The sequence below is a fragment of the Agelaius tricolor genome, unplaced genomic scaffold, assembly GCF_023055355.1.
Source record: "Agelaius tricolor isolate 1412-34295 unplaced genomic scaffold, bAgeTri1.0.p SCAF_11, whole genome shotgun sequence".
NCBI classification, from domain to species: domain Eukaryota; kingdom Metazoa; phylum Chordata; class Aves; order Passeriformes; family Icteridae; genus Agelaius; species Agelaius tricolor.
In genome coordinates this window covers 598,907-706,281 of record NW_027269271.1, presented here as the reverse complement: position 1 = coordinate 706,281, position 107,375 = coordinate 598,907, and the positions used below count along the sequence as shown (strand labels likewise).

The window sequence follows — 107,375 nt, the reverse complement described above, 5'->3', positions numbered from 1 at the left end:
CAGTGTGTGTATGACGTTCTCAGTGTGTCTGTTCAGTGTGTGTGTGATATTCTCAGTGTGTGCAATGTGCTCAGTGTGTCTGTACAGTGTGTGTGTGATATTTTCAGTGTGTGTGTGATGTGCTCATTGTGTCTGTACAGTGTGTGTGTGATGTGCCCACACTGACTGGCACAAACCTGCATGTCACAAGCCCCTCTGCTGGGGTGGCCCCAGAGGAGCTGTCAGGAGAGCTGGAGCTGCCTGTCCTGGAGTGTCCATCAGGAGACTGCAGCTGAGGCAGCTGAGAGGGTCTCACCTTTCCCCCTGGGCTGCTGTGCTGTGCTGGGTGCTGCTGAGAGCTGGGGGGTCCCGTTAGGATCTGCTGGCCCCCATTCTGTGTGGGATTTTCAGGGTCCCCTGTTGTTGGGAGGAATGATGAATCTGACTCCGTGTTCTTGGAAGGCTAAATTATTATTTCATTATCTGTATTATATTAAATAAGATATAAATATATATAAATTAAGAATGCTATACTAAACTCTGCTAAAGAATACAGAAAGGATACAGACAGAAGGCTAAAAGATAATAATGAAAATTTGTGACTCTCTCCAGGACCTTGAGACAGCTGGGCTGTAATTGGCCAATAAGTAAAAACAATTCACATGAAACCAATGAAATAATTACCTGTTGGTAAACAATGTCCAAACCACATTCCTAAACAGCAAAACACAGGAGAAGCAAATCAGATAATTATTGTTTTCATTTTTCTCTGAGGCTTCTCAGCTTCCCAGGAACAAAGTCCTGGGCAAAGAGATTTTTCAGAAAATGTGACAGTGACAATTCTGCCCTGCCTTTTGCTTCAGGTACCAATTAGCTTGAACCAGAGCAGCTATTCTGCAGGCCCTGGTGAAGGTCAGCAGTCTGCTCTGAGCTGGCAGTGGTTTCAAATAAAATATTGCAGCCTCCTCTTCCTTTGTCTCTTTTCTTAGCACAGAGTGCACAAGATGCTATAAGGGCTTGGTGCTCTCCCACACAGAGTTTTGGAGGATCATTTTTCTTTTTAAAAATCACAGCACCTCCCCAGGAGCTGGGCACACAGGGGCTGAGCTCTGGTCATGCCTTGGTGACTGATCACAACTTTTGAGGCATTTCAATGCATCTGGAATACAGCTCTCCAGTCCTCGTGAGCTTGGTGAGCCATCAGCTGTCTCTCCAGTACTGCTGGGAGCTGATGAGTGATAAACACCACTTAAAAGCCTAAGAAAACATCCCTGGATTAACACCAGCTGCAGTGAGGTAGGAAAGTGAACAGAGTGACCACAGTTACACTAAATGGAGTATAACCTAGGAGCAAATAGGTGTTTGTCACCTCACACAGTTACCATGGCATTTGTGGTATTTTCCTTTCAGTCCCTGGGGCCTGGTGCTGTGTCAGCAGCTGAGGATGCTGCAGGAGGGGGAATGGCTGCCCTGGGAGAGCAGGACAGGCTCTCCCACGTGCCTGGTTGCTCTGTGGCAGATGCTGTGACAGGAGGAAGGTGACTCAAGCAGTTCATGCCACCCATGGGCTCCTGCATGCTTCTGAAATGTTAAGCATTACTTCACAGAAAGTGTAGAGTGTTGTAAACAACCCCCTTCAGGCTGAAAACAAAGCCAGAAGCTGTTGGGAGGTTTGCCCTTTGCCATCCCACCATGCTGGTTGTTCATTTCCTGTGAAAGCAGGAATCTGCCCTGAAATTGTTGATGGAGTTGAGCACAGGAGAGTAGGAGGGTGTGGGCTGGGGAAGCTGTGTGGGTGTCTCACTGTGTGCAGGTGGTTGTTGAACTCAGGTGGTGGGGGAAGCTGGTGGTGATACTGTCCAAACATTTGGGGTGGGCAGCAGTGGTTTAGTTTGCTTTCTGCTTTGTTTGAAGCAGTTCTTGTAGGTGAATCCCGAAGGATGTTGTTTGGGTTTGGATCCAGCTGGGAACTAAGTGATGCTGGGAAAGAGAGGAGCCTATGCTGGAAAAGCAGGAGAGCAGGTTTAAATCAGCACCTGGCAGAGATGCTGCATGTGCTTGTCAGCTACCCCTGGTGAGGGTCAGGCAGAGCAGAGCTGTCCCATGTTCACCTGGGGCCAGCTGCCAGCACAGCCTGTCCACGTGGAGCCCCATCACAGCTGCCCCTCCTCCTGGGCTGGGAGCACCTGGCCTTGGCTTCATGCTCTGCTGATGCTTCACTGCAGACAGGCTGAGATGCTGAGATGCTGCTGCAGTGTTCAAACCACACTGCTTGTCGGAATTCAGGACATCCCTCTGCCTGCCCTGCATTGCCAGGACCCTGCCAGGGGGCTCAGAGACCCTGGCACAGAGCCCAAGACACCTGGGACTTTGATTATGACCCATGGAACAAGTTACCAACCTTATATGAAGATCTGCAAGCCATGAAAGTTTAAGTAGAACAATAATTAGTTTTGGGGTTTTCAGAATGGGGGTTCAGGGGGCAAGATGGAGGAATCTGGGCATGTCCAGCCTCTCTCCTTCTTCTTCTTGGTCTCCATCTTCTGCTGTGATGTTGGCACTTTTAGATTGGTTTAGAGTAGAAGCTCACTGTCTAACATAGGTGATAGGTATTGGAAAGTAATTGTAAACATTGTACACATAGTTTTTAGTATAAAAAGATAACACTGCCCTGGGGGTGGTCAGAGTGCCTGTGTCTGTCCTGCTGAGCGGACCTTGGCAGGACAGGAGAAAGAATTTTATAGATAAGAAGCAATAAACAACATTGAGACTGAGAACTGAAGTGCTCTGACTCCTTCTTTGACAGCTGGGCTGGGAAAAGAGACTTTCTAACACATCTTGGGGTCACTCTGAGCAGCTAGAGACCCCGAGACTGCTGATGGATCATTTTCCAGCAGAGCCTTAAGAGAAGTTTTTACAGGACTTGTGCAGGCTCTGGTGGGGAGCACGGAGGTGTTTGTAGGAGAGCATCATTTAACCCATTGCTCTGCTGTAACTGGGGCTTGCTTTCCAAGCATCTCGCTAGGAAAATGGAATTGGCCATAAATAATTGGCTGATAACTCTGCCTCACGCTGTGTAGCTGGAAATGTTCCTCCCCAAATAACTGAGCATGGCTGAGCTGGCAGCCAAAACAGGAGGTTCCCTTTGGGAAGGGCGAGCGCGGCACCCGCAGCCACCGCTCCCAGCAGCGCTGAGCGTGCTGGAAAATAAGGGCTTAAAGCAACCTGTGCTGCAAATAAGAGCTGCTGTGAGCAGTGATTTCCAGCCTGGAGTGTTTTGGGTTCCCTGTGGGATTCCTCCCCCAGCCCCTGCTGGAGGATGAGCTGCTGGCAGTTGGTGTGAGCGTGTGTGTGTGGCAGGGAGGTGCAGCTCCCTGGGAGTGAACACAGGGAGTGAACACACACATGCCTGGTGCTCTGCTCCCTCTCCTCTGACCCCAGCCCCTTCCAGCGAGAGCCTGGGGACTTTCACCCTCCTGCTTCACCTCCTGGAGCCAACAGCTCGTATGGAGCAGTCTGGCAGGGCTGCTGCTCCCCAGCTCACAGCCAAGCCCTGGTCACTGGTGTCTCACCTCTAGGCTGGGAGGATCCTTGTCCTTGCAGCCCCTCCACACCCAGCCTGTGTCCCAGCCATCATGGCCAGAGCCCTGTTCCTCTCCCTGAAGTGTTCTGTTCCCCTGCTGCTCTGAAATGGGAGGCAGGGACAGCAAAGGTGTGCACCCTCGTGTGAGCATTCAGTCACCCAGGAAAGCTCCAGGCCCAGGCCGGGCATGTCTGGCCTGGCCTCAGCTTCTGTCTCGGATGGGATTTGTGCTCACAAATGGTGTAAATCTGTGCTCACAAATGGTGTGAATTTGTGCTCACAAATGGCTCTGCCAGCCACACCATCATCCCCCAGCCATGAGGTGACCTTGTCCCCCTCAGCCAAGGAGCTGTCACCTTCACTGGCAGCTGTGACAGCTTATTTCCCAGTGGGAATCCTGGGGTCTGCATCTGCTCCTGCTGGTTTGCTTCCATCTGAAGGGCTGGAGAGCCCCTGCCTTGCCCAGAAACCCTCGTGGAGGTGCAGCCAGACAGTGAACCTGAGCAAAGGGAATGCCAGCAGCTGGGGAAAGGCACCCCCGTGGTTCCCTGGGCACTGGGAGGGTCAGCAGAGGAGGGGGACAGGATGGCCCCCAGCAGCCTGGGCTGGGGCAGTGGGGCTGGGGAGAAGCTGAGCTCTCTTGGTGGCTCCTGCTTTCATTCAGCATCAAGTACAGCTAAGAAATATTTGAGCATGGCTGCCTGCATCAGAGAGCAGCAGCAAGGGATTTACTGGGGTAGAGTCAGAGCAGGCTCTCAGGCCCTGCTAATGCTCCTCTTCTCCCATCTGAGTTCAGCCTGGCTGTTTCACAAGATGCTGCTTTGCCTTGCAGCAGCCCCCAGCTGCTCTGGAGGGAGCAGAGCTGAGAATCCTTTGGGAAGAGCCCAGGGCTCAGTGGAGCAGGGCAGGGAGTGGGGTTGTGGGGCATGAGCAGGGCTCTGCCAGCCCTGGGCTCGTCCTACAGTGTTGGGAAGGATGAAAGTTTGACAAGAAAGTCTCACAGATATGGATGCTTAGCAGAAAGGTTTTTAAATGTGGAGTCTGGTGAAGGAATAGAGATGGAAGCAAGTTTTGATACAGAAGAAAAGAATTGCTGAGCCAGTCTCACTGGATAACCAAGGAGGCAAAGAGTTTGTTAGTTAGAAGGGGTTTTTATGGCTTAGAGGAAAGGATAAACCCACCCCAAACAAGAAGATGTTTTTACCAAGCAGAAAGAGAGCACAGGCAAACAAGCCTGCCAATGCTGCAAGTAGAAAAAAGGTCTCAGAATTTTCCACTGCAAGAAAACTGAAAAACAACTTCTAGCTTAAACTCTAATGTACTAACTTTTAGTGATTGGAGAATAGTAACATGGATATGGTAATTATAGTAGTTATGATAGGCTATAGATAAAAGTTAAGCTATACATTGGTTCTACTGTATTAAGATGCTCAGCAAAGAAAAGTATAGAATTCAATGTAACCTAAACTAAGGGTCTGCAGGGCTGCCTGCAGCTGGAGCTGACAGCTGTAGGCACAGGCTCTGTCCTGCTGTAACACCTTGGATGGAATAAACTGCATTTTGGAGAGCCCCTGGAGCCCCACAGCCCTCATTCAGGCTCTTACACTGCAGGAGCCACCAAACACCCTTTATGTTACAAACACCATTCCAAGGGAAAAGCTGGTGCTTTCTGCCATTCCAACTGCTCAGTTGGCAAAATCTCCAGCACTTGGTGGGGCTAAGTCGAGGACTTTGCTTAATCCTCCCAGCCTCTTGTCCTCCATGTGGCACTTGCAGCTTTCCTGGGCCATGAGCCAAGGGGTGCCAGGGCTGTGCTGCCAGCCAGGCCCCAGGAGGACACGGCATGAGAGATGCGGCTATGGAAGGGCAGGGGCAGAGGTTTTACTGGGATGCTGTTCCATGAAGGCTCCTTGTAGAGCCAGGCTGGCTGGAGTGTGGGTGGGAGCTGCTGTGTCCCAGCCTGAGGCTCCTTCCTGCTGCTGTGGCCCCTGGCAGAGGGCTGGAAGGGGAGGCTGGATGTTTTCTGTAAGCACAGCACTCAGTGCCTCCTGCAGGCCCTGGAATGGCTTTGCCAGGCTGCACCATGAATGACATGGCAAATCCACTCCTGCCACGGGCTCAGCAGGGAGGGGGAAGGAGCCTTGGGCTGAGCACGGGCTCTGCAGCTCAGCTCATCCCCTGGTGGCACAAGCTGGCCTGTGACTCCCCCTAACCCAAGGGAATGAGCCTTGCCTCGTGTGAGGGGTGGGAGAACCAGGAGCCTGAGGAGGTTCACTCTGGAAGAATGCTTTGCAGCCCTGAGGTGTGAGATTAATTCATCAGTGTCCTCTAAGGAAAGGAGCTTTCTAATTAATTTTTATAGAAGTATCTTTCTTGTTTACACTGATTAATATTAAAAATGCTAATATGTATTTTTTAGTGCTAACCACTGGCAAGGAGACCATGCTATCACCCTTGATTAATGCTAGCTTTCATGGTGTTGACACAGTGCCTTCTTGCTTCCCAAACCCCTTTTAAAAATGAAAATACATTGTAAAGCCCCAGTGAGGGCCCAGGCAGCCTGGGGGCTGGGGCAGATGTCCTGGCCAAGGCTGTGTGCCTGTCCTGCCTGCTGGGTGCCACCACAGGGGCCAGGGCAGTGTGCCCAGCCTGTGCTGTACATGCTGATGGCTCCTGTTAAACCCTGCTTCCCTGCAGTTCCAGGGCATGCATTTATTTCAGGCTTGTAGAGGTTTCCATTTGTATTTCCCCATTTCTGTTGCTACCCTCTCGGGGCCAAGGCCAGCAACCAAAGGCATCATAACAATAAAGCTCAACTGCGAGTTATTTGCTTGGCATCATTGCATCTGCCAAACAGCAATATTAATTTTGGCTCTCAATGAAGAAAATATTCTTCTGATTAGCCACGGGGGCAGCATTTGTTCTAGAAATCAGCCTTTAATAGGCCTTTATATCATGCTGTAATTCAGGTTGCTAAGGCAAGAAGAGCTTTCCATTGACATGCTTGGGGTCCCACCCCCAGGCTGGGCACGGGGGGAGCACAGACCTGGGTCCTGCTGGGAAGGCAAAGGCCATGGCTTGGAATGGAGGGGCTGTGGGGAGGGACAGTGTCACCCCCAGGTGCCATCCCTGTGGGGACAGCCAGCCCTGTGGGGATGCACTGCCCTGCTGCTCCCCTGGGGACAGGGACAGGAATGGGGACAGGGATGGGGACAGGGATGGGGACAGAGACAGGGACAGGGATGGGGACAGGGACGGGGATGGGGACAGGGACAGGGACAGGGACAGGGATGGGGACAGGGACAGGGAGGGGGACAGGGACAGGGAGGGGGACAGGGATGGGGACGGGGATGGGGACAGAGACAGGGACGGGGGCAGGGACAGGGAGGGGGACAGAGATGGGGATGGGGACAGAGGTATGGACGGGGACGGGGGCAGGGACAGGGACAGGGACAGGCTCCCTGGGCTGGGCTTCCCAGGGAGGAGATCCCGGCCCCAGGGAGGTGGAGAACACACTTTGTGCAAGAGCTGCCCCCAGCCAGGGCCTGCAGTGCTGCAGTGCAGGGACAGGGGTGGAACTGAGTTATGCTCCCACAGCAGGGATTCCTCTCTCCCCTGTGCTGCATTTTCTTTGGAGAGGATGGTGCTTTTAAAATCATCTCTCTCCCATCCCCTTCAGGAGAGACCCCGGGCAGAGGTTTCCTGGTGCTGCCCTGGCAGTGCCCAAGGCAGTCAAGCTGTGAGTGTTTAATGTGGGCATTGAATGCTGAGCCTGCCCTGAGGGGCCTGTGGGGGCATCCCCTCCTCCCCTGTGCCAGCTGCAGCCCAGCCCTGCAGCCCAGCAGTGCAGCCCAGCCCATCCCTGCAGCCCATCCCTGCAGCCCAGCTCTGCAGCCCAGCTCTGCAGTCCAGCCCATCCCTGCAGCCCAGCCCTGCAGCCCATCCCTGCAGCCCATCCCTGCAGCCCAGCCCAGCCCTGCAGCCCCATCCCTGCAGCCCAGCTCTGCAGCCCAGCCCTGCAGCCCCATCCCTGCAGCCCAGCCGTGCAGCCCAGCAGTGCAGCCCAGCAGTGCAGCCCAGCCCTGCAGCCCAGCCCATCCCTGCAGTCCAGCAGTGCTGCCCACATCCTGTGCTGCTCTCACACAGCCCTGGCCCCTCTGCAGGGTCTGGGGGCCCTGGCAGCTCTCCCTGCCCAGCAGCAGTGCCCTGCATTTCCCCTCTCTCTCAGCCCCATTTTCTCAAGCACAGGAATGTGGCACCAGGCTCTGAGCTCTGTTTTTCTGCCAGGGACCCTGCAGAGCACAGCAGTGCCTGTGGCAGCCCGGGGTGGGCACAGGTGGGAGCCAGCTTCCATCCACTGGCTGCTCAGGGGGAGGCAAATGCCCTGGGCAATGCTGAGGGAGCAGCTGGCACTGAATTTCTAAGAGTAAAGATGCTTTTTTAAAGTTTGGTTGGTTTGTTTTTTTTTTTTTTTTCATCAGTTGCTCAGAAATTGTCCTGAAAAAGTGGGTTAGAACAGAGCAAGGAACAGGGATTTTGCTGTTTTGGCTGCAGGGACTCTGTGTGCTACTAAATTATCAAAAGGACCTGTGTCCCCCTCAGAGTCCTGCTGTGGGAGATGCTGTGACTGCCACTCATCCCTTCCATTGCCACCTCTGGCTGCGGGGACAGGGCCTGGCCCTGCTCACCCCCCTCATGAGCAGCCCCTGGCAGTCACCAGGCTGTGCCTCCTGTCCTGTCCCAGTCCCTGGGGATGGGAGCCGAGGTGTGGCTGCTGGAGGGTGGCACAGGGGGCTCCATTCACCTGCCAGCCTGGATGCCACCGGGGAGCAGGGGCAGCTCTGGGCTGAGCCCAGGGAGGGTTTGGTGCCAGGGCATGGCCTGGCAGCCCGGCTGGCACAGGGGGCTGCTCCCAAGGAACCCCTGGAACTGCAGGCAGAAGGCTGCATTCAGATAGGAGCTTGCTTATCCTGCAGTTGGAGCATTTCAGCTTTGCTCAGAGGGAACATTTCAGCGTCCAGTTCTGGGCCCTCAGTTTGGGAAGGATGTTGAGATGCTTGAGCACATCCAGAGGATGCCACAAGGCTGGAGAGGGGCTTGGAACACAAGCCCTGTGAGGAACATTTGAAAGAGCTGGGGCTCTTTAGGCTGGAGAAGAGGAGGCTTAGAGGTGCCCTTATTGCTCTCTGCACCTTCCTGAAGGGAGGTTGCACACAGGTGGGGTTGGTCTCTTCCATTGGGCAGCACTGACAGAACCAGAGGACACAGTCTCCAGCTATGGCAGGGAAAGTATAGGTTGGATATTAGGAAAAATATTCTTCACCAAAAGAATAATAAAGTACTGCAATGCTCTTCCCAGGGAGGTGGTAGAATCACCATCTCTGGATGTGTTTAATAAAAGACTGGACATGGCATTTGGAGCTAGAGTCTGGTTGAGGTGTTAGGGCATAGGTTGGACTCGATCTTAGAGGTCTCTTCCAACCTCATTATTCTGTGATGCTGTGTGATATGGAGGAATTTTCCTCAGCTGTTTCTGAAGAACTGCCACCATCCACTCCTCGAGATGAATATTATACCCACAAAGTTATTGTTTCATAAAATATTTCTTTAATAGTATCAAGTTTTAATGCCATTTCAAGTGTGTTTTTGTGTGGGAAGTACAAACCTTTAGGGATGCTTATTTGATAAGGAAGCCCTGCTTATCTGATAACTTAGGACCTTTCCTGACACTCAGAATCCCCAGGGCTGTGCAGAGCTCCTGGGCAGAATCACACAGCCCCGTGTTCATGCTCGTTTGTTTGGAGCAGGGGGCAGGGGATGTGCGCAGGGAATTGGGCAGGTTCAGCCCAGCAATCTGCATTTCATCCTCATCCCGCCCCTCTGCTGCACTCCCACACCTCACGTGGCTGGCATTGAAAGCCAGAGAGAAATTAGGAATTATTTCAGCTAGACCTGAAGCTTTTAATCATTTCAGCCTCCAAAATATTCAGTGGAAGGTCATCTAGATAACATCCCCAAAATACAGTCCGGTAATGTATAATCAAATAATCAGGTAGCCCGGTTTTCAGTTGGGTTTTTGTTGTTGTTGTTTGTTTTGTTTTGTTTTGTTTTCATTTTATTTTTGGCTATTGCTGCTGCCCTGATCCCTCCCAGGCTTACACTGTGTGATGACACGTTCACACACGCAGGGAAAATCCCTGGCATCTCTGCCGGAGCTGCACATCCCAGGCGCCCTTCAGCTCCAGAAACAAACTAATACAAGATAAAAGGGAATTACGGGTGTCATAAAAAGGATTATTTTTCCACAGGACAGGCCGTGTGCCTTCAGCCCCGTTCCACAGAGCATCTCTGAGCCTCACTAAGTGTCAAATGAAATGGGCTAATGAAATGGATTAGGATCTTAATAGCACATTTGATTAGTGAAGCTCTCACCTCCGGGCACTCTCTCGTGTGTGTTAATGGGCGCTGAGGGGGACAGCTGCCTAAATGAGCCCATTAATGAGCCAGAGCTCAGCCAGAGCCCCTGGCAGCCCGCGGGGAAAGCCGTGTGTCTGTCCAGCGCGGGAAGGTGCGCTTCGTGTCTGGAAGGAAAGAAAGGGGAGAAAAAAAAAAAAAAAAAAAAAAAAAAGAAATGCTAATATTTTTTTGTCTGATGGTGAAAAAAAGGCCGGTTTGTTCTTAACTGATCACCGTAGGAGGGCCTGACATTTGGTGATGGATGGGGATGTGTGAGTGCGGCTGCTGCTGCTGAGTCCTGCGAGAACGTGCTGGGATAATTCCCGAGCGCTGCCAGATCGGTGTCACCGCGGGCTCGGGCACAGCGACGAGCGGCTCAGCCTTGGCCCCGCGTAATTAACGTAATTAACGCTCCCCGGAGCCGCACGGGTGCCATCAGTGTCTGCCACTCACTGAGGGGATGATGCTACGGAGGGCTCGCAGGAGGATGCGGGGAGGGATGAGGGCAGGGATGGAGGCAGGGATGGAGGGAACGATGCAGGGAAGGATGTAGGGAGGCAGGCAGGGATACAGGAATGGATGCAGGGAAGGATGTAGGGAGGCAGGAAGGGATGCAAGGATGCAGGCAGGGATGCAGGCAGGGATATAGACAGGGATGCAGGCAGGGATGCAGGGAGGGATGCAGGGAGGGATGCAGGGATGCAGGCAGGGATGCAGGGATGGATGCAGGCAGGGATGCAGGCAGGGATGCAGGGATGCAGGGAGGGGTGCAGGCATGGATGCAGGGATGCAGGGATGCAGGGATGCAGGCAGGGATGCAGGCAGGGATGCAGGGATGCAGGGATGTAGGCAGGGATGCAGGCATGGGTGCAGGGATGCAGGGATGCAGGCAGGGATGCAGGCAGGGATGCAGGCATGGTGCTGCAGACTGGGCACTGAGGTTTCCATGGACCACAGCTGTTCCAGTGCCTCCCCTCTGCCTCTGGGGTGCCCAAATAACTCCTGAACAAATTCCCATAATGTTTCTTATTTCAGTGTCAGGCAGTAAATAACACAGAGCCATAAACAGTTAGGATGCTGTAGGGAGGCAGGGGTTATAAATTGCTGATGCAATAACCTATCACATATCCTTAAAGAAGGGATTTAAAATATTTAAGTGAATAAACATTCAGAGATGGCCTTGTTGGGTTTTGGGGTTTTTTCCCATCAGATTGGCTGCAGGATCCAGCAGATTCAGAGGAAAGCAGCCCACAGGCTGTGAGCCTACACCCACAGCTGTCTGCTGAGAGCAGGAGCTTCAATGTCCTGTCCTGTGAGAGGTCTCTGACTGGGGCTTTTTCTGCTGTTTGTTATTTCAAAATGAAATAATTGGAAGGTCAAGCCCCTGAGTGCCTTCCTCCTGGAGCTTTGCCTTGTTCTGAAGTCTGGTGGATGCTCTGCAATTATGGAGTGCTGGGATAACCAGCACCCAGACACTGCCTGCCTTCACTGCTGGCTCTTCAGGTGCCTCTCCAGCACCTGAAACTTCCAGCATCCCTCCAGTACTCATAGAAAACAGAGAGAGGGACATTTGATGCGGGAATAAACCAAAAGAGAACAGGTTTCATTAGATGTTAGGAAGGAATTGTTCAATCTGAGGGTGGTGAGGCCCTGGCACAGGTGCCCAGAGGAGCTGTGGATGCCCCTGGATCCCTGGCAGTGCCCCAGGCCGGGCTGGAAGGGGCTGTCAGCAGCCTGGTTTAGCAGGAGGTGTCTCTGCCCCCATCCTCTGACTCTGCCAGAGGCAGCAATGGTTCCTGCACCATCCTTGAGCATTAGGAAAGGGGAGGCCAGTGAGCCATCAGCTTTCAGTCTGGCTGTTGAAACTGAGCTGTTTCTTCTTCCTCTTTGGGGTTAGCCCTTGTGGATGCAAGCCCTGGAGTTGCTGTTCCTTTTCAGCTGCACAGCCACAGCTGCCCTGCCTGGAGGGGCTCTGGGCATGGCACTGGAAGCTGGGAAGGGCTCTGGAGTGGGAGCAGAGGGAGCAGCTCCCATGAAGGACAGGGACAAGGAGGCACGTGCCATGTGTGCAGCTTCCAATGGTGCAGCCAGGGACAGGAATGGCCACAGGGGCAGCTTGAGGCAGCAGCTGGAAAGCTGCACTGTCTGGGAGGGGAGATCCTCATCCTGAGAGCCTTCAACCCCAAAGAGACACAGAGAAGGAAGAAGGCACGAAAGGAGGAAAACAAGGGAGAAAAAGACCAGGCAGATGCTGTCAGCAGCAGCAGCAACAACCACAGACCCTGTGAGCTGGGAAAACAGGAGAAACCCCTGAACTGGAGTCTAGGCACTACCCAGGCAGCTAAAATAGGTACAAAACAGCTCTCAAGAAGCACAGAAAATTAGGATTTAACAGCCCTCTGTACCACACATCCAAGCCTGGACAAGAGTCCCCAGCTGTGCTCCCACAGCCCTGCCCAGCATCCCTGCAGGTGAGGACACTTTTTGGCATGTGCCTGGGTGTTAAATACAGATCCTGGGGCCTGGGAATTGTTTCAGTAATTCGGCTCACCGTTCCTAAAGCAATTAGTCATTGGAATAACGTTGGCAGTGCCTGATGTCAGCACGGTTTCCATGGCAATGGGCAGATTCCTGAGCAGACAGGAGTGAGCTGTGTGTGCAGGGGGCTGGGTGTGCAGGAGCAGCCCCAGCCCCAGCCCAGAGCTTCCCCAGCCATCCCAAAGCACAGGGGCTCCAGTTCCTTTGGTCCTTTGTCCCTTGCTGGTTGCTGAATGGGAAATGATGGCAGGAGGGAACATCAGGGGTAAACACCTGAGGGAGGGACTCCCTGTGCTCTGCAGTAGCTGCCCCAGAGCAGAGGGATGTGACAGGCTATTTGTTAATGACAAATGTCACTAGAAATTATGTGAAATGCAAGGTCAGGTGAGTTATGGCCTAACTTGTATCATATTTTAGCACACCAGCTCTGTAAGAACATTAATTCTGCTCTGTTCCCTAAGTGCTGGAGCACCAAATGGACATCTCACTGTCTGCAAGGCTCCAGGTATCCCCTGGGAACCTGCTGGGGTGGGAGCAGAGCCAGGCTGAGCCCAGCACACAGGAACAGCCTCCACAGCCCTGGCTGGGAGCTGGGATTGAGGAAAGTGCTGTGGCTGCACCCCTGCTTAACAGAGAAGCTCTGTCTGGTCTCTCTCCTCCCTAAATTCAGCCTTGGTGAGGCTGGGTGAGGATCTCTGCCCATCCTGCTCAGCCCCTGGCCCTCCCTCCAGCCTGCATGGGGAGTGTGGGAAGCCTGGGAGAGCCTTTGTGCAGCCATCCTGGGCAGCAGGGTGTGACAGGGAGGGTGTGACAGGGAGGGTGTGACAGGCAGGGTGTGACAGGCAGGGTGTGACAGGGAGGGTGTGACAGGCAGGGTGTGACAGGGAGGGTGTGACAGGGAGGGTGTGACAGGGAGGGTGTGACAGGCAGGGTGTGACAGACACTGTTCCACCTCCTGGGCACTCAGATCTGACCTGTGCTGGGGCAGAGCTGCTGAGCTGGGGGAGGTACCAGGGCTGGGAGGGAGCAGAACACGATTTCTCCATTGGGAGCAGTCAGGGCAGAGCAAACCCTCTCATTTTCCAAAGGAGCCCGTGGTGGTGAGCGGTGCAGGGCTGCTCTGTGCTGGGGCAGGGCTCAGATGCAATTTTCCCTGTGCTGGGGCAGGGCAGAGGCCTCACTCCCTTGGGGTGGGGACCACACTGGGAATGTTCAGTCTGCTCTGGAATGAGCTGCTCCCTGTCCCAGAGAGCCTAGAAACAGGGACGAGAGGACAAGAGGACAGGAGGCACCTCCCAGCACCTTCCAGGCTCCCAGGGGCACTGTCACAGCTGGGGGCACACAGCCACACCTCAGCAGCCCTTGTGCTGTCGGGTTTTGGACCATCCTGCCCTCCTGAGACAGCTTCCAGCCTGAAACTGCTGCCAGGGGATGCAAGGGGATGCCTGGGGCTGCAGGGGACTGAGGGACATCACAAATGGTTATTCCAGCCAGCTCTGAGGACAAAGGTTACAAGGAGAGCTGGAATTTAATCCCATTGATCCTGCCTCGGGATCAAGGCTGGGAGATGACAGTGTGATGTATTCAATCTGCAGATCAGGAGATAGCAGCAAGAACAAAGGAGCAGGAAAGTGCTGGAGCTGAGGAAAGTCATTCCCCACAAATGCCTTTTTTATGGCAAGGATTCCATGCAGGAGGCAGAGAGGAATTGAGCTGTTGCCACAACAGAACCTGGTAGCCTGAGGTGTTTCTATACCTGTTGAGAAGAAGAAGATGATGATGATGATGATGATGATGATGATGATGATGATGATGATAATAATAATAACAACAAATAGTAATAAGAATAACAAGAGCAACATGAGGAAATGGGTACTTAATGCTCTGAGTGGACTGTGAGGCTGATCCTGTAATTTGTGTGGGAGCTGAAGGGATGGCTGGTTCCAGGGAAGGTCACAGCCACCTCCTGCTGCCTGCAGAGCCCTCAGTGCCCTCCTGTCCCCCCATGCCTGCCGTGGGGCTGCTGTGGCCAGGCACGGTGGTGCCAGCTGTGCCCTAAGTCCAGGCTGGCACTCAGAGCTGTGCTGGAGCCTGGCCCTGGGCAGGTGCAGCCCTGGTGGCTCCTTTGGTGAGGCTGAGCCAGGTGGGAGCCCTTCCCAGGCAGTGCCAGCTACTGACCAAGGCTCTTTGTGTCTGCAGCTGGCTGAGGAGCTCCCTGGGAGTACTGGAAAGGGAAATGGGAGCAAAGCATTTTGGTTTTGGGGCTCTTTCCGTGCTGGCCCTGGGCTCTGGGTGGGGGCCAGTGGCTTTGGCTGGCAGCAGTGGTGCCTCTGTGGTGCCTCTGGGGCACAGCACAACTCGGCTCAGCAGCTTGGGTGCTGCTCTGGGCTGGCTCAGAGTCCTGTCCCACAGCCAGCTCCATGCCAGCTGTGCACACAGGGACACATCCTGGCAGCCATACAGACCATGGGGCAGAGCACCAGGAGAGGCAGCAGCTCTCCAGGACAGCAGCATCTTGTGATATTTATCCAGCCTCTCCTGTTCTCATCCCAGAGCACCTACACCCAACAGCCCTGGCTTAAAAGTCACAGGCTGTGAGATTAATTGGGCTGTCAATTCTATTTTCCAGCAAATGAACTATCCAGAGAGTCTTTTCCAAGGTCCTCTTTCCAGTGGGCAGAAATGTCATTTCAACATTTGGAGAGAAATGTAGGTGGGAGCTTTGTGAGGCAGAATTTATATCCTACTCTCTCTGTTTTAAAGCCGAAGCTAATTGGAGCAAGCCTTAATGGCCAAGGAGAGGATGTGTTTGATTGATTTGAGTTACTTCATAGCTGTGGGGTGAGCCAAGCCCTAATTGATGCACAGGTTCTGCTGTGGGGTGAGGGGAGGGGTGATGAGGCTCCCATCTGGAAGGGGAATTGGGCTCCCTGGTGTCTAATATGCTTTAGATTTGGGTCAAAACTTGTCCTGCTGCTGGGGTCTCCACACAGCAACCCCAGTGCCTGCTGTTCCTGCCCTGTGATGTGCTGCTGCCCAGCCAGGACCTCAGCAGCCCCTGGGGAGACTGGGGGGAGCCTGTGCTCAAACAAGAGTTGTGATCCCCTCTCTTTGAGCACTGCCCCAGCACCTGCCTGCCCTCCTCAGCACCTGAGCCCAGCGACCAGCACAGCTCATCACACCCAGCCTGCTCAGAACCAACTAGAAACTCACTTGTATTAGCTTAAATGCAGATGCATTTTCAACAGCCCACTAACCTTTCCATCTCGAGTCTTTGCTTATGTCTTAAAAATCCACTTTTGGTATAAGTCTGTCAGATTTAATCCTTTTTAAATATCCTTTTCCCTGGTGAGGCAGTAAGATTTCCCAGGCAGCCCTGAAACTTGCAGATAAGATTTTACTGGAATAAGACATCCAGATGAAATGAAATCTCTATTAAAAGCAGCCTTTTGGGGGGTATCCCATTTTGTCCATAGTTGTCTAAAAGTTTCAAGCATCTGTTTTCTCACAGGACAGCTCATTTAGGTGTGGCTGGACAAAAACCAAAGCTCTGTGCCTCACAAAGGAGAGTGCTGACCCCTGGAAGCTGCTGTGTCTCTGAGAGCCACTCCTCTTGGTGGGCAAGCTTCATCTCCACAGGGCTCTGCTGGGATCTCCTGGGCTTGTCCTTGTGCATGGAGACCTCAAGGAGGCAGAGGAAGGGACTTGCAGAGCAGTTGTAGCACTGGTGGACAAGGCCCTGATGGCAGCACCATGTCCTTCCCCAGCCCCCAGGGGAGTCACACTGCTCCTCCTTTTCCAGCACCTTCCAGCACATCACCAGTGTGAGGGCCTGGAGCACGTGTTGTGTTCCTCCTTCTCATGGTCTCTGTGGTCAGGATGACCCTGAGGTGTTTGAAAGTCTCTTTTTCCCAGCTCAGAGATCGAAGAAGGAGTCAGGATTCCTTGACTCTGGTTCCCAAGGCTGTTTATTTTCTCTTATCTGTTCCATTCTTTCTCTGACCTGCTGAGATCTGTCCACCAGGTCGGGTTGTGGCACAGTCCCTGCCCTTGGGGTGGTGTTGGCTTTTTATACTACAAACTATGTGTACTTTATTTACAATCATTTTCCAATACCCATCACCTATGTTAGACAGTCTGTCTCTGCTCTAAACCAATCAAACAGTGTCACCATCACCCAGAAGATGGAGGCTAAGAAGAAGAAAGAGGAAGGACAGGACATACCCAGATTCCTCCATCTTGGCTGCTGAACCCCCATTCTAAATCCCCAAAATTCTACTTTTTCACCCTGTGACAAATTAACTATCATTCTACTCAAACTCTTGTGGCTTGTAACTCTTCACACAAAGTTGGTAATTGTTTCCATGGGCTAAAATCAAAGGCACAGGTGTTTTTGACTCAGTGCCAAGGTCTCTGAGCCCCTTACCAGGGTCCTGAGCCCTCCAGGACAGCCAGAGCAATGTCCTGGGTCCTGACACCTCCTGAGCTCTGGGATCAATGGCAGCATCCAGGGGCAGGCTGGGGGGACCACAGGGAGGGTGAGGGGACAGCAAGGAGGGGCTGGGGTCACAGGCACAGCAGGGGAGCAGGAGGGTCAGGCTGGGCTGGCCTGCAGTGCTGAGGGAGAGCGTGTTGGTTTCCCTGGGTCTGCATTGAAGGCACTTGGGACACTGCTTTGTGGTCACCAATTGTTGTGGTGTTGTGAAGGTCCCCAGGATGAGGTGAGAGATGAGAATTGACTCCCAGTTCTCAGAAGGCTGATTTATTATTTTATTATATTATATTAAAAGAAATGGTATACTAAAACTATACTAAAGAAAGAGAAAGGAGACATCAGAAAGCTGGAAAAGAATGATAATAAAATCCCGTGACTCCCAGAGAGTCCAACACAGCTGGCTGTGATTGGTCATTAAATTAAAACAATTCATATGCTGGGTAAACAATTCTCCAAATCACATTCCAGAGGAGCAAAACATGGAGAAGCTGAGGCTTCTCATCTTGCCAGGAGAAGAAATTTTGGTGAAGAGATTTTTCATAAAATATCACAGTGACAGTAGTTCATATTCAGATTCAGATGTTTATTATTTCTTATCAGTAAAACAGTCTCACAACCATGAGTTGAGCAGCAAGGCTTAAAATGGCCAACAATCTCTTGTCTTTTAAGACTAAACTATTCAATTAAGAACTGACACCTGGATTATTTTCCCTTTTAACCCAGTAACTGATCCCAAAGAGCCCCCAATGGGGACTTTTCTGCCCAATTACAAAATGCCCCCCAAACCCATGAAGAAGAAACCCAGGACAACACCCTGTGCCCTCCATCTTGCTTCCATCCACAACATACTAAAAATCCCAAACCCTAAATTTCTCACCAAGTGATACACCTACACTGCTCTCTATAATCTATTGCACACTTTTGTGGATTCCAGTCTATCTTGAAGTCTGGGAAACTTTCTCCATGGATGAGGGTCAGAGTCAGTGCTGCCCTTGTGGTCAGGGCACCCCAGAGCAGGCAGAGAATATTCCTGGTGCCCTGGGTTTGCACAAGAGCAGGGACCTCTGCCCTGTCCCCGTGTGCCTGTGGAGGGGCTGGGCCAGCAGGGTGGGGGCTCTGTGTCCCAGGGTCAGCACAGGAACCCCCCAGCTGCAAACAGCACTCACAGTCCTGGGCACTGTGGGCTGGGGGAGGATGTTCTCCAAGGATAGAGAGCTTTGCTTGTGTGTCTCTGTGTGTGTGTGAGTTATTAATTTTTTTAAAATTAATTTTCTGGCCGAGTGTGGAGCTACCTGCTTCTGGGTCACTAAAAATAGCTGTAAACAGGACGCTGAGGAGGCGTGGGGCTATGTGCCTGGATTTCAGGGATGGCATCACCATTTAGAGATGCACACCACAGCTACATTAAAGGCTTAATGGCTGCAATTAAACTTCCTGCAGGAGTGATTTCCTTGCTGAGCTTTTCTGGGCAGCGAACCCTGCGGTGCCAGCATTTCTCCAGCAGAGAGGAGGTGAAGAGGGGAAGCCCAGCACGAGCCCAGCCAAAGGTGCAGCCTCTCTCCCCTTGGCCAGCTCTCAGAGTTAAAGCAAGACCCTGCTGCAGCCATCTCAGCAGCATTTCTGGTGCACCAGATACTCTGCAGAAGTGAGGAGCTATGAGGAAAAGCAGTGGGCAGGTGTCAGGGTGCCATCGGGCAGCCTGGGAAAAATCCACCCACTTCCAGCAGCTGAGGAAACCCTCCCCATTAAAATGAGCACGAGGTTCAGCTCAGACACAGGGGAGAGGGCCTGGAAGCCACCCAGCTGAGGAGCTGGGGGTACAGGACATGTTTTGGTGGCTCCAGCCACCTCTGCAGCACGATGATGAGCCAACAGGGCACAGAAGCCAAGCAGCTGTGTTACTCCCTCTCAAATCAAAAGCAACTCTCTCTATTCAGTGGGAAGACAAAAGGAAAAAGAAGGATTGAGCCAATCAGCAAGGGCAAACCCCTCCTGGCCCAGTGCCACACTCTGTGGTGCCATCACTGGGGATGTCTTTGGTCAGGCAGGTGGGCACTGACATGTCCTGGGGGGCCAGGAAAGCCTTCGAGCCTGGTTAACAAGCTGGTCTGGGGTAGAGAGACACAGCAAAGGAAGCAAAAGCCATATTTCTGCTCATCTTTACAAACAGGGCTGCTGACAGTGAACTCTGTTGTAAAGCACTTTGCTGCCTGAGGATGAAAATTGCTAGATGAAAGCTTTGTATATAATTTTTGCTTCAAGTACAACTGTTATCATTTTAAGTGATCTTTAGTGCCTGATTTTGACATCCTCTTTTCAACCTTGCAGCCTTGTTTTCATTGGCCTGAAGAGCAAATCTGCCCATTTCTGAGCTGAAACAGCTTTCTGGTAGGAATTGCAGCCAGGTCAGAATGAAGGCTAACACAATCTTGTTTGTGCGGAAATGGTGCTCGGATGGAAACAAACGTAACGAGGGCCCCAGAGAGCAGCCACAAAGTTAGAGCACTGCACTGCTATCCTTTTTCATTACAGCAGCAGTGCTTCCTTTGAGCTGCCCATTAATTTCTAAGTCTTCAAAAGAGAGGAAGCAAGAGCAAGTCAAGAAAGGAGGATCAATAAAACCAAAGGAATGAAAGGCAGCGAGACCAGGCTCATATGGAGGTTAACGTCCAGCTCTCAATAATTACACCTTCACTGCTGTGGCACATTCAGAGTTCAGGAAAACAAAGACCCCTCATTAACTCATGGCTGTTCTCCTTGGGATCACCAGTGGAAAGATTTGAACCAAAAGTAAAACACGATGAAGTTGTTCTGGTCCAACAGAGAGCAGGCTGACTGGGAGCTGAGGAGGGGATGTCCCCAGCCACACCAGCAGTTCTCCAAATGGGATAGGCAGCAGATCTGCCTTCTGGTGGTTATGAGAACCTGGAAATCAGGGCAGAGGGGTCTGTGGTGCTTTCTGCCAGGCAGAAGGGGCAGTGGGATGCTGAGCAGTCACTTACCACAATGGTGGTGTCCCTCAAATGAACAGAACTTCTGGGAGGAGAGTGGGTGAGCAGTGGTGCTCCCAAAACAGCCATCCCCAGGGATGTGGCTCCTCACCTGCACCAGCTGGGCTTTCCCCAGGGAGATGTTGCCTACTCAGCCAGGAGCTGAAAGCTGCCTTCGTGTGGACTTGAAGCAGAAGGAGAGCCCAGTTCCAGGGAGTCATTTCAGGACCATAGCTGGCACCCAAGAGCCTGGTGGGATTTTCTCAGCTCCCAGCTGGGCCCTCTCTCACCCAGTTCCCAGGCACTGGTGGGCACATGGTGCCCCTCCTCACCGGGGGCCATCAGCCCTGCACAGGACCTGTGGGGAGCAGAGGCAGGGGGAGGGTGGCATCACCACAGCTTGGGCACAGTGCTCACTGCCATCCACCATGGATGGTGTCCCAGCCCCTCTGCTTCCATCCACTTCCATGTGCTCCAGGCAGTGGAAAGCAGCTCCAGCCTGGTTCAGCAACTAAACCTGGGGCAGGAGTGACCTGGACAGTGCTGCAGACTCCAGACAGGCAGCTAGGTAGGTCAGGCAATTTTAAATATGCCTCTTTGGTGAAAATAGAAGAGAGAGCATCCATCACCTTCAGCTGGTATAAATGCATGCCCTCCTTCTTTCAATCACACCTGCCTGCCTCTTGCACACTGCCAGCCTTTCCTGCCCACAGGAGGATCCTCTGGCTCTTTCCTCGCTCTCTTCAAATTCGCCTCCTTGGAACAGTGGCATCTACACTAACAGTGAAAATTTTATTATTGCTTTGCTTCTCATCCCAATTTCCTGTGCTTTTCATGCCATCTTCTTCAGACACCTTTCCTTTCTCATTTCCCAGCTATTATTTTCTGATTTCTAACAGCTGTCAGCCTAACTTCTGGCTAAATTGTTCCCTTCACTGTTTCTACAACACTTCTTAAAGAGCTCTTTCACTTTCCATTCACAGCCGTTTAGTTATTGTTTTTTTCCACCCAGTCAGTTTTGCTGGTAATTTCCCCTGATTTATTTCAGCATTTCTGAAGCAGTGAGAGGCTCTATTGCTGGCTGGGGCTGCCCTCTGCTCCTCCTGACTATAATCGGATCACAGGCACTACTCCCCAAGCAATTACCTCTTCTTTAGCAATTAAATCAATGCAGCCATAGAGCATCCTCTTGCATCTGGCTTGATGGTTTCTGTATCAGGATATGTCCATATGAAGCCTCTGGAAATTCTCTTGACACTCACCCTGGTCACACACATGCCCAGATGAGGTTTCCCCACAGCATCACAACCCAGACCCTCTGGGTGGGAGGCTGCTGGCACCAATTTCTGCTTTAATGCAGCAGACGTTTTTCCCTTCTTTCTTTCTACTTGCCAAAAATTTAAATAAATTGTAAATTGCCAGATGAAGCCACTGGCATGAATGATCAAAAGGTTTTTATTGCAACACCATCCCCCCAGGGTGCCCCCAGTCTGCAGCCCTTGGATCTTGCAGGCACATCCATTGCCAACTGCATCCTCTTCATGACATTAGCCTGCAACTCAGCAGGAGCAGGAAACATTTCCCAGGTGCTGTATAATTCTCCTACAACCATAAAACATGGCTGGGCCCGTTTGCCCGTTTATCCTGGATCAGATGCAATCCCCACACGGGCTCCTGCGCCCCTGTTGCTCAGCAGGCCTGTTAAGTGTTTTTGCTGCAAGGCTGTAAGAAGAATGATTTATAGCCCAGGGATTTAGTGACATCTTTTTCTTGTTAAATCATCTCTTTCTCACCCAAGGTGTAGGACTCAGTGTCTTTCTGACAAGAAAAAAGAAAATTCGTTTTTTGTCTTGCTTTTTCCAGTGGCATCTTAGAAGGCTCTTTTTTTTTTTTTTTTTTTTCTGTTGCATCTTCAGCAGAGATTTTGGCTGTGCAGATCCAAGGAGACCTGTTCCTCAGAGCTGAAGGGGAATGAAAGCCTGGGCCCTTCAGATGACTTTTGCTGCCAACCTACTCAGCTCCCTTCAAGGCTAGGATTGGCAGGGGAGGACCTGAATGACCTCCCCTGTTTTCCACAGCATCTCCTCTCCTTTGGTGATGTCTGTGCCAGGCAGGGGGGAGCAGTGGTGGCCAGAGCCAGCAGCTCCCATGGGAACAGCTCAGCTCAGGTCACCTTGAGCCTCGCTGTCCTGCCTCAGCCTCAGAGAAACCCCCAGGCAGAAAGAGCCCCAGCCCAGCCCTGCTCCTGGTGTGCCACGAGCTGAACCTGCCTCCAGCCTCTGCAGCTGGTCCCTGCTCCTTGCCTGCAAAAAAAGGCTTTGGAAAAAGAAACCAACCCACCCCACAAAGAAATAAAGCCTGCTTTGCCTTTCTGTCCCAATTCCAAGCCACCTTTAGTGCCAAGAGCAATAATGAATCTGTATTTTTTCCCTGGGAAGCGCTTTCTGCCTTACTGTGGAGCCAGCCCCAGGCAGGATGGTTCAGCCCCTGACCCATTGCTGTGATTGCTCGTCCTGCTGCCTCTTTGTGCCCTGTGGAGGTGTTGGGGGAGCAGCTGTAGGGCCTGTGGGGGTGCTGGGGGTTACAGCCACCTCTCTCCATGGCTGAGATATTTTACACTGGCTCAGTCTGTTTCTGCTGGGTTCTGCACTATATATTTTCATTACTGGGAAGAGCTGAGGGCTAAGGATGCTTAAACTGTAATAAATACATAAATTGTTCCTGAGGACTCCCAAACACCCTGATGGAGGCCTGGGGAAGACACAATTACCTTCCAGTGTAATTGAAGCCCTCGGAGAGGTCACTTTATTTTCATAGCCCTGAATTTTTTATGACAAATGGTTCCTAATATGCAGCTGACAAAGATGCTCATATGGTGTTGCTAAGTGAGAATATGAGAAAAGGGAGGGGATGTGATTATGGGGCTGCAGAGCTGTCTTTCACAGCACCACTGCCCCTGCTCCCTGTGCCAAAGGCACAGCAGGGCTGGAGGGGGAGAGGGGCAGGCTGGATATGGGGCCAGCAGCAGGATTGCACCCTAAACACTGAGGACCTTTAGTCTTCCCTCTTGGACCCTCAGGAGGACCTGGATATGGGCTGGTTCCCCCCAGTGCCACCACTGGGTGCCCTGGGTGGCTGTGGGGTGGCTCCCAGGCAGTCCCTTGAAGCAGAACCATGGAACAGATTGGGTTGGAAAGGGCCTGAAAGATCATCTTGTTCCAACCCCCCTGCCATGGCAGAGACACCTTCCACTATCCCAGGCTGCTACAAGCCCCATCCAACCTAGCCTTGAACACTTCCAGGGATGGGACACCCACAATTTGTTAGGGCAACCTTTTCCAGTGCCTCACCATCCTCACAGTCAAGATTTTTTGTCCTCTATCTCACCTAAATTTTTCCTGGTTCAGTTTGAGCATTTTACTCCTCATCCTGTGACTACAGACCCTGATGGAGAGTCCCTCTTTGGCTTCCTTGGCGTCCCCTTCAGACAGTGCAGCTCTGGCAGGAGGTCAGGGAGTCCCTTTGCTGCCTGTGCCCTGCAGGAGGTGATGCTCTGGGAGAGGAAACCTCATCCCTTGTGAATGTAGAAGCTGTTTTAGCTGTGGGCTTTGTCTGCTGCATTAACTCCTTGGGACTACAACTTAATTCAACTTTGAAATGGAGCTGGGACTCTGGATGGAAGGGACCGACAGCTCAATTTTTCAGGAATTTATTGTCCCCAGTATTAATTATATGACCCACTTTGGTTGCAGGCTTTTATCTTTGCCTGCCACTCGTTTTACTGTAAATCTCTGTCCGAGCATTTTGGCTCTGGGGTACCCCATAATTTGGTTCTGTGTATTCATTAGCACTTTCTGATACCGCAGTAAAACCTTTTTGCATAAAAGTGGCTATTCATTTTCTGGCAGTAAGCGTAAAAGACAACCAATGTTACCCATAAAAATAGCAGTTTATTCCAGCAGCAAGTGTCTCCGTGGGAAGCAGAAGGATCACTGCCAGGCCAGCTGCAGGGGGGGCTCAGAAGGTGCCCACTCACCAGGAAGAAGCGGAGCCCTGGGCGGGCACTGCTGTGTCCTCCTGCAAGGGGATGGCTGGCACGGGCTGGGAGGGCACCCTGGGGACCCTGGTGGCAGCAGCTCCTCTCAGACTGACACAAAATGCCATATTCTGTTTGTTCTTCCCCCCCAGCCCCAACACATACAAGGTGGTGTGTGTCTTTGGTTGCTCTTCACACTCCTTGTTGTCGTCTCCCCTGGCACAACAGCACTTCTGTCACTGTGATATTTTCTGAAAAATCCCTTTGCCAGGATTTCTTCTCCTGGCAAGATGAGAAGCCTCAGCTTCTCCATGTTTTGCTCCTCTGGAATGTGATTTGGAGAATTGTTTACCCAGCATGTGAATTGTTTTAATTTAATGACCAATCACCATCAGCTGTGTCAGACTCTGAGTCTGTCACAGATTTTTATTATCATTCTTGTCGACCCTTCTGATGTATCCTTTCTCTTTCTTTAGTATAGTTTTAGTATATAATTTCTTTTAATATAATATCATAAAATAATAAATCAGCCTTCTGAACTTGGAGTCAGATTCTCATCTCTCACCTCATCCTGGGGACCTCACAACACCACAACACAGTTCCCATTTTATCCCAGCTAATAATGACAGGCTCCATTATTGGGCTCATTACCAAGGCAACAGGCTCGTGTTCTCGGGCCTGGGCTGCCCCTCCTCAAGCAGCAGCACCAGGGATGCTGCCAGAGCAGGTCCTGCTGCTCCTCCTGGGGGCGAGCAGCCTCCCTGCTCCCCAGCCCCAATTAGGCATTCAGGAAGGGTTCATATCAGAGGATGTAATTCCACTCCCACACGTTCCCCAGAGAAATGAGAGTTAAACAATGAAAAGATTGATTTTCCAATGAATGTCAATTTGTTTTCTAACTGAAATATCAAATTACGGAGGGCTGGGAGGAGGGGAGCACGGCACAGTGCAAGAGGGGACTTGTTTTAAATGGGCAAACAATTAATTCCCAGATTCATTACAACGATTGTAAGTGAGGGTACATGAAACAGTAAATGCATTTAATTTGGAGCCCAGCATTTCCCCTGATGAGCTCGGCAGCTACAATATGCTCTCGCCATTGGAGAAGCTTCCCTTCCACTGCAAAATTTAATTACCTCTTCATTACTCCAGGAAATTGATGGGAGACTGACGCAAGGCTGGAATCTTCACAGGATGCTCCCTGAGCTGCCTCCTGCACCATGCTGCCAGGGCTGTTGAGACAAGGCTGAGTGGGAGCTCACACCCAGAAAAGTGCCAGGATCCCTCCTGTCCCCACAGTGTGCGTCCCTTTCTGCAGGAGAAATGTCCCCTGGCTGCCCTGGGTGTCCTGGCTGCCCTGCAGGGATGGAGACCCCGGGCAGAGCAGGGCTGGATGCCCCATGCCAGCTCCCCTGTGTGCCCAGATATGGCAGCAGCAGCTGGAGGACAGGACAAGGCTCCTGCACAGATGCTACCCTGCAAAAGGGCACAGAGAGGGTGGGTGCTGCTTTCTGCTCCACCAGAGCAGCTCAGTGTCTCCTGATGCAGACCCTGAGGATGCCAGCCTCTTGCATCAGTGCCTGGGAGCAGCTCTTCACAGCTCAAGGGCCTGGGAGAAATCAGCAGGATGGCTGTGCAGTAAATAAATGGATCCAGGCAGGCCCAATTGACTTCCCAGGTAATTACCTAATGACTAGCTGAGAGAAACATGGCAGAGAGAACAGCACAGCCTCCAGGAGGGCTGCTCCAGAGCCCTGCACATCACAGGCACGGCAGGGAGATCAGGTTTGGATCCAGCTGATGTGACAGGAGATGCTCAGTGGGGATCATCATGGCCCTGACACCCAACCCTGGTGATGGCTGAGGAGGATCCAGCTGCCAGGCACTGCTCCCAGAGCAGGCAGCACCCCAGGGGCACCCCAGGTCAGCAGGGACAGCTTTTGTCCAGCAAGGATAAGGAGAGCAGTGTCCCTTTACTCAGGTGCTGATTTATGGGTTTCAAGTGCATGCAGCTGCTGTCTCACTTCCACACTGCCTCCAGCACTTTTGAGGTGCTTCCCCTGGAAAATCAGCTGCAGACAGAGCTGTCAGCAGTGCCAATGTGATAACAGCTTCTGTTGGCAGTGCTGGTAAACAAGTGCCTTGGAAACCTCCGCTGAAAATAGAGTTGTGGCTGTCTCCTGCTCTCCTAAGGAGAAAGGAGCATTTCCCCCCACCCAGGCACTTTCCCTGAAAAGCCCCCAGATCCCTCAGCCTGCTGGTGAAAAATGCAGCAGTGCCAGGGCCCAGATGGAGCCCAGGATGTGGAACCTCCCCTGGGTGCTCCCGGGCTCCCCAGGCTGCAGCAGGGCCAGAGGCAGAGCTCAGCTGAGCTGCTGATTACCTGCCCGTCTCTTTTAAGACAGATGATCCATTTTATGGGCTGCCATAAAAGCACAAGGAAACTCACACAAATCAGGCAAAACTGCCACTTCCCCAGAATGATCCTTCCTTCTCTCAGCAGCAGGGACCCACGTGGAGCCCATTAGCAGCACTCCTAGGGGATGCTGGCCGATGCTGGGGAAGCTGCCAGAGCATACACCCACCCTGGGAGGGGTCCCAGAGGGTCAGCCCACCTGGCACAGGCAGCTCAGCCCACCTGGCAGGCCTGAGCAGGCATCAAGGCAGCCTGGATGCTCCCAGGAGCACCCAGCCACCACAAGAGCCTTTGGACAAACTTTGGCTTCCCACAAACAGCTCCATGTCCTGCAGACTGACCCTCTGGCTTCCAAAGTGCTCTTTCTGGTACAATATATTGCAGTTGTGTACAGAAAGGTGATTTGAGGTGTTGGAAATTGCCTGAGGTTTGGGGAAAAGGCATTTTTGAAATTATTTATTTTACTGCAGAGTGAATGGTGAAATGGCCCCTGAGGTTCCTGCCCTGGCTCCCCCCGCTGTGCTTTTACCTTCCAACACTGCAGACATGTTGAAACCCTCAGATTTGAGAGGGAGATATGATTCAGCAAGAACACTACAGCACCTTGTAGGTATGAAATTAACGGTCTCTAATTAGGGTGGCAATAATGAGAAGTTATTTAATAATTAATTTCTTCCTATGAATTATTCGGTGTGTTCTTAACTCCAGGGCTCGGTTCTTTGGCAGAGAACACCTCTGAGCCCTCATGGGGCATCCCCTGGGTGCTGCTGGCAGCAGAACCCCCTCCCCACCATCTCCCCAAGGGCCAGAGGGGCAGCCTAGGGAGCTCTGAGCTGCTTCCCCAAGCACAGCCCCAAATGCAAATCCCTTCAACCACAGAAAATCTCATTTCAGGCAATATTTCAGCCACAAGCGGCTTCTGCTTCTGCAGAGGGAGGGGAGGCCTGTCATCCACATGCTGGTGTTCATGGTTTGAGCCTGTTTGCTCTCGTTAACTCTGAGATACTAAATTTATAGGGGAGCATGGAAATCAGCCTTGGCCCTTCACAGCCCTTGAGATGTTATCTGGGTTATCCACAGAGGGTCTGAGCTCAGCTTTCAGAATAAATGAGTTTTGGCTGTAGCTGTGGAGCCATCTGTGCTGCCAGGCTCCAAACCCAGGGAAGCCTCGTGCTGGGGGCTCGTGGGTGCTGGTGCTGGTGGCACCCACCACCCTGTCACCCACCCCCCTGCCACCCACCCCCCTGGCACCCATCACCCTGCCAGCCATCACCCTGCCACCCACCGCCCTGCCACCCACCCCTCTGGCACCCATCACCCTGCCACCCACCACCCTGCCACCCACCCCCCTGTCACCCACCCCCCTGCCACCCACCCCCCTGGCACCCATCACCCTGCCAGCCATCACCCTGCCACCCACCCCCCTGGCACCCATCACCCTGCCAGCCACCACCCTGCCCACAGCCTGGGCTGCCCACCTTCACCTGCCCTGCAGCCCTGTGAGCCCAGGCACCACAGTCCCCTGGTGCTGTATTGCACTAAATAGTTATTTAGTTGTTTGCACTGGGTGTTTTGGTAATTTGCACTGTTCATATGGTTTGTATCCCATAACTGATATATTAAAAATATGGATATTGGTCTAGTACTGATATCCAACTGTGACAGACAAAAACTCTCTAACAGTTTAGAGTTAGAAAGTGTATGTTTATTGCAGGATAGCTCCCAAGTACACACTGTGATTTACAGGTGATTACAGAGTCCTTTTATCTATACAAGTATTGAATACCCAAAATACAAATACATATTCATAATTTTGGTACATCCCATTCCCCACTTTGTATGGTAATTAGTTCAAAAGCTATTAAGCATATGTAGTTTGTTCCTCAAAATGAATCAGTGGTCCCTTTCTTGGGGAGGGGTTCCAAAATGAGGAAGTAAATGAAGTCTTCCTAGTTCTGAACTTTCTACCTTTTCAATGCAAATATGACAAATGAACCCATTGGTAGAACTCCCATTCCCCATCTTCAATTGGTTTCAGAACAGAGGAGCCCTACAATTGTCTTATGTTCCTAAAAGCTATTTATCAGTTTCTATATTCTTCATAATAAACCCAGCTAACCAAACATAGTGTTGACAAGCAATCAATTATTAATTAACCACTCACTCTTAACTTCATCAAGGCCTACCCATTTATTCTGATTAACTCCAATAAAGCTTATCTCTAGCTAAAATCTCAGCTCCTCTAAAATCCCTAAAATCCTTAAGGTTTATGTCTCGTAACCTCATGGTCGTCTTCTTCTTCTTCTTCGTCTTCTTCATCTTCTTCGTCTTCGCTGCCTTCTTCATCATCTTTGTCGTCTTCTTGGTCTTCTTCGTCATCTTCGTCTTCTTCGTTGTCTTCATCATCTTTGTCTTCTTCTTTGTCTTCTTCATCATCTTCGTCTTCTTCTCTGTCTTCCCCCTTTCTCATTGTAATCCCTGGTGGTCTCTTCCCAGGTCAGTCCTTCCCCCCGCCCCTCCCCACTTGGATCCCATTGGTTGTGGCCCTCCTCCTCTGCCCCCTTATCCCCGGGTATAAAAGTCTCCCTCCATGAGCCATGAGGGCTCTTTTCCATGTGGGTTTTCCCCTCTGGTGGTTCTCAAGTCAATAAACAGAGGACATCCGTTCCCACGTGGAGGAGAGCGCTCCTGATCTTTTGCTTTCATCTGTGTAAGACCATCTGTGTGGGCTGGGGTCCATAGCTAGCTGGATTGGACCCAGACAGCCCGCCCAGACCCGGTCTTACCCTGGGCTTTCCAAGCCCCTCAGCCTTTGGCAGCCTCCTGGTGAGGTGCTGACACAAGCAGGACCATCTCTGATTGCATTTCTGGCTGTGCTGTTTTGCCTGGCCTGTCAGAGCCCTGTGTCAAGGCTCATCTCCTGTGAGGCAGAGCAGCTTCTCCCATGGGGCTGGAGCTCAGTTAAATTCATCACCCACCTCGGACTCCACAATGCCAGCCCTGTTGCCATGGCAGGCTCTGGCTGCTCTTTTCACTCCCCTCACCCTTCAGAGAGACAGCTCAGAAGATTTCTGCCTCCATTGAGAATCCTGAGCCCTGGGGTGCTGCAGGCCCCTGGCAATTCCTCCCCCCCAGCCCTGGCTGAGTTCCCTGGCCAGAGGGCACCGTGCCCAGCAGCACGGGCACACAGCCCTCGTCCCACCTGGGTTCTCCAGTGCACTGAGCAGCCTTCCTGTGCAGGCTGACACTCTGACCTGGGCTCCTGGCACCCAGGGCTGGCTCAGGCCACAGGAGCACTGCAGGTGTGTCACTGACACGCTTTGATGGCCACCTGAGCATGGAGCTTGCTCCACTGGCACCTCCATCCTCATCACATTTCCTGCTTCACTTTAGATGAGTCTTGCTGTAGCTTTTGGGGAATGTTGGGAACACTTGCTGGCACCTTCCCTCTCCCTCCTCCCTGGCTCTGTTTCCATGGTTGTTTCTCCCCATGGCTCTCTGTGGCAAGGGAAGGGTGATGTGCCAGGACCTTGTGCAGCTCACACATCCTCCAAGCTGCTTGTTTGCCATGTGGCTCATTCTCAGTCAGCCCTGAAAGCCTCAGCATCTCCCAGCCCATCCTGTAACTTGGTGCCTGGAGAGTTTTCACCCTCACATTCCTCTGCCCTTTCATGCATTATGTGACTGTGATCTGCAGCACAGAGCCCTGTGCTTAAATCTGATGCACTGAGGGCTGGTTCTGCCTGGCACTGGGAGCTGTTCACAAACACATCCCTCCTGCAGGACACTCCTCCTCCCTGCCTCTGCTGCTGCTGAAGGAGCAAGGGACCTGCCTGTCACAGCTGTACCTGCCTGAAGATCCAGCCTGGCACAAGGAGCTCAGTGCTTCAATCACAAATAACTTAAAATTCATAGTTTTTTAAAATTATTATTATTTTTCCCCTGTGTGCTCGTTATTGAGCAAAACCCCCATGGTTCTTTGCTTCATAAATCTGTTGGCATAAAGCAATCAACATGCTTCAGCCCTTGTCCTGCCTGGCTGGACCCTGTGGAAAGGATGAATTTGGAGCAGGGAAATGCTCTTCTGGCCCCAGTGGGATGGCCAGCATGGCCCAGCTGATGGCTGCTGGAAATGCACAGCCACAAGGTTCCCATGGTGTCCCAGGTAGCTTTTCTCTCTCACACAGACATGACTCACTTGCAAAGCAGCCAAAATAGGCTCAATCTGTTCCTGGGATTCTCTCATTCAGGTGTCTCTCCTTTTTTGGAGATTTTACAGTGACTGCAGAGGGACCATTCACCTCCTGGCTTTGCAAAATGAGTTGTGCTGGGCATTTACACTATCATTACATTTTCTTTTTCAGACACATTTTAATTAAACAAATTTTCCTTTCATTTTGTCCTTTTTCTGGCTGATCAAGAATAGCATCGAGAATATAGATAAACCCAAGAGAAAAAGGTCACTTGCAAATCAATAATTTTATTTTTTCCACCTTCTTCTCCACTGGCAAGGATTCAAGCAACCACCCACAGGCTGGTTTCAGTTTGAATTTAACCAAGTGCCAGTGAAGTGCCTCCTCCTCCCACTGAAGGATTGCTCCTGCTGCTCTAGCAGTGATAAAAACAATGCTGCCAAGGTGGGATGCTGCTTCTGGGATGGGCACGTGGTCCCAGATGGGCACTCTGGGGCTGCCACAGGAAGCTTCCACTCTTGGCATGTTTTGCTCTGTTTTGTCCCACAGAGCTGGCACATGGCACCTGGCAGTAATGCTCTGAATACCAGCAGAAGCATTGATTTTCAATCTCCAGCAGTGCATTTCCTCACCCTCTCTCCAAGGGGGTGCAAAGGGCAATGCATCCCACAGGAGCTGAGGCAGCAGCTGAACCCAGTCCAGGTGCAATCAGCTCTTCTGCTCCTGCCAGCCCTTTCACGCCACCCACTGCTGTGCCCTGCTGCTCCTGCCCCCCTCTTCTGCTCTGCCCTGCAATTTCTTCCCTTCAGGATTGCCTCCCAGCAGTGGCCTTGCAAATTTCTCTTCAGGCTGGCATGGCTCCTCAACAGCACTACCTTACAATGAGCTTTTCTGAGCTATTAGATGGCAAGGGTTTCATTTTTTTGCCTTTTTTCCTCTGCCTGCTGAAAACCTTTACCTGCAGTATCCTCTCATTCCCTTCCTCCTGAGTTTACGTCTCAGTGACTGTAATAAATGGCAATGGAAATAATGCTCTGTATTTCCAGGAACTAATCAAGCATGATTGGGCAGCAGCAAAAAGCCAGGGCAGCTGCTCAAAGGAGCAGATCCCAAGGGAGGAGGGATTTAAATCCCTGTCTGGTCAGGAGAGCAGGGAGCATGGAGGGGAATGCTGGCTCACCTGGCCCCTGTCCTTCCCCCACTGGAGGGGATCAAAGCCAGCACTGTGAAGCATTAGGCATTGAGAAAAAAAGTTGCCTCTCATTATATTCAGCCATTGATTTGGTGGAGCTGGTTGCAGTTCAGGCATGCCATACACAGGAGAAGTCATCCCATGGAGAGCCTCTGCGAGGAATTTGGGAGCAGAGAGCTGCCAGTATCGGGAACAGGATGAAAAGATTTTGTGAGTTATGTACACTAATGTCAATCATGCTTCCCCTTGGTGCTTCCCTTCCTGCAGGGAGGTGCAATAAATCACAGACATTTCCTGAGTGCAATCCTCTTCTGCTTGGCCTTGGAGGCAGAAGCTGAAGCCTGAGCAGCAGGTGGGTGGGGAAAAGCAAGGACTGCTGTGAACATCAAGGAAAGCACCCACAGCTGGGGTGAGCCAGCAAAGTCAGCCCAAGGCCCAGACAGCCAAAGAGAGGCTTCAAAATGTCCTGGGGAAGAAGCAGCTCTGTCTAAACCCGTGCATGATGTATTTCTGCCCAGCTTGCATGAGATCAAGGAGGCTGCATCCCTCAGCAGGCAGCTCTTTGATGGATCCTGGGCAGTGCCTGCTGGTGGGATTGGGCAGGGAGCAACTCCAAGGCAGCAGGAGCAGAGGCAGAACATGAGGAGGAGGAGGGTGTACCCCAAGGCTCAGGGAGGTCACCTGGACATTGGGATGCTGCTCTGGGTTAGGGCACAGAGCTGTGTCTCTGCAGCTTCTGAATTCTTTGCTGTTATTTATGGACTCTTCCCTCCATGCTCTTATTTATACTCCCCAAGGCAAGCTGGGCAGTGACCCCACTGCCTTGTGAAAAATCCTGTCATGCTCATTGTACCTGATTTAGTGCCTGCTAAGTAATAGTCTGAAGATAGGCTCGGGGCAGCCTCACATCTCTCTTTTGAAGAAATACAGCACTTCCCTGGACCACAGCAAACTCTCTTCCCTCCAGCTTTCCTTCTGCCACAGGGAATGAGTTTCAGAGCTTTTCTCAGCTCATTATTCTAAACATTTCCTGTTAGGTGTCTGATTAGCGTCTCACAGGCTGTGTTGTGATAGAACATCTGCTTCTGATAGGGCTGTGGCAGGCAGAAGAGAAATCCCTCGCATTTTAGATGGAGACAACAGATAAATCTGGGCTGCACTGGGGAAAGGAAAAGCTGCTGGGGGAAGCCCAGGTCCCTGAAGGCGTGGGAGGCAGAGGCGCTGCTGGCTCCCAACACCACCCCTGCAGAGAGGTGACAGAGGTGGCAGAGGTGACCTGCTCCCTCAGAAAGCACTGGCAGCTCTGACTTGATGCACATTTTTCAAGCTGACTTTAAGCCTGCACTAAGACCCATGAGCAGGCCATGAAAGGAGAGAGAAATTGAAGCTTTCCGTGTTTTTCTGTACAAAACATAGAGAACCTCTGGGAGTTTGCAAATGATGCAGGAGGAGCAGCAGAAGAGGGTTGTGCCTGAAGTAAAAATCAGCTCATGGTCTGAAAACAGAGCAAGAACCCCTGCTTGGTCGGGACTCTCCCCTTGTATGCCACATCAAGGGCTCACTCTCTGCTTGTCTCAAGTGCTACCACACCTATGACAGCCTTGAAACCTCAAAGTTGGATTTAATTTTAAGAAGAGGTTAGCCAAGAGCAGCAAACAGATCTGTTCAGGTTTGTACTCAGAAGTTTTTAAGCTTATTCCTTCTTTGGCAATTTTTTTTTTGTTTTATTTTTTTTTCCTGCTGCCTGTAGTTGCATAAAAAATTCTAAACCTAAAAACCAAGCAAAGTTTCTGATTAATCATTTCTCATGTTTGAAGAAGAAAGGCTTTGGTTTGGGATTCTTCTGAAAACAGAGTCCTTCCATGCTGGGCAAACAGAGTTACCTGGCAACAAGAGGGGAAAATAAAGGGAGCAGGAGGCAAGGGGGGAGAGGAGCAGAGCCTGTGCTCCCCCCTGTGCTCTCCCCATGTCCCTGGTGGGCTCAGGTGCAGCTGCAAGGGTGGTCGTCCTGCTGGTGCCTCTCCTGGGCCATCAACACCTCCTCTTCCTCCCCAGCACTCATCTGGAGGCTGCTGTGCAAGGAGCCCCTCCCTGGCAGGGGGTGGGGACAGTCCCCACCACCCATCTTGTTCCATGCAAAGGCTCCAAGAGATCCCCCTGCACAGGATACTGCTCAGAGCAGCCCAGAGCACCATTTCCAGCTTGTTCCAGACAGTTTGTACCAGCTACACCCTGGCTCTTTGAAGAGTCATCAAAATCTGTCTTTGAAATGCCACATGATGAAACAGCTTGATTGGAGTTGTGGTGGAACATCTGAGGGTCAATTACACTCCCTGCATAAAAAACATTAGGGCATCCTGTCCTTAATCTTTTTTATGGCTTTGCCTGCTTTAAAAGGCCTGTATATAAACAAGCCTTTAAATAAATAGACTTGGAAGCATAATCTCCTCACACAGATTTTTACAAAACTCTGTTCAAACCCTCTCAATCTTCAGGACAAACTAAATGGGTTGAAACCATTACGTGTCTCCCTGTAAAGTGGCTTTTAGAAATGACCCTTCTTTGAGCTCTCTGGGTTTTCCTACCTGTACTTTTAGATGTGTAGGCAGATCAGTAAATGCCAATACCAGCCATATCTCTCCTCAGCTTTTTCCTTTTTATTCATCCAAAGATCTCACCAGTCCATTTGTGCACAGCATTAAACTCCTCATGAGCACTCATAATTCCTCTGCATCCTGACAGTGCCTTCATCCCCAGCTGCACAGCACTTTAGAAGAATTACACTGTATTTGCTACCTGGCTGATCAGCACAGTCCTCAGTCATTAATAAAAGCCTGCATGATCAATGTCCTGTTGAATCATCAGTGGGATATTTTTAGAGGGATAAGCCTCTAAGAGGGGCTTAGGGCTAACCTGTGCTCACCCAGGTACCAGCTGGAAGCTGTGAGCTGCTTGTTCCTGACCAGGACAAAGTGCTGCCTCTTCCCTTCCACTCTTTCTGGCCATAGAGAAGCTGTAGCCAAGCCGTGGTTGCGAGAGGGGTCGGGCACAAGATTGATGGTCCATGTAAAGTTCATTGCAGCTCCAGCTGGCAGCTTCACAAGGCACACATAACTCACCTTCCCACATGCTGGCTGCTGGGAGTGCTGTTTAAAGGGAAAGAGATTGCACCAGCGGGGGTAGAAGCAAAAATCCCTGTGAGATACTCTGCCAGCTCAGGAGGGGCAGGAGAAAGGGAGCACAGAGATGCAGAGATGATGGAAAGCACTCATTTCCTTTGGGTCTTTTCCTTGGAAAGCTTTACTCTGAATTTCTTTGTGTGGCATTCACCTGTTCCCTCAATAACCCTCCCATTTTGCAGTTCCAGGCAGCAGTAGCATCCCCCAGGCCCTCTGGTGGTCTTGGCCTCTCCTCACCTGTGCTCAGTCCACCTCAAAGTCTTGCTGGCCTCCACTGGACTGGCTCCAGTATATCCACAGCCTTCTCATTCTGCTCCTTCTCCTTGTGTGTCCAGGGCAGAACTGCTTCTCTCTGAGCCTACAGCCATGCAGCCAGGCCCACTTTGGAGATGAAAGGCTTTCCTGAGAGCCTGCCTGCAACTGCTGCTCCTTATTGATCTGCTTCCTTGTGTTTGAGCCAGTCAATGAGCAGCCAAATGTATGGAGAGGGAAATCCTTGCAGTGCCCAGTTCCTCCTCTCTCTCACTTCATGAGGAAAGGATCCCGCAGGCAGCAGAGCTGGAAGCAGCATCCTGTGCTTGTAGGCAGAGACAGCTGAGCCCTTCCTGGGCTGAGAACAGCCCTGAGCACCCCAGGGCCCAACAGCCCAACCAGGGAGCTCCAGGCTCTGCAGGGACAGGGCTCACACAGGCCCTTGGAGGACTCTGGCAGGGGCAGGACAGCCCAGGCTGCAGGGCCACCAACCTCACCAACCTCACCAGCCTCACCAACCTCACCAACCTGCTGGGTCTGGGCCACCAGCCTGGTGGGTCTGGGCCACCAACCTCACCAACCTCACCAACCTGCTGGGTCTGGTCACCAGCCTGGTGGGTCTGGTCACAAACCTCACCAACCTCACCAACCTCACCATCCTGCTGGGTCTGGGCACCAACCTCACCAACCTCACCATCCTGCTGGGTCTGGGCCACCAACCTGCTGGGTCTGGTCACAAACCTCACCAACCTCACCATCCTGCTGGGTCTGGGCCACCATCCTGCTGGGTCTGGTCACCAGCATGGTGGGTCTGGTCACCAACCTCACCAACCTCACCAGCCTGCTGGGTCTGGTCACAGCCTGTGGCTGCTGGGCCACCAACCTGCTCGGTCTGGTCACCAACCTGGTGGCTCTGGGCCACAGCCCATGGCCAGCTGTGCCAGATGTCAATGGTTCAATGCTCCAGAAGCTGCCTTAGTGCAGAGCATGCAGCTTTATCCAAGTGCTCTTCCAGCAGGACCTGAAGCCACCAGAGCTCCTCTCCCCAGCTTCCCGGTCCCAGGCTCTGTCTCCTGCATTTATTCTCCTGCTGGACCCCCACACCTCTTCCTTTCTCCCTCTCCCTCCCTTGGTGCCTCCCTGGAGCAGCATCAGCCTGCTGTTCTGGGGCCCATCAGCTGCAGAGCCCTCCTGGGGACAGCCAGGAACCCACCAGTGCTGCTGACACAGCAGCACATCTCCAGCTCCATTCACACTGTGCATCTCCTCCTATTCCAGCTTGCCTCAAGGGAAAGGGAAATCATCTTTTCAGTCCCATAGAGGATGCTAAACATCTGTATGGAAGCCTCTATCCAACTCAAAAGTCATTATTAGCCTTGTTCATTAAGCCATTAATGATGCTAAACCATGCAAAGTACATTAAAAACCTCTTCTTAAACAGCAAATAGACCCTGTGGCTGTTAGGGTCAGTGCAACCTGATAGAATGGCATTAGTGCTGCTGCAGTGCTCATTCTTTGTCCCAGTGTATGAAGTTACACAGATCTGAGCACCCCAGTGAATAAACAGGTTCTTATCAAAGGAGCCATCTGGCAAAAAAGCTGAGAAATTCACTTTTATGGGAATAATAAATATATCACAGCAAGCTTCCTTTGGGGTCCTCTGTCCCCAGACAGACTCTCTGGAGAGATACTGAGGTACCTTGTGCCGTTTTCTCACCACCAGGATTTGAAAGGGACATCAAATGGTGACTTTGCTCTGACTGGCAGCTGCAGATGAGGATGCCTTCAGCATGTGGGGAGGCAGCACAGCCTGGCAGGGCTGCCACCACCAAAGAATTCGGTGTTCACTGCTGCTGCCTTCCCCTTGTTCTTTGGAGCGGGAGGCAAAAGGGGAGTTTGGCCTCTGCCACTTGTTCCACTCTCAGGTGATGCCAAGGTTGCTTGTGTGGCACTTGCAGCACCCTGGCAGCTGTGACAGCCCTGTCCCATTTCAGGCAGCCCCAGCTCCCTCCTGGAGGCTCAGCCTTTGTGCACAGTGCTGGGCAGCCAACAGCAGCTGCTTTCAGGTCTGCCCCCAGCTTTCAACACCAGGCTGGTGTTGGTGAGGCCTCGCTGGCTTCTCCCAGCACGAGATAAAAGTGGTTTATTGCACAGTGCTAACAATGGGATTTGTTCACACATCACCCAGAGGTGGCACAATCTGTACTGGTTAAAGGGAAATGTTAAACCTGTCACTTCAGCAGGAAACATCAGAACGTGCTAAATGGGTCACACTGTTAAATATTCCCAAGGTAAATTTATGAAGGGCTGCAAAGGGGCAGATGTGGGAATGCTGCAGCATCCAGAGCCTCTCTGTCACTGGCAGCCGCAGCATCAGGTGCCAGAGCAAACACAAACTCCTGTGCAAGGCAACAAGTGCACTGCAAGGCAGGTGGTGTTCCCAGAGACCCTCAGCAGTGGCCAAATGAGCCTGTTTGGTGCCAGCTGGGGTCTGGCCCAGCCCCCAGGAGTGCAGGTGCCCCCTGCCCAGCGCTGGGGGAGCGTGTCCAGGGTGGGGAAAACACGCTGCTCACCCTGCAGGCGCAGCCAGCAGAGCTGAGTGCTGGCAGGGCAGGCTCTTGTGATGCTCTGCACGTTCCCAGGGTGGCAGAGATGCTCTCCTGAGACAGAGGATGGCTTTGTCTGCAGCTCAGAAAGGGCCCAAAGGAGTCTCTGAACAAAGGGAGAGCGTCTCACTATCCCTGCCCAAATCACTCTGCAGGGAGCTGGGCTTGCACAAACAGCCTCCTTCTCAGCCAGCACACACATGGGGAGGGGCTGGGCCCAGAATTTCCCCTTCTCCCCCTGTTTCACAGGAGATAAAACATGGGAACCAGTGTCAGATGCTGGCCTGGCCCACGCTGTGTCTTGCTGGAGAGAGCAGAGGTGCAGCCCAGAGCCTGTGTGAGCCACAGCTTGCCTTCCCCTCCTGGCTGTGAGGGCTGATGGCCTGTGGAGATCTGAACCTGCTGTTTCCTCCCCCAGGTCAGCTCAGCCCGAGTGCTCTGGCATTTAGCCCTTGCTGCCCATCCCCTCAAAGGTGCAGAGAGAGCTGCAGGGAGGGATCCTGACACTGCTTCAGCCAGCAGGGCTCAGTAATTATGTGGAAAGATACAGCAAAAGGCAACTCCTGCTGTTCCTGAGATGAAAGAGTCCTCAAGGGTGCTGCAGTCTTCCTGCTTGCAGAGCCCCCTGGCATCTGAGCGAGGCCCTTGTGTCTGCCATCCCTGTCAGGTGCCTGCTTTGCTGAGATTAAAAAGGAAAAAACAGCTGCCTCATGACCCAGCACTCCAAGGACCCTGGCTTTTGTCTCTTTGCTCTACAGCCAAGGGGTTTGCTTCTTTATCTGGTGCAGAAAGCCTGGGAACTTCTCTGGTTTTCAACCCCTCAATCCATGCTGGACCCCAACAAGGTTTGTGTTTTGATGCTGGAGAAGGAGGAACTTGGAGCTCTGGCCACCCTGGCACCATCCAAGGACCCAGGGATATTCTTCAATATCTTCATCTACCAGATGGTGAGCTGAACCTGTACATCTCCCCACCTCCTTCCTTTTCCTGTGTTACAGCTCTGCTATCTGATCTCCTCTCCTGTGGCCATGCCAGTGAAAGGAAGGAAGGTGCTGCCTGCTCTGTGATTGGAGCACAGTCAAGTGCACACAGCTGTGGCTATCTTGCAGTAACTCTTTCAGGCTCTCTGCAAACCCCAGCAGCTGTCTCCAATTCAGTTACACATGTTTTCCATGCTGAATCCTGTAGCTGCAAAGCAAGAGGCATTATATTGGCTAAAAGAGAAGGTCAGGGGATGAGGAAGAATTCCTTTTTCCCTAAGCAGCCTATTTCCAATGCTTGACAACCAGGGAAGAAATTTTTTTATTGTGTCCAGTCTAATCCTCCTCTGGCACAACTTGAGGCCATTTCCTTTTGTCCTGTCACTTATTACCTGAGAGAAAAGCCTGACCTCACCTGGCTACAACCTCCTTTCAAGAATTTGTAGAGAGTGAGAGGGTTCCCTCCTGAGCCTCCTTTTCTCCAGGCCAAAGAACCCCTCAGTCACTCCTCCTCACACTTATGCTCCAGACCCTTCCCCAGACTTGTTGACCTTTGCTGGACACTCTCCCACACCTCAGTATGTCCTGTCCCTCTCCTCAGGATTGTCCAGGTGCCCCTGGATGGAGTTCCTTCCTTTTGTTGAGTCATGCACATGCTTGGCTTTGTGTCATCTGCAAACTCACTGAGGTGCACTCCATCTCACTGTCTCTGCCATTGATAAAGATATTAAAGAGCACTGTTTCCAAGACAGAGCCCTCAAGGGCTCTTAATATAATATAAAGCAATCAACAGCAATAGAAAAGTATCTTAAAAGTAGGTATTGATTTCCTGTCCAATGTGATATATCTCAGCCACTTCCCAGCCTCCCAGAGGCCACACTGGGGGGCTGTGGACCCAAGATTAGGCTGAGCAAGGAGACCCCTGACCTCCAGTGAGACCCTGGCTCACCCCACTGTCTCCCAGGGAGTTAGATCAGAGTAAAACAGGAAAAATGAGATGAGGTCAGCTTCAAAAGTGTCAGGAGGAGAAGTCCCACACCAATAGCCACAGTCTGGAAACAATATTTTAAATTAAGAGTCTTTTTTGTCTACATAGCCCCCCAGTGCTTTCTCATCTACATTTGCAGTCCCCTGATCTGTTAGTCTGCAGCAGCCATCCCCACATCCCTGCCTGTCACAGAGTCCTGCAGCTGGAGGATCCATAGGAGGTATGCAAGTCTCTGGACAGGGTTCTTTTCAGTTTCTTGCTTAGTAGGATTTCAGAGCCATGCAGATGCTCAGCACTCCCTGCACCCTGTGTTGGGCCCAGGGCTTCAGTACCCACCACAGGAAAGGAGCCAGCATGTCCAACATGCAGGGATTTGATTTGTCCTGCCCTTCCCTCCCTCCCCAGCACAGCCTTCTGGGCTGGCCCTGGGACCATGCTGGCACATGCAGTAGAGTGCTTTATTAGAGAATCTCAGGATTGCAACCCTGCCCGAGCAGAGCACAGAGTCCCTCCAGACCTATTTATTATTGCCATCCCAGTGCAAAAGAACTATTTCTTTTGCTTGCTATTCTGGGAAATCAGGAAGTGACTAACAGACTGGCAGAAATGCAAAGGGGTTCGTGTCTGCTGCCCATCATTTTCCTACTCAATCCACCCATTCTTGGCTGCTCAGGGTGGAAACAGCCAGGGCCAAAGAGCAGAGCAGCACTGCTGGGCTGATTTGGTCATGCTCTGCTCTTCCTGGGATTTGCCAGCAAGGCCATTAACCAAAGGAAAACTGGCATCCTCTCTGCTGCCCACCTGTCACTCCCAGCCATGGAAATCCCTGCCATTGCTGCAGATTTGCAGGCAAACTGGCTGGGACCTTTTCCTAGGCAGAGGGAAACGTAATTGGCATAATTGACAGCATAAGGAAGGTCTTTATCAGTCCATTGATCAGAAAAGGATTTCTAGCAATAACCTCTGGGTTGCCAGCATGCTAAAAAAACCCAACCAAACGAGAGGGAACAGAGTTTTCTGGTGTTTTAAATGTTACACTGAGTGTCACTAAATATGAATAATGATGACCGCTAGCTGCAGATTAGGACCTAGGCGCATTCCTGGGTTCAGGAAAGTAGAACACCATCAAAATATCTCAGGGGAGCTGGAGGCATGGGAGGAAGGCTGGAATATCCTTTTTTGTTAAAACGGATCTAGGGCTGTTAAACCTCGTGCTGGGGGTGATGTATCTCACTCAAAACACTTTCCCATGGGCAGGTGTCCTGTGTACTACCTTGCACAGCCCTCGATTTGGTAGCAGGCATTTGTGTGTATAAGTCAGCATGTAACAGCCCAATGCAGCCATCTCGTTGCTGCTGTCTTGTTAGCAAACAGCCTCTGCTGCTCTGGCTGTGCACGACAGGGTCCCCTGGAGCCCCCAGGGCGTCACTGTCACTGCGGGTCACAGGCAGGACAACACAGCCTGGCCAAAAATAAAAAGGGTCACTGGATGTTTTCCATGGGCTGCTGAACCTGCAGAAGAGAAAGGCAGAGGCAGCAATGCCCCCTCACAGCAGTGCCTGTGATCCTGCCCTGTGCCAGGAAGGTTTCTGCTCTCCCCGTGCAGGGCTGGGACCTCGGCCAGCCCTTGAGCAAGCGGCCCCGAGGGACAGAGAGCTCTTCACCTCTCCCTGATCAGGAGGCAAATTGATTCAGAGGCTGCCTGAGGAACTTTATTTTTAGAGGAACCTCTGAATTATGCATGACAGAAGGTGGCATTTTAGAGGAGATTGTAGCATGGGGCTGCATCAGCCCCTTCTTAACACAGGCACTGGGGGTCCTGTCAGGTACCAGCAGTGTGGGACTGCTCCAGCAGGAGCTGGAAGGAAAGATTTGCTGCAAGTACACCCTCCAGAGCCATGCCAGCCCCAAAGCCAAGCCTAACTTCAAGCACAGGGAAGCTTAGAGGGGAACTATAAAGGATCAGTGGATGGGGATGTGAGGTTCCCTTTGCTCAGTGGCCACCAGTCCTGTGTGGCACAGGGACAGCCCCAACAAACTTGGATCCCACTCATCTGAGCTTGGTGCCTGCAGGCAGAAAACTGTGCCAAGGAGCTGCCTAACTAGGCATGGCTTGAAGCAGCACTCAGCAGGGAACCTGCTCCATCCTCCAGTGCTCACCCTGCCTCCTCAGGAACCCCCCACAGCTGTGTGCAGAGGTCAGCTCCCAGGAGCTGCCAGAGGTGGCTCCAGCTGCTGCCCACCTGCACAGCCACCCAGCTGCTGCCCACCTGCACGGCCACCCAGCTGCAGGCAGGTTTTCAGCAGTGGCCATGCAGGCTGCAGGGATGGAGATACTGGGGGACTCTGTGGCTGGGAGGTGCTGCAAAGCTCCTTCTCATCTGCTTTCCCAGGGAAATGACCAAACAAAAGAGTTTGCTAAAAGAGAGAGGTGATTTTGGTGTCTTTTTTCCCCTTCCAGCTACACTATTAGAGAAAGTTGAACCCTGCTGGTTTGTTTTCCTTGATCCTCCTTTCCCTGTTTTTCAAGAGGCAGGAAACTCCCAGAGGCAACTTCCAGATTCAAACACAGTGACCTGGGCTCTGGGAGCAGCATTGGAGCAGTGGATCCAGATCAAGACAGGCAGGAGCATCCCCTGTGGAGCACAGCACTGACCCTTCCTGGAATGGCACAAAGCCCACGAGTTTTGCCCTCAGAAGAGAGTTTAACTTCAGAGCTTCAAGCAAACTCTTCCCACATCCCCTGCAGAGGCAGAGAGAGGGGCTCAGCCATGCTGGGACACCTGGCTTGGGACAGGAGAGCGAGGGCAGCCACTGGAGAGGGGCCAGAGGCATCCTATGTGTCCAAGAGATGGACAAGGATGGCAATGGAATAAGTAAACATGTTGCTAGGAGACACCAAATTTGAGATCAATAATTCATGAGATCTCTGCAATGAAGTGAATAATTTATGGGTGTGGGAGGCAGGGGGAGAAATGGGGAAGAGATTTAAAGCCCTCCCCATGATGACTGGTCCCCTGCCTGCACGTCTTGCCAAACATCACCCGGCCTCCAATGGATGCAGAGAAAGACTGGAACTTTTCCATGCCTGGGAGAAACATCCAGGACAACAGCTCAACCTCAGTGTCAGTGGGCCCAAACAAGGGTCAGAAAACATGGCCATCTGTTCAGAGGCTGCTCACCATTTCAGGCTCGCCTGAATGACTACATTTGGCAAAGGGTTTTTCCTTTCACCAAATGTGGTAGTTGCTAAGTCATAATGTTAAATAGAAACAATCCTGAAAGGCTCCAGTGATCTATTAGAAATGTTTCATTTAGAAATCAAGCTAAATTTAAATGAGAATGGGTTTGTTCTGCAGTACTTACCAATGTGTTTGCTTATGAGTGGAATCAAGTGCTCCATTCAATGTGAAATAAGGATTTTATTTTTTTAAACACATCTCTGGTTACTGAAACAGTAAGAATTTCTTTTTTTTCCAGAATGCTACTTGAAATTAATTTCTGGAAATGAGTTTAGGGAGGGAAGTTGTCTGATAACACATCTGTGTTTGGATGCTTCCTGAATACAAGTTCAAGGTTTTACCCAGACTCTCAGGAGACAGGACCCAGCCTGACAAACAGGTTTTCCCCCAAGAACCCAGGCTCATGCCAGCTTCCCTGTACATCCCTCCCCAGCTTGGCAGCCATTGGAGATGGACCAGCTTCTTTTTCTTGGGAAAGGCAAGGTGCCCTTGGGTATGCAAGCACAATGTGCAGAATCATCAGGGAGTTGGGAGCCATCCTACCCACTGCTGGTTTGAAAAGGATGCCCAAGCTAGGAGAGGAAAAGAAAAATCTCTCCCCCACCCCTTTCAAGAAAGCCCAGTATGCCAAACCTTCTGGGAAGGTCTCTGATGGCTCTGTAAAACCCAGTACTCATTGGCATTCAAGGGGAAGATCTCTGTTTGGAAATGCCTCTGCTCCTCACATGCCAGAAACACAATTGGTAGAAAACAGCCAGAGTTTGATTTGCTCTGAAATGGAATGGACTTTGGACAAGAACTGGTTCCAGAATTGCCTGGTACTACCTAAGCAGTAGCAGTGAGTGAGTGAGCTGTTCACCAAGTAATGAATAGGGTGTTCTCCCCCACAGAAATATCACTTTGCCACTAGCAAAGCCTCTGTGAGCAAGGAAGGTCAAATACAATTTTCAAAGCCAGTTATATCCTACTGTCAGACCTAGGAGCAAGGCTTTTGCACCCTGCAGCTCTGAGCTGGGCAGTGGAGATGCTAGGCACCCCCTGTGAAGTACTTTGGGAAGCACTTGAAATGGAGAGAAATGATTTACTCAGAGCCTGGCAAACAAGCCAGTGACCTGAGGGGTTTTCAGCAACAGAGAAACCAATTTTGCTCTATCTGCTCTATTATATTCCCTTACTGTGGGCTTTATAGAGTGCTGGGCCCTGAAGAACTGACCTTTTCCTCCGAACATATTTTTGGGCGTAGAACTGCAAGAAGCTCCGTGCAGGAAACTAAGCGTAAATTAAACAAAATAAGTACTGATGTGCTTCTGGCTCCAAGAAGCCCGGGAAATACTGTGGCAATAACTCCAATTTGTGCATCTGACAGGAAGGAGAGGGCTGGGCACGAGGAGCAAACTGCACACCCATCACCTGCAGCCTCCTCGTGCACTGCTGCCAGCACCAGGGCTTGTTCTTGGGTTTCTGTGGTTGAGATGATCCCCAAGGTATTAAAAAGCCTCTTTTTTTCCCAGCCCTGTGACCAAAGGAGAAGTCGAGGTTCCTCAGCTCTGGTTCCCAAGGCTGTTTATTTTCTCTTATCTGTTCCATTCCTTCTCTGACCTGCTGAGATCTGTCCACCAGGTCGGGTTGTGGCACAGTCCCTGCCCCTGGGGTGGTGTTAACTTTTTATACTAAGAACTACGTGTACTTTATTTACAATAATTTTCCAATACCTACCACCTATGTTAGACAGTCTGTCTCTGCTCTAAACCAATCAAACAGTGTCACCATCCCAGCAGAAGATGGAGGACAAGAAGAAGGAGAAGAAGGACAGGACATGCCCAGATTCCTGCATCTTGCCCCTTGAACCCCCATTCTAAATCCCCCAAACTCTACTTTTTCTATCTTGCCCCTTGAACCCCCATTCTAAATCCCCTAATTTCTACCCTGTGACAAATTAATTATCATTCTACTCAAACTCTTGTGGCTTGTAAATCTTGACACAAAGTTGGTAATACTTTCCATGGGCTAAAATCAAAGGCACAGGTGTTTTTGACTCTGTGCCAAGGTCTCTGAGCCCCTTGCCAGAGTCTGGAATCATCCAGGGCAGCCAGAGGAATGTCCTGGGTTCCGACACTTGTGAGCATCACTGTGCTGTCAGAGGCTTCCAGCAGGGACGTGGATCAGCTCCCAGCCCCGGGAAGGACAAAGCTCAGCCAGTTTCACCATCCCCTCCTGCCCACACTGTGTAGTTGTAAGACACAGGCCCATTACCATGATCTACAGGATCTCCTGCTGGAGCCCTGCCACGTCCTGGCTGCGTTCCCGAAGGAGCTCGCACGCCCTGCGGAGACAAAGGCTCCAGCGCTCCATGGCTACGCTTTCCAGCCCCATTAGCCCCATGTGCCCCCTCCCCAAAGGCGTCCTTGTGTCAGACATCCCCTCTTGGAGCTGCTCCTCCCCAAAGGCCTCCTCACGCCAGACACTCCCTCTTGGAGCTGCTCCTCGTGTCAGACATTCCCTTTTGGAGCTGCTCCTCCCCTCCTTGTGTCAGACATTCCCTCTTGGAGCTGCTCCTTGTGTCAGACATTCCCTCCTGGAGCTGCTCCTCGTGCTGACACAGCAGCGCTCGCAGCACGTGCAAAGGCAGGCGCTGCTGGTTTTACTTTCACAACAATAATTACTCCACAAGGAGCTTGTCAGTTATTGTGCTCTGTGGTAATCAAAACCTCCACTTTGGAAGTGCAGGGCGGATTCCCGTCTGTTCCTGCTCTGCTCTGTGTGGGAAGATCACTCATTCACGGCTCTGTCTTGCAGCCAAGTCATGACAGATGGGTGGGCTGGAGTGAAATTCGGGACGCGGTAACACATGAGATTGTTCCAGCAGCTCAGGGGTGCCACTCTCTGTCCCAGCACCCAAAATTGTGCTCTCTGTGCAGCATCCCCAGAGGTGGGGATGTCCCCCTGGCAGCAGCTGCCAGGCCCAAGCTGCATCATGGCCTTGTGGCACCTCATGAGGGGCTGTGGGGCTGCAGGAGCCCTTTGCATTCCAGCAGCAAGGCAGGGGAAGCCATCTCTGGTGATTCATGCCCATTAAGGGAACACAAGCAATCCTCACCTGTCTAAATCCACAGCCAGCTTCATTAACTCCCAGCTCCCTCTGCCTCTGGATCAATTGGAAGATAAAGCTGTGTGTCAGCACCTGGCAATCTGCTGGTCCTGAGTCCAGCCAGCTCCCACACATGGCCTGACAGAGCTGGCTGAGCTCAGCCACCCCAGCCAGGCCCTGCAGACCCTGTCCCAGCTCGGGAGGCTCTGCAGGGTCTGCAGGGTGCAGCACAGGTGCTGGGAGGGTCTGTGTGCAATGCCAGGGCTGCACAGGCAGCTTGGGATCTGCTGCCGGGGCAGAAGGAAGCTCTGCACTGTGGTGGCAGGCAGGGACACCAACCCCAGGGTCTGCACGTGGCCACCTCAGAGCCCTGTCCAGCCCAGGAGCAGGAGTGATGAACCAGCTCACAGCACTGCCCACCCCAGCTCCTCCCAGCCCTGGAGATGTTTGTGCAGCTGAGCATTCCCCACAAGACACACACCCCACGAATCCAACCTCTCCAGCCTCCCACCTCGGGGCTGGGGGTTTTAAAACCCCAACTTCCCTGAAACCTATGGCCACTGCCAGGGCTGTCTCAGTGGCCATTGAGTGATTGCTGCCAGGGTGGTGACTGAAGATGTTTCTCAATCACCCAAACTCTTGAGCACTTTGGCTGAAAGGTGCACGCAAAAGGTCAAGTTAATTTTTGTCCCTGCCGGAAAATTGCTCTGCAAGGCTGCCCTGAGAAGGGCCCACCAGGTGCAGAGGCCCAGGGAATCAGAGCATCCATCTGACACGGTGCCAGGAGGGAGAGCAGCACCACTGCCACCAGAGCCAAGGCACAGTACTGTGCTTGTTTGGCTACAGGTGCCTGAATCTAATTAGGTATCTCAGCACAACGATCATTTTAATTAAGTAAAGCCAACTGCCTCTGCTGGGTGTGCTGGTGTCCAAAATTCCCAGACAAGTTTCCATTGCATCTCCCCCACTCTGCTCATTTCCTCCTTGTAAACACTGAGCTTGAGCAAAAATCGGATTTTTTCCTCAGGTATGGCATAACAAAACCTGGACCCAGAAGCAGGCAGGAGGCTCCTGAGGCAGCAGGAATGGGGCATGAACTGCAGATCAGGGGCTGTGCACACTGTGCAGAGTTTGTGCAGGGCTTTGGTCCAGGCTGGATCCACTGATCAGAGGATGAGATCACAAGGACAGCCTTTAACCAACAGCATCAGCTGCAGTGGATTTCCAGCTACAAAGAGACTGACAGGAGCCTTAACCAAAGCAGTCTTTCTGTGACAGTGAAAAGCGGCAGCAGGAGTAAAAAGCATAAAACACAGACCAAAAGCACAGTTTCTTTAAAAAGTCTCACCTTTAGAATGGATGTAAAAAACCAGAAAAAAGTGAAAGAAACAGCTTTAAGGACTCAGTCCAATTTCATTAGGGGGCTAAGCCTTTCTGAGATCTGTGGTGCATCTCATTTAACTCATGTACTTCCATGACCTGCAGGGACCCTCTCCATCACTAGCAGCACACTGCAAGGGACCCCAGGACCTGCCCTGGCCTTTGGGCTGGACGAGTGGAATTTGCTGACTGTCCCACACAACCCTTCTCCAGGAGCATCCTCACCTGTGGGCTCAGCCCAGTGGGGCTCCAAGAGGCTCCATCCCTTGTTGTTCCCTCCCAGGGAGAGGGGCTGTCCCAGCAGGCTGCTTAACCCACAGATACCACGAGAAGTAGAAAAACATCATTTTTTCAGCCATCAATTCACCAGCTTCTCCCCCTACAGCCTCCCAGAGCAGCTGCTGATTCTTCCTGAGAGCCTGTGCTGCATCCCCAACCCAACTCCCACCACTAAAATGGGTGGGAGTTGGTTTGGAAGCCTGGAGCTGCCTTTTCTGCCCCAGCAGTGCTGCCCCGTGCCAATTGCCATCCTTTGGGCTGCCCTGGAACATTTCCAGTGCCTCCCAGTGCTGCCCAGATGTGCCCAGCAGCCACAGCCCAGGCTCCAGAGTGTGGCAGGATCGTGGCAGGGAGGACAGCCTGCAAGGGCAGCAGCTGTTTGAGCTCATCATTCCCGACCTTGGGAAACTCCTGGGAGCCAGGTTTGGATCTGACCATCCCAAGCTGGCCAAATAGCTGCTGTGCTCCTTCCCTTGCTTCTCTGCAGGCAGCTGCTCTCCCAGGCAGGAGACATTTTTTCCCCTAAATGGATGTGCCAAATGGCTCCTCCTGCAGATCCCCTCCTCCCCTCTACAGGAACAGCAGCAGCACCTCTGGGAACTCCAATCTGTCAGGTTCTGGGGGAACAAATGATCCACAAGTAACAGCTTCTTCAAGAAATAAAATAAAACTACAATATATGGAAAGACCACATGCCTAAAAAGAAATCGTTGGGGCTGCTGAATTTGTGAATCCAACCCTACTTAACTTTTTTAATTACTCCCATAAAGCCAGCAGTTTCGAGCACATATGCAATATTGTGAACAGATTCAAATCTAATTAGCTGTGTTCACGTTAATTAGATTCATTGTGTATTTGATGCTCAGCTCTTCCTTCAAGTTTTATCTTGGAGCATGTGTTCATAATTAACCCAAATTTAGTGTGCAGTTAAGGCCAGTTCTGCAAGAAAGGCTTTGCTCACATTTTCCCTGTGGACAGTCCCTCTCATTTGTTGCCTGGGGTCTGTGAGTGATGCAGAGAACTGGTCCTGCAGGGAAAATGGCAGAGCAATGGCTCTTCCAACCCTCACTGAGGTGTGATTTGGGGCTGCAGAGAAACATGAAATACCAGGAGAAATCATTGAGTTTAATGGGCGGAGCCCAGCCCAATAGAGATCCCCAGAGCAGATCCTGGCCCCTCTGGGTGATGCTTGGGGGCTGAGTGCCAGGACAGACCCCTTCTGGCCCTGCTTGTGGCTTCTTGGGGCTGAGGCACTCTGGCTGTGGCAGCCCTGGAAAGGGTTCCCAGATGTCACCTCTGGTGATGCCTTTTTCTCTGGCCCTTCTGCACTATCCCCCCTTAGGATGAGATGCAGACCGTGTTCACAAAAGTTTGTATTGGAAAGCTGCTCTCAGCCTTGGTTTCCAAGGAGGACCAAGATAGCATAGGGATCCTGGAATTTGTTTTGTCTCCCTGTCTAGGAAAGGGTTGAAACTAAGCTACAATATGATGCTACAAAGGCACATGTATATGTGTAAAGGATACAGAGAATATGTGAAAGAAAAAAAGGGTGAAACTAAACCAGCATCACTGACGTGTGGGCCTAATTGGGCCTCCTCTGTGAGCACAAGGGTGCAGAGGTCCCTCATGGCTGGGGTATCTGGCAGCCAGTGGGGCCATGCTGGGGACATGACATCTCCATGAGCTCAGAGAATGACATTGCTGTTGGGAGGATGTCATTTGTATAAAGCCTGGTCAGCTCTCCTTTAAACAAGCTCTTTTTTTCCTTACCTTGATTTCATTAGCTAAATATTTGCTCCTACAGGAAGCTTATAATTAGATTAATGTGTGTTCCTTGCTTATATGAGAGTGGGTTTGGTGGGCACAGAGGTTGCTGTGATGTGCCTGCCTGTGACTGCCAAGGAGCAGCAGCATTTCCCCACAGCTGGCTGGGAGAGAGGAGGGAGAGGATGGAAGGGATGGAAGAGATGGAAGGCAGCAGCAAAGCTCCTGGTATTGCTTTCCCAGCCAGGGCTTCCTGAGCATTGCTGCCCAGGAGTGAGGGAAACCTTTGGCCAAAGGTCTTGGAGGAGAATTTAAAATGTTGGATTTGCCTCCTCTTGTCCAAAGAAGAGAAAAAAAGTGGTGAAGCATTCAGTGACACCCTCCCTCCCCCTGCCCCCAGTAATCTTTCCTTTATTTTAATGGGAAGCAATAGAATTCTTGGTTCCATTCAAAGGAAGTCATGAAGGGTAGTGACAAACTGGTCACAATGGAAACCTCTTCCATTTAACAGTCACAGAAATGGTTTCTTGCATAATGGTATGACATTATTATTTGCTGTTTGCAAGCCACAGAAGAAGTGTTCTGTTTTGTTGACAATGACACAAAATAACCATGACAGGTCATGCCTACCCTTCAAAACTATCAGAGGAGAAAAAGAGCAGAGATTTGTTGATTTGTCCAGCTCTGCACCCAGAGTGGTGCTGAGGCAGAGCCCTAGGTACCATCACTGGGTGAGGGCAAAGCACCTCTCTAAAAGGCAATTTTTAAGAACAGCAGTACACAGACCAAACCAAAAAGCACTGACTTTTAAATTTATTTAAACAGAAAAAAAGGCTTGTGACTTTTTTTTTTTTCAAGAAAAAAAATCCTTTGAAAGGACAGCCCCTTTATTTTTCTTTAGTGTCTCTAATGACACCTTCCAGAGTTCAAGGTATTTGGCTGCTGACAGATTGGGGCTGTCAAAGGGAACTCCTGCCAGCTGGCAGAGTGCAGCTCAACCAGAGATGAACTGCACTGCAGGAGACACAGGGAGCTGGAAGGGTGGGCAGGGAACAAAACCTTAGCAGGCAAAGTCGACCCTTTTGCAAGGAAAGGGTGAAGTTTTCTGGCATTGCTGATATTCTGCTTAAAGAATCATGGAATCCTGGAATATCCTGGGTTGGAAGGGACCCTCAAGGACCATCAAGTCCAGCTCCTGGCCCTGCCTTGAGGGCTGAATTGTCCTGTTCCCCAGCCCTTCACCCCTCCAGCCCCTGAGCCACATCTTGCTGCTTCCTTCACCCCCAGGACACCTGCTAAGTTCAGTACGGCTTCTTCTATGAAGTTCAAACAAACTATGAGTTTGACCTTTTCAAGTCCCAAAAGGAAAAAAAAAGAAAAAAGGGGGAATGGAAAGAAAGTCCTTGGTCTGTGTTCACAGATAAAACAGATGTGGTAAAGCAGAATAGAGTTGGTTGGACACCTTTTAACGCAGTCATTCAATTCAAAAATTGCTACTTCATCAAAAGCTTCTGGAGGAAGATGTGAATTTGGGTATAATTTCCCTTCAGAAGAAAGAAGAAACACGTAGCCTGCAAAACTCTTTATCTCCCCATTTGTGCTTTTTAGAGCAGAGTACTTTCCTCCTCCTCAGTGGCTTTTCCAGCTTCTTGTAGATTTTCAGCAAACCCTTCAGCAGTTCAAGCCATCCCTGCAGTTTTCCATCACCGTGTGCTGCTCAGCTCCCTAATAAAGAATTTCAGCAGAGCTATAGAAATCAATATGAAATTCATCTTTGCAGCTGAGTTCCCTGGCACGCTGCACACGGAGGGGAAGCTCAGAGAGCACAACATCTGCAACACCATCCCCCTTCCAGTCCCCCTGGGGGCAATGGAAACCTGCCCCTAGGAACAGCCTCACCTGGCACTGGCCTGCAGCACACAGCAGCTATCCCACTGCAGATTGTTTTGTCAGAAATCACCTGGCACTGGGGCCAGAGGGGCACAGCTCCAGGGAGATGGGCTGGGGGAAAGGCAGGAACCTGGCAGGGAGCCTGAGCACCCCAGGGACTGCTCAGATGCTGTGCCATCCAACACACCTGCTGGGGAGGTATCATGTTTTTTCCCCTTCCTGATGGATTGCTGGGTGATTTTTCTTTGCTCTGGAATGAGATGCAGAAAGCTTGACAAATGGGGAGGAGGGAAACTTCTCGCACCAGAATAATTCAATTTTATTGTATTCTTCACTGCACAGCACGCTGCCTCGAACTTGCTGGGGGTGAAAATCACTTGACAGAGAGTATAACATGCAGAAAGTGTCAGAAAGCTCACTAGATGTGCCTGTGCTTTTGTCCTCCCCTCTCCAGCCTCACCTGCACCATCAGGGTGGGAAATGCAAAGTAAAAGGGCTCTGGGTGCTGGGATATTGGCACCTGCTCCCCAAAATCTTGGTCTGGTGTTGAGCCCAAAAGGAAGCCCCACATGTCTCTGCCAAGCAAGCATTTCCTTGGCAAATTCCCAGCTGCTCCCTGCTCTCCATCTCCAGCCACAGCCACAGTCCCTCCCAGGTAATGACTTTTTCTTCTCCAAAATTCTGCTGGAATTTCTGATGAATGAAAGCTTTCCTGGTCTGCCCAGTTTAGGGGCTGAGATGCAGGACAGACACTGTTCCCCTGTGCTGTTGGGGGGGGCTTGTTAAGCCCTTTGCAATGCTCTGCCATGAGAGGGAAACAAAAATTACAAACCCCACTAGCTTTTTGGGGGGTTTTTGTGGGTTTTTTTGGTCAGTTTATCACTTAAAAGCCCAAGGGGCACTCCAGGCAATCAGAGAAGTTTACAAGTTGCTTGGAGAGAAAAGTCAGCCACCATTCCTTTTTGCGACTCTTTTCAGCCCTTTGGACCCAAAGTCAGTGCTGGAGAGTGGGAGATGGCAGTGTGGGAGCCCAACAGAGCCCTGTCCCACAGGGCTGCTCATTTTGGGAGGGATTCAGCATCTCTGACTGCTGGGATTTTTGGGAAGAGGAGCTGCTGCCTGCTCACTGCAGGAATTGTGTTACTTTGAAGGTGCCTTGATGCTGCTGCACTTTGAAAAGCCTCATGAGCTAATGCTGTTGGACAGGAGGAGGAGCAGGGGGGTGAATTAGACCCAAGAAATCTGAAGTATCTCAGTGAGCGCTGCTAGCAGGACTTGCAGAGAGGGCAGGGAGCTCCTGCAGTGGGATGGGCAGCACAAGACAGGAGAGGCTGTGCACAGGAGCCCTCCTTGTGCCTCCTGGAGTGGAACTGCTGCCCTGTCCCATCCAGCAGCTGAGTGTGTGTGTGTGTCTCTGTGTGTGTGTGTGTGTGTGTGTGTGTGTGTGATGATGGTGTTCGCAGGGGTCCTAGGATGAGGGAAGAGACGAGAATGTTGACTCCATGTTTCAGAAGGCTTGATTTATTATTTTATTATATATATTATATTAAAACTATACTAAAACTATACTAAAAGAATAGAAGAAAGGATTTAATCAGAAGGCTAGCTAAGAATAGAAAAGGAATGATAACAAAATCCTGTGACTGACTGAGACAGTCTGGACAGCTGGACTGTGATTGGCCATTAATTAGAAACAACCACATGAGACCAATCTCAGATCCACCTGTTGCATTCCACAGCAGCAGATAACCATTGGTTACATTTTGTTTCTGAGGCCTTTCAGCTTCTCAGGAGAAAAAAATCCTAAGGAAAGGATTTTTCATAAGATATCCGTGCCGTGTGTGTGTGTTGGGTGTGTGCCTACCCCTGGGCACTGCTCACCACCTGGCATCGCTCCCTGCCCTGGTCTGGGACATCCCATGGCCTCCTTGGGTCAGGGCAGCAGCCACAGGTGATGATTCCCTCCCTGTCCGTGGCAGTTTCCAGCCTGGCCAATTTTTTTGCCTCTTGACTTCAGCTTCATTGATGTTAGGCAGCATTATTGTTTAAAAATAGAAATGTCATGCAATGCTTGAATCAAGTGTCTTGCAAAAACCTGGGGGGCTAAATACAGTTAATTTGCACAATAACCTTCACCTGCCAAGCCAATGTTAGCAGGAGAGCCATGCTTGATGGGGGAGCCTGGGGCTGGGTTTTAGCTCCTCCATGTATAAAGGCACTTGTGGAGGGAGGAGCAGGCAGAGGAGCCTGGGGAATGGTGTCAGGAGGTGGATGGTATGGGCAGTCCCAGTGAGGATGCTGGGTACCAGAGAGGTCAGGTAGCTTTGGAAGGGTGCAGGCTGCACGAGGGCAGCTGCCTGAGGGAGAAAGAACCATCAGCCTTGCTGGTGTGGGGTGAGAGAGATGTGAGGAAGGTGATGCTGCCCTTCCCTGGCAGTCACAGCTGGGTTCTGCCTTGCCTCAGGTCATTCCCACTGTTTCTTTCCTCTGCACTAATAGGATTTGGGAGCTTAGCTACCTTTGTGCAGTAATGACAGCTCATCCCAGAGTCGTTCAGGCATGGCTGCTTGACTGCCTAAAAGCCTGGAAAACTGCTAATGAAAACTAATTCCTGGCCCAGCCGTGGCACCCATGGGGGGACAATTGGGCCATCCATCCCTGCTGGACATGCTGCCCACAGGAGCTGCCAGCCCCCACTGCCCCACAGCATGGAGGTTCTCTGGGGACACAGCTGCTCACCCCGTGCCTGTGTCACCCACCCTGCTCCCAGGGCTCACGGCTGCACAGCCCTACCTGGCAAGGGGGCATCTCTAGCAGCAGGGCTGCTTTTCATCTCACAGGAAAGCCTTAACAAAGTTCAGAGTCTGGAGCAGTTTTGGCTGGAAATGGGGAAAATGTGAGTCTTCAAAAGCCTTTGGCTTTCCTACACGCAGGGCCTGGCATCCATCCTGACCTCCTCACAGATGCCTAGGGAAAGGCTCATGTTTTATTTTGCCCTCTTGGCCTTCTGAATCAGTATTTCCTCTCCCTCCTTCCCACCCAGCTGTTTCTTTCTCTTCTTTGACCCAGCCTGATGCTTCCTCAGATGCCTGCCCTTGGTACCCAGTCTCTCCACCACAGGAACACAGCCTGGCTCTGCCCTGCAAATGCTGCCGAGTCTAGGAATGATTTTTTTTTTTTTCCCAAAAAAAGATGAACTGTGCAATTATTCTCCTAATGGATGTGACACGTTCTCCACATACTGACACTTAACATATGGCGCAAGATTACATCCTTCTAAATGATTCATGCAGTTCATCAGCACCACGATTATCTGCTGCTTTCCAGAGCCATGTCTTCTCATGCAGCTAAAATTCCCAGCCCCATCACTCTGCCCCCCATGGCTCCAGCTGCTGGGGTATTTTCAGCCTCAGGTAGACACTGGGTAGCTCTGCCCATCAGAGAAATCATCTCCACCCAGCCCCTTGTGCAGAGCAGTCAGAGCACAGAGCAGGCCAGGGCTTCCCTGCCAGCACTTCTGGGATGAGGCTGCAAGGTCTGGGAAAACACATCCCACAGGTGAGGTGGCTGGAGCAGTTTACCCATTTCTCCTATAATGAAAAATTCCTTCAAGGAAAAAGCATTCATTGAGATGCAAATTCACCATGCTCTCTGCAGAAAATAAACCCATTTTCCCCTGCACAAGGCTCCAGGAACCTATTTGTAATAGCCCTGCTCAACAATGATATCTCCAGCTCCCCAGGAAAATTAGTGCACATTAGCACAGAGCAGGGTATGGAACCCAGAGCAGCGTCCTGGCCTTGCTGATCCTTGGGACATTCCAGACAGAATTAACACAATTTAGCTTTTCTGACTCACGCACTTTGCCAGGGAACTTTAAATGAGTTTTTAATGCAGAAGCCTGGTCTGCAGCATGTGAATCAGGAGCCTCTTGGGGCATTTACCAGCCAGGCTGCTTTAACAGGAAAAGCCCCACCACACACAAAGCCTCACACTGGGGGAGGCAAGGTAGCAGTGCCATGTGCTGCTCATTTACAGCCAGGAGCTGATTATCCACTGAGTTCAGTGGGACTGCAACTGGCACCAAATCATTTAAGATTCTACAGACAAAAAAGCTCTGCTAAAAAAACCATTGCTCAGACAGCGAGGTAAGTACTCAGATGTTGGGAAAGGCCAGATTTGTGGTTCCCATGCAATTTAATTCTGCTCCATGTGCACTGAAATGAGAGAAAAGCCCCAGGAGGAAGGAGTAAGTGATCATTTAACTAAACTCTGCAGGGCAATGTAGATGGGGGCAGAACAGAGGTCAAACCAACTACTATAAAACTAGCCCTGCCTAATTTCTGATGCTTGAGCTTGCAACCTTCTAACAGAGAGTTTGGCGAGATTTCCCAACCTCTTTTCTTTAAGTTCCCAGTGGCTGCAAAGTCCCCAAGTGTGACCGGGTTCACAGGGGTCCAAGGATGAGGGAAGAGACGAGGATCTGACTCCATGTTTCAGAAGGCTTGATTTATTATTTTATTATATATATTGTATTAAAACTATACTTAAAGAATAAAGGATTTCATCAGAAGGCTGGCTAAGAATAGAAAAAGAAAGAATGATAACAAAAGCTTGTGTCTCGGACAGAGAGTCCAAGCCAGCTGACTGTGATTGGCCTTTAATTAGAAACAACCACATGAGACCAATCCCAGATGCACCTGTTGCATTCCACAGCAGCAGATAACCATTGGTTAACCATTGGTTATACATTTTGTTCCTGAGGCCCCTCAGCTTCCCAGGAGGAAAAATCCTAAGGAAAGGATTTTTCAGAAAATATCATGGCTACACCCAAGGGGCAGGAGCACTGATGTGCAGAGCCCTCCTGGGCCTGGGCCTGGCTTCAGCCAGGGTTTGGAATAATAAACCTCACTAATGGATCTCCTGCACAAAAGAGGAGTTCTTGTGACCCAGACATCTCTGGGCCTGAATCATTTGTCTCTTCCTAAAGTGCCTCAAGAGGCCACTGGTTGCCTCCAAGGCTCTCTCTGGGCAGTTTGTCGTGTTAGGACCGATGCCTGCCTGCCCACTGCCCTGCCTGGGCAGTCACCCATCAGCTGGAGTCACCCTGGCCTGTGCCATCTGCCTTCCCCTGGCATTGCTCCTGCCTGGGACTCCTTGCTGAGCAGAGAAATCAGCACCATCCCAGGTTCCCCTGAAAAGCTCAGCAGGTGCCTGTATGCTGTTTGCAAAGAGCCTTAGATGTTCCTCAACTATATCCCTATTAGCTCTCAGCCTGAAATCCTCCCAGAAATCAAACGGGAACCCTCCAGGCATTTGAAATTAAATATAGCCCAACTTTGCAGCTGCCTGGGCTTCTGCAGGGAGCTTTTGTCTCGCCCACAGTTCCCAGCCGTGCATTCCCTACACAGCTATTTGCTCTCCAAACCATAAATTGCACAGTGAGACTGTGCCTTGTCTCAGCCCTGACAGGTTTGGGTACAAGAAGTATTTCAGGGCATCACTAGCCTCTGACAAGAGCTGCAAGCCAAAGCAGCCCGTCCAAACTGACTGATTTAAAAATGTTTATCTCTAGTAAATATTGTTTCATGCCCTTAATGTCAGTTAAAAATGGACAGGGAAGTATTTCCCCCAGCAGAGAAGCAAGAAGAGTAATTAGCAATAAAAACCCCAAATCCACCAACAGGCAGAGTGAGAAAATAGACAGCAATCAATGTGAAAAGCAGCAAATTAGTCTGGGAAGGAGAAACGATGAGCAGAACAAATCTCTTGTCCAAGGAGGCAAGAAAGCAGCAAAGGGGATTTCCCCCCCTGAAGGAAGCCGAGCAATGGGGGGCTGGGGACTGGAACCAGAGCTGTACTGAGATGGGAAAGGCAGGCATGGACAGTGACTATTCCTGCTTTTTCTCCAGAGTGCAGCCAGCCAGCTGCTGTGGCATGGCCCCTCAGGAACAGCCTTGCCCTCCATGGCAGCGTGTGCTCCCAGCCCCCTTCCCACCGCTGGGTGACTGCCTGCACAGCCAGCAGCTGCCAGCTCCTCCACACAGCTCCCTGGAACTGCTCCTGCAGCTAGAAATTATCTCCCTCTCCCTCTCTGCCTTCCCATGGCGTTCCCTGGGATGCAGAGGCACAGCCTGCCCCGGGACTGCTCAGCCGGGGTTTGGCTGCCCCTGGGTACTGCTCTGTCCCTGCCCCGGCGGGGGCACCTGGGGCAGGGGGGGCTGAGCAGCGAGGACAGCCTGGGGACAACTGGGGGTGGCTTTGTCTTGTCCCTACAGCTGTGTACTGACCACAGGCTGCATCCCACAGGGGCGGGTTTGGAGCAGGGGGAAGGAATTCCAGGCAGGGACACCCTGGTAAGTGAGATTTTGCAAAAGGGGAAGAACGGGGAGGGAGGGAGGGAAGGAAGGAAGGAAGGAAGGAAGGAAGGAAGGAAGGAAGGAAGGAAGGAAGGAAGGAAGGAAGGAAGGAAGGAAGGAAGGAAGGAAGGAAGGAAGGAAGGAAGGAAGGAAGGAAGGAAGGAAGGAAGGAAGGAAGGAAGGAAGGAAGGAAGGAAGGAAGGAAGGAAGGAAGGAAGGAAGGAAGGAAGGAAGGAAGGAAGGAAGGAAGGAAGGAAGGAAGGAAGGAAGGCTTGTAGTGATTTTTTTCTCCAAGTTTTGCTTGTGTAGAAGGGAAGCACAAAGAAGCTGCTGCGTTTCCACCAACTCCTTGCCTTGCCGTAAGAGGGCATCACTTGACCCCAGTGGCTGGAGGGCTGCTGTGGGAGCTGTGTTGGCCTTCCCCCAGCACCATTCCTTGCCTATCCCTCCACTACCTTGCCTTATCAACTCCTCTCTTGCCTTGCCTTGCCTTGCCTACCCCTCCCTGCTGTGCTTTGGCTCTCCCCTCTTCTTGCCCTTGTTTCCACAGGACAAGCCAGGCCTTGGCATCTCCAGGGTCGTTTCTCAGCCGTGGCTGCAGCAGCATGGTGCATCACTGGCATGAGCACAGCACCTCCTTGTCCCAGTCCTGGTTTGGGACAGGTTTGGATACGGTTGCCCCCCCCCGAAAACTCATGGGGACAGGCAGCTGTTAACAGGCATGAAGAAATCTCTGTGGAAACACTGCTCTCCAGAGAACCACCTTTTCAGCAGCAGCTGTGAGATTCAAAGTAATTTTCCCCCCTCCATTTAAGGAGATACCAATAAAAAGCACAAAACCACATTGTGGCTCCATTTTTCTGTGTAGAGGAAAGCAGAAAATACACCATTTTCTAGGAAAGCCACAATCCAAATGCCCAGGGTTTGAAAAAGAATTTTCCCTCTGACAACAATGATTTTGATCATTATCAGCTGGACGCAAAACCCACAAAGCTTCCTGCAGTTTCCTTGCTCTTTGGGAGCACCAGCTCCCTGTTGGGTGCCACGTGGGCTCGGTGTTACCCCACTGGAGGACACCAGTCGATGTGCCCTGTCCCTGGGCACCCAGCCCTGGCTGCTGCCCACCCACCAGAGCCAAAGCTGGCTGATAATTGGGAACTAATTGAATCCATTGCAATTACCTTTCCCCCAGTTCTGTTCCCCCCCTCCCCGGAAGGCTGAGCTCTTTTGGGCTGAGAGCAACAACTGAAATTGTCAGTTCTAATTCCCTATGGCTCCGTTTATTAGGCCAGAGGACTTCCCCAGAGTAATCAAACCCAGCCAGAAAATGCATTAAACTCACAAAACAAACACTGGTGTTTGCAGCACAAAGCCCTTCCTGTCTCATTAAGATCAATTAGGTTGTCTTGAGCAAACTTTCCCCTTTCTTTCTGCTAAGCCTGGACCATTAAGCCCATCCTCCACCTAAACAAGCTCAACGGCAAATCTGAAGGTGAAAAATGCCCACGCATCAGCGCTTTGCTTCCAGGCAAGCTCTCTCCAAAGCGCTGCAAATATAAAGGCGACAAGGCAGGCTGGGCATTCAGGACATCTCTCCCAGAGCCCTTTATCCCGCAGGAAGGATTCGCACACAAGTCAGCTTCTCTCCATCGCTCTGGGATCCACCCCGGCTCTCCCAGCCCCGGCACAGGCTGCAGGATCCTCTCTGGTGAGCGGGCTGTGCTGGAGGCAGCTGCTGCCCTCCCTGCTCAGCCCGGGGGGATGTCCTGCTGCGTTTATTGGAGGCCACAGCGAAGCCTTCCAGGGCCAGAAGTCCCAGCTGGTGCAGAAGGACGCGGCTCATCCGCGGCGCTGATTTCCAGGAGCATCTGCCGCGAGGGGAAGGAGGAATCCATTCAAGCACCGGCAGCCCCAGCCCGCAGCAGCCTGGGCTGGCCATCCCTGCGAGCAACAAGGGGAACAGCCCCGAGAGAAGGAAGGAAGGAAAAGGGGTACCTGCTGTGAGTGGGGTGCATCCCGGGCTGTACCCCGACCCCCGAGGGCTGCTCAGAGCAGCAGAGCTGCAGCAGGGACACACGGGGACACATCCCCTCTCTCCGGCTCACAATGGCCACACGCGAATCCCCAGTTTGGCAACAGCGACCAGTGAGCGGGGTAAGCGCCCGAAGCAGGGACTGCAGCCTCAAAGTCCCTTTGATGTGCAGCCTCCGTCCCCCCTCACCGCTGTGTCGCGGCCCCGCTTTCTCACGGGCATCGCACAGAGCAGAGCAGACGTGACTTTGCTGAGAGCCAGCAAGGAGAGCAAAGATGTAATTAAAGTCCTGACTCTGGCTCCAAATATCGCATAATGAAATTAGCCCCTCGGTGCCAGGCTGTGAGCTTCCTGCCGAGCGGGCGGGCACGGCCCTCCGAGGCTCCCTGAGAGCCAGCTCAGCTCCCAGGGCATTCTGCAGCCCTGCTCCAGGCTGGGCACTGCCGAGCTCCCACAAAAATCACTCCCCCAAGGCACACAAGGCCTGCGGATGCTGGCACAAAGTCCTGGGGTTCCCACAGGGAAGGAGCTCTCCCCGCCCCGTTAGGGACCGCTCATGTGCTCTTCAGTATCCTATTCCCATTGAGTTTAAACACAGCAGGACTTCTGCAGAGGTTCCTGCATCGCCCCCGGCTCCACGGGAACAGGAGATTGGGAGATGCTCATTCCCAAACAAGCGCAGCCTGGCACAGGATTGCAAACACTGCCGGCAGATCCTGACTCCTGCTGCTCGGAATCCCCAGCACGGGAGAGAACAAATTTGCAACTGTGAGCCAAGAAAGTCACTCCCAGACGATATTGCAGAGGAAAGATGATGTTAATTCAACGGGGAGGGTGTCTGCGTGTTGCTTAGGGGTGAAAAAAGAGGAAGGAGGGGAGCTGCCCCCGCCACATCTGAGAACCACAGGAGAAGCTGATAGGATTTCTGCTAGGAGGCAAATAACATCAAGAAGCCTCTGGAGATTGTTTGTTTTCTCAGAAATCTTAACATGCAAAAACTGGCAAATAAACAGCAATTTTAGAGAAACCAAAGAGTCTCTTTTTCCTTTTTTTTTTTTTTAGCACCCAGAAGAGGCAGCCATGCAGGTCTTGCCTGATTACTGTGCCAGGTGCTGCGAGGATGCCTGCAAAGGGAGAACCAGGACTCGAGCAGATACAGGAAACATGACATGGTTGTGTGGCCTGCTTAAGGGTTTATGCTTAGAAAAAGGAATTAGGGCTTGGCTGGTGCAGGATGTTCCTCCTCTGTTGTGCCTTTGCTCTGTCCCTTAGCTGGCCCAGCTATGTGAGAGGCAGCACCTCTGCTCTAAAGGTTGGATTCATGGGACCCACCTTGTGTGGGACTCATCCAAGACAGTAAATCTGCCACGCAGAAAGAGCCAGGAGCTGATGCTGTCACAGCTGATGGTGTCACAGACATTTGCACCTGCATCCTCCCCTTCCACTGGCAAAACTGCTCAAAGCCTTGACCCCAAGGGGAGGTATCAGCAGAACCCTGCTTGGAAAGCTCTGTGCAGCCTGGAGGATCTGTGCCTGCAAAGACAGGGAGGAAAAGGGAGCTTTGCAGTGTGAACTGTGAAGTGTGGATGGACAGAACAGCCAAGGTGAAGTCCTCAGGCTGCTTTGAAGAGCAGCCTCTGTCTGCATAGAGCCCAAGAGAAATCCAGAAATCCATGGGGACCCACTCTGGAGGGTGCGAAGTGCGAGGTGCTCTTGCCAACGAACAAAGCCATTGGCTGAAAAATTGAGTGTTTGCAACTAATTATTTTCAGTAACTGACCAGCTTTACGGATGGTTGAGGAATATTCATCAAATAAATTATTCATGATTTCTTTCCACTGATCAGCAAATCAATTAGCCACAAACCTCTCTCCAATTATTCATCCAGCTCGAGCGGGATAAATGGGGAGATTTATGACACAGACAACCAACTAATGTGTATTTCCAAACAAGGACCCTTAAGATCCATAAACCTTGTTCTGCACTGGCTCAAATGACCCCGTGCTGACTCACAGTTAAACTCTCTGAGCTCATGCCCTGTGTGCTCCCTGCTCTGTAAAGGCTGCTGTCACTCAGCACTCTTGGGAGGTGAGGCAGTGCAGACCCGTGGTATGGAGAGACATGGTCTCAGGGGGCTCAGCAGGGCTCACAAGTGATGTGGAAACACCCCTTGATGAATAAATCAGTAGATATGGCCAAGTCAAACACAAGAGCTGATGCAGAAATAACCAGTGGTGTCCATAAGGTCAGGTGTGATGATGTACAAATCTCTTCAGCTATAAACTCCACAGGTATGGACCTGTTGGGAAGTTGCATTTGTGCAATTTAACCTCTACTGTTATAATTCCCCATAAAAGCACTCTCACACTAAAATTAAGGCATGTTGACAATATTAAGCTGCACAGTAAATGTAAGTAAGGGTTATGAGACTAACAAATAGTCAAATTAGCATAAGAGCTGGCTTTGCCTCGCTGGAGTAACACCATTAGAGTTTGTAAAAGTGAAGCATAATTCAGCATAAGTGTGATAAGTGACCAGAACTGCATAGAGATATCTCTAAATTGCCCTGCTCTGCAAGACTTCCCATGCCAGCCACACTGGTGCTCCAACTCAGAAGGGAGGCCTGCCTGCCATACTTGGCATGGACACAGGTCCCTCATGGCAATCTACAGTACTGCTTGTTAATATGGTTGGAAATTAGGGTTGTGGCTGGCTTGCACAGATAAAGTGAGTCCAGATGTAGGAGAGCAGCTGCTGTACATGCCAGGCAGAGCTTCTTTTCCTGCAGTGAACATGCACAGGAACAGCAAGACACTCCAGGGGAAAAGCATCACTTGCAGCTTTGATTGATCTGGTTAGTGGATTAAGCTCATATTCGTCGAAATACTCTTGCAGCCTTAATCTGCTTTCATCCCACTGCCTGGGAGGGCTCCCTTCTCACAAAGCCCCATCCATAACTCCACAGGGCTCTTTCAGTTGGAGCAGTGTTGGCTACAGGCAAGAGGCTGTGAAGACACCCAGCTTCTGCATGGTGATCTGGTGCAGAGCAGCCTCCAGGCTTTGTCTCCAGAAGCACTTGGTTTCTCTGGCTTTGCTAACTCTCCCACAGTTAGCATCCCAGTGCATCCCAGAACTGTAGCCAGGGATTTCAGGGAGCTGAGGCAGCCAGCCCTGACAGGGGCAGCTGCAGCTTGGGAGGAGTGGTAGCCCCTGGGCCAGACAATTCTGCACCCCAGAAGGGTCCCCCATTCCTGCATGAAGGGACAGTTCTGCCCCTCGCAGGGTGTGGAGGTGAAGTGGTTCCCTCTCAGTGAAGCGCTGTGAACCTGCCAGCGGGTGAGGCTGTGAGCAGGGCTCAGCCTGGTGTCCCTCTGCCCCTCGGTTCTCAGTGCTGCACATCCTCGGTGAGGAGGACAGCCAGAAGGAGTCACTTCTCCTGGATCACCGGTTCTGCACCTCAGGAAAACTCTCAGTCTGAGGCTAGATGTCTAGGACAGAACTCACCACTCTTCTGATGCTGCTGCCAAAAGCCAAAATCTGTGGAGTTAAGAGATTTCTTGCAGTATCCGTTCCTATGCTGGTCACCCACACGCAAAGCCCACCTATGACAGGTTGGTTTCAGCGCCGCTGGGGCTGGAGCTGCTGCAGCAATGTTCCCGGAGAAGCATCGTACCTGTGCCTGGGCAGGGCTGGGAGCGGTGGGAAGTTCAGAGCTGCGGCAGGAGGGGCACTGCGAAATGGGCACTGAGGCAGGGCATGAGCCTGACTCGTGCCAGCGGCGGGACAGTGTGCGACCTCTGCTGTGGGGCCGTGGGGCAGGCTGAGCGGGCCGGAGAACACTGGGCAGCCCCTTGCCCATTTCCCCTGGGAGCTGCCGAGCCACTGCGGGGCACAGGCAGGAGAGCTCCAGTGTCCTGGGCTCTGGGGCTGGCCAGAGGGCTACCCAGGGTAGGGACAGGGAGTCCTGGGCTCTGGCAGCGGCATGGGCTCCAGAGGTCGGCGCTGAGGACTCCGGGGCTCGGGGACTGACCGCAGCCCGCAGGGATGGAGGCGGGGGGAAGGAGGCAAAGGCTCTGGATTCTGATGCCGCTCTTCGGTCCCAGGGATGGGTTCGGCTGTGCCGAGGTCCTGGACAAGTCCCTGAGCCAGCGACAAAGGGACGGGATCCCGGAGGACGGGGTGCTCCCGGACGCCGAGAGCGGGGATAGGGGACCCAGGCTGCGGGACGGCGGTGGAGGAACCCCCGGAACGCCCGGGGGACGGGGCTGCGGCCGGGCCGGCGGGCTCGGGGGTGCCGCCGGCCCCTCCCGGCGGGGCCGGTGCCCGCAGCGCGGGGCGGAGGGGCGGTGGGCACGGCCCCCTCGCCGCGCCGCCCCCCGCCCGCCCCCAGCGCCTCCCGCGGACGGCGGAGCGCGGCGCGGGGCCGCGGGGCCGGCGCGGGGCGGCGAGCGGCGGCGGGGCGGCCGCAGCCCCCGACGGCAGCGGCGGCGATGCGGCGAGGCGGGGCGGCGGGCGGCGAGGCGGGGCGGCGGGCAGCGCGGCGGGGGCGGCGGGGCTGAGCGCCGGGCGGCCGGGGCTCCTCGGCCCCGGGGGGGGCACCCGCCCGCCCGCCCGGCGCCGCACCCGGCTCCGCAGCCGGCACACGGATTTACGGCGCGGACCGCAGCCTCCGGAGCGGCCCGGCAGGTAAGGCACGGCCGGCGGCACCCGGGGGCCTCGCCGTGCCCGCCGCGCATCCCCCCTCATCCGCCGCGCTATCGTCTCGCCGGGCTCCGGACGCGGCACAAGTTTCCCCCGTTGCGGTCCCAGCGGGCACCGGCTCCCCGCTCCCGCCGCCCCCCGATCCCCCGGCGGATGCTGCGGCGATGGGGCTGCCCCGGCTGCGCGCCCCCCCCGCCGCTCGCTCTCCCTCCCGCTCCCCGCTGCGCCCGCAGCCCCGAGCCCCCCGGCCGGACAGCGCCGTGGCCCGGGGTCCCGCTCGGACCGGCCGCAGCGGCGAGGGGCCAGGCGGAGAGCGGGGTCGGCTGCTCGGGCTGCTGCGGGAGAAGGTTCTGTTGCTCTTGGACCAAACTTGGCTTCGGGGAACCTGGCCTCGGGGTGGGAGCCCCGGGAGGGACCGGTGGGACGGGGGAGCCCCGAAGGACATGCCCGGAGCCCGCTGCTGCTCCGGGTGCGGGTGTCTCGCCCCGCGGGGCCCGTCCCGCTCCTGGGGATGCTCCCCGCTAGGCCTCGGCTGGAGGCTGAGCACCGTTTTGGAGCTCGCTTCTCCACAGGGAACGCGGACTCCCTCCAGCCGTGTGGCAGAGCTGAGTGCCGGGAGGCTCGGGATGCTCCCGTTTCCGCCTTGGGAACGCGTTCCCTTCGCAGTCGACCACAGAAAGCGAGTGTGGGAGAGGGGACATAGCCCACGGGAGAGGCAGCACAGCCGGGGACATGAGGAGGGGGTCGGGTTTCCCTGAGAGTGCTGAACACGTTCTGAGCGGGACTTTCCCCCCCTTCCCCGGCCGCGGAGGCGCTGCCCACCGGCAGAGCTGGTGTGCCCCAAGGGCCGGGGGTGCTGCTGGGGGTCCTGCCCTGCCGCTGCCACCGGGTGCGGGTTTTACCGGGGCGCTTCCCTGTGCGTGGAAGATCCCTGTTTGCAGCCTCTTCCCTCTTTTCCCTGCACGGTGGCAGGCTGTCGCCATCGACCGTGCAGACGGGCTGTGCGGCTGAGCTGTGACTTGCCGTGGGCGTGGGGTATCGATCTGTGGCTCTGCCCTGCGGAAGGGAAGGTGTGCTCAGCCCAGCGCATCGCCTGGGGAGCCTGCTCTGTGCTCCTGCTCTGGGGACCTGTCAGATCTGGGGTCCTCCCTCTGGACATGCCGCTGTCACGCTTCTCCTTGGGCAGGCGGGCAGCTGGCACGAGGATTTAGGAGTCCCGTGGTGGTTTGTGCCGGGAACCTGGCTGGCTCTAGCTGTGAGCCACCTTCACGTGGGCGCACAGCGGTGCCCAGTCCCAGCAGGATCCCCTGCACACCTCCCAAGCTTGCTGTGCCCCGCGGGTCATGCACAGCTCCTCGGTCTGCCTGGGGCCGCATCCCGGCTGCGGGATGTCTGCCCTGTGGGCATGGACCGCAGGTGGCACCGGGCTTCCCTCAGCTGCCTGTTGTGTGCCTAAGGGTGCCCTGGGTTTATCTGCAAGAACGGATGTGACTACGGGGGTCTGATCGCTGCGTGCAAAAATCCTCCTTCAGAAATCCCCTTCTCCTGAGCATCGCTGACATAAGGTGAAATAAGCACAGATTCTGCAATTTTAGGGCTCTCTACGGGTTTTGCCACAACCAACAGTAGACGGGACTGAATATAAACTGGGTTTTTATGGGTTTCCCTGGGTTTTTATCTGTTTCCCAATTCGAAGCTCTTGCTGTCAGAATGAAAACAGATGTTTGGCTGCCTGTTTAAACCAGAAACGCCTCTGGTTAGGACACTAGCAGTTTTAGGATCTCCGGCCCCATCCCCTTAACCTCGGTGGCTTCAAAGGTTGCCTGAGCATAACTGTTCTTAAACTCCTCTGGTTGCTGCCAGAGAGGCATCCCCTGCTCCCATTAAAAAATAATAAAGGGATATGTACAAAAATAATAAAGGGATATGTAAAAAATAATAAAGGGAATATATAAAAACTAATGAAGGGAATATGTACAAAAAGCCATGCAAATGGTGGAGGAGGGTCTCAGAGCAATGCGCTGAGGGAAGTGAGCACGGCTTGGCACAGCAGCTCAGCTGGAGCTCGATCTGGCACCGAGTCCCCAGTGCTGCTTCCCCGTGTCCTGTGGGGCTCTGGTGCCTCGCTGTGCCCTGCAGGCACTCCAAGGAGCTCTTCAGAGGAGACGCAGAGGCAGCTCTGGGCCCTTGCTTGGAGAGGCTGCAGCAGCAGTGGGGTGAATATCCATCCCAGGAGTGCCGTGCACACACCAACCTGTGAGACAGCCCTGCTCCTTCTGTTAATTGGCTCATGGATCCAGAGAGAGAGAGAGGGTGCTTTCCTGTGTCTGCTTCTCTGCCTTAACAAACTGGAGCTTGCTATTTTGCTGTGGGACACCTAAAAGCACAGCCAGTGCACCGGGTTGGAGCTCCTCAGCTTGGTTTTCTTGTAGTTGTTCTGACAGCAATGCTGCCCGGGGGGCGGTGCAGGAGGGTCCTGCTGCTGCTGCTGCAGGCTCGGGGTGTGCACAGGGTTACCGAGCAAGGTGGCACTTGCCCAAAAGGCCACGGCAGGGCTCTGCTGAATCCCAGCTCCTGGGGATGCTCCTTTTGCCTGGCCAGCTTGCTGCCAGTGCCCTGACAAGTAGCTTTGTGTATAAATGGGGATTTCTTCAAAACTCCTGGGAGGAGCAGCTGACAACAAATAGCTCAGTGGCAAAAATGTGTGTGTGTGTGTGGTGTGTGAACTACAGCCTAAACGGGAGAGGGAAAACATCCAGTTACAGAACTAATGCAAATGGAGTTGGCTTTCATCTCTCCCTGCAGCATCCTTTGTGGAAGGCATTTGCATTTCCCCAAAGTCAGTTTGCTACCTATCCTTCAAGCAAATCCAGAGTTAGAGACCAGAGGAAAGCCTGTTTACAAGGTGTGGGGTGGCTTGCCAAATCTGGAGAGAACTGAACTCAAAATATTTGATAATGAAAAGTCTTATTTTAAGGTAGCAACACTGAACACAGCAGAGGATGGCACACACAGGCTGCGGTGTGTGCTCCACTTCTGAGTGCAGGGTCGGGGGATCATTCCTGAGCTCCTGCTGCACCAGGTGACCCATCCAGAAGGCTCCTGGGGAGGAGGGGGGTCTCATAAATTCCTCTGACCGCCCCTGGCACAACTCTGAAATGCCGCCGAGGTGTGGCATTCCTGCCGGGGCATCCCGGAGCTGTCCAGCATCAGCCTGTTGGGAGTGTGGGAAGGCTCCCGGGGCTCCCAGCAGAGATCCACCAGCCCTGGGGTCTTCAGTGGTGTGGGGGCTCCTGGCTCTGGCAGCTGCAAACAGCTCCAGGGTGGAGTGCTGCCATTCTGGAGGGGCCTCCAGCCCGGAAGACAGAAACAAAACAGGATTTCAGGAGCACTCCAGCAACAGCTATTAGCTATGCTAAAAGGATTACCAGCTCTGCAGGACTCATCAAGTGTTTAAAACATAACTCAAACATCAAAGGCGACTCTTAAAGGCTCACATTTTCACATCAAGTCACTGTGAAAATTTCTATCCAACTTAATTAAAACATTCACTAGGCTCGTTAAAAACATAAAGAGAAAAAACAAAGGCCTTTTTTCCTTAAGTACCAAGCCATTTGAAGAGAGGAGTTTACAGCAAAGTATGTGTATTTCTTTGTTATAGAATCACCTTTGTGCAAGTTTCCTTTCTCTAGATCACTGTGTCTGACTAAGCTCAAGCTCTCCGAAAAGGAAACAAATATGTTGGTATTGTTTTTGTTGTTTTGTTTTTTCCCTGGCTAGGGACCACAGAAGAGAGATGAAAAAGTGAGAAGAGCTTTGTAGAGAAAGTTAGATAAGAGGGTGGGGGAGTGTCAAAACCAGACCTATAATAGGAAACAAGCCACTGAAGTGCTGGTGAAAGTACCTTTTATCTTGAAGGCTCCAAGTGCTGTGCACTGCATTAATACACATAAGAGCTGAAAAGCAGTCGACAACAACTGGCACCACAACCTTTGCTGGCAGCAGAGTCACCCCAGGTGGGTCACAGCTCACTCACCATCAGTCCCTGACTGCCTCTTTGCTTTGTCTGAGCTCATTTTTGGGCCACTCACTCGAAGAAGGACATTGAGGTGCTGGAGCAAATCCAGAGAAGGGCAATAAAGGTGGTGAAGGGTCTGGAGCACACATCTGATGAGGAGTGGCTGAGGGGCTGGGGGACTCAGGCTGGAGAAAGGGAGGCTCACTGGGGACCTTACAGCTCTCTAGGACCACCTGAAAAGAGGCTCTAAAAAGGTGGGAGTTGCCCAGTTCTTCCAGGTAATAAGATAGGGCAAGAGGAAATGGTCTCAAGGTTCACCAGGAGAGATTTGGGATGGATATTAGAGAAAACTTTTTCATAGAAAGGATTGTCAAGAACTGGAACATGCTGCCCAGGGAAGTAGTTGAGTCACCATCCCTGGATGGATTTAAATGATGTGCCCCTTAGGGATGTCATTCAGTGGTGAATTTGGAAGTGCTAGGTTAGTGGTTGGACTCTACAACCTTAGCAGCTTTTTCCAGTCTAAATGATTCTATGATTCTGTGTTTTGGCTGAGGTGGGATGGGATCAGCCCCATCCCAAGCCCCTTCCCATGTGTGCTTGGTCCTGGTCAGCACCACCATCATCTTCCAAGGGCTGTGATTTAATTATCCTTGCCTGTGATGTGTCCTGTCTCAGGGACACTGGGTCATCCCCAGGCTTCAGCATGTGTTCACCCTGACCACTCTCACCCTGCTCAGAGGCCCCAATTGTTTCCAGTGCCCTGGGGAGATGTAAAACAGGTAGTCAGACTCACTCTGCACAAGGAATTATGCCACTGCAATTATGGGTGCATTAAACACAGTATTTAAACTTAGTGAATGATTTTTTGACATTCATAGAGGCCTTGAACATTGTAGTATTTCATCCCATTATGTTAATTTTCTTGGTTTTGATTAATATTGAATCATCATCCCCAAAAAAGGAATAAATACGTCCTCTCCTTCCTCTTGTTCACATATGAGTTTAATTTCTTCCTCTCCACAGTGTCCTGCCTGGTGCTCGGAAGGGCAGTGCTGAGAAATGCCACGAGGAGAGAGCTGCTCCTGCTGCATCTTCCCAAGGGGATTTGCAGCCTCTCTTCCTTCTTTCCTTCTCACTTGACCATTTTCTCAAGGCAGAATGTAGGACCTGAGCAAAGAGCCTCCTGTAGGGCCTGAGCAAAGAGCCTCTGTCCTGTAGGACCAGAGCTAAGAGTCTCCTGTAGGGCCTGAGCAAAGAGCCTCCCTCCTGTAGGGCCTGAGCAAAGAGCCTCTGTCCTGTAGGACCAGAGCTAAGAGTCTCCTGTAGGGCCTGAGCAAAGAGCCTCACTCCTGTAGGGCCTGAGCAAAGAGCCTCTGTCCTGTAGGACCAGAGCTAAGAGTCTCCTGTAGGAGCTGAGCAAAGAGCCTCCTGTAGGACCAGAGCAGAGAGCCTCTGTCCTGTAGGAGCTGAGCAAAGAGCCTCCTATAGGGCCTGAGCAAAGAGCCTCCCTCCTGTAGGACCAGAGCAAAGAGCCTCCTGTAGGACCAGAGCAAAGAGTCTCCTGTAGGGCCTGAGCAAAGAGCCTCCCTCCTAGAGGGCCTGAGCAAAGAGCCTCCCTCCTGCAGGGCCTGAGCAAAGAGCCCCTGTAGGACCAGAGCAAAGAGCCTCCCTCCTGTAGGGCCTGAGCAAAGAGCTTCCCTCCTGTAACACCTGAGCAAAGAGCCTCCTCCTGTAGGGCCTGAGCAAAGAGCCTCCTGCCCCTGCCACCCTTTGGGCTGGGCCAGCTGTGTCCCCATGGCAGGGAAAGCGAGGTGCTGTCACACAGGGCTGGTGCCATGGGAAGGTGTGTGAGCACAGCCTTTATAACCATGTACTCTGTGCACGCTAGGGATGTGAAATGCGGGAATTAGGAGGTAGACAAGGTTTTTCCATCAAGCATTTATAGCACCTTCCTCACCATGTGTCTAGACATAGCTATAAATGAGGGAGAGGTCTATTACCTGGGAATAAAACTACTGAAACCAGCCCTGGAGAGCTTGATGCTGTATTTCCAAGGAACTAGGAGATTCCTGATGATGAATGTAACAATATCAAAGGCTATAAACTCACCACAGCTGGGTACTGAGTCAGGGGACACACTTAAAATGTACCTGCCACTTGCAGCTTAGACTCAGCATTAACTGCAGTCTCTTGCCAGCCCTTGGCCATTCCAGGGGCTGCCACTTGCTCACAGATCAGGGTTCAGCTCTGCTGACTCCACCAGCTCCAGTGGCATCATAAAACAGTCCAGTGGTCACCACGATCTGATTTCTTATTGCAGTGTGGACCAGTGGTGGTGTGGAGGAGAGTAGAGGTCATCAGTGGAGCCCAGGCTGTGCAGCTCACTGGCAAACTGCCTTCACACCTGAAAACTTGAGGCAGGAGCTCTGCTGAGTGCCTGGCAGTGCTAGTGTGGGTGGGAAATACCTGGGAACTCATCCCAGAATGCCCAGTCTCCATCCTAGTCCTTTTGATAATGGTGGGAGAAGTCATACTGCAGAGATCTAATTTTTTTGGATGCAAATTCTGTTCTCTGATCATTGCTTCTGCCACGTCCAGCACAGCAGGGTCTAAGTCTGCCTAAGGCTTTGCCACACTGTGATAGCATCAGCAAAAGTAGTAAAGAAGAGAATGGACTCCCAAAAGTAGTAAAGAAGAGAATGGAAAAATACTGTGAAGCAAACTCCTGATACACTCCTGACAGTGTCCACAGCAAAAGCCCAGGGAATGATTTTGTTCAGCTGAGAGTAACCTACCTACCCTCATCTGAGTGACTGAGTGGAGTGGCAGGGGATGTCTCTTCTGATCCTTTGGTTGAATTAGAGGATGAAAAAGGAAGTGAAAGGGTCACACTGGTGGCTGGGACATTTTGGGACCTGCTGGCCCACAGCTGACCTGCCTTCTCAGGGAGGAGGGGTGAGAAACAGCAGCATGGCAAGTGGTTGGGGCAGGATGCAGGCGGTGGGGGATTTGGGTCAGCACCTTTGTGGCTGCAGGAGATGCTCCCCAAGCTGGGTTTCCTCCTCCAGTTGGGTTTCCTCCTCCAGTTAGGTTTCCTCCTCCAGATTAGCTTTCCTCTGCAGATGTGCACTGTGTCCAGGCCTTGTAAAACCCCTGCAGAGTTTTCTTGTGTTGCACATTCAGGATTAGGAGGCACTTGGGTAACATGGTCCTCTGAGTACCTAAGACCTATTAAAAATTGCTCTCATTGGACTCCACAAACAGTGCCATTGGGAATGCAGCAATGATTCTGGGATGTGAGTAAATATTGGCCTTGAATGAAGTCATGGATAATGGGAGAGAAGTTATCAACAGCTGTTTAACTTAATATTACTTCCATGCAAGATAACACTGAGCTTTTGCAAGAGGTTAATAACCAGATGCAGAATCCATCACTGCAAAATCTATCACAGGCACCTGGCAAAGTGCATCCATAATTTTTCCACTGGAGTGTTATTACAGCTGAAGGAGCGTGGTAGCAAGGAAATGTGCCAGTGGGCCTGGCTCCAGTGGCACCCCAGGTGATGTTGTTGTGGCTCTGTGCAGTGATTGAGGGACAAGAGTGCTTTTCTGTGGGTCCAGCTCCTCCAGACTGAAGGGGCTAGGATGGCATCATTATAGAGCTGTATTAACAAAGCTTTGCTGCTGCTAATCTGCACATCCAAGCACAGTGACCATGGAGCAAAGAGTCAAGGAGCACAGGGAGGCATTAATACAGATATTTAGAAGGTGGTGGTGAAACATGAAGTGTGCATCAGTTGTGGATCACAGGATCACCACAAAAAAAGTATGCAGCTGATGCTAATCAAGATTTTAACCCAGACTTATGGGTCTGCATCACCTTAGGTGGCTACTGCTATCTGGTATGGCTGTTCCAGCCTGATGCTGGACCTGTAATTCCATGGAACTGTAATTCCAAGAACAGGCTGGGAAAGGCCAGAAGCACTCAGGGAGATTGGAAAGGCTCTGCAAGCGAGCAGTGCTTGGCTCTGCAGCCACCAGGCTTCTCTGCAGAAGGACTCCTTCCCAGGCCTGTCCCAAAATGTGGAGCTGGGACTGAGGAGATAGCCACGTGCCTGTTGCCAGAATGCAGGCCTACCCTGGCTGTTTTAATTCCATTCCTCTCACTTGATCCTGGCCATGGATGCTGTAGGCTTTCAGCATTGAGCTTCACAAGTCAGAGCCCAGGGAAGGGCTGGAGTGGGAGAATGGACCCTGCCTGCTCTCCTCTGCCTGCTGCACCCGCAGGGCTCCCCAGTGCTCTCCCTGATGATCAGGACACAAGGGCACTGTGTCAGTGCCTAGCTGGGACAGGCCTGGCATGGCTCTGAGGACACACATCAGCCTGACTGAGCCCTCAGTGGAGGTTCCTGGCAGTGCTGGGCTGGCTTTCCGTGCCCCTGGCTGCCAGCCCCTGCTTTATCCAGCAGACCACACTGCTGCTCAGCAGAGCTGGCTGCAGATGCTAGGACAGCAGCTGCAGTCCTACTGATCCCTGTGGGGATGATAAGCCCAAATGGAGACCCTTGGGAAATCAGCACAGAATACAAAAATCTGGCTGCAAAGCAGAGTCTGAGACTGTGACAGCTCTGCAGACAAACCCATGTGAGAGTCCAGCTGTGCAGAGCATCCACAGAGAGCTTGCTTTGAATCTGGATTTGGTGCTTGCGATAAGGACCAAAATCTTTATTGGTTTGCACGAGCCCATCACACCTTTTCCTTCTCCCAGAGGAAGCATCTGGAAGCAGATCCAGGTCCTTGCATCCATGGAGACAACAAATCCTCAGCTTCCCTGGGTTCCTCAAGTGGGTTCCTCAGGTTGTGAGGCTGGAGTGAACAAACAGATGAGCACATTGGAAGCATCCAGACTTCTCATGGTCTCAGGGCTAGAAGGGTCAGAGAAATACTCTGGCCTCCCAAAAGAAAGAAGCCCCTCTATGTGCTACTGCTGCTCTGGCTGTTGCACAAGCAGATGGGTGTAGCCATGATATTTTCTGAAAAATCCTTTCCTTAGGATTTTTTCTCCTGGGAAGCTGAGAAGCCTCAGGAACAAAATGTAAACAGTGACTATTTGCTGCTGTGGAATGCAACAGGTGGATCTTTGATTGGTCTCATGTTGGATGTTTGTAATTAATGGCCAATCACAGTCCGGCTGTCTGGGCTGTCTCGGTCAGTCACCAGCTTTTGTTATCATTCTTTCTTTTTCTATTCTTAGCTAGCCTTCTGATGAAATCCTTCCTTCTATTCTTTCAGTATAGTTTTAATATAATATATATAATAAAATAATAAATCAAGCCTTCAGAAACATGGAGTCAACATTCTCGTCTCTTCCCTCATCCTGAGACCCCTGTAAACATGGTCACAGATGGGGATGTGTGTGTTTTCAGGCCATGCCACACTCCTGGTGTTCACTCCCTGCTGGAGCAGCTGGGAGCAGGGGCTGAGTGTGCTGGAGGCCCTCTGGCCTTGCTCACTGCCCAGGTGTTACAGCCCCTGGGAGCTGCTTTTGGGCCAGCACCTTTGAAAGGCTCAGAGCATCACCTGCTTAGGCAAGCACATCTCTGGAGTCTTTAGTAGCTGCAGTTAAGAAGAAAGCTGTGTTACTAATCCTCATATGTAGCTGCTTTTTTCCAGCTCAGGCATTCCAGCTGAACTTTTCCCCCGTGCTGTTTGCAAACCAGGCAGGGTGCGAGCGTGCCCTCACCCTTCCCACACACAGACACAGCAAGGCAGCAAGCAAATGGCAGGTCCCTGCTTGTCCTCAGCAATTAGCAAAGAGCTCCAGCTGCCACTGCTGCTGCCCTGGGATGACTTTTCTGTTTCCCATGGGCTCATTGCTGCAGCAGCAGCAGAGCCAGGCCATGCGGGTCCGCTTCTTTATAGCCGCACCTCGCCCTCGCCTGTCACTCACACGGCGAGGTCCAGTGGTAGTCTGAAATGAACTTTATTATTAAAGGTCCTGAGTTCCTGAGTTATTAAAGGTAAGACAGCCTGGGCTGACCCTTGTGGACATGTATGCCTGCATTTAAAAAGCAAAGGAAATTCCTGTAGACATGTCAGCAGCACCTCGTGCTGAGGCTGGTCAAGTTCTGTGTCTGAGCAAGTGCTCCCTGCTGTGGATTGTAACCTTGTGATTCTCTTCTAGAGCTGGGTTTTAAGCTCCTGCTGAAGTTTGCCTCTGTGAGCAAGGTCCTGGCTGGCAACAGCTTCCCTGTTTTTTTCCAGGAGAACCTGCTGCATGGTGGCTCTGTGAGCAGCACCTCCCCTTGCCCTCAGTCTCCTGCTACCAGGGGTGCCAATGAAGTTTATGCTGCTGCTACACATCCTTTTCCTGAGAAGCTTCCACATAATTCATTTACCTATGGAGCTACGAGCTCCTGTTTTAAAGCTTTCTTTTAATCAGTTTGCAAAATACCCAGCTTCTTGTTTACTCTTGTGTGAGTTCCCCTTATTTATCTTAAATTTCAGGGAGCATGACTGCTGGTTTTCAGTGTGCAAACCACCCTGGGCTCCCTGGGAATGGGAGCCTCTTCCTTCCACTCCTCCCCATCCCTCTGCAAGGTACAGCAATATAATCACTGGTTTGTTCACTTCTTATTTCCCTGACAAATCAATCTTGTGTTGTCTTTGCTTCCTCCTTTGATTTCTTGGCTTTTCTGATCTTCCCACGTTTTCTGCAGCTACACAACTCATCCAAACTAATAACCAGCACATTTTTTCCCCTCAGGTAGAACTGTGTGCCCTCAGGCCTTGGGCAATGCTTGTGCCTCCCTCACTCAGGGTGGAGGTCATGGTGGGGCTCGTAGCCTCACAATTAATTCTGTCCTCTTGATAAGCAGGCTTTGGCAATGAATCCTTGCAGTCCTACACAGATCTTGTGTCAAATTCACAGGAGTTTCATGAGATTAGCATTGCTTTGAACTCCTTCTTCACGCCCAAGTCTAGCAGGGGGAGTATAGGAAATTTATAGTTGCAAAAGAACTTTGCAAAGTTGCACTACACTCCATTTCCTTGGCAAAGGCAAATAAAACTACGCAGGGAGAAGGGAATAAAGAGTGGAGAAAAATGCTGCAGACATAAAGGGAGAAAATGCTGAATGGGAGGGGAGAACTGACAGCCTTAATGTGGATTTGGGGGGAATTTATAAACCTGAAGCCAAGTAATCACAGAGCGTGGGTAGTTTAGGTGACTGTGGGGACTCATTGCTCTTCATTAACCTCGCAACCGCCTGGGTTCAGGTGTCAACTCAACATCAAACCACAGCTGATCAGAACTTTCTCTGTTTGAAAAATTGTGGAGAAATTGGGTTTTCAAGTGGCTGAATGGGATTTCATGAGGCTCCTGCCTTCCTCAATATTGTTAAATCATTCAACATCAAAAATCTAAAAATGGATATTTGGGCCTGAACACAGTTCGGGGCTGCAGCCAATAAGAGCTGAAAAAATGCTGCTGTGTTTGTTTGTAAGTGAGGAGCCTGTGCTCCATTTTCCCCATGTGCCATGGGGGCTTTGTTGCCCCTGCCTCACAGAGAGCTCAGGCAGGATCCAGGCACTGCCTTGCCCAGAGAGCAACACAGAAAGCAACTTCAGTAATTTCTACAGTGAATAACTGTTTTTTTTCCACCTGTATCTGTGGGAACACTCTCCCCTGACCCAGAGGTACAGTGGCGTACATAGGAAAGATGCCATCAAGTTGGAAAATGGTTGGGCTGCAGTAGCTCTGGGATGAGAGCTGTTTATTTGTTTGGGCCAGAAAATGGAAGCGGGTCTGGAGAGTGAAAGAGGCTTTCCCAGGATAGCTGTGACTTGTCAGGGGCTGAGAGAGATGTGCCATGCAAGCCCTGGCTCTTCTGTTTTATATCTGTGTTGCTGATCTGGAATATAGAAATTACTGCTGGGATGGCAGAGTGTCAGATGAAACAGCCAAGTGAAGCATTGCTTTTGGTGGTTGCTGGGTGAGGAGTGCCCATGTTGAAGAAGTGGTGGAAGCCTGGATGAGCAGCCTGGCTGCAGGAGAACTGCCTGAGTTTGGTGCTGATGCCACCAAAGCACCCCTGAGCTTTCAGTTCCATGTGGTCTCACACAAAATTCATGGCTGCTGTCCAGCACAAGGGGAGCCCAGCACATCTTGCATTCCATTGGCAGCACAGTGACCTGCTCAGGTCGAGCTGTAGAAGAAACTGGGAGCAGCCAGGCTGCAGGGTTCTTGTAGCATCCTAGAAATTCAGTGGGACCCTTGTCCTGAGTTAAAGAACCCTCCTGAACTTCCAGCCTGGTGCAGCCTGGTGAGCTCTGGCCATCTCCTCCTCTGGGGTATTCTCCAGTGGCTGCTGCTGTAGAGGTTGTAGGGTAATACAAAATCACACCAGTAGCTTCCACTGGTCTCCTGCATCCTTTTATTTGGTTTAAAATCAAGTGTTTGCGAGTCATCACTGCGAATTCATTGTCAGCCGTCTGTCACGCTTAATTGGGTTGTCCTGTAAAATATCTTGCATATAAGTAAATCAAAAAGAGTGGGGCTCATAAAAGGGCCAGTGTGTGGCACATTGATGTTATTTATAGGCTTCTCTGTGGTGCTCATCGCCATGGCAGCTGTGAAGGTCGATGCTGACACTTGTGAGGGAATGCCAGGGATATTTTTAAACAGCCACGTGTATGGAATGAAGCGGTGCTGATGTGTCCCAGTGCAGCTGGGAGCAAGGCTGCAGTGTCCTGCAGGGAGCCCCCAGCCCCAGGACAGCAGCAGGAGGGCAAGGAGCCATGGCAGGTGAAAGCAGCTCTGTGGGCTAAGGCTGCTGGGGTTGTAGAGCCCACAGCTCCAGTGCCCCGGGTGCTGCATCCTGGCATCTCCTTGGAAAAGTGCGCAACAAGCCAAAGGGGAGAAAAGTACTCACATGGCAGAGGCTGGAGATCCCTTCATCCCTTTTCTCCTCTTCAGGATGAAGCCCTCACGTACCAGCCTGTTTTTCATACCTTTCTGTTGAATTATACTGAAGCCACTGGTGATTGCTCCACAAGTATCCAATAGAAGCTTACTTTCTACAGCTGGCTTTTTTTGATAACATTCTTTCTTCTTAAAAAGCAAACAAAAGCAGCATGTCCTCATGTCAGTTCTGTAACTGGCACATAAAAAGCCTTCCTCAGCCACATCCAAGCAGAGCTGGTTTGAGCATCTGCACCTCAGTTTCCACCTGGAAAGAAGCCTCTTGCAAATTCTTCACTGTCCCAGCAGCATTGCTGTCTCCAGCAGCAGTGCTCCAAAATGACTCTCAGGGGGATGCATAACAAACCCTCAGTGTGTCCTTTTATGACAAAACTACCTGGTCTCTCAGCTGGAGGACCACAGTTCCTGCAAAAACCTGGCCAGGCTCTCTCAGTGAGTACACCTTCATCTTCTCACTTGCATCAGGCTGTCACAGCTCAGCCCTGACCTGAGGAATCCAGGGCTTAGCCAGTCCTTTGTGAATCTCTCTGCCCACCTGAGAAAGGCTTTCTATAAACCTACACCATCCTTCTACTGAGCTAACTGTGACTCTCCCATCTGCAGATGGGCTTTTTTTCTCTGAGGATGAGCAGAGGTCTCTGGAAGGGACCTGGTGCACTCTGTGCCTTTCCTGTCACCCCTGCTCCTCTGCAGCAGAAGCCCAACTGTGCCTGTTTTCCCCTCCTGTGCAGATAAGCAGGTGCTTCTTCCCACCCTGTTCTCGTCTCCTCTCCTTGCTCCCCAGGGCAGCCTCAGTTCCCTGGCTGCTGTTAGCGATGGACCTTTTGTTCCCATGAGATCAACGCTGTGTCCCCGCCACCCCTGGGCTCTAACTGCTCCCCCACAGTGCGGGGAGGCTCCTCAGGAAAGTCCCAGGGGCCATAAAAGTCATTATTTAACATTATTTACCTGTTGATGGCAGCTATTTCTATGGCTGTGGGAGCACAGGGCCCTCATGCCCATGTCTGTAAGCATTCAATTCATGCTTTCTTCACAACAGCAAACTGCCTTTGCCAAAGCCATTTGGTTAAACAGTTGCAGTAAACAAACTCACTGGATTTTTTTTTTCCTGGGGCTGTCCTGGGGTTTATGCAACACTCCACTAACATTTACTGTCCTGGCATCCACTGTTAGTCCCACAGACACCTGCTTGGGAAATGAGTCCACATGGGCAGTGGGAGTGAGGGAGTTGGTGTGATGCTTTCCCTGCCTCCTACAACTCCATTCAAGAGCTCTTCTTGCAGAGCAAATACATGGGGTCTCTTTTTGCTCTGACTGATATGGTTATTAAGCTTTCTGCAGTGGAGAAAAGATTGCAAGGCAATTCAGCTCGCTGGGTCATGAATCCATGTAGATGTTGTGAATGGAAATGATATGCATGTGCCCTGGGCTTTGCCCAATCATACCAAGCAGTAATATAAGTCAGGATGAAAATAAATCTTAATACCAACATGCCCTACATGAAGCAAATACTTATTTTACATAAAACCTAATTTTAGCACGTCAAGACTGTAGCCAATCCACTTTGTCTCACCATGACTTAGCATAATGACATACATATAGGTATGAATATATAGATTTGTAAACACGCTCTTTCCCCCTCCCTATGTTTTTGCTGAATGTGAGAACCCCAAGAGGCAGAACTTGCTGTCTCAGTGAGGAATCTCTGCACACTCACAGCTCTTTTCTCCCTTGCCTGGGCATGGGGAAGGCAGCACGGGCACCCATGTTATGCACAGAGTGATTTCTTTGAGCAGCAGCAGCTAAGAAATGCCAAAGCATGGCTGTAATGCTGACTGGGATCAACAGGGTAGAATGAAATGCTGATGGGTGTCAGGCCCTGGGGATGCTGGCAGGGGATGCTGCCTACAGCCCTGCCTCCCACAGCTGGCCCCACTGTAGTGATCTCAGTGCTGGCAAAAGAGCAGCATCAAAATGCTCTTCAGCATGGGATTCATCAGTGTGCATGCTCTTTGTCTGGTACCTATGGAGAGAATGCCAGAGGTTGTGAGGGAATGCCCTGAGGGAGTCATGATATGCTCAGGTTTTCCAAGTGCTTTGGAAAAAGGAGTGGTGAGCTTTGCTTTTCAGAAAAAACCCAGAAGTCCTTTCTGGGATTATGCTTTCCTGCATCCTTCCCGTGCGGTGTCAGAGCTGGTTTATGCAGCTATATTAACTTTCACTTCACCTTTCTGTGCTGCTTCCTTCCCCTGCACACTTTGTCCTAGGAAGATCCCAGACTGCTCCAGCAGGTCTGGTTTCTCAGAAGAGTTTGGATGTGCAGCAGCAGGGCCGTGTCAGGAGGAGCCTGTCTCCTTCCTTCCCCACCATGGAGTGATTCCCAGTGCTCTGTGCCAGCCTGAGGGCACCCCACAACCACAGCCACGCTGGGGCTCACACAGCTGCTCCCCATGGTGCTTCCCAACGCCTGCCCAACTCCTCTGGGATGTGGCTGTGGGGCTGGTGGCCGCCAGGGCTGCAGCAGGAGCCCTGTGATCCCTTCTCCTGGGAAGGCACAGGCAGGAGCGCGGCCGCGGGAGGATTTTGGCTTGCACCGGCAGCCAGCGAGGAGTGTCTGGCACTGGTGGCTGGAGACAGGCTCTGCCTGTGAGCCAAGCCAGGCTGGCAGCTGGGGAGCCAAAAGCAAAGTGAAAGGCACGGCTTTGGATCCCTTTGTAGACTTCTGCCTTGATGGTGAAGCCGCTCATGGCATGCCTGTCGTGGGGAGCACACGCTTGGGAGCAGCCAATGGTGCTCTTGTGGGGCCATGGTGGTGAGGAGCAGCTCTGGAGAAGCAAAAACCCTCAGGAATGTGTAGGGGGGTGTGGATCCTCACAAGCTGCAGGGGAGGAGCTGGGCTGGGACGCTGCTGCCTTCCTGGTGAGGGGGAAAGGGAGTCACAGCCACCCTGAAAGGAGAAGAGAGGTGCTGGTGCTGGGAAGGTGCAGCCCTACCTCCCCAGCAGAGCAGCAGAGCAGGTACAGCAGATGAAATGACCTGCTGCTCTCTCCTTATTAAAAAAAAATAGTGTTTGCTGGCAGCACTACAGATCTGACACCTTGATCCACTGAAATGTTCTCAAAATATAAATCAGGAGGAAGCGATCCAAGCCCCCTGTGCAGGGAGAGTTTCTCCTCCTGCTGCTGCCCTCTCCCAGGGCAGGAGAGCCCTGGTATCCCATAGCAGGTGGGTGTGGATGGGGGCTCCCACCACGGCACCAGTTTGTGGGGAGGTTTGACTGGGTGATGCATCACTGAGCCCATCCCTTCTGGCTCAGCCCCAGCAGTTCTGGAAGGAGAAACTGATTGTGATTTAAAGGTGTCAGAATCAGGAAATCCATCATGTCCCTCACTAATCTGCTGCTGTGATTGATTACCCTCACCATTAACTGCCCGTTACAGACACACACCTTATTTCCAGCCTAAATTGGTCCCTGGGCATGGCAGGACGGCACAGTGATGCATGGAGGAGTGTGCAGGGGCTGAGTGGCCCTGGGCCAGCACAGGCTGAAGGCACAGATATGCACTGCCAGCACCCAGAGGCCCCCCCAGAGGAACAGGGGGACAAGAGTCCCCACGATGGATCCCCCAGAGCAGCTGGGGTCGGGATCCCTGCCCAAGGGCTTGGGGACATTGCAAAGGATGAGGGATGGCACCCTGCCTAGCCTCCCCAGGACCAGATCACAGCGCAGTACATCGTGTACTGGTCCCCTTCCCATGCAGAAGGATCTTCCAGCAAAGGAGTGGGAAGAGTCTTGCTTTGCTCTGAGCTAAATTGTGCAGTAAATTAAGCCTGATCTGCATGAAATTTCCTCTGCATGTATGTTCCAGGGTGAGCCTGGGAACAGGTTTTATCCAAATTCTCCTGCCTTTTGTCTTTAATTTAAAAAGTTAGAATCTCCTGTAATTGCCTCTGTGCTCATGGAGAATTGGGTAATACTAAGAAACCCTCTGGTGGCTAATTGAATGCCTTATAAATGTTCTGACTGTAAGCAAAATTCTCTGTCTTACATTATAAAGATATTTAGGTCCCATTCTGTAGTAGGGTGATAATTTTATGAGGGATTTTCATATCTTTTGGATGCAATATGGGATGGATCATTACCTTTTTTTACACTTAATTGCTTTTATCATCCAGAAATATTCAGTGCTTAATGATAATAAAGAGCCTCTGCTAAGGAGGCCAAACACCAAGTGTGTTATTGCCAGAGCACAACTCCTTGGTGTGGCATTTCATGTGCCACCCACCCTTGGGGAGAGAGGGCTGCTCACCCCAAACCCCCCAGCAGGGAAGAGCAAGGCCAGAGCCCTGTGAACCAGGAATTGTCTTGTTTTCCATGCATCCATGTCCTCTGCCTTTCTGGTACCTTATCCATGGCAGCCAGAGCATGGAGGATGCTCCTGCAGCAGGTGGGGATGGGGAGGCTGAGCTGCCTGCTGCAGGCTCCAGGCTCCAAGAGAGCACTGGGAACAGACCCTGCTTCTCTGGAATCTGCTTGAGAGAGGGAAATTTGCTGCTCCTCAGGCAGCCAAGCTGCCTGCTGGGCCAGGCTGGCACCTCGCTGCCAGCTTTGCTCCTCAGAGGCAGGGTTACAAAACCAGGTCCAGATGTTTGCTTGCTGTGTTGCCTGTGGCTCTTCCAGGAATGCATTTTTCAATGGCCTTCTACAGCTCTTAATTAAAAGAGCAGTCACATAATTTATTAATTACTTATTAACCCTTTATAGCCACTACAAGTCCATCACAGACGTCGGTGGTGTCCTACTGATGCTCATCAGCAGCCATTGTAATTGATGGATTTAAGCAATCTGCTGACCTGTTGGGCTCGGCAACAATTGATTAACTATTCATTAAAACATCTAGAAATTATTTATGAACCTTTTATAAACTATTTATAAGTGAGCAGGGACAGATTTATTCATTACTGTGTTATGGGCTTGCAGCAAAGGGATGGAAGGAGCTCCAAGCTGAGATTCCAGCAGTCCAGCTCCAGGCAGCAGGAAACATGCCCAATGTCACAGGAAAGCCTTTGTCACTCCACACATTTCTCCAGATTACACTGGCTTCCTGCAGGCCCCATGGGGGGTCAAGTTCTCTGATAGATGTGGGTCATTCTCCCAAGGATCAGAAATAACACAGAATGGAGAATTTTCTGCTTTTCTGCAGAGTCAGGTAGTTTAGCTAAGTAGGGGCTGGCGAGAATCCAGTAGCAGCTTTTTAATACACTGTTGGGCTAAACTTAGAGGAGAGGATGAGCAGGCTTGTGTGATGCTTTGCTTCTAGTGGCATAGGATTAAATTACCATCCCATTTTACTTCATATTAGTATGCAGGGATAGAGAGAGAGAAAGGCAGCAGCTGCCAGCAAAACCCTGTTGGCTGCTGGGTGCTCTCAGGCAATGAGCTGGTTTCTGGGTAAATTGGGGATGCAGTGTAAGAGTCAGGTTCAGAGCCCAGAGCTGATTGGTTCATTTTTGGGTTTTTTTTCCAGCTTGATAATGAAAAAACAAAAATCTGCTTTCTATTACTTTCAGTGCAGTAGAGGAAGGGAAGGTGGATTGGCCTTGCTCAGCTTAGACTTCATGAATCATTTCCATGTTCCTGATCTGTAGTGTTTGTACCAAAAATGGAGACTTTTCCAGGGACTGCCCAAAATGAGTAATGCAGTTCCTTGCTGCAGGATCCCAAAACACTCACTGCTGCTGGGGGTTATCTCCAGCCCACAGAAATGTGCATGGCTTGGCACTGAGGAGCCTCCCTGTCTCTGGAGCTCACCATCACCAAAGAGAAGCTGCAGGTGTCAGCTCTGCACGTGCTGACTCAAGAAATGACACCTGTGCTGGGATCTCACTGGAGTATTTTTGGGGTTCCCGGACAGAGGAGGAAGGAATGAATCTGACTCCATGTTCTTAGAAGGCTGATTTATTATTTCATGATATTATATTAAAGAATGCTATACTAAAACTATACTAAAGAATACATAAAGGATACTTACAGAAGGCTTAACAAGATACTAATCAAAAACCTGTGACTCTCCAGAGTCCTGACACAGCTGGACTGTGATTGGTCATTAAGTAAAAACAATTCACACATTGAATAAACAATCTCCAACCACGTTCCAAACCAGCAAAACACAGGAGAAGCAATCAGATAATTATTGTTTTCATTTTTCTCTGAGGCTTCTCAGCTTCCCAGGAGAGAAATCCTGGCAAAGGGATTTTTCAGAAAATATGATGGTGATGTGTCAGCATCCAGGATCCCTTCCTACAGGCTGTCCCTAACCCTGCCTGCAGCAGATGCTGTCCAGCAGGACACAGGGATAACTGATGGCTTATTCCCAGGAGCTGGGGGTTGGTGTGGCAGGTCTGTCAGCTGGCAGGGAGGGACAGATGTGCCCTGTGTTTCTTGTACAAGGTTCCTTCTCTCCCTCCTGCTTCTCTGCATTGTCCCCCTGCTGATGGTGCTCAGCTGGCTGCTGAAGGCCGAGCTGTGTAGGAGCCACAGGGCTGGCTTGCTGCTCAGCACAGGAGGGGAATCCCAGCACTAGCAGCAATCTCAAGTGGCAGATTTGTGTGGTGAGGAGTGGTTAGCTGTGTTTCAAGCCCTTGTTTGGATTTACAGAAGGGGTGTGTTTACACATGTGTAATTCATTCAAAAAAGCTGTATATAGTTACTATTTAAGCATAAACTGGAGTAATTCAGCATTGCACTGTGTGTGTCCTAATCAGTTTGAAGCTGAGCTGAGATCAAATTAGTGCAAGGCTGAATCTGGCTGTGCTCTCCCCATCCTGCCATAGCCCAGGCCTCGAGGCTTACAGAGTGTCCTGCAGGGCACAGCTCACACAAATATCATGCAGAATTTCACTTGTGTTCCACCTCAGAGGAGAGAAAAGCCATCTCTCTGTGGTCTCTCTTACAAGTGTACTTGAGCTGTTTTGGAGTGCAACACAAAGAAATCAGCTTTCTGTGGGAAGGGAATACAAAGATGTGCCCAAAGAGCCATAGGTGTCTCAGTATTCTTGTAGGAACACTCAAACCAGGGTGCTCCTCATTCCCCCAGGACCAGGGAGCTTTGGAGACTCAGAGGATCCCCTGCCCCAGCCACAAGGCAGGGCTGAGCACTGGAGAGGGGTTGTACCCCCCCAGCTCACACTGCAACCTGGAGCTGCCCTCACTTCTTGTGGGCAAACCAGTCGCAGAGGTGGAAAGCATGTCCTGCCTGGGCCAGCTCACCTGGCAGGACATCACTGTGCCTCTGGCAGGACATCAGGGTTTGGTGATGTGGTCAGAAACCCCCAGCTGGCCCCACAGACAAGGGGCACAGCCTCCAGCTCCAGCCCATCCCACAGGAGCAGGGGGATACCTGTGACACACAATGGGGCCAGCAAGAGGTGTTTGGAAAGAAGGGATTCAGGGGGCTCTGGAGGACACATCACAAGGTGAAAGCAGGGTCCCAGCACCCCTACAGCAGTGCCCTGGTGGTGGGCTTTGCTTGGCTGGGGAGTGGGGCAGCTCCAACCCAAAAGCAGAGCTTCCCCTGGCAGGGCTTCCCCTGCAGAGCATCCAGGCCCCAGCCATGCTGAGGAGCCCCACAACAGGAACACTGTCACCCCCAGACTGGGGCACCCTCAAACAACCCAGGAGCAAACCACCCAGCTTGCATTCTCCATCCACTTGGTTAAGCAAAGCTGAAATAACAGAAATCACATTGGAATCAGTCCTTGGGGGGCTAGAGATGCTCCAAGTCCGGAGAGAGCAGAGAGCTGCTGGTGCTTGCTCTGGAAGAGCATGTTCATGCTTCAGAGCTGTTCCAGCTGCACAGCCCTCAGCTCTGTTTCCAAGGTGGGAACACCTGGCAATGGGTTTGTGGTGAGCTCAGTCCTTGGCCAGTGCCTGCACCCTGCCCCAGCCAGCCCCAGCCAGCCCAGAGGGGCCAGCCAGGCACTGGGGCAGGACCAGGGGCTGGAGGATTCCCCTCTCAGCTGCACAATTCCTGCTGCACCCCACAGACCACCGAAATTTATGATTTTCTGTCCCTTATTTGGCTTCTGTGCCTATTCCCAGCCCCTCTGGGCTCGCAGAGGATGTGGGGATGCCCCTGCAGGGAGGAGCTGAGCCTGCTGGTGGCTACAAGGTGCAGGCATGATGTGGCACTGTGGCACAATTGGCTACCTAATTACAGAGCAATTAAGCACCCAGAGCGGGGCCATCCTTCCCTGAGGCAAATCTGTAAATACAGGGAAGAGCTGTAATGCACAGGGACACAGCAGAGCCCCCCTGGAGGAGTGGTGGTGGAGGATCCCCCGGGTCTCACCTGCTTCCAGGGGGACCTGGGCCTCCAGGAATCCTGAGGAGAAATGGTTGTTGCCTCATGAGGCCACGGGGATCCCATGGGAGGGATCCCAGCCAGAGGGTGGGAAAGGCTGGGGCTGAGCAGGGGGGGGGGGAGAGGAAAATGATGGTGCAAAAATCAGTGCAAGATGTTGGCATGGTGCTTGGGGAGGGCTTCCAGAAGCAGTTTCAGAATGCAAATTAAAATAGCAGCTGATGGCAGCTGCTCTCACTGTGCCTCTGCAGCCAGGTGAGGTTTTTACCAGCCCAGCAGTGACCCTGGCTGCCACAGCCGCCAGTCCCCACCAGTCTCCCCCTGTCCCCCCAGCCTCCCCAAATTTCACCACTTCCTTAGCTGGGATTCAGCACCGCCTGTTTGGTACAGGAGGGATGCTCTGCAAACATCAGCTCTCCTGTGCCTCATGCAGTTGAAAATTCAGTGAAAAACACCTGCCATTTCCCACATTTCATGTTTGGCACCATCATAGTTTCTGAAAAATCCTCTTTGCCCAGGATTCTTCTCCTGGGAAGCTGTGAAGCCTCAGAGAAAAAGGAAAACAATAATTATCTGATTTGCTTCTCCTGTGTTTTGCTGCTTTGGAATGTGGTTTGGACGTTGTTTACCAACAGGTGCATGTTTGATTGGTTTCATGTGAATTGTTTTAACTCAATGACCAATCACGGTCAGGCTGTGTCAGGACTCTGGAGAGTCATGGGTTTTTCATTATTATCTTGTTTAGCCTTCTGTCTGTATCCTTTCTGTTTTCTTTAGTTTAGTTTTAGTATAGTATTCTTCAATATAATATAATATCATAAAATAATAAATTAGCCTTCTGAGAACATGGAGTCAGATTCATCATTTCCTTCCCTCATCTGGAGACACCGAAAATACCACACATGTTCTCTCTGGAAAACTGGGAAATGTCTGCTCCACTCCACACTTCATCCCCCTTTCCCAGGCAAGAGATTCCCTCCCAGTGAGGGAGAATATGTGTGATGACTCTGTGGCCATTGGTGGATAGAAAGGGGTTTTATTGTTCTTCACTTTGTTTGGCATCAACTGGGAGAAAGGTGTGAATCCTCTTCCCCCATCTGTGTTTTCTAGCAAACCACATTCATTGTTCCTGAAAAGTCCAAGCCATCTGCTACTTCAAATGCAATCTAAAGTTATCAGCAGAGGGGAGGGAAGGAGGAAGGTAAAATCACCCCAGAGAGAAAGGAAATATTTCTGAGGCTGAACAAAGCATCCCAGGATTACTCCTAGCCACTCTATGTAGTTGTTTTATTTTGCTCAAAACCCCAAGTGCAAATAATTTAAATGACTGCCAAAGAGAAATAATTTATATTGGATTTTCAGCCTGTCTGCCAGACCAAAACTAACTTGTCATTCTGACACCCCTAAGCAGTGCCAGGGAGGAGAGATGCTCTCTGTGCTGCCCGGGGGATACCCCAAACCCCACCTGTGATGCACTCACAGCCCCATGGCTGTCACCTAGAGCTGGGGATGCCCTCATTGGCATGGGCTGCTGGGGCTGTTCCCAGGTGTCATGGCCTGACTGCTTGGCTGGGATCAGCAGCAGGAGAGCTTCCCATGCATATTTTGATTTCAAATGCTGGAAAAAAGAATGAAAAATTAGTCCATTCTGAGCATGTTTAGAAAGGAATGACTTCAAAAATTAACAATTCAGGGCAAGTCTCATTTTTCAAAAGATGCTTCTAAATTAGCCATTTTGGGTCAGTCTCCATCTCTTATCCTCTGAATATCCCTTGTCCCTTCCATTTCATCGAGGGGAAGAAAACAGCAGCTCCTCACTCTCAAACAGCATCTTTTAGCAGCTGGCTAAGCTGCAAAATGGATTAGCTTTGCCTTACAGCTCTGTACACAGCAATTTCAGGCTTGCACAAGAGTTGCATAGCCTTTCCAAGCAAAACACTCCCCGTGAAGCCCCTTCTGGGGATGCCAGGAGATGGAAATGAGCCTGTGGGGCAGCAGCATGCTGGGGAGCAGGGATGGAGAAGGCCAGGAGGTGGGAGATCTGCTCCCACATACAGAGCCAGCACTGCATGGGGGTAGGGCACATTTTCCTGTCATCAGGAATGAGGAGGAAAGGAGTCAGCCCAAAGCCTGGTGAGGACCCTGGTGCTGGGAGCCTGGATCTGGGGCTGAGGAGATGGGCAGAGCCCTTGGGTCAGCATCTCCTCCAGCCCCAGGCAGCTGCAGCTGTGGGGACAGGGGTGTTGGAGGGCTGGTGGCAGGTCCCCACAGGGGACCCCGTGGCACAGCAGTGACACTGGCACAGGGGCTGTTCCAGCCCAGCAGTGGGTGAGAGCAGGGCAAGGGCTGCTGTGTCTGAGCACTTCATCCTGCTTTCTCCCTTGTCCAAGCACCAGCTTTGAGCTTGCCAGCCTCCCCTTGTGCAGAGGATCTCACCCAGCCATGTCCTTCTGGCAGGAGCTAAATTGCTCTTTTTATGGCAGGAATTAACTCCTGCTCTGGCTGCACTGCCCCACGCACAGGGGCTGTGCTGGCCAGGAGAAAGCTTGGAGAGACTGGGAGGCAGCCTGTGAGCCTGTGTGTGAGTAGCAGAGATAACCTCAGCCCCAGGGCCTCGGTGCCAGTGCACGTCAGCCAGAGATTCCATGGCCAAAGCACATTCATCGTGCCAGAGATTCCATGGCCAAAGCACATCCATCATGTGCCCTCTCCCCACCTCCCTCCCTCCCTCCCTCCCTCCACAGAGACCCGAATAGCAAGAGCCTGCTTTTGAGGTTGGAAGTCAGGTTTAGAATTTTAATGATATCCTGTATCCCACAGCCTTTTATTTGGGGAGAAACCGCTGTAAATGACCCATTTTTCTTCATATAATGATAATCATTACCAAGAGGAAAATGAGCACTGAAGCTGGGCACAAATGCAGTCACATACTAGATGGGGTGGCTGATTCTGACTGGCAAAATGCTACATGGAGAAATATACCTTTTATACTTAGCAGGAACATAAAGATGTCTTTAAGCATGCATGTAAATTTGTAACAAATCAGTCACTGTGGCTTGAAATGGGAAGCTGGAGAGAGCAGCCGTAAATATTTGATCTGTTTGGCAGAAAGCTCTAGCACAGCCAAGTGTCACATCCTCCTGTCCCATCCTCCTGCCACATCCTCCTGCCACATCCTCCTGTCACATCCTCCTGCCACATCCTCCTGCCACATCCTCCTGGCGGACAGGACCTGCCTGTGCTGTCAGGTGGGGAGCCCATCTCCCATCTCCCATCTCCCATCTCCCATCTGAGCTCCTCCTCACCCAGGACCTGGCAAGGAGGAATCTGGGAGCTTCCCACACCTCGGGCATGGCCCCTGCTCCTGGTTTGTTTAAAGGAGGGAAAGAATTTCATTAGCAAGGAAAGCCTGACCAGCCAAGTTTGTGCAAACAAAAGCCTTAGTCCCAAAAACAGCACTCACCTCTGGGCTGCTGTCTGACCCACAGCTCAGACCCCTGCAGGGGCACTTGCTGCTGCTCTTAGCTGCTCTGGTGGAATCTTCCCCACCTGACTGGGGATGGATGTCAAGGAGAGGGAATACTGGAATACACAAGTTATTACTTCAAATCCCCCAGGGCATGCTCGTCTCAGCCCCCCCAGCCCCTTCCTGCTGCATGCTGGCTGGCACATGTGCAAGGGGCTGTGGCAGCTCCCAGCACCGCTCCTGCCTGGCTCCCAGGGATGGGCAGGAGGTGCTGTGGTGGCTTTCCTTTCAGGTGACACTCAAGGCACCTCATTTAGTTCCCAGACTTCAGCCCAGCTGCCTCTGACCACAGTGTTCAAGCAGCTAAAAGTTCAATTAGGTGTGACCAAAGGAAAACCTCTAAACATATAATTAATTGCGAGAGTGAGTCCTGAGCCCAGGTGATTGCTCTCCTCTGGAGTGGCCTGCAGCAGCCCCCTGGCCTGGCTCATATGCCAAGGAGGGAGCTGGTTAGGTTTGTGAGTGATATAAGGGGCCTGGTCTCTGGCTGCTGGAATTGAATTAGACATCAACAAGACAGATTTTATTAGATTTATTAGATGGCTGGAGAGAGAAGGCTAGAAACCAGGGGAAGAGAAGTGTCTTCCCAGTGACCTCAGGGCTGCCATTGTTTTTCTTGCACTGTGTCAGATGGGTGCAGTGTCATCTCCCAGGTGGTGCCAGAGCAGCAGATGCCAGCACTGCCCCATCCCAGAGGCTGAGGCACAGGCAGGATGAGGAGGGTGAACTGGAGCTTAGTGCCAGAGAGCCTGTTCCAGAAGGAGCTGGCACTGGCATGGACTTCATGATGGAGAACAAGTGCAGAGCAGAGCACCCTGAGGCCCATCTCCAGCCTGTGGCACTAGCAGCCCCAGCTGGGATTTCAGACAGGTTCCCAGCTGTCTGCTGGGGGTGCACCACCAGGAGTTCTCAAGCTGCTAAGGCTTCCTGACAACCAGCATCGAGCTGCTCACATCAATAATTAACATTGGGCCAGCCTTGCCAAAATAAATCCAGCAGCTGTATGGCAAGGCAAAGGTCCTTTGATTTCACAAGCTACCCATCACTTCTGTCTCGTGTGCTGTCCCTGCATTACAAAGGTTTGAGGTGAGCTTTCCACTCAGAAAAATGGCATGATGTTAATGGTGGAGCTTTTACTGGGATACACCCTGCTTCTGCTCAAGAGTCACTGCCCTGGGGAGCAGAAGAAGCTGAGATGCCTTCTCATCTCCTGGGGAGCTGGCTCAGCTGTCAGTGTGACAGGCTGAGCAGCAGCATGGCTGCTCCCAGGGCAGATGGCTGCCTTAGACCTGGGGGAGCAGCAGGATGCCACATGTCACCAGAGCACGAGAGCTGCTGTCAGAGGAAAGGCTCTGCCTCAGAAGGGTCTCTGAGGGGCAGACAGGGAAATAAACCCCGTGGGAACCAGGCAGGCATCACCTCAGGGTGGCCTGGGAGGACAGAGAGCAGCAAAATCACCCCAGGGATCATCTGGCTGCCCATATCTGCTGCTCCTGCAGAGACTGAGCCCTGACAGTGCTGAGTCCCTCCCAGGGACATGTCCCACAGCCCAGGTGTGTGGCTGGGCAGAGGATGGCCATGCCAGGCTCAGTGGGAGCCAGCAGACACAATCTCCTTTCATCACAGCCCCTGGGCTCTGCTTCTTATTCCACCAGAACAGCCAGCAGCTGCCTCCTGTTAATTAGGAGCAGAACAATCACTCTTATCAAAGGCCAGACTGGTGGCAGCAGTAGCAGCCTGCCAAGCTCATCCCACCTTCACTAACCCTGTGCTGGGGGCAGAGGGAATTACAGGGGCACAGTTGTTTCTGTGCCACCACAGCCTGGCAGCAGGGACAAGCTGGATGCCACTCCCAGGGAGGGCAGAGATGCCACTTGCTTTGTGTAGCAGCTGATTGGCCTCCGAGGCACCTCCCCAGCTCTGTGGTGCTGAATCCTCCCCTCCTGGAGCAGCCAGGCCCTCTGCTCACCTGGGGCCTCAAGGGGAACAAGGGTTCTTGTGAGAGCAGGACACCACAGCCACTCTTGCTGTCCTGCCACCCTAGCACAGGCGCTGGAGCAGCACCTCCCAAAAGCTACTTGAGTGCAGAAAGTCCTCAATGCCTTCACCATCAAGTAGAGCAGAGCTCTCCAGGATTGTAGTTTGGATGTCAGACCTCCTTGTCCTCCCAGCTCTCCCTTTGCAGCTTGCCCTGCTTTCCTTGCACCAGGCACTTTACCCACAGCCTTTCCTTGCACTGTGTGGGGGAGGAAGGAGAGAAGAGGAGAGGAGAGGTCCCTCTCCTGCTGCCTTCAGTCTGAGAGCCAGCCTGGCCCAGGCCAGAGGAGCCAGCAGTGACTCTGCCAGGTCTGTACAGAGCCTGCCAGCCTGCCCTGATCCTTCCAGCCCGTGCTGCAGAGTCACCCCTGGCTGAGCACCTCTCACACAGGCAGGAGGTGCCAGCAGAGCTCAGATGCATCTTCCCTGGTAGATCTCCAGAGTTCTGCCCCAGAGCTTCCAGCATCTCCTTCCCCACAAGCATGTTTTTAGCACCAGGAAACTCCCAGTGCTCTCCTATTTATAGCTTCACACTCCAGTTTTCATTTTATTTTAATTAGCTGGTTCCCTCTCCCACCTGCTCTCAGGCACCCAGTGGATTGGGTGAGGGTGCTGGGAGCAGCACTCAGGAAAGTTTGTACCTCTCTGCCAGCACTCAGGGGAGTGAGGACAAGAAGAGCAAGAGCAGGAAGCTTTCCATCCTCCATCTGTAGGGATTTCCAGCAGGCACTGGGGGAAAGCATCTGTGTGAGGACTCTGCTCTGGCTCCATGGTTTCCTTTCCCCCAGCACTGACAGTGGGAGGTTATTTGAGGACATGGTTGTGAGTCACACACCAAAGTACATCCTCAGGCTACTGAAATCGGATCCAAGCTTTGTGCTCCTGGCCTAGCTTGCTCCTGGTGTTTGCATTCCTGCCTAGTGATGGCACAGGAAAAACCTGTGGTCTTTGTGCAGGTGAAACTTGTTGACCACTTGAGTAAGGGCTTTCTCTCCAGGAGGGCCTGGATAGAAAGACATAGAGACCTTTCTATTCAGCAGAGGTCAGAGCTGGTGGTGTGCTGCTGGGTTTTAGTGAGGTGATTTGTTCAACTGCGAGTTGCAGATGCACTCTCAGCCCTGCCATGCCCGGGGCAGGAAGTCCTTTTGTTCCCAGCCCAAGGATGGCACAGCTCCTTCAGAGGAAAGCCAAACAGTTTCCTGGGCAGGGACAGGACCAGTGAGGGTGTTGGTTTTAGCTGCAGACAGCTCCCTCTGGGGTGAGCTGGGAGCGTGCTGGAGGAAACACATAAAATCCAACAGCATCTCCCAAAAAAAAGGGGGGGGGGGGGGGGAAGCCTGGAAAACAAAAAAAAAAAAAACAAACAAAAACCCCAAACCAACAAAACAAAAAGAGAGTTTAGTTGGGTCAAATTCCCCCAGCAGGGGCAAGTCCTGCATTTGCAGGAGCACTGGCCCTGGAGGGCAGTGGTACAGGGAAAATGCTGATGATTTGGCAGAGGAGCAGCGAGCCCAGGAGGACTCCCGAGGTAGCAGAGAGGGAAATGCCCCTATTAATATTAAGCCCCGAATGTTTCGGGGTGTGTCCTGCCTGGCTTCGTCTGGCTTCGCTGCTGGACCAAAGGCTGCAGCTGTGGCGTTTTTCACCCCAGAGATGCCTTTGGCTGGCTAGGTGCTGCAGCTGGGCACTCAGAACAAGTCCAGGCAAAATAGGAACTCAGTTTACCTTTGGTGGAAAAGATTCAGACGGTGAAGAGAAAAGGAGCGTGTTCTGCCATGTAGCTTAGATCCAGAGTTTATTGTAGCGTGGTAGATTTCTGAGTCTGGCAACAGCTCCAGACAGGCAGAGGCCGAACCACGGCAGAGACCCCGGCCGCATGGTCTCGTGTCCTTTTTAGGCCCCGGGGACAGGGGGAGGGGACGGACAGGTGAGGGCCAACCAGGTGTGAGCAGGGGAAGGGTCAGGGGATGTGGATGCTAGGACAAACCAATGAGCCCAGACCTGGGGGGCATCTGCCAATCACACGACGCCTTGCTGGAAGGTTTAGATTAATGGACGGCTTCCAGGCAAGAGGGAAAAAGGGGGAGGGGGAAAGGTTGGCACACCTAAGGCGAATGGGATAGGTAAGAGGAAATGGGACACACTGCAACATGCCCCAGGACCAGTGGGCAAAGCTCTGCTGAAGAGGGATAAAGAGTGCAAGGAGCCTGCAGGAGGGAGAGGAGGGTGGGGATAATCAGTGAGCAGAACCTGCACTCCACTGAACTCCACGTGCATCTCTCATTGTGGCAAGCATACATTCAGACAGATGTTTGCCAAATGTGCCCTTTTTGGCAACAAACCAATGAACCATGGGGGATTTAGATGCTTTTATAGCTGGGGTTTGGTCCAGATTAGATCAAAATCTTGAAAATGCACCCAGCTTGGAAACGCCAAGAAATTCCTCTGCAGAAGCATTTTGCTGGGAAAATGGTACATTGTTTTGGTAGAGCCAAAATGTAGTATTATAATTTAACAATTTATGTACAAGTCAAAATGAATCATTTATCTTTAACTATTTTTAAACACCCGGAACATGTAAAAAGGCACTTTTTTTTTTTACATGTCTGTCAAATATCATCAAACTCAGCATTGTTGTGAATGGGGAGATGTTCCCAGCAGCTGCAGCTGCCTGTGTCAGCAGAAGAGCCCTGACCAGGATGGCTGTGGGGGACAAATCTGGGAACAAGAAGGCCATCTGCCCATCCATCCATCTGTCCATGCAGCCAGCCTGTGCAGGGCTCTGCTTTGGGCAAGCAGCATTTCCCCACCCCATCACCAAAGCAATGTGATTGAGAGGGTAGTTTTATTTTTTTTCCTATTCAAGCAACAGTTCTGGTACCTTCTGCTTGTGTTTGTTTTTGGGAAAGGGGGCTGAAATGAACCCCAAAGGGGACTGAGGGTGTTAGCAGCAGGAGGGCACAGTCGATGCACTCACTGGTATAAGCAGGAGCTGGTTTTGTCTCACATCGCATTGCTTATTTGGAGCAGGGTCTAGGAACAGTTTGCAGCTCTTTCTCCATCTCTTGATGGGCCTACACAGTAAATTATCTGTAGTCATTAGCAAGTGGGCTGCTTCCTCCTTCAGACACAATTAGTGGGCAGGGTCCGGAAAAATCTTCCTCAATCTCATTTCCTTCACAGGATGCGCTGGAGAGCCCCGTGCTGCCTTGGAGGAGGCGGGGCACAGCCGCTGCCCACAGCGACCTTCCCTGCTCCTCAGGGTACGAGCATCCTCCCTCCCTGCCTCCCTCTGATGGTCCCCAGGGACTGCCCGGGGTGGGCGAGGTGGAACCTCAGCCTCCAGGTCAGCGAGGCTGAACCAGCGGCAGGAACATGCAGAGGCTCGAGGACCAGCTGGTTTAGAGTTTCTTCTTAGTCAACGCAGAGCTTGCCCTGCCTGCAAGCCCCATCCTTGTGTGGTGCACAGTCACAGGTGGTTCAGGAGTCACAAATGGTGTAAGCAATGAGCAGCAGCTCCCTGTGCCCGGCCCCTGCCGAGAGCAGGGCCCTGGCTGTGGCTCCCTGGGGCACAGCCTGCTGCCAGGGAGCGGTGCCATTTCTTGGTGCCCCTGCCACAGCTGCCAGGGAGCGGTGCCATCCCTTGGTGCCCCTGCCACAGCTGCCAGGGAGCGGTGCCATCGCTTGGTGCCCCTGCCACAGCTGCCAGGGAGCAGTGCCATCCCTTGGTGCCCCTGCCACAGCTGCCCTGGAAACCCAAGCAGAGGTTTTTGTGCCCATCACCTCTTCTTGGCCCATGCTGCCAGGTGGGAGAAGGCCCTGGTGGAGCAGCAGCTCTCCAGAGGTCTGAAGGGCCAAGTGAGGGGGGGCTTTGGATTTACACTCGGGAAAACTGGAATAAATCAAAGCAATTAAAGTGCAAATGAAGCTTTAAGCAATGCGGCATCCTAATTACCTGGGAAGCGCGTTGTGTATACTTCTGTCTCACTCCCTTTTTTAAAATAGACAGGATCCAAATTACATAAATAATTTAAATTAATTTGCCAGGTAGAGCTGGGCTTTGGGAAACGCTGTTAGTGATGATGTTTTGCAAGGGCTCCAGGAGCCCTGCAGGCTGTCTGCAGATGTGGCTCCCGGGCTGGGATTTGGGGTTTTGTGTGCGGATCCTGCATCCCACAGATCCCAGCTGCTGTGCCGGCAGGGGCAGAGGCAGGAGAGGAGGGCTCTGTGATGGGCGGCCTGAAGGGGCAGAGCCAGCGCTAATTAATCACCGCAATTAGCCCCCGGCATCACAGGCAAAAGCACAGTTTGGTTTTCTTCCAGACTACCTGGGCTGGTGCTGGAGCAAGGCTGTGACCTCACATCCTTGGGTAACCACCAGTGCTTTATAGTGTCTGGGAGAGCCGGGAAAAAGAAGTGAAAGACCAAGAAATAACTTCTGAGACAGAGTAGAGGCGCCAGGAGAATGGGGCAAGGTCTGGCTGCACCAATGCTGCTGCTTTCCCTCGGTGCCAGAGGAGGCAGGGCAGCGGTGAGAGTGCAAACCTTGCCCTTCAGCCGGGTTTGGACTCATCTGCAGGACCCCTGAGTCTGTCCAGGAAATCAGCAGCCGCCTCCATTCTCACTGAAACCTCTCCCATCCTGCAGGGCAGCTGGGAAAGGGCACGCTGGGCTGGGAAATGGGGTGTCCCCAAGCACACCCCAGAGATGGAGAGGGGACAGGCTGCTGCTCCCCATTCCCATCCCCTGCTGCTGGCCTTCACTGGGGGGGCTGGATGCTGGCCTTGGGCTCTGCCTTCTCAGCTGCTGACACACTGAGTGTCACTGAGGTCATTTGCTCACTCCAGTGCAATGGAGCTGTTTGGGTAGGGTAGAAGTAGAGGAGAAGAAGCAATTAGGGATTGAATTTTGTCCTGGTAAGGAGGCCTGTAGTTGCCAAGACTGAAGCATCGCTTCATCACCTGCTTGTGGGAGTCCTGGCACCAAGAGGGATGCCAAAGCTGTCAGATCCCTTCTGTAGGAGCCTGCCAGTCTGGCTTACTGATATCCATAGTGCTCCAAGCCCATTATGTTCAGGTGGGCTGCCTTTTATTTATAAGAATTCCTGCAGGAAGGAAGTTTTGTGAATACTCGTCTAAACAAATATTTGCCTCAGATGTGCTCTTGTGGCTGTCTGACGTGGTTATTGTCTTGCTTACTCAGCACAGTTCTCAGGCAGTTTTCCGAATGTACTGTCCAATGTGGTCGTTTAAAGGTCACCAAGTAATGGTTGTTTAAAAATGACCTGCTTTTGTCTAATAGTCCTCCCAGGAGAGTTTTATGTGCCCCCTCCTGACAGGCTGGTCAGGCATCGCTCACATTGGCAAGCTCTGCTCCGTGGATCTACAAAGGACTCTGTATTTCCATCCAGCACCAGGGCTGCGAGGGGTGGGGAAATCACCAGCTCTTGCGAAATCTGGAGAAGGGCTCACACTGCAGCAAGTGCTTGGAAACAATTTGGAAAAGGCAAGAGGTGCTCACCCTGGCCAGTGCGTGGTGTGACTGGGGAGGAAGCAGTCCCCCAGCCCTGTGACTCAGTCCCTTCCTCCCCTCTCAAAGGTCACAACCACAAATGTTTGTCAGAGCCAGTCCGGGCTGCCGTGAGCCCTTCAGGAGCAGACAGTGGGGAAGGATCTGCCATTTGAACCTATTTTTTTTTTGCTGCAAACGATCTGCTCAGCAGTGGTGGTTAAAGACCTGTTGGCCGCCGCTGTAAACACTGAATTAACACCTTTCCGTGCCCTGGGTGTATTCCAGGAGGCACCAAAGGGTGTCCTGTCTGGTTTCATGTAGGCATGAGGAGAGGGCTGTGCCTTCCCCCAGCTCCCCAGAGCACACCAGGAACTCCAGGGCACGGGGGCAGGATTTACAAGCAAGCTGCTTCTGTACCTTGCTGTGCTGTGATGCAACCCACTGCCCTTTAAATAACCGCTGTCTTTTGAAGGCATAAATACTTACAGGGTGAAAGAAAAAAAAAAAAAAGCCACCATTCCCTCCTGAAAGAGCTAATTTATCTGGAATTATCTATCCTTGGCTATAAATCCTCTGTAAAACTTGGCATGAGTTTTGAGGCAGTTACAGCAGTGACCGTATATTTTTATCCGAAACCTCAAGAAAGAACAAACTGAAGCCCCAAACGGCAGCTCTGAGTTGTTGCAGAGAGCCACGCTGGCGAGTGGGGCTGCAGGGACTGCCTTGCCTGGGAAGCACCATGCAGCATTTCTCATGAGTTCCCACCACATCTTTTTGGTTTCTTTCTGAGAAATTCGTGCTTGAGAAATTATTTTAACATGCCAGTTTTCCTTGCTGGCAGACTCAGAAGAGCATCCCGAGGCTCCTGGCTGGAGCAGCAGCCTTAAGTCCCTTGCTAACGTTTGCTAAGCACCACGTCCTCTGTAAACCAGGGCACAGGTACATGCATCCCTGCTGTCCACCTACTCAGGCACAAGGCAGGGCTGGCTCTGACTCATCTGGCTTCCCACTTTCTCTTCTTTGTTCGTCTTGTCTCCCTGAAGCAGGAAAGGATCCAGCTTTTATTTAAATTAGGCCCTATAAACATAAGCAGCTGCAAAGTAGGGCAGGTTTTTAATGGCTTACATCTCCTTGAGCTTGGATTCTTCCCTTCAGCCTCTGTGGCTGTGATCAGGGTCTGTCTCCATGTGAGCAGTTCAATGACATTTTTGCATGCACTGGGACCTACCTGTTTATTTCTGGGAGTGCATTCCCTGCACAGAAAAGATTAACAAATCAATTAGACAAGTACAGCATGGCGAGGAGGAGCTGCGTCCACAAGCAGCTGAACCAGTCCAGAAATCTACTGGGACATCATGACACCCTGGGGACAGCTTTGCCCTGTCCCCCATGTGCCAGCCCTGACCTCGCCCCTGCTCGAGGAGGGATGTGCCCCACACCCTGAGAGCTGCTCAGTAACCGGTAGAATCCCATGGCTGTAGTTAAGCAGAACTGTCCAGGCTGGGACCTCTGTAGTTACTTGTGGGTCTGTGTCCCTGCTGGAGCAGGGATACCTGGAGCTGGGAATGTTGTGAACCTGTGCGTCCCCACCAGGTGTGTGGTTTTGTGTTGGTGCTGCTGGAACAGCAGAAGCACACAGGGCGTGAGCTTGCTGAGGAGTTCTGGACAGGCAGTGCCCGTGGAAGGGCAGCAGGCTGCAGTCCCTGCAGGACAGCCTGTGCTGTGTGTGTGCTCAGTGAAAAGCTGTTCTGCACCCTCACACACAGCCCGTGCTGTGTGTGTGCTCAGTGAAAAGCTGTTCTGCACCCTCACACACAGGCCAGTGTGTGGTGGGTGCCCCCATGGTGGGATGGTGCCTGGTGGGAGCCTGGCTCAAGCCGTGGTGTGCTGGAGCTGTGGGGGTTGTCACTGCCACCATCCCATGGTCAGCCCTCAGAGGGAGCCTAACGCTCGCTCTTTGCTGTCTTTTGCAGGAATGGAGGGATGCGGGTACAGCTGGGAGCAGCAGGACACCAGCACAGCCCTGTGGGGATAGGCGTGGAGGTGATTGCCTGTGAGGACACAGCAGGAGCCCCCCAGAGCCCGGAGGAACGTGGGATCTCACTGGGAACAGGGAGAGCTCCCCCTCTGCCCCGCCACCTGCCGTGTGTCCAGGGATCTATACTAGGATTTGGGGCTTGGAGCCTGGAGGCGTCTTAGTGCCATAGGACTGCTGGAGAGCCTGACAGCGATGGGGGACCCACCAACGAGGAGGGACATTCCTCCAGGAGGCCCCGCACACCCGTGAGCCCTGGCTGCTGGTGGTGGAGGGTGCCTGGGGCTGGGCTGCTCAGCCAGCCCTGGGCTGGGGGCAGAGCCACGGTGCCTGCAGGGCACGGCCCCTGAGGGGCGACGGGCTGGCGTGGGCTCTGCAGGGGCAGCCCCGAGCCCCGGGACAGTGGGGCTGCCAGCCGAGCCTCTGCTCCTCCAGGCGCCTCTCCCTGGCGTGGCAGCGGGGGACAGGGCGGCGCTGGGTGCCTGGGCCGGCCGCGGATGCGCCCCCGCGCCGCGCCGGCGGGAGCGCTCCCCTAGCGCCGAGGGCCGCAGGGCCGCCCGCCTCGCCATGGTGCTGCCGCCGCCCGACCGGCGCCACGTCTGCCTCACCACCATCGTCATCATGACCAGCATGGCCTTCATGGACGCCTACCTGGTGGAGCAGAACCAGGGGCCCCGCAAGATCGGCGTCTGCATCATCGTGCTGGTGGGGGACATCTGCTTCCTCATTGTGCTGCGCTACGTGGCCGTGTGGGTGGGCGCCGAGGTGAAGACGGCCAAGCGGGGCTACGCCATGATCCTGTGGTTCCTCTACATCTTTGTGCTGGAGATCAAGCTGTATTTCATCTTTCAGAATTACAAAGCGGACAAGAAGAACCTGGAGACGGTGGCCAGGAAAGCTCTGACCCTGCTGCTCTCCATCTGTGTGCCGGGGCTCTACCTGGTGCTGGTGGCCTTGGACAGCATGGAGTACATACGGACCTTTCGGAAGAAAGAGGACCTGCGGGGACGCCTCTTCTGGGTGGCCCTCGACCTGCTGGATATCTTGGACATCCAGGCCAACCTGTGGGAGCCACACAGGACCGGCCTGCCCATCTGGGCAGAGGGGCTCATGTTCTTCTACTGCTACATACTCCTCCTGATCCTGCCTTGCGTGTCCCTCAGTGAGATCAGCATGCAAGGGGAGCACATTGCCCCGCAAAAAATGATGCTCTACCCCGTCCTCAGCCTGGTCACCATCAACATCGTCACCATCTTCATCCGGGCCATCAACATGATCTTGTTCCAGGACAGCAGGGTCTCCACCATCTTTATCGGCAAGAACATCATCGCCATCGCCACCAAGGCGTGCACGTTCCTGGAGTACAAGCGGCAGGTGAAGGAGTTCCCTCAGAACGCCATCGCCCTGGAGCTCCAGCAGAACTCCCTCTCGCACAACCAGACCATGCACAGCGCACAGGGCATCCCCCACGAGCCGTCGCCCACCAGTGAGATCCTGGACACATGAGGGGTCCCCCGGGCCAGCGGTGGTTCAGACGGCCCCGTGCCGAGTGGAAGAGGGATGACGCTGCTTTCCTGCTGCCCGCTGCAAGCACGACAGACAAATCCCGGCAGTGAGGGCTCTTCTAGGCACAGAAACACCAACAGCGTTCCAATTTGAGCTATGGAGTGTCCTCTAGACGTCTTCATCTCAGGTACAACCCTAGGAGTCCTCCAGACAAACCAAATGGACTTGCAAAGGACCTGAACCAGCTGACCCTCTCTCCCCCTCCTGCCACCATCTCCCCTCCCGAGCAAAGACTGCTAAGGTTGCAATGTCCCTTTTTACTCCCCGAGCACCTCACCTTTACTCCAAGCCTGGATCGAAGATTTTGTTACTGGAGACCTTTTTACGGGGTGGGGACAAGGGCATAGGGGTGTGGATTGGGGGGAGGGTGGGGTGTTTCAAGTAAACCCTGTGATCGTAGATGTCTCTTATCTCCAATGGTTGTGTTTACAGTTTCCTATTTATATCGGCTCCGGGGGCTCTCAGGTGTCCTCGAGGTGGGTGAGCAGGGAGCCCTGCAGTGGGGAGCGGGGCTGGGGCTGGCATGGCTGCCCTGCCCCGGGCTGAGGAGGACTGAGCCTCCACCAGCACCCTGCACCAACTCTGCCAGGAGCAATATCTGACAAGCTAGAGCTAATCTAATGCTGGTGTTTTATGTATTTCATTCACTCCAAACGACTCAGCACAATATTTCTATTTTTAGAAGGGTCCCTCTCTCTGTCTCCCTGCCATGGAGAGCCTCCCTGCCTGCAGCAGCCCGAGCAGCCTCCCCAGCCCCAGCACTGCTGCTGGCAGGCAGGGGCACCCAGGAGGGATTAGGAACAAGGATGGCGAGGATGCATTTCACTCTGGCATCAAGCATTTATAAAGAAGGCTGCTTTCCACAGCTACTATATTTTTAAAATAAATATTAAAAAAGGAAAAAAAAAAAAAAGAACAAAAAACCCAACCAAACCCCAGAATAGAGCTGGGAAGAATGTGCTGCCCCAGGCAGGTGGCTGGGCTTGGGGATGAGCTGGGCTGGGCATGGGTGGTGCTGAGGGGCTCAGCCACGGGCAGCAGGGTGGGAGGCGAGGGCCAGCCGGACAATAAAAGCCCCATGAGAGCAATGGCTTCTGGTGGTCTCTTTTCTGCCAGCATGGGGAGGGTGGGGCTCAGCTCTCACACAGCCCAAATCACTTGTCTCTGCTTCTGTCCACCTCCCCTGGACTCCCAAGTGCCATGCTGAGGTTCTGTGCCCTGCACTCGCTGAGCAGTGGGCCCAGAAAGGAAAGGAATCATTTTTCCAGCTGCAGTGCTGCCCCAGGGCTGGGGGCATCTCAGCTGCCTGACCCTGGGGGGAGGCACAAGGAGACAAGCAGAAAACCTGCATCTCAAACACATTGAAATGGAATATTTTTGCTTTTTCTAAAGAAAATGTTGCATTTTGAGGAGATGGAATAAAATGCCTGGTGCTGTTTACATTTCTCTCCCACATTTTCCCCTGGCTCTGCTTACTGAATTTGACCTAAATCCACAAATCATTTCAGTTTCCATCTTCTCAGCCCATCACAATCTGTCCAAAACACTTCAACCATCCCTGATCCAGACTTCCAATTTTAGGACCAGGCAATTGCAGTCTTGCTTGGCCACCCTGTCACCCAGGGATAACTCTAATGTTAATTAAATCCACTGAGAAATAAAACAGTATCTTTGCCAACAAAAGTGAATTTGCGACAGATTCAGCCAATTGGAAAAGTTTCTTCCCCCTTTCCCTCAGGAAACATGAGAGGAAGTGGGCAGGTGATTTAAAAGGTATTAGCAGAAATTAATTAAATTGCTAAATTATTGTGGAATACCTGTGGAATTACATATTACATCTCTGCTGGTTCCTTTAAAATACATGTGATTAGCATCAGTGCAATTAACTCCCAAGTATCTAATAACATTCTGCTGCTCTTTTAGGTAATTAATTTATGAGCCTTTGTTTTATAGTTCTTCCCCAGAACTGAGCAGAGGAAAACCTTCAGGGAAACCTGGCATGGTGCTGTGAACCCTGGAGACTAGGATGTGTCAGCTGAGGCAGTGCCCAGCAACAGACTGAGCCCTGATGCAGAGATCTTTTATTCTGGGGATAAAATCAGTGCTGGGATGGGTTACTCTGATGGGTTGGGTGTATTTTTGTTCAGTTTCTCCCCAACAGCTAGCCCTGCATCCTTGCCTTATACTGGAATACATTAATATTCCCTTGAGCCTGAGCTGTTGCTAAGATTGCTTGGGGGTGTCTGGCTGTGCTCCCCGAAGGCAGCCTGCATGGGAAGGGAATATTGCTTTATCCTTCTGGTCCCATAACCGCCAAGAAGGTTTAGGAGTCCCCACACATTTTTCTTGAGGTTGCAAGACCCTGCTTTCTACTGCTGACATGAGGTTTTTGTCTTTGTGGAATGTCCCTGTGGAAGGGTGCATTAGGAGCTGCAGCAGGAGCAGAGGTCCTGGAGGTGATGCTCACCTGGGATGCACCACATCATTCCCAAAAAGCCACAGGTGCTCGAAGCCCACTCTGGTGAAGGGAGAGAGAAGAAGCTTTTCTCATTTTCTGCTGTTCAACATCCCCAAGGCTCAGCAGCACAGCAACAGCTTTCTGTTCAGAGCCACCTTGAAGCAGGAATGACAAACTGGCCCCTCCTCAGCAGCTGCCAGAGGGGAGCAGGGAGGGCTGAGGAAAAGGGCAGGGAGGGCTGGGAAAGCAGAGAGCCAGAGCAGCAGCCCCTGGGGCATGGAGACAGCCCAGCAATGGCAGCACTGCAGCTGCTCTGCCCACTGCCTGCTGAGGGTGATGCCTCTTCCCCAGATCCAGTCCTTCCAGCACAGACAGGACTCCTGGGAGCCACGGAACCAGCAGGAGGGTTGGCACAGTGGCTGGGCAGGGTGGCTGGCTCCCAGCCTGGCTGGTTATTAAGGGAAGGTGATATTTTGCTGTGGGCAATGAGAACTAAAGGAAACAATTAAAACTAAATAGGCTGGAACCGAGCAATTTTTCAGTTTTCCACTGAGAAGAAAAAGAGCTCCTTTGTGAACAGTGAAATCCTCCTGGCAAGCTGTAGGATCCCACCTGATGGAGCAAAAGCTGCCCAATTACAATGCAGAAGGGATCCCTGTGCTCCAGTGGAAAATCCACAGGGGTGGTGTCCCTTGCTGCCTTTAGAACCAGGCCACTAGCACTAGCAGCTGTGCCCTTGGCAGGGGAGGCTGGTGGTGCCTTGGGGACAAGGCTGGTGCTGTCCTACCTATTACCAACCCACTGGTCAGTGCTGAGGCTACTCCTCCTTCCAAGTGACACCCCCTGGAGGAGTCAGGTCCACCCTGTAGCTTGCAGGGCACATCAGAGTCATGGCACCCTCTGGAGATGCAAAACCTGAGCACCTGAACCTTTCTGTTGGGCTGGTCCCAAGAGTCAGCAAACTTGCCAGTCCTGCACAGACACAGAGGAGCTGATATCACTGCTGGCCAGTGGCAAAGGGCTGGGCCAAACCCACTCATGTCCCAGGCATTGTGGCACTGCAAGACAGGAGCTCCCAAGTGGAGCAAAGCAATCCATGCAGGCTGTTAGAATGCATCTAGCCCAGACAAGCCCAGCTGGGTGCTGTCCCACTGTGCCAAACTTGGGCAGGGTGGCAGCAAAGGGCTTGAACTGCTGCATGCCTGACAGTGTCTGTGGAAAGAGCCCAGAGCCAGCTCTGTGCCCCAGCAGCCTGGTGGTACCTGCAGTACCTGCTCACTGCCCTGGGTGACCCACAGGGTTTGTGCCCTCCTGGAGCTCCCGTGCAGCCCATGGCAGCCCAAGCCTTTGCTGCTGCATTCAGCTGTGTGCTGGGGGGTGCTGAGTGGGGCTCCAGCTTGTAGCTTTTATTTCCCAAGGTTCTGGCAGCTCTCACATATCCTGCTTGTCCTTACCTCCTTTTGGCAGGTGAAAATCTCTGATGCTGCAGCCTCTGTGCAAGGCTGGGGGAGGGTTCAGTCACTGAGCTGAAAGTGCCCCACGGTTCTGCTGCAGATTCTCCATGTGAGCACGGCTCTGGTGACTTTGCAGGACCCAAAAGGTCTTGGGAGGATTTGGGAGAAGAAATCCACCCACCAGGGTCATGCAGCACGAGGATGGACTCTCTGCAGTGCCACCCAGTGCAGCTCCATGCACTGAAACCTGGAACCATACATAAATAAGGATTTTTTTTTCCTTTGGATCAGTCTGGGTTAATTTGATGAGCAGAGACAGACTGAACTTTCATGCCAATAACTGTTTTCTTCTCTCCTGCCCCAGATTTGCTTCACTTTTTTAGCTCAGGCCAATGCTGCAATAGAAAACATAGGGCAGGTGTCAAGAGCACCTTGACAGCAATTCCCATCCTCCTAAATTCCTCCTGCCCAGGAGCTGTGGCAAAAGTTTGAGTTTCACACCAATTTAATCCTAACTGAATGCCCTGAATTCTTCAGTTGTGTCTGGTTTTTAGGTCTGGCATCCTTGAAGAACAATATCCATTTAAATTGCTGATTTGGGCTTGCTCATTTAATTTCATCTTAATAAAGATTTTATGTGGTTTTGACATATTCAGTGTCTCGAGTGTACTGACACAGCAGCCTGAAGAAGCATTATGACCATAATGGCTCAAAAAGCATTAAAAAGACCCTGGCAAGGTTTATTGATTGCCCTCTTTTACAGCTGCTTGAAGACAAAGACCAGTCATAGGGAAGAGCGAGTACTGTGTTCTGATTTTTTGTGAGCTTCCCGATGTTACAACAAAAGGCAGTTGCAAACAAATGTCTGCAAGCTCTTCATCAGGACATGGAAAAGCAGCAGTCCTGTTGCTGGGATGTTGTTAGGAGGGCAGTTTTAAAGGAAGAATCCTGCAGATAGCAGAAAAGTCACCTCCAAGGAAGGGATGTCAAAGTGTAAATAAATAAGTGATGAAGATGCTGTTAGGAAAATTAATCCACAAACACCAGAGATTTATGTCCCAAAAAGAAGACAGAGGAGTCCTTTTTGACTGTATTCTAATAAAGGCAGAGACCATGGGGCATTCCCCTGGGATCTCTCACATTTTTGGAGGACGCAGCCTCCTTTTTATCCCAATTTCCCAGCCACATTTCCCTTCTCTCTTTCCCCGTTTCTGAGGTACCTGAGAGGTTCAGACTTTCCAAAACACCTGGTAACAAAGATTCCCCTCTCATGTATAACCCTCCCTTTTGATTTTTAATTCTTACGGAATTTAGGGGTTTTTCTTCCCCATTGTTTCTTTCACCTTTCAATGTCTGATTTCATTTATCAGCAAACCTAAAGTTTATTTGTGAAATCAAATATCTTTTTCCATTCATCAATCAGTGGAATCCTTCCCATTGTTTCTTTTATCTCCCAGTGCTGATTTTATCTACCAGCAGACCCACAGCTTGTTTGTAAAGACAAATCTACTATTCCTGTCAATGCCCAGGTCCTCCCCACTGGTGTATCCCAGAGGAAAAGCCCTCATGCCTCACTGGGGACTTGCTGTAGCATGTTGATGGAAAGGATAAATCATCTGCCAAAGTCTGTCCTCAGAGCTGTGGATTTCCACATGGGCTCTTCCCAGCTAATGTAGCCCAATGTCTGTGTGAAAACACAAACACATTGTGGGCATTTTATGCTGAGTGCAACAGAGATAAAAATTAGTACAATGATCCATTGGCAAGGTAGGAATGTGCTGGAGATGGGAGAGCAGAATAATTATCTCCTCATGGCTGACATTTGCATACTGAGATGCACCCAAGAGGCCTTTGCACAGCCACCTGCCCAACTGCTGATGGGAGGATTTTTATAAAGACAGTTTACTAATTGCAACCCATTCCTCTAGCCCAGGCAGGGGTGGTGTCTGTTCAGTGGAGCCATGCACCGAGGAAGAAAACCAGCAGCACCAGCCAGCCTGGCTGTGCCTGTGTGCCCAGGAGATGTGCTGAGGGTGCCAGCCTGGCTGTGCCTGTGTGCCCAGGAGATGTGCTGCTGCTGCTGCTGCTGGTGCCAGCCTGGCTGTGCCTGTGTGCCCAGGAGATGTGCTGCTCCTGCTGCTGCTGGTGCCAGCCTGGCTGTGCCCTCTGAGCAGCCCAGAGTGCAGGTGCACAAACCAGATCTTGGCTTCTGGGTAGGGCACAGAAAAGGAGCAAGAAGCTTCCTGGTGTCCCAAGAAGCAAGTGAACAAAACACATCCAGTGGTGGCTGGTGCAGACTGAGGTCCAAGGAGGATCTTCCTTCTCCACCCTCGAGGAGATATTGCTACAACATCAAATCAATTTCGTGCCATAAAGCCAGCAGCCACAAGACCTGCAGGGTTCTGCAGCCACAAATACATTTTCTAGTGCCTTTCCATGGCTGTAGGTGAGTCATCACCCTTGCCTTGCTCTCCAGGGTTCCCCTGCTTCTTCAAATCTGCCATGAAATAGGAACTCACCGCTCACGGGGCCGAGGATGCTGAGAACCAGAGTGCAGCACCTCGAGCATGCCAGGCACATCCTCCTGCCCCCAGGTGGGCCAAGCCAGCAGGCAGCTCAAACCCCAGCACGGCAGCTCCCAGGGCTGCTCACATGGAGCTGCCTCTGCCCAGCAGAATAAGTACCTCAAGCAGAAAAAGGCACTGTTTCCTTTCCTGTGCTGGTGCCAGGGAGAACTTAGTATTCAAAAACTGTTTTCGGATGTTTCACTTCACAGCTGGTGAATGAACTCAGAGAACTCAATA

The 107,375-nt window shown here is 52.1% G+C and overlaps 1 protein-coding gene and 1 long non-coding RNA gene across 2 annotated transcripts; one reads left to right on the top strand and one right to left on the bottom strand.

Annotated features, from left to right (window-relative positions):
• Positions 1-56,020: 56,020 nt before the first annotated feature.
• Positions 56,021-60,398, bottom strand: LOC139594089 (uncharacterized). Its single transcript, XR_011680510.1, has 2 exons — positions 59,881-60,398; positions 56,021-59,753 (listed from the first exon to the last, which is right to left on the bottom strand). It is a non-coding gene; the product is annotated as an uncharacterized lncRNA (long non-coding RNA).
• A 4,025-nt stretch (positions 60,399-64,423) lies between these two features.
• Positions 64,424-101,572, top strand: TMEM121 (transmembrane protein 121). Its single transcript, XM_071435700.1, has 2 exons — positions 64,424-64,603; positions 99,032-101,572. The coding sequence occupies exon 2, from the start codon at positions 99,661-99,663 to the stop codon at positions 100,597-100,599; it is 939 nt and encodes a 312-aa protein (XP_071291801.1). The 5' UTR covers positions 64,424-64,603; positions 99,032-99,660; the 3' UTR covers positions 100,600-101,572.
• Positions 101,573-107,375: the final 5,803 nt, after the last annotated feature.

Bases quoted from the DNA above. Each gene is read 5' to 3' on its own strand.
- TMEM121 (XM_071435700.1), top strand. From the start codon at position 99,661: ATGGTGCTGCCGCCGCCCGACCGGCGCCACGTCTGCCTCACCACCATC.